This window comes from Fundulus heteroclitus, unplaced genomic scaffold (assembly GCF_011125445.2).
Source record: "Fundulus heteroclitus isolate FHET01 unplaced genomic scaffold, MU-UCD_Fhet_4.1 scaffold_211, whole genome shotgun sequence".
Classification (NCBI taxonomy): Eukaryota; Metazoa; Chordata; class Actinopteri; order Cyprinodontiformes; family Fundulidae; genus Fundulus; species Fundulus heteroclitus.
The window spans coordinates 1-115,468 of NW_023396623.1; the positions used below are offsets into that span (position 1 = coordinate 1).

General features: G+C 39.3%; 7 protein-coding genes and 1 long non-coding RNA gene across 16 annotated transcripts; 5 read left to right on the forward strand and 3 right to left on the reverse strand.

The window, feature by feature from the left end:
- Positions 1-655: 655 nt before the first annotated feature.
- LOC105925019 (type-2 ice-structuring protein) lies at positions 656-3,962 on the reverse strand. The gene is made up of 9 exons (XM_036129746.1): positions 3,948-3,962; positions 3,778-3,872; positions 3,611-3,652; positions 2,766-2,795; positions 2,640-2,681; positions 2,440-2,546; positions 1,773-1,907; positions 1,086-1,194; positions 656-922 (listed from the first exon to the last, which is right to left on the reverse strand). The coding sequence occupies exons 2-9, from the start codon at positions 3,836-3,838 to the stop codon at positions 858-860; spliced, it is 591 nt and encodes a 196-aa protein (XP_035985639.1). The 5' UTR covers positions 3,839-3,872; positions 3,948-3,962; the 3' UTR covers positions 656-857.
- A 1,246-nt stretch (positions 3,963-5,208) lies between these two features.
- On the reverse strand, positions 5,209-6,127 carry LOC118559059. The gene is made up of 3 exons (XR_004928620.1): positions 6,111-6,127; positions 5,654-5,762; positions 5,209-5,491 (listed from the first exon to the last, which is right to left on the reverse strand). It is a non-coding gene; the product is annotated as an uncharacterized LOC118559059 (long non-coding RNA).
- Positions 6,128-19,054: 12,927 nt separating this feature from the next.
- On the forward strand, positions 19,055-23,071 carry LOC110368223 (type-2 ice-structuring protein-like). 2 transcript variants are annotated; one of them, XM_036129753.1, is made up of 8 exons: positions 19,055-19,160; positions 19,247-19,332; positions 19,578-19,628; positions 20,390-20,440; positions 21,447-21,556; positions 21,647-21,766; positions 21,848-21,956; positions 22,779-23,071. In XM_036129753.1, exons 2-8 carry the CDS (start codon positions 19,272-19,274, stop codon positions 22,844-22,846), a joined length of 570 nt encoding a protein of 189 aa, XP_035985646.1. In that variant the 5' UTR covers positions 19,055-19,160; positions 19,247-19,271; the 3' UTR covers positions 22,847-23,071. The 2 variants fall into 2 exon arrangements, with proteins under 2 accessions (XP_035985646.1, XP_035985647.1); XM_036129754.1 differs by lacking the exon at positions 20,390-20,440.
- Positions 23,072-29,977: 6,906 nt separating this feature from the next.
- LOC105922473 (ladderlectin) lies at positions 29,978-32,228 on the reverse strand. The gene is made up of 7 exons (XM_036129755.1): positions 32,189-32,228; positions 32,008-32,100; positions 31,895-31,924; positions 31,136-31,242; positions 30,912-31,046; positions 30,725-30,836; positions 29,978-30,429 (listed from the first exon to the last, which is right to left on the reverse strand). The coding sequence occupies exons 2-7, from the start codon at positions 32,066-32,068 to the stop codon at positions 30,326-30,328; spliced, it is 549 nt and encodes a 182-aa protein (XP_035985648.1). The 5' UTR covers positions 32,069-32,100; positions 32,189-32,228; the 3' UTR covers positions 29,978-30,325.
- A 21,147-nt stretch (positions 32,229-53,375) lies between these two features.
- Positions 53,376-58,047, forward strand: LOC118556285 (galactose-specific lectin nattectin-like). Of its 2 annotated transcripts, XM_036129756.1 has the most exons (9): positions 53,376-53,428; positions 53,515-53,599; positions 53,849-53,899; positions 54,415-54,447; positions 54,667-54,717; positions 55,758-55,867; positions 55,958-56,092; positions 56,180-56,282; positions 57,739-58,047. In XM_036129756.1, exons 2-9 carry the CDS (start codon positions 53,539-53,541, stop codon positions 57,897-57,899), a joined length of 705 nt encoding a protein of 234 aa, XP_035985649.1. In that variant the 5' UTR covers positions 53,376-53,428; positions 53,515-53,538; the 3' UTR covers positions 57,900-58,047. The 2 variants fall into 2 exon arrangements, with proteins under 2 accessions (XP_035985649.1, XP_035985650.1); XM_036129757.1 differs by lacking the exon at positions 54,415-54,447.
- A 1,383-nt stretch (positions 58,048-59,430) lies between these two features.
- On the forward strand, positions 59,431-79,157 carry LOC118559050 (type-2 ice-structuring protein-like). 5 transcript variants are annotated; one of them, XM_036129742.1, is made up of 7 exons: positions 59,431-59,788; positions 69,585-69,708; positions 69,920-69,955; positions 70,962-71,071; positions 71,178-71,312; positions 71,389-71,497; positions 71,642-71,940. In XM_036129742.1, the coding sequence occupies exons 1-7, from the start codon at positions 59,750-59,752 to the stop codon at positions 71,722-71,724; spliced, it is 636 nt and encodes a 211-aa protein (XP_035985635.1). In that variant the 5' UTR covers positions 59,431-59,749; the 3' UTR covers positions 71,725-71,940. The 5 variants fall into 5 exon arrangements, 1 of the variants encoding a protein (XP_035985635.1); XR_004928613.1 differs by lacking the exons at positions 69,585-69,708; positions 69,920-69,955; positions 70,962-71,071; ... (1 more) ...; positions 71,389-71,497; positions 71,642-71,940 and adding exons at positions 76,125-76,260; positions 78,725-78,824; positions 78,933-79,157 and having other exon boundaries at positions 59,442-59,788; XR_004928612.1 differs by lacking the exons at positions 69,585-69,708; positions 69,920-69,955; positions 70,962-71,071; ... (1 more) ...; positions 71,389-71,497; positions 71,642-71,940 and adding exons at positions 76,122-76,260; positions 78,725-78,824; positions 78,933-79,157 and having other exon boundaries at positions 59,445-59,788.
- Positions 79,158-84,679: 5,522 nt separating this feature from the next.
- LOC105922471 (butyrophilin subfamily 2 member A2) lies at positions 84,680-93,868 on the forward strand. 3 transcript variants are annotated; one of them, XM_036129750.1, is made up of 6 exons: positions 84,680-84,960; positions 87,097-87,447; positions 88,753-88,966; positions 90,257-90,321; positions 90,974-91,096; positions 91,327-93,868. In XM_036129750.1, the coding sequence occupies exons 2-6, from the start codon at positions 87,171-87,173 to the stop codon at positions 92,007-92,009; spliced, it is 1,362 nt and encodes a 453-aa protein (XP_035985643.1). In that variant the 5' UTR covers positions 84,680-84,960; positions 87,097-87,170; the 3' UTR covers positions 92,010-93,868. The 3 variants fall into 3 exon arrangements, with proteins under 3 accessions (XP_035985643.1, XP_035985642.1, XP_035985644.1); XM_036129749.1 differs by lacking the exon at positions 84,680-84,960 and adding an exon at positions 85,654-85,749; XM_036129751.1 differs by lacking the exon at positions 84,680-84,960 and adding an exon at positions 86,526-86,549.
- A 2,968-nt stretch (positions 93,869-96,836) lies between these two features.
- LOC118559057 (butyrophilin subfamily 1 member A1-like) lies at positions 96,837-113,679 on the forward strand. Its single transcript, XM_036129747.1, has 6 exons — positions 96,837-96,991; positions 102,249-102,599; positions 105,290-105,503; positions 107,191-107,255; positions 107,638-107,748; positions 112,951-113,679. Exons 1-6 carry the CDS (start codon positions 96,946-96,948, stop codon positions 113,628-113,630), a joined length of 1,467 nt encoding a protein of 488 aa, XP_035985640.1. The 5' UTR covers positions 96,837-96,945; the 3' UTR covers positions 113,631-113,679.
- Positions 113,680-115,468: the final 1,789 nt, after the last annotated feature.

The following is a 115,468-nucleotide window of genomic DNA, read 5'->3' on the forward strand; positions in this document are numbered from 1 at the left end:
TCTCATAACCTCTAACAGTGTATAAGATAATCATTCATGATTTTGCTACAGGAAAAAGGGGATAGTAAAAGTTGGATCAAACCTACAGGCCTAAAAAATCCAGCAGCAGGTAGGTTACTGTGGAGGGGTTTGTGTTCCAGTAGTCTATTGTTGTGGTGATCTCCAACCTGTTGTTGTACACCCGCAGCAAAATTATCACCAGTCTCCACTGCTTTTGCTTATTGTTGAAATGCCATAGATGGGCCACAGGGGCGCAGTAGTTAATGAGTTTGTCCTGCAATTGGAGGGTTGCTGATTTGATCCCACGCTCTGACCATCCCAATTTGGTGTCCTTGGGACAAGACACTTCAAGAATTGACTGCTGCCGGTTGTCAAAGGGTCCAGTGGTGCCAATGTCCTGTCAGTAGTGCCAGGACAGCTCTGGCTGCTAACACACAGCTCACCACTTCTTCTGGGTGAAGGTGTGATTGTAGTGTAAAGAGCTTTGGGGTTGATTGTCTAATTAAACCGTTATACAGGCACAAGCCGTTTATCATTTACAATTTGAAAGACAATCATCTTCCAAAAAGAATATCTGATGTAAAGATACAAGGAGCAGCTTGTTTCCAATGCTTCAGAAACTTTATTAGGCAAAGAGAAGAAGTTACAATTTACTCTGCAGAGGTAAGTTTTGCTAAAAGCCTTCTTTCTGTAACACTTGGCGTTTTCTCTTCGGCACATGGCCTAAGAGACTTTCAACCTGTTTTTTTTTAGCTTGTCGCTTCACACACTTAGCATTACAGCAATAGGAGAAAGATCAAGAAAAGTAAGAATGGTTGGATGCTTTTTTCAGGATGTATATTCATGACTTCCGGTCTTTATTTCCTGACGCAGACAAATGGGTATCGATGACTGCAGGGAAGGTCCGACCAGCATCTGCAAGCTGCATGTAGAGAAGAAAATGCATCAAGATTTCTGATTAAATCCCTCTGAGAAAGTCATTATTCAGAACGATGGTTGTGAGTTGGACATATTTAGCATGCGTAGCTTTAATACAGATAAACTACATCACAGGCCTATTTTCATTGAGTGTTCAATCAAAATACCTGAGTTGTTCATAGCAATGCAGTTATAACTGGTGGTGGTTCTCGGCATTCCTGGGCACCAGGAGTTATAGCTGAAGCGGGAGCCATCACTCCAAAACCACATACGCTCCTAGAAAAGAAAAATTAGAAGAAGAAGAATTCTTTATTGCGCTTTGTAATAGTACATTCCAACTGAATTAGTCTTTGTATTTAACCCATCGCTTAGGCAGCAGTGTGCTACTACACTGAGTGGCACCCAGAGAGCAATCTGCGGCTAAGGGTCTTGCTCGCAGACCCATGGTGGCACCCTGTGGGGATTGAACAGAGTTCTTGCAGCCTTCCTAGAATGCAAGAATGCTGCTCTGGCCACTAGGCCACAAAATTAAGGGTTTGGCCAACATTAAAAGCTGATCTGATTACAATGCTTAAATGTAGTTATCTATAAAACCAACATCAGTTTGCATAACTTTGGGTATAAAAAAGGAGCCTCAATACTGTTTTTCATACTTGTTGGTAGAAGTTGTTGTTATCCAGAAATCAAAATATTTTTCAGAATTTATAGCATTTGGGTGTTTGCAAATATTTAATCCTGCAGGAATGATTTCAGGTTTATAAAACTACTTTTAAATGGCCTCTAAGAAGTATTTCTGTAACAGAATTATAGATTTTATCGGTGGCTGTAAAATTGTTCACAAAATGACAGGGTACCTGTTCACCGTCGGAGCCTCCGATCCAGGTCAGCGGATAGTTGCGAGTCCTACCGTAGATAAAGTTTCTGAGCCATTCATGTTCAACAGAACTGTGGACAGACGCAAGGTTTCCACCCAGGCTCACACAGTAGTTCTAAAACCAGTAAGAGAAAAACATAAAAACAGCGATGATATATGTATAATTATATATATGAGATATATATGTATAAGTTTGTGTTTATTTAAGATGAACTGTTTAATAACGAACTGTGCATGAAGATCTTGGGTGAAACTGCCCATATTTACTCACATGAACCTTCCAAATACACTTTGAAGCCCGTCTTTCATTTTACAGTTTGGTAATTAATGGTTAATAATCAAACATCCTGTTATTATTATTTATTTTTAGCATAGGTTTAGATGTTTCTCATTATTTCTGGCGTTCAAATATTTGTTTGTTGTTGTAATATTTATCTGAACTTTTCTTCTTTGCTGTGTCAGCCAATCTATTGAATGGCAACAAATGATGGTGTTTTCAACCTCATTTTGATATTTTCTATCTCTTTTCAGCTCTCATCCAAACATTTCTTGTTTTATCTGCTGCTATGAATACATCAGAATATTTCATAGCAGCTATTTCAGTCCTCAGAAGTGTCAGGTTTGCTGTGTGAGGGAGAAGTCATTACCTCAGCCTGGGCCCAGTAGTAGCTGGCAGAAACATAGAGGAAACAGCGAGACCTGTAAAGCGTCCAACCACCGGGACAAGAAGTCGCTCTCTTAGCCACGCTCTTTCCTGGAGAAGATACAGAGAGGAGCATATGAAACATCAAAAATGTAATGTCTGTTTTGAGTGTGGAGATAGTTAAGAAGTGAAAGGCGGACTAACCTGATGCATCTGTATCATTTCCAGCTTCTCCTAAAAGTGGGGCTGCATTGATGTTATTAGAATCTGAGATTTAACATGTCTATATACTTATACTTTTTGACTAAAACACATCTGGTTTCAACTCACCTTCTGGAGCAGGTATCTCATCCACAGTTTCTAAAAGGGAAAGGAAAGATCACAAATTTTCATTCGCAGCCTGACAGAATCCTGTCATGACAAAAATGTATCTACTTTTTTTTTTTTTTTTTTTTTTTTTTGCGGCTCTAGTGGCTCGCTTATTCTGAAAGTAGGCTGACAGGCAGGGGGGTGGAAGAGGGGAAAGACATGCGGCAAAGGACCACGGGTCAGATCCGAACCCGGGTCAACCGCGTCGAGGACCAAGGCCCTCCATATATGGGTCGCGCTTCCTGCCGCGCCACAAGCGCGCCCTATCTACTTTTAAACTATCTGAAAAACTCCTTTTGGTGTGGCAAAGCTAATTTTTCTAAAACAGGCCAAAGTACCAGTGCGGTTACTTTGGTCATGTCGCTCACAAACCTGATTCCACAAAAGACACCGGCCTATTTGCATATCAGCTGTTAGTTGAGCTGCACAATATGTCAAGTTGCAATCATCATGGCCAACACTGATCTGTGCAATATCACAAGATACAAGGACCCCTTGATCACAATATTTGGTAGAATAATATATCTACTATATTTAGTCCTGATGATGTTCTGTATTAAAACTATATGCACGTTTGTCTGAACTTTATGCATATGATGTAGATTTAAATAAATGAAAAAAATCTCTTGTTAATTGTCACAAAAATGAATGTTACAATAATAATATCTAAAAAGAAAAAGACACCTCTTAGTGCGATTACACATTCTTAACAGTTGGTTTATCGTTACTGCAAAGAACCCATGTGAATACCTCTGGTATACAATTAGTTTGTCTCATTTTATTACAAATTATAAAACTAAACTCACGTTCTGGAACAGGTTCCTTAGTTCCGGATACATCTTGGGCGTCTGCAGGAGATGTAGGTTATCACAATGGCATTGTTTGCATAATTTGTAACATTTAAAGCAGGTGTACATTATGCTTAAAAATTCCTGCTTTTACATGGAAATCTACATTTACAGGAACAACATACCTGCAGTGCTGCTCAGAGCCAGCAAAGCACAAAGAAGGATCGGTAGGGTCAGCATCTTCATGGTGGAGATAATGTAGATCAAAGACAATGAAAACCTTAAGAAACAAAAACAAGAAACAACCTGGTAAGAATAAAGAATATAACGAGTCTTTACCAACCTCAAGGATTACCTTGTTTCCTTTACCTCAGCGCCTGACTCTGGAGATGCTGAACAAGTCAAAGAGCTGCTCTTATATACAGTTTCCATCAGCTGGCAAACCAGGAAATGTGAAACAGGCATGTCCGTAGAACACACATGCAGAAAAAACAAATGTATACGATGACCATATCAATACACCGCGGCATATTAGATTTCACATTTGTTGTGTCTGTATCTTATGACATTAACGTGGGTGTTGCCTTAGTTCAGTAATATGTGTTCATTCAGCTTCTGTCTTCCTCATCAGGTAACAAAGTTGCCAAATCGGTCTTTAAAACAAACATACACCTATCCTTTAAACTAAAATATAATCCATCCGTAACCAAATAGTCAACTTTTAATCCTAAAAGCTGATGACACAAAATAAGACGTTTTTGCCAACTTTTGTGAACCATACCTCAAATTGTGCTCTTAATATCCACATTTTGAGGTTAAATGGACCGCAGAATAAGTCCATGCACAGGGCTGTTTAAAAGTAACTTTTTCTGTCGGGTTACTGTCTGTCTTACCAGTAAATCAGATGTAAAAAAAGAACATAACTGGTTTGTGTGTTTTGTTCTTTTCAAACTCTTGTGTCTGATTCTACACTTCTGAATGTAATTAGCCTGTACTCTGACGATAGCGGGTTGTAAATCCTTCTGGTCTTTTAAGTTAAAGCTGTAATTAATTTGTGGTTGATGTAATTTCCAGATCCAATTGTCATACAGTAATTAGATCAAACAGAACATGCTACAGTTTGGCATCAAAGAAACGATGAATGCATGGAAAAGTACCTCTATGGATGTGATGCTGTGGACTGCTTGTCTTGCAACGACCTTTGGAACATCCTTAAAGGGCATCGCCTCGTAGATGTATCAACTTCAACTTTAGAATTAGGCAAAGGGCACTTTTGAGCTATATTTCGTGTGATTATAAAAGCTAACAATTTGGAGCACTGACAATTAATAATTAAGCAATTTTCATAAAATCATGTTAAGAAAAACGTTTAAAGATTTAATACTTAATTAGTTAATTTGTTCTTTGTGGATCAAGAGTTGACTAGTAAATAAAATGTACGTCAATATTATCTCCACATCTTATGGTGGCTATAGTGCATGTTGTGAAAGCTTTCCCCCCCATTACCCACTGCTGCTTTTTGTGTCCTTTTATTGTCTTAAAAATGTTGTTGTGCCCTGAAGCCACTCAAGATATAGAAAACACACAAAGACAAACTTGTTTCGATGCTTCAGAAATTTAATTTTGAAATAGAAAACAGGGTAAGGTTTAGTTGAGCTAAAAGCATTCTTTCCAGACTACATTCCATTTGCTCTTTGCCATGTGACCAAAGAGACATTCCACCTCCTGAATCTTGTCGCTTCACTCATTTCTCAGCGTTACAGCAGCGGGAGAGAATAAAAGAAAAGTAGAATTGATTAGACGTCTTGTTTGGGATGTTCCTTCAGCTCTGGTCTTAACCCCGTACACAGACAAACGGGTATCGGTATGTGCATGGGTAGTCTATCCCACATTTGCGAGCTGCAGGCACAGAAAACAAAGATAAGGATAAGGATTGCAACGTTCTTGGCAAGACATGTTTTTTTTTTAGCTAAACAGACAAATGTTGTAAATGTAAATATTTTCTCTGTTTATGATTAAATGTCTTGATGGTGTTTGTGTGTGTTTTCTGTGTTAGATTACATGAATAGTTCATCGCGAGGCAGTTAAGACTACGGCTGCTTGAAGGCCTTGATGAGCACCAGTTTCTGAAGAGGAAGCGAGAGCCATCACTCCAGAACCAGTTACGCTCCTGGAAAGTAAGAGGAGAAAGCAGAATAAAGAGTGAACGTATGAAATCTATAAACACTCAGTTCCTTCAACCTTCATTAGACAAGAAATGGATGAGGAAAGCTGATATTTGAAACTTTAAGCTTGCTGTTATTGAGTAAAAGTATCACTTTTACTCATCTATTTCCTATCAGACAGACAGACAGACAGACAGACATACTTTAATAATCCCAGAGGGAAATTACAGAATTTATACTGAAATTCTGGTAAATTTTCCTAAATAAAAGACAAGAAAACAAAAATAAAAACATTTCTGAAATGTCCCACACAAGTTTTGCAGAAGAATAACTAATTGTTTCTCAGACAATACCTGCTCTCCGTCGGAACCCGCCGATCCAAGTCATTTTAGATGAACAATCCTTGCTCTGAATGTAGCTTCTAAGCCAGTTGTATTCAGAGGAGCTCCGTACAGATGCAAGGTTTCCCCCCCGGGCCACACAGTAGCTCTAGAGAGGCAGTGAAAAACAAAGAAAAGAAACACAGAAACTATATTGACTATATATTGACTTACTTAATACTAAAACAAAACCAAGAAAAACTTAGGAGCAGCAAAAAGATCTAGAGGCCTACCAGCTGCTTTGACAATTTCTCTAAAATACAACATGCTGAGTCTTGGAGAGTGCATCTCTTCCGGTGTACGGGGAAGCCATTTAATCTCCCTAATTGTAGAATTACTATGAATTTCAGGTTTATGTTTACATGTTGCTGTTTGCAATTGTTTTCTGTACAGAGTTAAAAATGGCCAGACTTATTATATGTGAACCGATAGCATTAAATAGTTTGCCGTGTGATTGCAGGTGTTACCTCAGCTTGAGCCCAGGTGTAACTGGCTCCAACATAGTAGAAACAGCGAGATCCATATCTTGTCCAGCCACCGGGGCAAGATGTCGCTCTCTTAGCCACATGACTTTTTCCTGAAGGAAATACAAACAAGGATGTCATTCGTTAAAATCTCCACATGTGTTTAAAAGAAAGCTTTGCCATCTTTTCTTTGGTAAAGATCATTCTTGAAAAATAACATCCAGATATACATATTATCTACCTGATTTGTCAGCATCACTTTCAGTTTCTTCTTCTTCTGAAAGATTTACAGATTTCAAGGTTGTTAATATTTGTAACATTACTTTGTTATTGAATAGTTACTGTAACTATAATGAAGTGGATTTAATTACAACCAACCCTCTGGAGCTGATTTCTCCTCCTCAGATTCATCTTCTACAGCTAGAAAGAACATAAACATTATTTCACGATTTGATCTAGTGTATATTTTGAAAATAATGAGGGATTACCATATTACCAGATTTTCTAAACCCTCTTTAAGACGAACATTTCATTTTGACTTACCTTCTGGAGCGGTTTCCTCATCCTTGGATTCTACAAAAGATAAATTGAGTCAAATGAAATCTAGAAATACGCAAAAAAGACCTTAATCAGAAATTACTTCTAGTATAACAAAGTATAAGTCACCTCATAAATATGTGAATTAACACACATACATATGTATTTATATACATCTATACACCCAAATAAATATTAAAGCAATGAAAGCATGTCATTTCTTTATTTTTTAGAATAGGCTTACCTTCAGCAGCCTCCTCAGCATCCTTGGTAACAGTTCCCTTTGTGGTATCTGTGGAGGTTAAACGCATGGTTCTTGCAGGTATACTTTAAGAACCCAGCTCTTCTTTTTGATCAGAACAGCCAGTTTGGTTCATTCTGAGCATTGAAGGAATTTCAAACCAGGAATGTTTCAAACTGATCTCCTCTATTGCATTGAGCTTTCAATAGACATAATGGATTAATCACACCTGACCACACTGTAGGCCTCTGTGTTGTGACTGTGGGGGAGTGTTTGCCTACTGGTTAGAGCACTGTGCTTTGCTCCTGCAGCTTCTGAGTTCAACTCCCACAGACTGCCACTCTAGTTCCCTAAGCAAGACCCTTAACTCCGGACGCCGGACAGTGGCAGGATGCCGCACAGTGGCAGCCCACTGCTCCACCAGGGGGATGGGTTAAATGTAGTAGTGAATTTCTCCATTGTGAGATCAATAAAGTTAAATTATTAATATAAATGACTGGCCTTAAATTAAGGAGTATCACAAAATCTGCCATATTGAACTATTTCCTTGCCTTCTTGTGCTGCAGAACTACTGATGTTTCAAACATACATCATTAGTTCAAATAGACTTAATGTAGTTTTTTTAACCAGGAGATTGCTGGATTGGACGTTTTCATCAGCGGTTTATGATATTCAGGATCTCCATACTTCACATGTACAGACAAACTTACCCGCAGCCAAGCTCAGAGCCAGCAGGGCACAAAGCAGGAACGACAGAGTCAGCAGCTTCATGGTGGAGAAGATGCAGGTCAAATATTCACCTTAAAACAAAGATGATAAGGAAATCAATCAAACAATCAACCAACCAAACATTGTTAGTGTAATAAAAAATATTAAAGCTGTTTTTCCAAACCGCAGAGCAGATGTACCTTATTTCCTTTGGTTGAGATTCAGACTGTAGCCTTGGCTTTCCTGTCTGGAAGTGATGAACAAGTCCAAGACCTGATCTTATATACGATTTCTGCCCGGTTCCAGAACAGGAACTGGGTCCATGCATGTCAACATTTATCAAACACACATGACAAAGCAAACATATAAAATATCTCATGTTCATTCTAACTGGGGTATTGAGTTTCACCTGTCATGCCTGTATCTTAGAACACAAATCTGGGTGTAGTTTCAGTTTGGTGTTGTTTGTTTGGAAAGGAGGTAACAAGAACATTCATCCCTTCAGCCAAAACAGCTGTCTCACGTTTAGTTTAGTTGAAAACTAAGTTTCTGCCTTTCTTAATACTGTGCAATCTGAAGCTAGTAAAAACAAAAGATAAATTGTCAGTTGATCCAGCATCAGTTTTATAGCTTAGTTGCACATCTAGGCTGTTAAAATGGGCACCAGAATAAATTAAAGGCCAGGTTTAACTGATGAATATTGTCACTCTTTTCAGCAAGACAATTTCACAACCATCAGACCCCAGGAAATAAAAGGCAAAATGTCAGTCACAAAACATAATCTACATTGCTGATATAAAACTATATATGTGGATAGGGCTGGTCAGTAAATTAGCATGGTTTGAGCTGAAACCAAATGAAAGAGCAGCAAGATTTATTTTAGCTGAAAGCCAGCAACATTCTTCAGGTCACATGACACAAAACCATACCGTTTTGTCAGAGTAGAGCTGAAGGTAGATATCAGAGATACAAAGGCATCCTATAAAAGGAGGATGACTCACACCATGCATGGCATGGCATAAGTCAACTTAAAGACATTGACATCAACACAACCACCTGCCGTTTGTAAGGAATGGCAGGTTATCCCCCAGTATATTGTCCCACATGCCAATCATTGTGACGCACTCGCGTAACGCCAATGTACGTGCACGTCCCTTGTTGATTTCCGCTTGATGGTTGTGCACTTCTAGTGTTTATTTATTCGGTTAGCTTAAGTGTTAGCTCCGGTGTTAGCCATCTATGCTGCTCTCACTGTATACTTTGAACATGGCTGAGAGTTGCAAGAAGTAAACTGTATTCACGTTTATGAGAAGAGGTCGGCCTCAGTAGAAAGAAATAAGACCAGAGTGGATTTGGGAGAATTTTTCATATGATGAAAGGTGCGGAAGGTAGTGGGTAAGACGGTCTTGCACATGCAAAGTTATTCGAAAAGGGGCTTCTAGAAAACTTCTAGAAAATTTGCACTTTCACATGAAACTTACTGGGGACACATCAGCTGCTTCTGATCAAGTTTGTCTCTGCCTGTATCATCTGGTCAAGTTTGTCTCTGATATCAACACCCAGTCAAGTTTGTCTCTGCCTGTACCATCTGGTCAAGTTTGTATCTTCCTGTATCATCTGGTCAAGTTTGTCTCTGATATTAACACCCGGTCAAGTTTGTTTCTGCCTACATCATCTGGTCAAGTTTGTACCTTCTTGTATCATCTGGTCAAGTTTGTCTCTTCCTGTTATTATCTGGTCAAGTTTGTCTTTGATATCATCACCCTGTCAAGTTTGTCTCTGCCTGTATCATCTGGTCAAGTTTGTCTCTGCCTGTATCATCTGGTCAAGTTTGTCTCTTCCTGTATCATCTGGTCAAGTTTGTCTCTGCCTGCATCATCTGGTCAAGTTTGTCTCTAATATCACCACCTGGTCAAGCCTGACTCTGCGGTCTCCAGCCATTGCTGTCTCTTCTGCCACCATCTACATCTTTTATAAATAACTTTTACAAAACACTGTGTCCGGTTCCAAACTCTGGTTTGCAGAACACCCCACATTACATGTGGTTGCAAAAAAACAGCTTTAACAAAACAGCTTCTTCCAGCAGGCTGTCAATCTGATGAACTGTTAACAAAGTCCCCCGATTGATACAATGCTTATTTAAACCAATCCAACAATTTCTTTCGTTTCAAAAAAAAGATGTGTATATACACATTTACATTATAAAAAATATATTTATATATTTCTTCCCGTATGTTTGTGTCACATACTTGGCAATTAAAGTGGATCCTGGTTATTGTTATTAGCACGGTGCGACATGTATTGTATGTGTTTTGAGGACAACTGTTGTATGCACTTAATTAACATTTAAAATTAGCAAAGATCTGCCCTAGCAGCGTTTTGAGTGGAGTTGACTTTCTTGGTTTCTGTGATGTCGTGATGTTGCTTCCTAAAAAAAATCATCATGTGGATGTGCTTTTTAAACAAAAGGTACTGTTTACTTCACCCCAGATGTAATGTCTTGCCTAAAGCTAAAAGTGTATTGTAGCTAAATCAGATAAAAAAATGTTTGTTGATAAACTATTGAGGTGCATCGGGTGAATTGAAGAGACAAAACTAAAGCATATGTGACACCTCTAGAGGAACAAAGCTGGGCCCCACAGTGTTGCTGTGAAGGAAAAATACCAGTGAACTGACTGGTGTATTCTGATAAAGTGTTTTTAGGAACAAATGAACATAAAAGCATATATTTATAAAATGTTTAAGATAAAGTCAAACAATGAAAAATAATCACAAAATAAGTAAAATTTTAGATAAGACACAAGAGTCCCACATATATTTGTAACAATCATAGACAAGAGATTATCAGGGAATGAACTGGAACTTGGTAAGACAAAAGGAAACAAAAACTGTATAAAACCATATTTTTATGTTTTCTAAAGTTTGCAATGAGATGCAAGAGAAACAAACGTGAAGGAACACAAATTACTTTCATCAACATGGTTTTAGAATCCACTTATGTAAACTACATTAAACTGCTACATTAAAAGGATTAAAAGACTATTAATGCAGGCTTCCCAGAGAGAAGTACTTGCACTTAAATACACACATTGGCTCGCTGCACAGTGGAAACTCTACACTGTGTTTGCTCGCCTATCGCATTTGCCAGATGCATTACACCAAACTAAAAACATCTCCACCCAGACTGTTGGATTCCAAAGTTTATCTTAATTAACACTGTATGTCATCCATTAGGACATACGTTGCCACATTTATGAATATGAGGCAACTATTTGAAGTAAAAATACAGGGAAATGTGATATTATATTTTCTTTATAAATGGGTCCAATAATTTAGTAATTTAAGAGTTCGATTTTTCAGCCCTCGGTTGCCTTCATCCTCATGAGGTCTGCTAAAATTGTGAATTTGTACTTCTGCAAGGAGACAATTGCCATGAGTTTGTCTAATATCTATAAAAACAATTGTGAATATTTTCTCTCAGTATGGCACTGAAAATGCATTTACTTGTTAATTCTAGCTGGAAGTTAGTTAAAATTTCACTGAAGTATCTTTAACTGTGGTCAAATAATAAAACACCAACTGAGTTTATTAAAAATACATAATTAATTCCACATACAAATTCAATCTGAAAAACTCACACAGAAAGAAGAGACAATTAGAAGAATTTATTGATACAATATTTTAAGACTTTGGCGCTCAGACCTCGGCAGGAAACATTCACGCTGAATTATACTTCAATATGCATAAGCAGGTGTATGAGAATAGGAATGATCCCCCAGGCCTGAAACTGGTGGCTGAGTGGAGATAGAAGGAGTTTGTTCTGTCCATATGGTGATCTGTTTGAGCTAGATGTCCAATTTGATAAACACAGGTTTGCATGCTTGTGCCATGATGAGCAAGCTTGAAGCGACTGTGGAGAAGAAAAACTCCCCTTTGGGAAGAAACCTCTGGCAGAACCGGGCCCAACATGGCGGTCTTCTGCCGGACCGATTGATATATGACAGCAAATTCTGTAGAGTCCAGGAGGAATTACACTCTAATAGGAACAAGGTTGTAGGAGCACATAGGAAAGCCAGATGGAGCTGCTGATGGTGGAGAAGGGGATGGAGGTGGGTTGAATCCAGTCATCAGAGTCCAGATACGACATCGCACAGCGACTGCTTGCTTGCTGGGTAGAAGTTGAGCTGGATTTGAAGTTCTTTTAAGATGAATCCAGGACACCGATTGGCTTCTAGGAGGAGCAGTTCAAAGCTGATTGGCTTGCATCGGAGGCGAATGAGTCCCTGATTGATGGAGATAAGCAATGAGTTTCTTCAGTCTGAATTTCCGCATTTCGCTTTATATAAATGTTGCATTTTCCTACCCAAAATTTTACATGTACAAGCAGTTGTCTAAACCTGACCACAAGAAAACAATAGATTTTTTTTTTCTGCACCGGTTGAGACTCAGAGATTAATGTTGCTAGCTGAATACTCATCCATGTACCAAAGTATCTTTTTTCACCTTAGGCAGAAACAGCATATATATATATATATATATATATATATATATATATATATATATATATATATATATATATATATATAATTTTTGGTAGACTGCAACAAAGCTGGTCAAACCTAATTAACATACAGCCTTGGTTCTGCTGTTTTTGCCTTTGAGAGATATATAAATTATGTTAAATCTCAAAAAACAATAATAATAAACATTAAATGCAAAATGACAAACAAAGAATAAAATAAACCTAGTAGGTGACTCCTCCTTCTAAGTGTCCACCTGCCTATTTCTTAGAATAATTGTGCCGAAAAGCATCAGTTTTTCATCTCTAAAAAACAAACCATACGGATGTTGGAGGGTGGATTTATATTTTTGCCATACAATATTAACAGGTCAGATTTTTATCCACTCAGTGATGGAATACAGTAAAAAAAATTCTGCTATTTGCTCTGTCTTCTCTAAAGGTGATGCAATAATAAGATGGTGGCAACATTTTGAGTCAAGCATGAAACTCAGAATGTTTGTTCAGTGTCAAAAGCCTTATTAAAACTAGTGATGTTAGCCATTGCTTTAAGCACAGGTATTATTCACTTCTGTATCTAATTACTGATACCTGATTTTTTTGCTTAAATGACACATTATTTGCATGGGAAACATTTACTGTAAACTCTTTAATGACAGGATTAAACTTGTTCTACTGAATAAAACATTTTCTGAAGATAATTTGCATTTGCACAAATTTTGAAAAATAAACTGTAAAAACAAAACACACGTATATTTCCATAAAATTAACCCCACTTCTCTGAAGCATTCTGCATGTTAGTCAGTTTTAGATTTCACTGTCATGGTTTTGAGGAGGTGCTGCTGAGTTTTAATTCTACTGGAATTCAACTTAAAGAAATTGGTTTGGCTCTTTAAAAGGTCAATGAGGAAGTTCCTTTGTAAGTATTAAACCACAGTGAGATTCAAATCCTCCAAATAATCTAGGAAAAATGAGAAAACCTCTTGGAAAATCAACCAATCCTCAACATATATCTTTTTATTTCATCATGACTCAGGTGTTGATTAATCTTTGTACTTTGTGACTTTTTGCAAGGTGTGTGTCGGTTCAAACCATGAAACTGAATCAGGGAGTTGTCAGAGAGGACTTTGCTCTGCAAACTTCCTTCACTGTATCAGTTTCATGAAAAGTAAATATAAACTTCAGGGTAATTTTGAAAGATTTCTTACTAGATAGCTTTATACAGCATGTTTATTTAAAACTGCAATTATGTATTATGTGGTCGAAAATATCCTTGTTGAGCAATGAGTGGTTCACAAACAAACCCAACTTACTTTTCTAACTTTTTGACAGAGATGATAGGCAAGTCAAGGCAAGGCAAATGTATTTGTATAGCACATTTTAGTAGAAGGACATTGCAAAGTGCTTTACATGATTTAAACATAGGAAAAGAAAAACAGGATAAAAGCAAGTTGGAATAAAATGTAGAAAAATTTAAACAAAATAAAACATGGGAGAATGGAAACTAAGAGTAAATATTAAAAAGAGTCTGTTCTGGTTCTGCAGAGTAAGCTGGAGCTAGAAGACCTTAGTGATCTGGATGGTTGATACACTGATAACAAGTCTGTAATGTATTTAGGTGCTAAGCCATTCAGGGATTTATAGACTAACAGAAGTATTTTAAAGTCTATTCTCTGAGATACAGGGAGCCAGTGTAAGGACATCAGAACTGGGGTGATGTGCTCTTCTTTCTTAGTTTTAGTGAGGACGCGGGCAGCAGCGTTCTGGATCAGCTGCAGCTGTCTGATCCACTTTTTAGGCAGACCTGTGAAAACACCGTTGCAGTAATCAGTTCTACTAAAGATAAACACATGGATTAATTTTTTCCAGATCCTGCTGAGACATTAGTCCTTTAATCCTGGCAATAGGGCAATAATTAGTCCAACAGTTTAATTCAGAATGCAGAAATCCCAACAGGTAAGAATTGGGTGATACATAAAAGAGCAAAAACCCAGAAACTACAGATTTGATGGGCAGAGTTTAAAACGGGTAAATTTCCTGATAACACAGTTACCTTGTTGCAAGGCCTTCTGTAGCCCCCACTGTTTGCACCATGCTTACACAACCACCTACCTCACTTTGTGTAGATGCACACTATGCACTAGGTCACTATGACCCCCAGGTAATGTGACCTGGGAGGCGAGGGGGGGAGGGGGCACTGCATCCATGTTGTCGTCAGAGGATCAGACCAAGGCAAGGGGCCAACAATGTCCTCTATTCACCTGAGGAGCACCCTAGCTGTCCCTCTTAAAGATAGGGGACGTCTTTTGAGATCATTTGTGTGGATATTTTATGTGTTGATCATTACTAAAAGTTCCAGTACTTTTGGGTTCCTTTGTGTTTTGTTCACATATTCATGTTCACATATTCATCTTGTTTTGTGTGTGATCACACGGATAAAACATTATCCATGTGATCAAAAGGGTGGAGTGTTAATGGAGTATTATTCTGAAGTCACTATGGCCTCACGCCACTCAGACATGGGAGGCTTGGAGACATGATGGCTGTGTATGAGATCCACTGTTTGGTGATTGCAAGGCCAAATGCTGCGTAGCTACTGTGCGAGATGTTGATTGTCAAGGATAGACTGTCTCTGTTGTGTCTCATGCCAAGGACACTGTGCAGTATTAGGGAGAGCCGAAAGCGAGGAGGGGCAGAGACAGGGCAGACCCAGACTGCAGCGGGACCGTGTGGTGCGATTACTTCGATCTATGTGATCTCTGCTCTGTTTGCCAATAAAAGTGCTGGAACTTCATCACTCTGCTGTCTCCTTGTTCAGTAACTCTGGAAAGTCAGTTGTTATTGTTTAGAATTCCAACCACACAGGAGGGCAGGATTCTTAAAAGAAGACTTAAAAAAACTATTTAACCAAAAGAAATCATTAAACACACAAGCAGGCTTCAGATTTCTTTTTCTGTTAGACCATCTATTGGTACAGTCTTCTTCTCAACCAATCCCACCTTGAAACATGTGACATTTTGGCCAAATTTCTAAATGACATTGTTCAATCATGATCGCTGGATGGGTCAGTGAATCATTTGACCTGTTGCTTCTAACAATGAACTGAAACTACTGAGCCAAACTTAAAAATAATGTAGGGTGGGAGGTAAAAAATTTTCAAGAAACCTCTCCGGAAGCACACATTGAAATCATTTCTGCATCTCTTTTTTTTTAGCACATTAGGGGAACTAAGCACTATCCTTCACGTGAAGGAGATAAGACTATAAACACTTGTGCAGCATCATTCTTGCAGAGAAAAAGGTTGATTTGTATCTCTGAGGTTGTTGTGTCACTTCTGTTCTATTTTCTAAGTTCTTTTTTTCTATTTGCTGGTGGGTGTGTTTAAAACCATTTCTTTTATGGTACATCCCATAATATCAATGCTCCAAACTCTCCCTATTTGATCTGCTTCAGTTTGCTTACTGTTCCACAGAGAACGCTATCTTCTCTAAACTCCACCTGAGCCTGAAGCACATGGAGGAGAACAAAACCCACATCTGAATGCTTTTTACGGTTTCCTTTACATCCCCCAGCACCTGGCGAGCAAACTGGCCCTCCTTTGAATCAACAGCCCCCCTGTGTAACTGGCTGCTGGATCTCCTCACAGAGAGACCTCACTCTGTCTGGGTTGGAAAGAACACCTCCAGTGTCATCTCCCTCGGTAGCAGGTCCGCTCAGGGCTTTGTACTGAGCCAATTGCTCTTCACCCTGATGACCCAGGACTGCTGTGCGATGTTCAGTACGAACCACATCATTAAGTATGCAAACGACGCCCTAAACAAGAAAAAACACCCGAAAGTCCCAAAACAACCCATACAAGTTTGCTATTTGTCTAATGTAAATAGTGTTGTACTTTCCCTTTTAATTTGCAGCAACACTAAAAATGAAAAATAAATGGACTGAATCTATATAGCGCTTTTCCAATTCATACTGATCACTGAAAGTGCTTTACTTTAGTGACATTGACTCAATTGCACTCACTAACATGCACACACTTATCTACTGATATGCAGATTGGTAGGCAACTTGAGGTTAAGTGCCAGGGGAACATCGACATGTGACAGGGGGAGGCTGGAATCAAACCTGCAACCTTGCCAGACGACTACTGTACCCACTGAGCCACAGTTTGTCATTTATTTTTCATGGTTTGGTGTTGGTGGTTCAGTTTGTTACACTATTGGACAATAATAACAAAAAAAGCCGTGAAGCTTCCATGGATGACACGTCTATTCAATTCAGTTCAGTTTTATTTGTCTAGCGGCAATTCACAACACGTCATCTCAAGGCACTTTACAAAGTCAAATTCAATCAAACCCTCCAGGTTGGTCAGAAAGTTTCCTCTCAAACGAAACCCAACAGGTTGCATCAAGTCTCTCCAAGCAGCATTCACTCCTCCTGGAGAAGCATAGAGCCACAGTGGACAGTCGTCTACTTTGTTAATGACTTTGCAGCAATCCCTCATACTGAGCATGCATGAAGCGACAGTGGAGAGGAAAACTCCCTTTTAACAGAGAGGAAAACCTCCAGCAGAACCAGAACCAGGCTCAGTGTGAATGCTCATCTGCCTCGACCCACTGGGGCTTAGAGAAGACAGAGCAGAGACACAGAAAGCACAGAAGCTCACATTGACCCAGGAGTACTTTCTATGTTAGATGGTAATAGTGGATGATCTGTCTTCCCTGGATTATGTCACAGCTAACAGAACGTCAGACCAGGTGTACCTACTATGAAGAAAAAAATGAAGTTAAAAGCTGAAATAACAACAAGCAATGCAGATTGTAGAACAGTAGAATTCAGTAGAGTGAGAAAAATAGATCCTGATGTCCTCCAGCAGCCTAAGCCTATAGCAGCATAACTATAGAGGTAGCTCAGGATAACATGAGCCACTCTAACTATAAGCTTTGTCAAACAGGAAAGTTTTAAGATTAGTCTTAAAAGTAGACAGGGTGTCTGCCTCACAGACCAAAACTGGGAGTTGGTTCCACAGGAGAGGAGCCTGATAGCTAAAGGATCTGCCTCCCATTCTACTTTTAGAGACTCTAGGAACCACCAGCAGACCTGCAGTCTGAGAGCGAAGTGCTCTGTTAGGAACATACGGGGTAATCAGAGCTCTGATATATGATGGAGCTTGATTATTAAGGGCTTTATACGTGAGAAGGAGATTTTTAAACTCTTTTCGTGATTTAACAGGAAGCCAGTGAAGGGAAGCTAAAATAGGAGAAATATGATACCCTCTTGTTGATTTTCATCAGAAGTGTCGCTGCAGCATTTTGGATCAGCTGAAGACTTTGAACTGCGTTTTGTGGACTTCCTAACAGTAAAGAATTACAATAGTCCAGCCTTGAAGTAACAAATGCATGGACTAGATTTTCAGCATTGCTCCGGGGGGGAGTGGTGGCCTAGTGGTTAGAGCATTGAGCTCTAACCACTAGGCCACCACTTTGACCCTAAATCAGATCCATACTCAATGTTTTTCTTCAAAGCAGCGTCAAAATTATTGATCATGTCACATTTAATTTGAGTGTCTGTTACTTCACACAACAAAACCAGATGTTAAAAATGGACTAAACAAGTAAGGTGAATTTTGTCACTGCTTCTTTCCTAAAAATGGACACTAAGGTTCTGCTCCCACTGCAGGCAAATGTGGCCAAGATCTGATTTTTTGGGGCTTCAAGTGACCAAGTCAGACTTTTAAGAACTAGTGTAAACACTGAGATCTGGTCTATATGTGAGTCAGATTTGTGAAACTTCCATATGGGGTCCAGGCCCAGTCTGGCATCTGATCTGAATTGACTCCAGAGAGAACAACCAACACAGATTTGATGTGACGTTGACATCACTTTGCATCAACATTTGTCACAACTTTATGCTGGGGGGATGAGATTGCAGTTAGCAAGACAGATGGCAGCTGTGACAGTACTGCACAGTGGAGGAAAGAGTAAGATTAAACCTTATTCATTATGTAGCAAAACCTCTACTCAAGTCAAATTTAAAGACTTGTATAGGAACCCTTTGGATGAGGCCCGTAGAGAGCCTGGCCGTGCAAACTCTGTCTACAATCCTACATGCGGACTTTGTAATGCCAAAGATTACGATATGCAAACCAATTACACAAAACAATAAGCAAACACAAGCATGCAAAGCTAAAAACATTTGTTTCACTGAGTCAAAAGAAGATACCATAAAACATTTGATAGTTAACCAGTCCCGATAAAATTTTGTTCTTCGCCGTTACATGACATCCATGCCAAGTTCCTTCGTACTGCAGTTCTCAGAGCCATGACAAGGGGAAAAGATAAGGCATTCATCTGGGGTTGTGATCAGTGATGATGCATTTTTAGGTTAAAAATGTTAAATTCTGAGCTATTTTTTGCTTCAATTCCCTTTTTTATGGTCAGTTCCTCATTTTGTGAGAGATTGTAATTTGACAACAAGCTGTATTTATACCCCCTGTGATCCCAGTTTGAAGGCTAGAAGTGCTGGCTGGTACAGAGCAAGGGATCAATCTGCATCAGGTTTGCTACAACCTTTCTGTTCATCATCTCTACTGGTTCTACTGGGACTGTGATTATTGCTAATACATTGCTTTTTTTTACTTTAGGGTGTAAATCTGCATAATTTCCACCATGAAGATATTGACTCTAGCGTTTCTATTCTTGGCCTTGATGGCTCTGAGCCAAGCTGCCGGTGAGTTTGTCTTTAAATATGGATTCTAACTATAATGTTTTTCGTTTCTCTCAACATCAGAACAAGCTTATGGTACAGCCTAAACTACCTCTGATACAGAGAAAGAAGGAATCCCCTCAGCTGTACATTTGTTATGAAAGTTTAATTGTTGAGCTGACATTAAATCGTGGCATTAAGTTAAAACGATAGTTACTGACAATTAATGTTTCAGAGTATTTGGTTTAATATATTAATTATATCTTAAGGTTCTCCAGTTGCTGTGGCTGAAAGTGAGACTAAAGAAATTCCTGCAGAAGGTGAGCTCAACGTTTCTCCATATTGGTTTAATGGGCAAAAGCTCCTAAAATGAAATCCTGTGTGAAATACGATTGAATACTTTCTAATTTAGGCTTTCATGGAATATCAAATGTGTGAATATGTTAAGCTTTAGACAAACTTTTTTATTTTAGGATTTAAGTATTTCAGCTTTATCAATTACTCAGTTATTTTGTTGGCAGCCCGAGGAAAGGAGAAAGAGTCTAATTGATTTTGGCCACACAGAAAGTTGTACAATGCTGGACTCTCTCCATAAAAAGAGTTTCGTCCATTGCATGAATGCAATGGAAGTCTCAATAAAATATCATAAAATAAATAAATGAATGCTATCACATCACACAAACTAATCAGTATATGTCAAATATCAATTCAAACACAGCTGATAACAAGTAAATGACTATTGTAGCTTTAAACACAATTAACCACAAAGGGCTGATTCTAGCAAGTAGTATATTTCAGTGTAATGTATTAGTTATATTTAGTTAGAAAATCTTTTGGTTTTCCAGCTGCCAATGATCAACCTGAGACTTTTCCAGAAGGTTAGCTCCTGTTTCCCGTATTTCTGATTGTGGAAACAAAATTGGAAATTGTTTTCTAACATGGCATTCTGCGGGATCACATAAGTGTGTGATATGTTCTTTTGTTGAAAAACCATTGACTTAAAATAATTGCATTACTAAAAGTGTTGGACAAGCTGTTCCCATTCAAGGAGCCTGTTTATATTCAATGATAAATCCTGCAGGTTCTCCCGATGAAAACGACGAAGCTGAGAACGAGGAAACCGTTTCAGAAGGTCAGTTCATGTTTTCCCACTTTTGTAATCTTGTTTTCATTTAACGACTTCCACTGTAATCAAGTGAGAGGGATGAATTACTTTGTAAATCCAGGTTTCCTAAATATTTCTACTGTAAAAAAACAAACATCTCACTTACAGAGATAAAAACAAGAATTTTCCAATTGAAAACTTTAGAAGCGCCAATAATTAAATCAAAACCTTTAGACAAACCACACATGTTTGCTGGTGTCTATTGTTCTGGACAAAAGGGATAAAATAAAATAGGTTTGTTAGAGGAAAAGTTTAAAAAGGACTAAAATATATGTTGAAGCCACTTACTAACAAGATATGGACGTATGAAATGTTATCATTTTATCCCCCTTCTTATTCTAAATTCAAAGTGAATGGGACCTCCAGCCTCCAGTAGGCGTCGGCATTTATTAAACTATATTTGAAAAAACAAAAAGTATTTTGCAAAAAGAACAACTTAAATCACTTTGTGGGAGTTCAAAGTACACTCAAAAAGCTTTCTAAATAATAAAAAATAGAAGGAACAGGCAAACAAAACCTCTTTATGTTTTGTATTTACAATGATTTGCAAATCCTTATTTTACAGAAATCACATTACTTATTTTAAGTGTTGAGTTCATTGTTGTGATTGTTAAGATTAAATGTTTCAACTACATTTAGGAAAGTTTTGATTTCTCTGTTACCAGTGCGTGCTGCACACCTTCTTTTAACTTGACCTAAAACTCTGTTAAATGAAAAACAGGAAAAAAAAACACAAGAAAAACGACATTATTTTTCTTCTTGGGATGCATTACCAACCAGCATCATCTTGTCATCTTTATCTGTTGATTTAGAAATTTGTTTTGCACCGTTATAAGGATTTCAGTGTCAAGCAAATATAATAAATGATACAATTTTAGGTGATTTTAGACTTCCACATGAGCAATCGTTAGCTCAAAAACTGAGGAAAGAATAACGTGTAAAGTGTAAATAAGCGGCTCTGTATGCTTGTCAGTAAACTCTGACCTGGTCAAGAGGTCTGGATGTTGTCCCGATGGCTGGCATAAGCACAAACGCCGCTGCTTCCGCTTCATCCCAAAAACCATGAAATGGACTGAAGCTGAGGTTTGAATGTCATCATACACACCCTTCCCTTGCACACGCTGTTAAATGATGTTCTGCTTTACCGCAACTCTCTGTTTGACTCCACCGCAGAAAAACTGTGTGTCCTTGGGGGCGAACCTTGCGTCTATCCACAACATTGACGAGTACGAGTTTGTCCAAAAGTTGATAAAGGGTAAAGAAGCATGGATCGGAGGCGCTGATGCGGAGGAGGTATGTTTAACAGAACAGTCGGATGTTTTGAGAAACACTGAATAATATCTACAGAACATTCATTTTATGTTTTTTGTATAGCCTGGTACTTGGTTGTGGAGTGATGGAAGTGCTTTCCACTACACCAACTGGTGCAAGGGAGAGCCCAATAACGGACTCTCCCAGTACTGTTTGCAGATGAACTATAGCAGTAAGTTAACGTCTGAAACTTCTGAATGTTTTACTGACAGAGAGCTAGATGTTGCTGAATTTTTCAAGTCTTCTTGGTAACTCACAGGGAAACCCTGGTGTTTTAGGAAAGGGTTTCAAGCGTTGGTGACACGCAAATAAGGATTAATTAGGCACCACCTTTATTGTGAAACAAAAAGTAATTACAACATCTTTTCTTTCATAAAATGTGTCAGACTTTGGATTTTTCAGCCTCCTCGATCCATTTTTGGTTACTTAAGATTCTGATTCTGTGCAAGCCTCCTAATATCTAAACCATAGGGTGCTAGACAGGTGACTTTGTATGTAGGTCCTAATGCTTTTGTCTGTCTGTTGTGACGACATGCTGGTTTCTAATATGTTATTTAAGGATTGTTGGGCCACAGCTCTTTGCTCTCATTGCCAATCGGTACAATATGTGTCGTTTTCATCCAATAAGACTGATTCATGTTGGTCTGTTTATCAAAGTCCCCGGCACCCCCGAGATGTGAAGGCATGAACGTTCTGCTAGCATTACAATGCCAACGGAAGAGTCAGATAGCAGATATGACACGACGGAAGAGAATGGTGCAGCAGAAGAAGATTTTGTAATTTATTTACAAAATAATTTCAAGAGGCTTTCACTGAAGGGACAGATGCAGTTAAAGAAACTTCACGACCGACCAGACGTGAAAATTCAGCAGCAGACAAGTCACTGTGGATTAATTCCTCTTTGAACAGAGATTGTTGTTGTAATCCTCGGCCTATAGTCCTGTCCGACCCCCAGTTGCAGAGCTCTGATTCACCATATTGTTATTGTTTCTAGATGCCAAGTGCTGGGATAATTTGGGTTGTCAAAAACACCGTCCTTTCGTCTGTGCCATGAAAGTCTGAGGGATGACGTCAGCGCCACAACCAACGGAGGATGTGCGTCCATGTTTTTTTTTTCAACTTCATCTTATGAGCCCTAACCCTCTGAGATAACCCAAAGGCTCTTTCTACCTTTTCAAAGCTTTGCTCATTACTCTCTCTGCAACGCTAACCAAAGGAATAGAGCGACAACTAAGAAACAGCAGCTGGATTTCCTCTCTTTAAAAATAAACCTTTGAAGCATCAAAATGAAATGGTCTGTGTTTCAATTACTATGCTTTATTTAGTTAGTTTATATATATATATATATATATATATATATATATATATATATATATATATATATATATATATCCAACAAAGACTGATGATCCTGCAGCTCCTTTTAAGCGCCAGTCAGCCTGATCAAGAGATTTGCTCCCTCCAGGTGTGCAGGATCTAGAGCTGACGGGACTCTCCAGCAGAGATCTTCTCTGAAACAGGAACTCACTCATACCAAACACACCAGAATCCTAACAAGGCCTCTGTAATACAGTGGGGTGGGTTGCCTATTGGGCTTTTTTTTTTATTGATCGGGTCACTGGTTCCTCTCATAAGACCTAGCAACACTGCAACAGACATCCAAATCCAACCTCCGTGTGGCTCAAGAACAGCATGGAGATGAGACATGGAATGAATTTAAATCGTCAAACTGCTGCATCCAGACCTAATATCTATGGAGGACCAAGTCTTCCATATTTAAAAATAAATATAGAAATAAATAAATGCTTAATAAATAAATATGCATACAATTATGTGCCACCAAAAATACAATAAACAAATAAATGTAGTTAGAAATTAAATTATACAGTGAGACATAAATGTATATATCTCTTTTAATTAGCTACTTTATTTATTAATTACTTATTTTTTAAGTATTTATTTATGTGCATGTTATAATATTTTTGTCTGTTTTATTCTTTCTTTGTATTTTTTTGCCCCATTTATTTCTCCAATGCTATTTATTTCTGTCTGTCCTTTTTACATTTCTGTATGCATTTCTGCCTCATTATGCAAATAAGGCGGGGCTGTGTCTTAAGGGCTCAACTTCTGCCCATTGGTTGGTTAGCATTTTACTGCATCGGTCGAATCTACATGGCTTTTCCCTGCACTAAAGCATTGTTTTGTAAAGTCAAACTCAGCAGGCAGACGTTCATTGTCCGACCTCTTAATGGAAGCTGCTAATAGATTAGAACACTGTATGTTTGGGATCTGAAATGTTTTCAGTGGTTTCAGATTCGGCTTTCCAGATTAATAACTCATCGGCGGATGATTTATTCTACAAAACAGACACCTCTCCGCAACCACAGCAAGGCAGACAGTGAGCTACAACCGTAGTTTCCTCAAAACGAGTCTTAGTTCGTGGGCCAGAATCTGTAGGACGTCTTCTTAAGAAGTCTCGTATGAACTGTCAGACGGCAACTTTCTTGCACCGGGATAAGTGGCTACACATAGCAGTGATCTCAAAACACCAATGTTCCCACGTTTTCACTTGCACATTAATAAGTTATAGCCGATAAAAAATCTAAACTGTTGCACTCCAGTCCAAGAGGTCACGTGATTTGATTTTTGCTGCTCAGTCAATCAGATCACTGTATTGTCAGCTGAGTGCGTTCAATATGTAAGGTGTTGTAAACATTTGTTTCCACATGAAGAAAGCCCAATAATAGCATTTTCTGGCGCCGGTTGGCAAAGATCTTGATGGCAAGGAAAAAGAAATAGCCCAGACCATCCATCATTCATTTTCTAACACGCTTATCCCTGCTGGGTTCATGAGGGGTACCGGTGCCGATCTCCAGCTGTCAATGGGTGAGAGGCGGGGTACAACCTGGACAGGTCGGCAGTCCATCACAGGGCAGAAATAGCCCAGACTTTTGCCCAATTTACTGTGATATCACCAAGAAAAAAGCCCCCCCCCCCCCAAAAAAAAAAAGCCTGAGAAGAAGAAACATCGAAGAACAGAGCATTTTTAGGCTTATTTTTCTTTTTTTTTTCGATTAACCACTTGGATTAATAATTCATTTTGACAGCACTCTCTACTGTATATAGACAACCATACCAGGGTTATTGTAATATGAGGGTACGAGGGTAACACACTAATTTTCTTGTCCAGTTTTGTGCAGATAAGCTGCACAAAATGTTATTAATGTTTATATATATATATATATATATATATATATATATATATATATATATATATATATATATATATATATATATAATGTATATGATATATATTGTATATGATATATATAAATATATATATATATATATATATACATAATATATGTCACGATTTTGTTGTGGATGAACTCGGACACAGCACGCACACACAGAGTAGTTCTTTAAGACAGTTTATTGCAGGTGAATGGTGGTGACATGGAGAGCCAGAGATCGTTACCAGACGAAGGTGAAGGATGCAGGAGCTGGCTGGCAGGTACAGAGTCCAAAAAACATGAGCAATAATCCAAAGCCAAAGTGGAGCTGGGCTGCTGCGGAACGAGGAACGAGACCAAGACGAAGTGACCAAAAATTAGCAGCGCAGTCAAACAAAACCCAAACCTGACGAGACAGGAACCAAGGCGGGGAAACAGGAGCAGACAGGCATGATGGTCAGGAACAAACACTACGACCCAACGACAAACAAACAAACAAGGTGAGCTTATAAAGGGAGCCTGACAAGGTGACGAGAATGAAGACTAATTAGTGTCCAGACAGGTGTGACTAATTGCTGAGGGAGGATGAGCTGAGTGAACTGTAAAAATGACAAGAAAAGAAACCAGACAAAACCTAAACCATGACACCTCTGTGAGTTCTTCCTCCCTACACAATTTCCACCAGTCCAGCCCAAGTTATTCACCAGCCTCTTCATCTTTCCCAGCAGAGCCCGGAAAACCCTCAACCAGCCAACACCTTTTTCTTGTTCAAACCACAATCCGACACTTTTTTTTTTTGGGGGGGATTTTTTGCAGCTCTAGTGGCTCGCTTTTTAAGAAAGTAGGCTGACAGGAAGGGGGTAGAAGAGGGGGGGAGACATTCGGCAAAGGACCGCGGGTCAGATTCGAACTCGGGTCGACCGCGTCGAGGACTAAGGCCTCTGTATATGGGCTGCGCTACCCGCTGCGCCACATGCGTGCCCTCTGACAAACACTTTACCTAAACTGTCTGCATCTGTAATTGCTCTCATTCTTCTCATTCTTGTCATGGTTTAGGACGTCTTTCGTCCTAAACCATGACAAGTATTAGCTTTAATTCTACGAGGATTCAACGGGTTTCTTCTTCGAGTTTCATCCATTGTCAGAGAGCAGTGTTGTAGTACTCGAGTCCGAGACTCGAACTCGAGTCCGAGTCATTAGCTAAATTTAGAGACTCGTGACTTGACTTGGACTTGAGCACTGTGACTCGAACTTGGACTCGGACTCCTACATTCAGATCATTCTGACTCGGAAATTGAGAAAAAGACTCGACTTTTTTTATATCATTAGGCTATAATTTTAATATGTCATTAGAATATTATTTGGTGTATGATTTTAATATCTAAATGGCGTACCTCGCACGTGACGTCACCATCTCATGAGCAACGCCCCTTGCCGCTAAGGTAGGGCAAACAGTGTGAGAGCGCACATAGCAACCAGCCATTACACATGCAGCAGATACAACGATATGACCGACTTTTCCGCTGTTAAACTTTCACAAGAGGATGTCCAGGCGCCCAGTTTACTGGTAGAACTGTGGAACAACATACCAGCGTTCAGCTCAAACGATGGATTGAGTGTCGAGGTCTTAGAAAGACTGGAAAACGGGCCGAGTTGATAGAAAGGTAAGTCGATGTTTTTCTCCTGCTTGGCGTTCATGGCGTCATCGGCCATTTTTTTCTGTTTGTAGTCACCGTCCAGGAATCGGTATAAATTGTCCGGCCCGCCGAACAATTTAGTCCGGTCCGGTGGCCAAATGCATTATCATTATCTAACGGCTGTATCTCCTCCCTGCATCGACCGATCTGCACCCTGTGAGTCATGGGCCGGAGCCGCGGCGGTGCGCGAACCCCGCCGGCCGGTCGGCACCGCAGCGGTGGCCAATAGGCAGGAGCGCGCTTGGCTGCGAGGGCCGATCGACGCCGCTTGCGGCTTTAACATCCTTCATATGCGGCCTATCAGCGTACCTCGAGTCGCTGTTGCACGTTCCATAACAATGTTTAAAAACCACGGTTAGGAGACGTCTTAGACTTGGAAAAAGCAGTCGTTTTACCGAGTAAAACCAAGGGTAACTACAGCGAAAGAGTGGAGGAAAACGCATATTTGTCCTGTACGTGATATGACGTCACGTTCTAAAAATAGCTCGCTCGCGAAACGCCATTATTAGTGCAATGGAATGTTACTGCTTCATGTCATACATCACACGTCACGGCATGTTCCTACAACGAACTTGGATCAATAGTGACTCGACTCGGACTTGACTCGGATGAGCACTGGACTTGACTTGGACTCGACTCGGATTTTTTTTTAATGACTTGGACTTGACTCGGACCTGAACACTGGAGACTCGAACCTGGACTCGGACTCGAGGCATAGTGACTTGACTACAACACTGTCAGAGAGTACAGCTTCTCCTACCATTCTACTAACACTGCTTTCTTTCTGCTCATTTTGAGGCCTCAACATTTCAACTAATGTCGAAGCTGTTCTTTGCTGAGTTTCTTGATTGAAGCAGACTGAAATGAAGCTGCCTAGACGTTGTCATCTTCCAAAATGATTAGTATTGTGGTTGTACACTTAAAACATTTATATCAGTTGCCAGAATGCAAATTCTAGTAGTTGAAGTAAAAAGGTTTGTTAAAAATAATAAAAAGTAAATTAGCTGAAAGAAAGTATACATGATCAAACTAACAAAAAAGTACAATTAGTGCAACTAGCATCTGTTTTATCCCCTGAAGTTATTTCAAGTGGTTTGATAAATTTATCAATTCCAGTAAGTTCTTAGTAAAATACAAAATCATAATGCAAGATTACATTCTTTTTTTATTTAAACTAAGAAAATAAAATTTTGTTGAACCATTTGCAAATAGAATATTTTCAGAGGGGGCTGCACTCACCAGTCTTCTCTTGATCTCCCAGAAACTGTCAAATTAAATATCTCTGTATGTCCATTCTGCTAGAAAACAACTTGTGACGTATTATATTGCTAATTTATTTTTTTATTTTTTTGGACAAGGATCGGAATTCAGCTTGTGCTCTGCCTTGTTAACGGTATTTTCCACCTTCAGACACTCCTATTTTAAAAATTATATTACACAGGAAGAACATACGCCAAATAAGATTCTATGTCCTGCCAAATTTACTTAGCATATTTATTTAAAGGATATGACAGGGCAGTCTAAGTGGCATCTGTAGTTGTGTACAATCCCATGTAAATTTGGATGTATGAAAAAAAGTGTTAACATTTGTATATTTGTACACATGATTTCAAAATTTACCCCTACCACCAACTTTTAGTAGGAAAGATGTGCACACTTTTGTGCATGAGGCCCTGGTCCCCATCATCTGCCAACCTGTGGTAGCGCTTTTATTTGAAAAGGTCCAAGAACACAAATGCTCTGTACAGTGCTGCTCGCACCTCATCTGGAAACAGCCTTGGACCGCCTTCTTTGTATTGGCCAGTATTACAGAAGAAGCGAATGCGGCAGCAGGCCCTTCTGTGAGATGAGAAACCAGCTTCATTCAACTAAATCCCCAAGAACCTATTCCAGCAGGGCCCTCAGTGAGACAAGAAGCCGAGGACGGAATCAAGGATTTGCCCGCTGTTAAACGGAGCAAACGGCCATATCAACAAGTCGAGGATGGAATCAAGGATTCACCCGCCGCTAAACGCTGCAAGCGAGTGCTGACCAACCTGAATGAAATTGACAAGGATTCAGAAAATAGGATCTTCTCAGCTACTTGGCAGTCGAAGACGGGGATTACCGGTCAATGGTTTTTCCGTGCAAGTCTCAGAAAGGATCAAGATAAAGCACAGACGGTTATGTTCCTGCTTGACTATTATAATTCGGACTGCGTGATTTTCAGGACATTGCTAACCATCCCCTTTGATGCCTGGCGTGACAAGATGATTGGAATAGCAAACCGGATTTCAACGCTGTTTCGCGACTGCAGAATCTGGAAAGACATTTTGGGGGTCAAGAAAGCGCTCGCTTTTTAGACCGGCCCCTCACAACTGCCAATACCGCCCCTTCAACATTAACCACGCCTTTCTCAGTATATAAAAACAACCGATCGGGACTCCGTGCAACTTCGCTGACCGGACTTCTTACATCTGACACCATGAGGAACAACGCTGGCAGCAGTCGGACATTCTGCATGAGGGGTAGCTCTCCTTCAAATGATTCATCCGCTTCATCATCATCGGCGCAAACAATCAACTGGTCTCCCCCTGGAGGCGTGAACCTATACCAAGAGATCTTTGTTTTAAGGAGTAACAATTCTGAGCTTCCTACCTCGCCACCTCAGGCGGCGACCCTGGATGAAGATTCACAAGCGGTGAATCTTCCTGCCTCCCCGGCACTTTTCCAAGACTCAGAGCTCCCCTGCGGCCAAGGAGATCAGGCCTCCCCGGCCCAATCGCAGTCTGAGGACACGTAAATCCCTGAGAGCCAAGGAGGGTGGGGGGTCACATAGGGGTCACAGGTGTAATAAAATGGGGAGGAAGTCAGGAAGGGGGGGGGGTCCGGAAATCATAAAGCATATTTTTTTTGAAGGGGGGGGGTGATAGGTGTCATAAATCAATAGGTCATATACAGTTCATAAGGGCCATAAATTAACTTGATATAAGGTGGACCCTATTGGTGTGTCTTGTCTACTATTTCCACAGAGCTTAACTCTAGAAAAAGTTTTTGAAACGATTAGATGGTTCCTAATAGTTCAAAAGATGAATTAGAAGAACATTGTGATTTTTATTTTGTTCAGGGAACGAGATAGATAAATGTGGCTCAAGTCAGTGGCATTAACCGTGTAGGTGAAAAACCTTTCCTGTAAGTGTGTGGATTTAAGTGCAAGTGAAGTAAAACAAGAGGTAAAATTTCACAAATCATAAGCAAGGAGTAAACCACAAGCATGTTTTAATGCTTAAAATGTTTATTTTTGCAAGGCCAAAGAAAACAAGAATGTTTAGCTAAAATGATCAATTTTATAACCCTGTCTGCTCTAATTACAGAGAAGAAATGCACCTGCAGTTTAGTTGTTGCTTTATTCACTGGGTACCATTAAAGAGAAATTATATTAAGTCAAAGAAGCAGAAAGAGCTTTTAGGATAGCGATAAAGATGGAAAAAGCCAGGTTAACAGAAACCTATAACACCAATTCTCCACTGGATTCTGTTTCAAGCATCTTGTGCCTTGCCCAGGGGCACATCAACATGTGGCTAGGGGAAATTGGAATCGAAACCACAACCTTCTGATTGCCAGTTGACTACTCAACCCAGCAAGCCACAGTTGCCCGGTGTCTTTGCCAAGACATCCTTGGCGCAGACAGAAGGAAGACGGGTGGAGCAGTCCTGGTCATCCCAGCACTTTTCACCTTTGATCAAGAGAACAAATCAGTCAACATCACAGAAACCAAACCCTGAAGGGTTCTACACACTATCATAATTATGGGAAAGGTTGATATACTGAAACATTTTATGTCCCCCCAAAAAATCAATACAAGCCCAAGAATTTAATTTAGTAAATTTATGTGTGTGGTATCTAAAAAGTTTACCTAAAAACTAAACCAGCCTCTCATCTATGAGAGGCTGGTTTAGATGGTAGGTTTCAGATGGTAAAATTCAGATTTTACCATCTGAAAAGAAAATAGTCATGTGTGATGTTTTTACCTGAATAGTTCATCACCAAACAGTACTGCCTGCCCTTATAATTATTAGGCTCTCCATGACACCAGTTTGTATAGTGGAGACGGCTTCCATCGCTCCACAACCAAATGCTCGTCTGAATAAAAGAATTCAGTAGATGACATGTTTCATCCAACATTTCACAATATACTGAATTTACTGGTTCAAATACCTCCTGTGCGTTAGTGCCTCCAATCCATGTTTCATCGGACTTGTAAGTTGCCATTTTTATCACAGACTGAACCTGATGGTACTCGTTCGTGTCATGAACTGATGCCAGGTTTGCTCCCATGGACAGACAGTGTCTCTACAGACAAATATAGCATAATGTGGAGAATTACTTTGAAACAGGAGAGAGTGAAATAAAAAGGAAAGCACAATGTTGATAGAAATCACCTCAGCTCTAGCCCAGGTCATGGGTTTGGAAACATAGCGAAAGCAGCGATTGTTGATTGGAGACCAGCCGGGAGGACAAGAAGATCTCTGGACCAAGTCAACTTCTTCTGATGATAAAAAGATGGAGAGTCTCAGTTAAAGACAATTTATGATCCATTAGTCTTGTATTGACGTTATTTTGTGATAAGTTATGACATCCTGTTACAAAATAAAATCTAATGTATAAAAAGAGTTTATATAGTATGGTGGCATTGCATGAGCTTTATGTTTAAAGTTAAATTCCTAGTTTGTCACTATCAATAATAAGACAACTTGATTTGCTAAAAATGGTCTCTCAAATTTTTTTAATTAATTTATTTTCCTTTTTTCCCTCTTGTTTTCCTTTTTTCTCATTTTTCCCTTTTTTCTTTTTTTCTTCTTTTTTTCCCTGAGAAAAAAGAAAAGAAAAAAATGGCCTCTCAATTAAAGCAAAGAGCCCGCTGATGGTGATATTCCGGACTGCTAACTAGAAACTTATAATAGGGGTAAAAGGTTTGCTCCCACAATCACAAAAAATAACCCAGAGACACAGTAGTTTGCATGTCGTTTGCAAGAATCGGAGAATACATTTTAATATGTCTACTGCATAAACCGAAGAAAAATTATGTTTTTATTTTTGACTCTACAATGAGACATAAATGTCATATTTATTATGGATTAGTTAGGGTTCCTAAACCTGACACTGAGGAAATAAAACAATGAGAAAAAAGACCCACTGACCTGGATCAGTGGAGCCATCATCTGGTTCAGCTGTGGACATTATAAACAGGAGTTAGTGAGATTCTTTGTGTCTTAGTCTCGCTACATGAGATGAATACTTCAGAAATGCTCACGGTCAGCTCTGGTCTGAGCCATCACAGAGAAAACCAGGACACACACAGCCAGCAGCTTCATGATGAGGTGATGAGATGATGCAGATTTGAAAACTGAAATCAAGTCAAAATAAAGCAAACATGTTAAGTACATTCAATCTCATAATGTTGAAAAGGATAAGCAGAAATGTTATCAGCCAACCTGATGCAGAAGGATCTGTTTCCTGAATCAGCCAGCAACAGCTTGCTTCACTATGGAATCACAGGCTACTTATAGAGATTCTAAACATGCCATCATCCACAAAATGAGGAAATGACACAAAGTAATTCTACAGAATTTCACTTCTTGATCAGATCTGGTTCTGAACTGGTTTCATAATTCAACATAGACCAAAATCCACAAATTATATTTTTCTGCCATTCATGGCTGTGGAGGTTGCTGCAAGAAGGGTTTTAGCAATGCTGTTATAAGAAGAGGAACTTAATGTGTGGGAAAGAAGAGTAATCTTCACCAGTAAAAGGTCAGCTGCCACTGAAGACGATTGTTTCAGAGCTGTGGATGGGAACAGATGTTCAGGAACAATGTAAACACCATAAGGGAGAAACAAGAATGTTGCAGATTATTTGTTTTTCCCTTTCAAACTATTTAATCTTTGAGACAAATATGTTGTTTAAAAGTTTTTGTAAAATTCTCCCTCTAAATAGACAATAAAGAAAATATTATTGTGTACACCAGGTATTTTCTCGTGGTCACCAGTGTTTTTTGTTTGCTTTGTATTCCTTTTGTCTTTTTTTCCAAAACCTTCCATGTTCCTTCTGTGTTTAGTATGCATTGTCATCACTTTGTTCTTTCCTTAGGTTCTTCCCAGGCTGGTCAGCATCCCTGCATTTAGTCTTGCTTGCTACCAAGTCACTCAGCTGTTTACATTTTTCAGTAATTCTGGTAAGTAGAAAAAAGGATCAATCATGATCTCTACACAGGTTATGTTCTAGTGACCATTTTAAACACCTCTGTTGGTTATTTACTAATAGAATTGTTTATATCCCAAAATTGGTCTGCATGTGGATTTCCAAAAAGAACAAATCCTTTTGAGTGCCTACATTTATTATTTGCTGCATTTAATTTGTTATTTTATTGCAATTTGCTGATATGCCTTCCTCTGTGGGCTTCACATGAGAAACTGTTCTTTTTCATTGGAGTTTTCCCCATCTTTACTCTGAGCCTGAGCAGTCCAAAGCCCCCCTGATTCATGTATCATATTTCCTCTGCTTGGTACATGAGTTGAAAAGAAACATAATATTATTGTTGCTGATATGATTGACTGAAAAAACAGGCCTTTAATAAAAACTTAAAAAACTTTTCAGTGGTATGTTCATTTTGAATAGTGTCCTGTCAGAAACAAAATAATTTGGCATACTTCCCCATTTGGGTTTTGGTTTCTGGAAATGGCAACTGAAAAATACAAGGTAACTTTTTGATAAATTCTCTTAAGAAATAACAGAGGTTAAGAAAATAAATTTCCTCTGACGGTTTTCTAAATCATTAAATCATCCTTACTAAGCTCTACGTGCTGTATCTAAGTGTGCAAATATAATACATTTATCAAGGTCTTGAAATTCATAAAAATTCTAATCTGCAAAACAAAACAGCCAATTTGAAGCTAACTGTACTTCATTTTTAATTTAAGTTTATTCATTTGAATAAAGATTGTTACTTTATTTAAGCCTAAAAAATACTCTTGAACAAGATCCACACTGATTACAGATCTTTGGATAATATTCCCCTTCTATTTAGAAAATGCTGGATAAAGTTAGTGTTAGCAGTTACAGAGCATTGACCTGTTTGAAAAGTTAAGGGTCAGGTTTCAGAGTTCATCTGTGGATGACTGCAGGTCTGCTGGTGGTTCCAAGAGTCTCTAAAAGTAGAATGGGAGGCAGATCCTTTAGCTATCAGGCTCCTCTCCTGTGGAACTAACTCCCAGTTTTGGTCCGTGAGGCAGACACCCTGTCTACTTTTAAGACTAGACTTAAAACTTTCCTTTTCTTACAAAGCTTATAGTTCAATTGGCTTAGATAACTCTGAGCTATCTCTGTTAATCTTTGAAAAGTGTCCTGTCAGAAACAGAATAATTTGGAACAATTTCCCTTTGGGTTTTGCATTATGGGATGCAGACTGAAAAATACTAGGTAACTTTTTGTTAAATTCTCTACATGTTTATCTACAGTTGGTCCCTTTCCGTTTTGGTGTAAGGTTGAGAAAATGTTAATTCAGAACTGTCATTTTGTGTTTGTTAACCTGATGGTTTTCCAAATCGCTAAATCACCCTTACTAAGGTCTACATTGTGTGGCATCTGAGTGTGCATATTTAATACATTTATCATGCAAAAACTTCATATTTGAACTTTCAGTATTTTTTTTCAAGCATTCAAAAATGTTTACCTGCAAAATAAACAGCCAGTTTGAACCTAACTGTATTTCATTACAAATTTAAAGATTGGTTCACTTGAATAATTCTGTTCTAGGTAGGGCTGTCAACTTTGTTAGACCATAACGGCGAATTTTTTTTTGACGAGTGTTAATTGCGTTAATGCTTTTTTCCCCTCTCCAGACTGTGTTGTTTTTACCCTATGCGCTTTCCGTAGTTCCAAGAATGCTAGAGACTGTAGAAAAAACAGAACCGCTCTCACTGTTGCCAAGGCTTATTTCATGCGACTTTGGGCTTCTTTTTTCAAAAGTCGCTTGTAAATTTCATGAGTTGCGGGTTGCAGTTTGCTTGGGCTTTTTTCTGAAAGTGAAATTGTTTATTTGGGCTCTAAAATAAGTGATGATAAACAGGAGTAAAGAGATCTGCTTTGCACTACAGACACACTGACTATAACCAGCTGAAATATCCCTACACCTCATAACGCGCTGGAGCGCATCCTGACATAGGAGCCCAGTGAGTAAAGGCAGAGAGAGCAACTCTGCCTGTATTTTCTGCAGTTTGCGATTGCAATAACCGATGATAACTGCTAAGAGTAGATCACGTGGTGCAGATCACCATTTTGAGCAGAGATTGGTTCCGAAAATGAGTTTTTACACGCTGATAACATTGCAGAAACCCAACCCATAAACCGTACTTTAATGCTTATTAATTAGTTGTCTCTGTATTTGACAAACTAAGGCTGAATCACATTGCCAAACGAAGTACCTGGAGTTACAGTGTCAGCACATGAAGCTGTGCTAAACATCACCGGTATCAAGGGTATTAAAGCTATTAAGCTTCTGTCCCTGTTGCAAGCAAAGTGTAAGACTCTGGAATGACCTGGAAATTTCCGAACTGTTTCCAGGCTTTAAAAAAATGTGTGTATGAACGTGGATATAAACAGCATTCAAAAATATACAAATCAATTATTGTTGCTGGTGTGACAGCTCAGATGTGTGAGAGAGTGAAAAAATGAATAAAACCTGTGACTTTAATAAAATGTAGAATTAGTATTACTTTATATGTAAATGCCTAATACCGTGTCTATCTTTGTTTAAGAGGCAAAAAAATATTTCGACATGAAATATTTATTTATTTACACATTTGTTTACACATTGTGTAAACATCAGGGCATTATGATTAGTGATTTAGCCATTATTGGCCAGAGGTTAACATTTTATGGCACCAGGATGTTTTCATTACAATTCTGAAAAGTGCTTGAAAATAATATATATGTATATATATATATATATATATATATATATATATATATATATATATATATATATATATATATTTACAAGTATGTTTTTATTAGTGTCATTTATTGCAAAATTGCATATTAAAATGCCCAAACAGGCTTTTACACTTTCAGAAATAAATTATTTTTTCAATAGTTTATTATTAAACTATTGAAATTAAAATTATGCGATTAATCGCGGTTATTCCAAAAAAAAGTAAAAAACAAAGCAACTGGACTTGTTTTCCGTAGTTGAAGATGTTTTTCTTCCTCTCCAGGAAGCTTTCTCAATTAAACAAATCTGGAGTAATGTGGAGTAACAAGCTTTATACTACTGCCCAAACAAAGGCCTTTGTACTGGCTTAGACAACATGCAAATTCAACCGAAACAGGTCCACCCCTTAGTAATGGGCGGTCGTTAAAGCTATTAAGCTAGCAGATTGAACCGAAACTGGTCCACTCCTCTGTAACGAGGAGTCGTTAGGGCTGTTATTGGCCTGGCTTAAAGGAACGATGTTTTGATCACCTGTATGAGGGTGAGAACTGAGCTGATGATCGCGCCTATTAGCGGTTAAAAAATTTTATCGTTAGACACCACTAGTTTTAGGGTTATGTAATTTAAGCCTTTACTTAAAAAAAACTCCTCTTGAACAAGACCCGCACCAATGGGGTACCGCGAGCGAGCTATTTTTAGAAACGTAACGTCACAATAACGTCACATCACGTGGTACGCAGTAGGGCAAACTCCGGAAACCCGCCGCTGTTTTGCTTTAAAAGAGACGTGCGTTAGCCTAGGTTTTACTCGTTAAAACGCTTGTTTTTCCAAATCTAAGACCATGGTTTTTAAACATTGTTGCTATGAAACGTGCAACAGCGACTCGAGGTACGCTGATCGGCCGCATATGAAGGATGTTTTCTTCATTACTTTCCCGAAATTCAAGACTGCCAAGGAGAAATGTGTGCGCAGGGTACACCGGTGCGTTCGGCCTACATATGTAGCAAGCATTTTGTCAGAGGAAATGGCCCAACCGAAGAACATCCTGACCCAATTCCAGCGACATCAAGTAGTGAACAGGTAAGAGTATTTTGGTGGCCGACATGTTAATAATGAAGCGCCTGCTACCATGATAGCATATAGGCTATCATGGTAGCAGGCGCCAACATGATACCCTGCTACCAGGATAGCCTACTCAAAAACATTTCAAATGAGACAAACATTAAACATATACCAATCCCTGGACGGTGATTACAAAAAAAACGTCCGACTACAGCATGACCGCCGCACATCCCCCACACCTGATATGACCGCCGCGCAGGAACAAACAAAACAAAGCTTACCGTTCGATCAACTCGGCCCGTTTTCCGGTCTTTTAAAGCCCTCGACACTCAAGCCATCGTTTGAGCTGAATGTTGGTGTGTTCTTCGACAGTGCGACCAGTAAACCGTGCGTCTTGGGAAAGTTTAATGGCTGCAAAGTCGGTCGTATCGCTGGTTCTGTTGCGCGTGTAATAACTGGCTGCTACGGGCGTTCTGTACCTGTCTGCGTTGCTCTTGAGACGGTGACGTCACGTGCGCGGTACCCCATTACAGATCTGTGGAAAATCTGTGTATTTAGAAAATGCTGGAAAAAGTTAGTGTTAGCAGTTTCAGAGCATTGACCTGTTTGAGGAGTTGAAGTCAGGTTTCAGAGTTTATCTGTCGAACCAACTCCCAGTTTTGGTTCATGAGACAGACACCCCGTCTACTTTTAAGACTAGACTTAAAACTTTCCTTTTTGACGAAGCTTCTAGTCAGAGTGGCTTAAGTTACCCTGAGCTACCTCTATAATTATGCTATAGTTAGGCTTAGCCTGGTGGAGGACATCGGGCTCTATTTTTCTCACTCTGCTGAGTTCTCCTTCTGTTCTCCAATTTACATTGTTTGTTGTTATTTCAACCTTTAAATTTATGTTCTGTCTGTTTTTTTCCTTGTCGTAGTAGGTACACCTGGTCTGGCATTCTGTTAGCTGTGACATCATCCAGAGGAAGCAGGTCATCTGCCATCACCATACAACCTAGGGGGATTCCTGGATCATTGTGTGCTTCTGTGCTTTTTATGTGTCTCTGCTCCTTTTAACTATGTAAACGTATAATATAGTAGTGTAGTAGAAGCTACAGCTTCAGCTGAGCACATTGCACATGTAGATGCTTGCGGCAATCTATCACAGAAACTTCAGACACACATGCCTATAGATCAGGTGAACCAAAATCTTCTTTCTCTTGAGGTAAATCACTGGAAAGAAGTTCTGACAAGACTAATTGCGATTGTTGACCATCTGGAAGAGCACAATCTAGCATTTCATGGCCACTCTGACAGACTGTTTGAGACTGGAAATGGGAATCTCCTTGGACAAGTTCATCTACTGGTTCAGTTTGACCCAATTATGAGAGAGCATCTGAGGAGAAGTCAGGCCAAAGAGCTAAGTGACAATTACTTAATCAATAACATTCAAAAGAAACGCATCTCCCTTGTGGCAAAGTGCCCAATGGATGCAATTGTGAATAAAGTGTGGAGCCCATCGCCCTCCTGTCCTGCTCCACTCTGCTGGCTTGCAACTTGGCCCGCTGGTGCGTTGGTGGTCCTTGGTGTCTGGGGCTGGTTGCTTATGCGGGCCCCGGCTTACTACTAGTAGCTGCTCGGCGGGGCCTGGCCCCTGGTGGCTCGGTCAGGGATGGGGTGCCCCTGGGCATCGGATCCACTCTGGTGTAGCTGGCTGCCGGCGGAGCCCATGGGCTTGTACCCACAGCTCCCGGAGGCTTTGGCTTGTGGCTGATGTGGGGTTTCCTGGGACCCGTCTCTCCTCTTCCCTGAGATGGGGGAGGCAGTTTCTCTGTATTGGCCCTTCTTTGGCACCTTTGCTCTGGGGGTCTCTTCTGGCATCTAAGTTCTGGTTCACCTGGGGTCTGCCTCAGTGCTCTGGGAGGCGGGTCTTTGGCTCCTTACAACCACTATTGAGCATTTTTCTCATGGATAAACCTGACATACACAAGCGGACTCTCACAAACACCTGCAGGTGCTTGGGTCCAGGTACTTACAGATGCACTTCTATACATCAGGCTACTTATAGAGCTTCTAAACATGCCATCATCCACAAAATGAGGAAATGACACAAAGCAATTCTGTAGTATTACACTCCTTGATCAGATCTGGTTCTGAACTTGTGTCATAATCCAACATAGACCAAAATCCAAACCTTATATTTTGTGCCTGTCATGGCTGTGAAGATTGTTGCAAGAAGGGGTTGGCAATGATGTTACAAGAAGAGGAACTTAATGTGTGGGAAAGAATATTTATATGCACCAGTAAAAGGTCAGCTGGCAATGAAGACGATTGTTTCAGAGCTGTGAATGGGAACAGATGTTCACTGCAAACGCCATAAGGGAGAAACAAGAATGTTACAGATTACTTTTTCTACTCTTTTCAAACTATTCAAAACCTTAAGACATATGTTGTATAAACGTTTATGTAAAATTCTTCCTCTAAAAATACATTGAAGGAAAATTTAAATCCTTAAGTAACAACCACTTTCTTTTGCACACTAGATACTATTACGTGTGAGCCAGGGTTTTTTTGCCCTTGGTTTGTATTCCTTTGTGTTTTTCTCCATAACCTTCTATGTTTCTTATGTGTTTAGGCATTGTCATTGCTTTGTTCTTCCCTTAAGTTTTTCCCAGGCTGTTCTGCATCCCTCCAATTAGTCTTGCTAGCTACCAAGTCACTGATCCGTTTGTTTAGATGTTCATGTACTTTTGGGAAGTAGAAACAAGGATTTACTGCACTGAGGACTGCAGAGACTCACTCAGAGTTTAGCTCCTTAGCTCTCTTGGGCTCCTGCATGTTGAGATAAATCTTGTGGCTGAGCTGTCAGTGACTGAACCACAGTCCTTGTTCAACTTCTGCTCTGGGGGGGTCTGGTCAGTGTCCCCCCTCCAGCTCCTTTAACTTGGATTTGTGGCCAAATTCCACAATTTATCTTCTCTGTCCTTTGACTTTCACATACTGTTGTAACGGTAAAGTTTCCATTTAATCATTATCCCTACACAGGTTATATTCTAGTGACCATTCTAAACATCACTGCCCATGCATTACTAATAAAAAGGTTTATTTCTCAAACATTAATCTGCATGTACATTTTTTTACCAATTTTTTGTATAATCTGATTGAATTTGACTTTGGGAAGTGCCTTGAAATGACGTATCGTGTATTTATTTATATAAATTGAATTGAATTGAAAGTGGATTTCTAAAAAGGACAATTCCATTTGGGTGGCTAAATTTATTCTTGACTTTTTTCATTAATTATGTTATATGCTTTCAACTGTGGGCTTCACATGAGAAACTGGCATGTTTCATTGGAGACTTCCCCATCTTTACTCTAAGCCTAAACAGTCCAAAGCCCCTCTGAGTTATGTATATTCCTTCTGGTTGTTACACAAGCAAATTAGAAACTTTGCATAAAACCAGTAAGTATTTCATATACATTATACCATATAGACAGTAACACATGGTGCTGGTAGTGGGGAGGTTTAGGGGAAGTTTTGCTTCTTCAGGGCCAAGTTGACTCACCATAACTGATCACTTAGACAACTTTATTGTCATTTTATATGTACAGAGTGCATAGGGAACGAAATTTCGTTGCATGCAGTTTATGACAGAGTGATGAGAATGCAGGTAGAATAAGGAAACATTACAATATAAAGTGCAGCAGTGATCAGAATGTAACAATGCAGGAGAAAAACTGTGCAAAACATTGTGCAGAACAATGTTCAGCTATTGTTTATATGCAACAATAATGGTGCAAAAAGGCATTTGTATGGAAACGTATGGTGCAGTGCAAAATAATATGTGCAAAAATGCAGTAAATGTTGAGTTATTTGCTTTTCAAATGGATAGTAAAAGTTTAGCAACGTTGTTAGTGCCAAAAAAATTATGCAAATGTGGTGCAGAGTCCAGTATAGAGTTAAACAGTCTGATGGCAACAGGGAAACAGGGAACAACACTTTTCATCATGAAAAGTGTGAAAGCTGATAGAAACTTTAGTTCAGTCAACCATTTTTCACATTTTAGACATACGATAAACCTTCTTAAAATTCCCAAATAGACGAGTTTAGTGATTGCTGGTTCTCTCTGTTTTGTATTGGTGTCACTTTTTAAAGTTATACTACAGATTTTTGCTCTGCACAGATATTCCTTCGCATAAACATTCTATATGTGTTTGAGTACAAACAGTGCTGTGTTTGTTTGCTAAATGTGCATAGCAAAATGGCAGTGTTGAACTGGAATTCTTCAGGACAAACACATGAACTGTTACACCCGTGGATAAGGGCTCCACATGTCCGTAGTGAAAAAATGGAGTGTCGAAAAGCAGAACAAAGGTGGCGAAACACTGGACTCCAGTCTGAAGTTGAAAAACCATAATAGCATTGTTGCTAATGAGACGGACTAAAAAAAACAAATATTTCATAAAAAATGTAAAACTTTGGATGTTTGAATGGAGTCTTGTCTGAAACAGAATCTTTTGGAAAAATAGCACCTTGGTTTTTGTAATCTCAGATGCTGACTGAAAAATACCAGGTAACCTTTGGTTTAATTCTCTAGTTCACCTTAAGTTACCTTCTTCCAGTTGTGGTGGAACGTTAAGAAAATATTCTGAACCGTCATTTTGTGTCTGTTCCTCCTGTAATGGTTTTACAAATTGCTAAATCATTCTTACTAAGGTCTTCATTATGTGGTATCTAACTATACATATTCAGTACTTTTATCAAGCTCTTGCAAAAGCTTAAACTTTTACATTTCAGGAATTTTTTCGCAAGTATGCAAAACATGTTAACCTCCAAAAGTTTGAAGCTAACTATTTGCTGCTCAATTAAAGTTTGATTCATTTCATTAACACACTTTTAGGGTTGCTTTATTTTGGCCTTTACTTCAAAAAACTTGTATTGAACAAGACACAAACTGATCACACATCTATTGCTAATCTTCCCCTCAGGTTTGAAAAATTTTGGAAAATATTTAAGTTTTAGCAGTTACACAGGACTGATCTGTTCAAAGAGTTTCAGCTCCACGTAAACGCCACGTTGGTTTACCTCGGTCAAACATTAAAACAGTGAAACACATTAAAAACAAACCATTTCAAACTTTCCCTGCTTAAATCTGCCAAACCTGCGTCTTTGAGTTTGCTTGGTAGACTTTGGGTGGTCCGTTTGGAAGGAGTTGCTTCAGATCAAAGCTGGCTCGGGGCAGCAAGCAAGCACTAGCTCAGTGGAAACTCCTTGTGCATACTATCCTGGTATGTGCTTTACACGGTCTCCGATGGACTGCGCTCAGTCAGAAGTGTTTCCTTTGGGTTTGTGCCAGCTGTGGCCGCTGGTGAGGAGGGAGTGTACCAATGTTTAGGCACCGTACAGCCGTCGGGAAACTGTCGTGTGTAGTTTTGGCTCAGCTTTCCTGCGACAGCCAAGAAAGGTTAAAAGCAGATCGTTTCCAGGGCAGTTGGCTGTTTAAGTTCTGAAGTTGGTTTTGCAGAGAACAGACATTACATAGCATTGCCAGCACTGCAAATGTTTGCAGGCATCCAAGCTCCATTCGGACCCAGGTGGGTGTCCCTCAAATGTTGCTGTTAAAAATCAGCATGCCAAAGAGAGTGTTTGCCCGTGGCCAGGGTTTTTTTTTATACAGTGGCACCCCGTGCTGTGAGAACAGGCCCCTGATGCCTATAAACATATCACGTTTCATGTCGCTCTCAACTTACAGTCTGATTTATCCCCCATGGCTGATTGCACAACAGGGTGGAGAACTCAGTGAAATTGAACTCAAAGGTTATTAAAAATGTTCAAGCTTGAATGAGCCAAGTTTGACATATCTCTATCCTGCCTGATTCCTACCTTGTCCAGTTCCTCTGCCTGCCTAAACCTGCTTCCTCTGTCTAACCCTGATTAAAAGGATTGCCCTGGCCACTGACTGAACTTGCAGATCTGATCACTGCCTCTCTGACCAAGAGTACCACAAAATCAATTCAACCTAATCTTGCTAACTACTCAGTCTCTGCGTCCATCTGCTCCTGAAGCATGTCAGGACAATCTCACCAGAACAGTATGGACCCAGCTGAGCAGGGGCCTGCTCCCACCTCAGATGTCCACTCCCTGGGGGACCGCATCAGGATAGTGCATTGGGGCAAAGTGAACACAGGTTCACTGGGCTGGAGATGGCCAACCAGACCACTCACATCGAACTTGCACAGTTGACGACACAGGTAGCTCACTTCACATCTTTGCTTCCCTCTGTTGCAGTGTCACAATCTGCTCAAGTTCCCCAGAACGATTCCATGCACTAGGCTGTTGAATAATACCTTTTTCTGTCGGATTGCTGTCTGTCTTACCAGTAAATTATTAGATGTAAAAAAGAACATAACTGGTTTGTGTGTTTAGTTCTTTTTAAACATTTATGTTGGATTCTACACTCTAAATGTAATTAGCCTGAACTCTGAGGATACCAGGTTGCAAAACCTTCTGGTCTTTTAAGTTAAAGCTGGAATTTATTTGTGGTTGATGTAATTTCCAGATCCAAGTCTCATACAGTAATTAAATCAAACAGAACATGCTACAGTTTGACATAAAAGAAACGATGAATGCATGGAAAAGTACCTCGAAGGATGTGATGCTGTGGACTGCTTGTCTGCCAAAGACCTTGAGAACATCGTTAAAGGGCATCATTTCACTAGATGTATAAACTATCATTTTAGGATTGAAGCACTGATAATGAATAATAAAGCAATTTTCATAGAATCATGTTAACGTGTTCTTTGTGGATCAAAACTTGAAATCTGGAGTAATGTGGAGTAACAAGCTTTATACTACTGCCCAAACAAAGGCCTTTGTACTGGCTTAGACAACATGCAAATTCAACAGAAACAGGTCCACCCCTTAGTAATGGGCGGTCGTTAAAGCTATTAAGCCAGCAGATTGAACCAAAACTGGTCCACTCCTCTGTAACGAGGAGTCGTTAGGGTTGTTATTGGCCTGGCTTAAAGGAATGATGTTTTGATCACCTGTATGAGGGTGAGAACTGAGCTGATGATCGCGCCTATTAGCGGTTAAAATTTTTTATCGTTAGACACCACTAGTTTTAGGGTTATGTAATTTAAGCCTTTACTTAAAAAAAACTCCTCTTGAACAAGACCCGCACCAATGGGGTACCGCGAGCGAGCTATTTTTAGAAACGTAACGTCACAATAACGTCACATCACGTGGTACGCAGTAGGGCAAACTCCGGAAACCCGCCGCTGTTTTGCTTTAAAAGAGACGTGCGTTAGCCTAGGTTTTACTCGTTAAAACGCTTGTTTTTCCAAATCTAAGACCATGGTTTTTAAACATTGTTGCTATGAAACGTGCAACAGCGACTCGAGGTACGCTGATCGGCCGCATATGAAGGATGTTTTCTTCATTACTTTCCCGAAATTCAAGACTGCCAAGGAGAAATGTGTGCGCAGGGTACACCGGTGCGTTCAGCCTACATATGTAGCAAGCATTTTGTCAGAGGAAATGGCCCAACCGAAGAACATCCTGACCCAATTCCAGCGACATCAAGTAGTGAACAGGTAAGAGTATTTTGGTGGCCGACATGTTAATAATGAAGCGCCTGCTACCATGATAGCATATAGGCTATCATGGTAGCAGGCGCCAACATGATACCCTGCTACCAGGATAGCCTACTCAAAAACATTTCAAATGAGACAAACATTAAACATATACCAATCCCTGGACGGTGATTACAAAAAAAACGTCCGACTACAGCATGACCGCCGCACATCCCCCACACCTGATATGACCGCCGCGCAGGAACAAACAAAACAAAGCTTACCGTTCGATCAACTCGGCCCGTTTTCCGGTCTTTTAAAGCCCTCGACACTCAAGCCATCGTTTGAGCTGAATGTTGGTGTGTTCTTCGACAGTGCGACCAGTAAACCGTGCGTCTTGGGAAAGTTTAATGGCTGCAAAGTCGGTCGTATCGCTGGTTCTGTTGCGCGTGTAATAACTGGCTGCTACGGGCGTTCTGTACCTGTCTGCGTTGCTCTTGAGACGGTGACGTCACGTGCGCGGTACCCCATTACAGATCTGTGGAAAATCTGTGTATTTAGAAAATGCTGGAAAAAGTTAGTGTTAGCAGTTTCAGAGCATTGACCTGTTTGAGGAGTTGAAGTCAGGTTTCAGAGTTTATCTGTCGAACCAACTCCCAGTTTTGGTCCATGAGACAGACACCCCGTCTACTTTTAAGACTAGACTTAAAACTTTCCTTTTTGACGAAGCTTCTAGTCAGAGTGGCTTAAGTTACCCTGAGCTACCTCTATAATTATGCTATAGTTAGGCTTAGCCTGGTGGAGGACATCGGGCTCTATTTTTCTCACTCTGCTGAGTTCTCCTTCTGTTCTCCAATTTACATTGTTTGTTGTTATTTCAACCTTTAAATTTATGTTCTGTCTGTTTTTTTTCCTTGTCGTAGTAGGTACACCTGGTCTGGCATTCTGTTAGCTGTGACATCATCCAGAGGAAGCAGGTCATCTGCCATCACCATACAACCTAGGGGGATTCCTGGATCATTGTGTGCTTCTGTGCTTTTTATGTGTCTCTGCTCCTTTTAACTATGTAAACGTATAATATAGTAGTGTAGTAGAAGCTACAGCTTCAGCTGAGCACATTGCACATGTAGATGCTTGCGGCAATCTATCACAGAAACTTCAGACACACACGCCTATAGATCAGGTGAACCAAAATCTTCTTTCTCTTGAGGTAAATCACTGGAAAGAAGTTCTGACAAGACTAATTGCGATTGTTGACCATCTGGAAGAGCACAATCTAGCATTTCATGGCCACTCTGACAGACTGTTTGAGACTGGAAATGGGAATCTCCTTGGACAAGTTCATCTACTGGTTCAGTTTGACCCAATTATGAGAGAGCATCTGAGGAGAAGTCAGGCCAAAGAGCTAAGTGACAATTACTTAATCAATAACATTCAAAAGAAACGCATCTCCCTTGTGGCAAAGTGCCCAATGGATGCAATTGTGAATAAAGTGTGGAGCCCATCGCCCTCCTGTCCTGCTCCACTCTGCTGGCTTGCAACTTGGCCCGCTGGTGCGTTGGTGGTCCTTGGTGTCTGGGGCTGGTTGCTTATGCGGGCCCCGGCTTACTACTAGTAGCTGCTCGGCGGGGCCTGGCCCCCGGTGGCTCGGTCAGGGATGGGGTGCCCCTGGGCATCGGATCCACTCTGGTGTAGCTGGCTGCCGGCGGAGCCCATGGGCTTGTACCCACAGCTCCCGGAGGCTTTGGCTTGTGGCTGATGTGGGGTTTCCTGGGACCCGTCTCTCCTCTTCCCTGAGATGGGGGAGGCAGTTTCTCTGTATTGGCCCTTCTTTGGCACCTTTGCTCTGGGGGTCTCTTCTGGCATCTAAGTTCTGGTTCACCTGGGGTCTGCTTTAGTGCTCTGGGAGGCGGGTCTTTGGCTCCTTACAACCACTATTGAGCATTTTTCTCATGGATAAACCTGACATACACAAGCGGACTCTCACAAACACCTGCAGGTGCTTGGGTCCAGGTACTTACAGATGCACTTCTATACATCAGGCTACTTATAGAGCTTCTAAACATGCCATCATCCACAAAATGAGGAAATGACACAAAGCAATTCTGTAGTATTACACTCCTTGATCAGATCTGGTTCTGAACTTGTGTCATAATCCAACATAGACCAAAATCCAAACCTTATAATTTGTGCCTGTCATGGCTGTGAAGATTGTTGCAAGAAGGGGTTGGCAATGATGTTACAAGAAGAGGAACTTAATGTGTGGGAAAGAATATTTATATGCACCAGTAAAAGGTCAGCTGGCAATGAAGACGATTGTTTCAGAGCTGTGAATGGGAACAGATGTTCACTGCAAACGCCATAAGGGAGAAACAAGAATGTTACAGATTACTTTTTCTACTCTTTTCAAACTATTCAAAACCTTAAGACATATGTTGTATAAACGTTTATGTAAAATTCTTCCTCTAAAAATACATTGAAGGAAAATTTAAATCCTTAAGTAACAACCACTTTCTTTTGCACACTAGATACTATTACGTGTGAGCCAGGGTTTTTTTGCCCTTGGTTTGTATTCCTTTGTGTTTTTCTCCATAACCTTCTATGTTTCTTATGTGTTTAGGCATTGTCATTGCTTTGTTCTTCCCTTAAGTTTTTCCCAGGCTGTTCTGCATCCCTCCAATTAGTCTTGCTAGCTACCAAGTCACTGATCCGTTTGTTTAGATGTTCATGTACTTTTGGGAAGTAGAAACAAGGATTTACTGCACTGAGGACTGCAGAGACTCACTCAGAGTTTAGCTCCTTAGCTCTCTTGGGCTCCTGCATGTTGAGATAAATCTTGTGGCTGAGCTGTCAGTGACTGAACCACAGTCCTTGTTCAACTTCTGCTCTGGGGGGGTCTGGTCAGTGTCCCCCCTCCCGCTCCTTTAACTTGGATTTGTGGCCAAATTCCACAATTTATCTTCTCTGTCCTTTGACTTTCACATACTGTTGTAACGGTAAAGTTTCCATTTAATCATTATCCCTACACAGGTTATATTCTAGTGACCATTCTAAACATCACTGCCCATGCATTACTAATAAAAAGGTTTATTTCTCAAACATTAATCTGCATGTACATTTTTTTACCAATTTTTTGTATAATCTGATTGAATTTGACTTTGGGAAGTGCCTTGAAATGACGTATCGTGTATTTATTTATATAAATTGAATTGAATTGAAAGTGGATTTCTAAAAAGGACAATTCCATTTGGGTGGCTAAATTTATTCTTGACTTTTTTCATTAATTATGTTATATGCTTTCAACTGTGGGCTTCACATGAGAAACTGGCATGTTTCATTGGAGACTTCCCCATCTTTACTCTAAGCCTAAACAGTCCAAAGCCCCTCTGAGTTATGTATATTCCTTCTGGTTGTTACACAAGCAAATTAGAAACTTTGCATAAAACCAGTAAGTATTTCATATACATTATACCATATAGACAGTAACACATGGTGCTGGTAGTGGGGAGGTTTAGGGGAAGTTTTGCTTCTTCAGGGCCAAGTTGACTCACCATAACTGATCACTTAGACAACTTTATTGTCATTTTATATGTACAGAGTGCATAGGGAACGAAATTTCGTTGCATGCAGTTTATGACAGAGTGATGAGAATGCAGGTAGAATAAGGAAACATTACAATATAAAGTGCAGCAGTGATCAGAATGTAACAATGCAGGAGAAAAACTGTGCAAAACATTGTGCAGAACAATGTTCAGCTATTGTTTATATGCAACAATAATGGTGCAAAAAGGCATTTGTATGGAAACGTATGGTGCAGTGCAAAATAATATGTGCAAAAATGCAGTAAATGTTGAGTTATTTGCTTTTCAAATGGATAGTAAAAGTTTAGCAACGTTGTTAGTGCCAAAAAAATTATGCAAATGTGGTGCAGAGTCCAGTATAGAGTTAAACAGTCTGATGGCAACAGGGAAACAGGGAACAACACTTTTCATCATGAAAAGTGTGAAAGCTGATAGAAACTTTAGTTCAGTCAACCATTTTTCACATTTTAGACATACGATAAACCTTCTTAAAATTCCCAAATAGACGAGTTTAGTGATTGCTGGTTCTCTCTGTTTTGTATTGGTGTCACTTTTTAAAGTTATACTACAGATTTTTGCTCTGCACAGATATTCCTTCGCATAAACATTCTATATGTGTTTGAGTACAAACAGTGCTGTGTTTGTTTGCTAAATGTGCATAGCAAAATGGCAGTGTTGAACTGGAATTCTTCAGGACAAACACATGAACTGTTACACCCGTGGATAAGGGCTCCACATGTCCGTAGTGAAAAAATGGAGTGTCGAAAAGCAGAACAAAGGTGGCGAAACACTGGACTCCAGTCTGAAGTTGAAAAACCATAATAGCATTGTTGCTAATGAGACGGACTAAAAAAAACAAATATTTCATAAAAAATGTAAAACTTTGGATGTTTGAATGGAGTCTTGTCTGAAACAGAATCTTTTGGAAAAATAGCACCTTGGTTTTTGTAATCTCAGATGCTGACTGAAAAATACCAGGTAACCTTTGGTTTAATTCTCTAGTTCACCTTAAGTTACCTTCTTCCAGTTGTGGTGGAACGTTAAGAAAATATTCTGAACCGTCATTTTGTGTCTGTTCCTCCTGTAATGGTTTTACAAATTGCTAAATCATTCTTACTAAGGTCTTCATTATGTGGTATCTAACTATACATATTCAGTACTTTTATCAAGCTCTTGCAAAAGCTTAAACTTTTACATTTCAGGAATTTTTTCGCAAGTATGCAAAACATGTTAACCTCCAAAAGTTTGAAGCTAACTATTTGCTGCTCAATTAAAGTTTGATTCATTTCATTAACACACTTTTAGGGTTGCTTTATTTTGGCCTTTACTTCAAAAAACTTGTATTGAACAAGACACAAACTGATCACACATCTATTGCTAATCTTCCCCTCAGGTTTGAAAAATTTTGGAAAATATTTAAGTTTTAGCAGTTACACAGGACTGATCTGTTCAAAGAGTTTCAGCTCCACGTAAACGCCACGTTGGTTTACCTCGGTCAAACATTAAAACAGTGAAACACATTAAAAACAAACCATTTCAAACTTTCCCTGCTTAAATCTGCCAAACCTGCGTCTTTGAGTTTGCTTGGTAGACTTTGGGTGGTCCGTTTGGAAGGAGTTGCTTCAGATCAAAGCTGGCTCGGGGCAGCAAGCAAGCACTAGCTCAGTGGAAACTCCTTGTGCATACTATCCTGGTATGTGCTTTACACGGTCTCCGATGGACTGCGCTCAGTCAGAAGTGTTTCCTTTGGGTTTGTGCCAGCTGTGGCCGCTGGTGAGGAGGGAGTGTACCAATGTTTAGGCACCGTACAGCCGTCGGGAAACTGTCGTGTGTAGTTTTGGCTCAGCTTTCCTGCGACAGCCAAGAAAGGTTAAAAGCAGATCGTTTCCAGGGCAGTTGGCTGTTTAAGTTCTGAAGTTGGTTTTGCAGAGAACAGACATTACATAGCATTGCCAGCACTGCAAATGTTTGCAGGCATCCAAGCTCCATTCGGACCCAGGTGGGTGTCCCTCAAATGTTGCTGTTAAAAATCAGCATGCCAAAGAGAGTGTTTGCCCGTGGCCAGGGTTTTTTTTTATACAGTGGCACCCCGTGCTGTGAGAACAGGCCCCTGATGCCTATAAACATATCACGTTTCATGTCGCTCTCAACTTACAGTCTGATTTATCCCCCATGGCTGATTGCACAACAGGGTGGAGAACTCAGTGAAATTGAACTCAAAGGTTATTAAAAATGTTCAAGCTTGAATGAGCCAAGTTTGACATATCTCTATCCTGCCTGATTCCTACCTTGTCCAGTTCCTCTGCCTGCCTAAACCTGCTTCCTCTGTCTAACCCTGATTAAAAGGATTGCCCTGGCCACTGACTGAACTTGCAGATCTGATCACTGCCTCTCTGACCAAGAGTACCACAAAATCAATTCAACCTAATCTTGCTAACTACTCAGTCTCTGCGTCCATCTGCTCCTGAAGCATGTCAGGACAATCTCACCAGAACAGTATGGACCCAGCTGAGCAGGGGCCTGCTCCCACCTCAGATGTCCAATCCCTGGGGGACCGCATCAGGATAGTGCATTGGGGCAAAGTGAACACAGGTTCACTGGGCTGGAGATGGCCAACCAGACCACTCACATCGAACTTGCACAGTTGACGACACAGGTAGCTCACTTCACATCTTTGCTTCCCTCTGTTGCAGTGTCACAATCTGCTCAAGTTCCCCAGAACGATTCCATGCACTAGGCTGTTGAATAATACCTTTTTCTGTCGGATTGCTGTCTGTCTTACCAGTAAATTATTAGATGTAAAAAAGAACATAACTGGTTTGTGTGTTTAGTTCTTTTTAAACATTTATGTTGGATTCTACACTCTAAATGTAATTAGCCTGAACTCTGAGGATACCAGGTTGCAAAACCTTCTGGTCTTTTAAGTTAAAGCTGGAATTTATTTGTGGTTGATGTAATTTCCAGATCCAAGTCTCATACAGTAATTAAATCAAACAGAACATGCTACAGTTTGACATAAAAGAAACGATGAATGCATGGAAAAGTACCTCGAAGGATGTGATGCTGTGGACTGCTTGTCTGCCAAAGACCTTGAGAACATCGTTAAAGGGCATCATTTCACTAGATGTATAAACTATCATTTTAGGATTGAAGCACTGATAATGAATAATAAAGCAATTTTCATAGAATCATGTTAACGTGTTCTTTGTGGATCAAAACTTGACCAGTAAATAAAATGTACGTCAGTATTACCTCCACATCTTATGGTGGCTATAGTGCATGTCGTGAAACCTTCCACTCCATAATGCCCAGCTGCTTTTTGTGTCCTTTTATTGTCTTAAAAATGTTGTTGTGCCCTGAAGCCACTGAAAACGTAGAAAACACACGAAGACGAACTTGTTTCAATGCTACAGAAATTTAATTTTGCATTAGAAAACAGGGTAAGGTTTAGTTGAGCTAAAAGCATTCTTTCCAGACTACATTCCATTTGCTCTTTGCCAAGTGACCAAAGAGACAATCCACCTCCTGAATCTGGTTGCTTCACTCATTACTCAGCGTTACAGCAGCGGGAGAAAAGAAAAGAAGAGTAGAATTGATTAGACGTCTTGGTTGGGATGTTCCTTCAGCTCTGGTCTTAACCCCGTACACAGACAAACGGGTATCAGTGTGAGCATGGGTAGTCAAAAAGCACAGAAGCACTCATTGATCCAGTAATCTGTTCTACATTAGATGGTAATAGCGGGTAATCTGTCTTCTCTGGATGATGTCACAGTTAACAGAACGTCAGACCAGGTGTACCTACTATGAAGAAAAAAGAGAGAGAGCAAAAAGTTAAAAGCTGAAATGACAACAGTCATTTCAATGTAATGCAATGCAAAACTGGAGAACAGTAGACTGAAGAACAGTAGAACTCAGTAGAGTGAGAAAAATAGGCCCTGATGTCCTCCAGTAACCTAAGCCTATAGCAGCATAACTATAGAGGTAGCTCAGGGTTAACATGAGCCACTCTAACTATAAGCTTTGTCAAAAAGGAAAGTTTTAAGATTAATCTTAAAAGTAGACAGGGTGTCTGCCTCATGGACCAAAACTGGGAGTTGGTTCCACAGGAGAGGAGCCTGATAGCTAAAGGATCTGCCTCCCATTCTACTTTTAGAGACTCTAGGAACCACCAGCAGACCTGCAGTCTGAGAGCGAAGTGCTCTGTTAGGAACATACGGGGTAATCAGAGCTCTGATATATGATGGAGCTTGATTATTAAGAGCTTTATATGTGAGGAGGAGAATTTTAAATTCTATTCTTGATTTAACAGGAAGCCAATGAATGCAGAACGCAATGACGAAGTCACACCGTTAACAAAGACATCTATTTGTGAATGGGAAGAAACAACATTGCTGCTATCTGCAGGGTATTTCTGCAATACTGACGATTTTAAAAGGGAGACAGACTCTTTAAAGTTTGATGCAGCATTGTGCGATAGAGATCTACTATAATGGAACCCTCTTTTGAGGGTGAAGAACTCACTTAGATTAAACTCAAATGTTATTAAAAAATGATCAGATAGGACAGGGTTGTGAGGAAATACTGTTAATTCTTCACAATCAATGCCGTATGTCAGCACAAGGTCTAAAGTATGTAGCCAAGAGTGCGTCGGTTTATGCACATTTTAAGCAAAACCAATTGAATCTAGGATAGTTTTAAAGGCTACACTAAGGTTATCACATTCTGTGTCAACATGAATGTTGAAATCCCCCACTATAATAACCTTGTCAGTGTTTATCACCAAATCAGATAAGAAGTCTGACAACTGATCCAAAAACTGAGAGTAAGGGCCCGGTGGACGATACAAAACAACAAACAGAATAGGTTTTATTGCTTTGCAATTGGGACAAGGGAAACTGAGGGTTAAATGTTCAAAATAACTGTAGTTATTAGTTGGCCTGGGACTAATTAATAAATCAGACTGAAAGATGGTTGCCACTCCTCCTCCTCTTTCCACAGATCTGGGAATGTGGAAATTTGAATAATTGGAGGGAGTTGACTCATTTATACTAACGTAGTCCTCTTGTAGCCAGGTTTCTGTGCGACAAAATAAATCAATATGTTTATCAGAAATCAATTCATTAGTCTTTGGAGGGAGAGACCTTATATTTAATAGACCACATTTAATTGTTTTATTTTTTGGTTCAAGGTCAGCCATAGATTTTTATGATTTGTTCCTTTTAGATCAGTTTTTGATCTAAAAAACTGACACCGTTGGCAAGGGACATGACACCCTTGTCAAGTTCCTTATTGGTGCAGTTCTCACAGCCATGACAAGGGGAAAAGATAAGGCATTAATCTGGGGTTATTATCAGTAATGATGCAATTTTAGGTTAAAGATTTTTAAATTCTGTGTTGTTTTCTGCATCAATTCCCTTTTTTATGGTCAGTTCCTCATTTTGTGGAAGATTGTAACATCACAAGCTGTATTTATACCTCCTGTGATCCCAGTATGAAGGCTAGAAGTGCTGGCTGGCACAGAGCAAAGGTTCAATCTACATCAGGTTTGCTACAAACTTTCTGTTCATCATCATTACTGGTTCTACTGGGACTGTGATTATTGCTAATACATTGCTTTTTTGACTTTAAGGTGTAAATCTGCATAATCTCCACCATGAAGATATTGACTCTGCCGTTTCTACTCTTGGCCTTGATGGCTCTGAGCCAAGCTGCCGGTGAGTTTGTCTTTAAATATGGATTCTAACTGTAATGTTTTTCTTTTCTCTCAACATCATAACAAGCTTATGGTACAGCCTTAACTACCTCTGATACAGAGAAAGAAGGAATCCCCTCAGCCGTACATTTGTTATGAAAGTTTAATTGTTGAGCTGACGTTAAATCGTGGTATTAAGTTAAAACGATAGTTTACTGACAATTAACAATGTTTCAGAGTATTTGGTTTAATATATTAATTAAATCTTAAGGTTCTCCAGTTGCTGTGGCTGAAAGTGAGACTAAAGAAATTCCTGCAGAAGGTGAGCTCAACGTTTCTCCATATTGGTTTAATGGGCAAAAACTCGTAACATGAAATTCTGTGTCAAATATGATTGAATATTTTCTAATATCAGCTTTCATGGAATATCAAATGTGTGATATGTTAAGCTTTAGACAAACTATTTTATTTTAGGATTTAAGTATTTCAGCTTTATTTATTCCCCACTCCTTTTGTTGGCAGCCCGAGAAATAGAGTCAAAGTCTTAAGTTCTCAGAAGTCAAAGTCTAATTGATTTTGGCCACACATAAAGTTGTACAATGCTGGACTCTCTCCATAGAAACATTACATGAATGCAATGGAGATCTCAATGAAATATCATAAAATAAATAAATGAATGCTATCCTTTCACACAGACTAATCAGTATATGTGAAATATCAATTCAAACACAGCTGATAACAAGTAAATGACTATTATAAAGGGCCGATTCTAACAAGTAGTATATTTCAGTGTACTATTTTAGTTATATTTAGTGAGAAAATCTGTCGGTTTTCCAGCTGCCAATGATCAACCTGAGACTCTTCCAGAAGGTGAGCTCCCGTTTCCCATATTTCTGATTGTGGAAACGTTTTTTTAACATGGCATTCTGCGGGATCACATAAGTGTGATATGTCCTTTTGATATTTCTTTAATTGAAAAACCAATGTCTTAAAATAATTGCATCACTAACAGTGTTGGACAAACTGTTCCCATTCAAGGAGCCTGTTTCATTGTAACGTGTTGATGATATTTAATGATAAATCCTGCAGGTTCTCCCGATGAAAACGACAAAACTGAGAATGAGGAAACCGTTTCAGAAGGTCAGTTCATGTTTTCCCACTTTTGTAATCTTGTATTCATTTAACGACTTCCATTGTAATCAAGTAAAAGGGATGAATTACTTTGTAAATCCAGGTTTCCTAAATATTACTACTGTAAAAAAACAAACCTGTCACTTACAGAGAAAAAAAAATCCATTTTGAAAACTTTAGAAGCGGCAATAATTAAATCAAAACCTTTAGAAGAACCACACATGTTTGCTGGTGTTTGTTGTTCTGGACAAAAGGGATAAAAGAAAATAGGTTTGTAAGAGGAAAAGTTTAAAAAGGACTAAAATATATGTTGAAGCCACTTACTAAAAAGATATAGACGTACGAAATTTTATCATTTTATCCCCCTTCTTATTCTAAATTCAAAGTGAATGGGATCTCTTGCATCCAGTAGGCATTGGCATTTATTAAACTAAATTTGAAAAAAAAAGTATTTTGCAGAAAGAACAACTTAAATCGCTTTGTGGGTGTTCAAAATACACTCAAAAAGCTTTCTAAATGATAAAAAAATAGAAGAAACAGGCAAACAAAACCTCTTTATGTTTTGGATTTACAGTCATTTGCATATCCTTATTTTACAGAAATCATATTACTTATTTTAAGTGTTGAGTTCATTGGTGAGATTGTTAAATGTTTCAATTACATTTGGGAAAGTTTTGATTTCTCTCTTACCAATGCGTGCTGCACACCTTTTTTTAACTGGACCTATAACTCTGTTAAATGAAAAAACGGAAAAAAAACAAGAAACACAAGAAAAACGACATTATTTTTCTTCTTGGGATGCATTACTAACCAGCATCATCTTGTCATCTTTATTTGTTGATTTAGACATTTGTTTTGCACCAATTTAAGGATTTCAGTGTTGTCAAGCAAATTTAATAAATTATAAAATTTTAGCTAATTTTAGACTACACCATTTAGAATTTTCATTGATCATTGGTATTGTTGCATTTTATGAGCAATTGTTAGCACAAAAACTGAGAAAAGAATGACGTGTAAAGTGTAAATAAGCGACTCTGTATGTTTGTCAGTAAACTCTGACCTGGTCAAGAGGTCTGGATATTGTCCCGATGGCTGGTATGAGCACAAACGCCGCTGCTTCCGCTTCATGCCAAAACCCATGAGATGGGCTCAAGCTGAGGTTCGAATGTCACCATGCACACCCTTCCCTTGCACACGCTGTTAAATGATGTTCTGCTTTACCGCAACTCTCTGTTTGACTCCACCGCAGAAAAACTGTGTGTCCATGGGGGCGAACCTTGCGTCTATCCACAACATTGACGAGTACCATTTTGTCCAAGACTTGATACGGCGTGCAACACATTCGTTAAAAGAAGCATGGATCGGAGGCGCTGATGCAGAGGAGGTATGTTTAACAGAACAGTCGGATGTTTGGAGAAACACTGAATAATATCTACAGAACATTCATTTTATGTTTTTTTTTTCTTTATAGCGTGGGGTTTGGTTGTGGAGTGATGGAAGTGCTTCCCACTACACCAACTGGTGCCGTGGAGAGCCCAGTTTTGGACAACACTGTTTGCAGATGAACTATAGCAGTAAGTTAACGTCTCAAACTTCTGAATGTGTTACTGACAGAGAGCAAGATATTGCTGAATTTTTCAATTGTTCTTGGTAACTCACAGGGAAACCCTGGTGTTTTAGGAAAGGGTTTCAAGCATTGGTGACATGCAAATAAGGATTAATTAGGCACCACCTTTATTATGAAATAAAAAGTAATTACCACATCTTGTCTCTCATAAAATGTGTCAGACTTTGGATTTTTCAGCCTCCTCAATCCATTTTTGGTTTACTTAAGTTAGTCTCCTAATATCTAAACCATAGGGTGTTAGTAAAGCCGGGCTTAAACTGTACGAGTTTTTGCCCTTTTCAGGCCGATTCTTCAGTCGTGTGAGCATTTTTTGAATCGGGCCGAATTTGCCGTCCGGGTGGGTGCGGGCCGGGCGGACGGTCGGCCGTGCCGCGCGGCCTCCGGTGCGTCTCGTCTTTCCTCTCTCCCCTCCATTCTCCCCGACGCCCCGTGCCTCCCGTCCCGATTCACACTCCATTCAGAAAAATTTCAGACATTCATAATAATACTAGCTTCCTTACCGTGACACACGATTTCCAGAGATGATTCTGCTTAGCAGTGTGATGAACCTCAGTGTCTGTCGTTGTTTCCTGCGTCTGTAAATCCTTATTAGACGTTTGTTTGTCTTATCCACTTCCCAAAAGCCGACTCTATGTCTAACCATAACATCCTGAATGTTATGGGAGCCGCCGTTTTGATTTGCTGCTTCCGCCTTCAATCCCAGAGAGCAGCAGTACCGCAGATCGTCACTAAGAGGCGAGGAGCAACCAAGGAACCGGGATAGCGTGGTGTGTAAACGGTCGTCTTGGCTTGGTTAACTGACTGGTCTCGACTTGGCTCGGTTAAAAAAGTGTAGTGTAAACGGGCCTTATAAGTACCACGACTGAAAAACTCGTACAGTGTATGCCCGGCTTTAGGTGACTTTGTATGTACGTCCTAATGCTTTTGTCTGTCTGTTGTGACGTCATGCTGGTTTCTTATGTTATTTAAGGATTCTTTGGCCACAGCTCTTTGCTCTCGTTGCCAGTCAGTACAATATGTGTCATTTTCATCCAATAAGACTAATTCATGTTAGTCTGTTTATCAAAGTCCCCGGCCCCTCAGATGTGCAGGCATGAACATCCCGCTAACATAGCAATGCCAACGAAAGAGTCAGATAGCAAATATAACAAGACGGAAGAGAATGGTGCAGAAGAAGAACATTTTTTAATTTATTTACAAAATAATTTCATGAGGCTTTCTATGAAGGGACAGATGCAAATAAAGAAACTTCACGACCGACCAGACGTGAAAATTCAGCAGTAGACAAGTAACTGTGGATTAACTCCTCTTTGAAAAGAGATTGTTGTTGTAATCCTCGGCCTGTAGTCCTGTCCGACCGCCAGTTGTAGAGCTCTGATTCACCATATTGTTATTGTTTCTAGATGCCAAGTGCTGGGATAATTTGGGTTGTCATGAATACCGTCCTTTCGTCTGTGCCAAGAGAGTCTGGCGGTTCCGGGGTTCACACAGAGGAATGGTGTCAGCGCCACAACCACAGGATGTGCTTCGGTGTTTGTTTCCAAATTCATCTTATAAGCCCTAACCCTCTGAGATAACCCAAAGGGGCTCTTTCTACCTTTTCAAAGCTTCGCTCATTACTCTCTCTCTCTGCAACGCAACCAAAGGAATGAAGCGACAAGAAACAGCATCTGGATTTTCTCTGTTTAAAAATAAACCTTTGAAGCATCAGAATGAAATGGTCTGTGTGTGTTTCAATTATTATGCTTTAGTCTTCCTTTATCTAAAAAAATTTTTAGATTTCCTTAATCTAAAAAAAATAATTTAAGAAGGTAACATACTGTACCAAATTTGCAGTAAGCCTCTCCAAGTTTTGTAGAAGATCTGTAATGAACAGTTTTGCCATATATTAAACAAAAAAAGTAATGCACTCAAGTATAATAAGGTCCTTCCTGGCTTACCTGACAGCCCAGTAGAGAAAAACAAAACTGGCAAAAGGTTAGAACTAAACAAAGGATATTCCTGGATCAGTTTATTTTAAAGTGATAAAAGCACCATCTCCAGCCATATATGTGAGTTGAATTAAATGGACTGTCTCTTTAAGGCAGTGGATTCCATCATCATTGCCTGTGCAAATTCCCAGTTATCCGGGTCATGGCAACAGCAAACAGGCTTAAATCGGATGCAACCCAATTTTCGCTCAGTTTTTTCTGAAAACGTTTCAACACCTATTCGGGAGTCTTTGTCAATTCTGGTGTCCCTTTAAGGCAGTGGATTATTAAAATTGTTTTGTTGTAAAAGGATTTTAAGCATAATTGTATTGATTCTTATGTATAATGCATACATTTATACTGTTTACAAAAGGCCTGTCATGTTTTGAGCCAATTTCCAGACCCACATGCAGAATCACTCTGGAGACCGGTTAAAGTGAAGACGTTTTAGTTACAATATATGAAAGGATTCAGTAAAGGGTATCGAATCCACCAAGAACACCTCGGCATTTACGGAATCCGCTTCCGGGTACGTCTTCAGAGGATAGAGATTAGTTAACAATCTGTAAGGGGCAGGCGCGGAAAATAATGGGAGGAGAGAACTTACTTTGCCGTAGTTGGTAAGAGCGGGTGGAGGAGTTAGGAGTCAGAACTGGTGAAAAGGTAATGGCCCAGGGTCCGAGAGAACAAGGGTGAGTTCAGGTAAGGTTGATATCTTGGAGTGAGCAACACGCTGGAGAGCACGCAGACAGGTAAAGGAGACTGGGGACACCACGAAGCTGCAACGGCAGCACACAAGTCTTACTTAGCGACATATCTGAAGGAAACTTGAGATCATCAAATAATGGTCTGAAACACACAAATAAAACAATCCTGAGACGAAGATCATAAAGGCAAAAATTCACACACAAAAACCCACTACTGCTCAAAAACTGGCTGGGATTGCGGTCATAGATAAACAAAAAGAAAAAAAAAGAAAAGAAATTTAAAAAAAAAAAAAATATATATATATATATATATATATATATATATATATATATATATATATATATATATATATATATATATATATATATATATACAACAAAGAGTATAATCCTGCAGCTCCTTTTATGCGCCAGTCAGCCTGATCAAGAGATTTGCTCCAGGTGTGCAGGATCCAGAGCTGACGGACTCTCCTGGAGAGATCTTCTCTGAAAGAGGAACTCACTCATACCAAACACACCAGAATCCTAACAAGGCCTCTGTAATACAATGGAGTGGGTTGTCTATTGGGCTTTTTTTTTTAATGATCGGGTTGCTGGTTCCTCTCATAAGACCTAGCAACACTGCAACAGACATCCAAATCCAACCTCCGTGTGGCTCAAGAACAGCATGGAGATGAGACATGGAATGAATTTAAATCGTCAAGCTGCTGCATCCAGACCTAACATCACTGCAGGCCATGGAAAGCAAACAACCTCTGAAGTTGTTACACAACTCTGTAAGTTGATTTCTTTCTGCAACTCTCAAAGTCAAAGGTTGGGGCACGTATATTGGTCATTGAAAAATGTTTGAACAAGTTCTAGTGGAGAGGAGTTTTTGTCTATAAATATATTTACAACAGTACTTAGTTCCTCCATTTGTGAAAGTTGACATGGTTATGGTTGCATTTAAAGCTGAAACCTTACTGTGGAGGTTAAAAGTTCTGGTCGACATGGAAAGACGAGAACCACTCTGGATAAGGTTGGCTCCAAATATTCATCATTTTCTGACTTATTTTGTTTTTTTTGTATTCAAACATATCTCGGCTTTGCTCTTTTCACCAACACGTTGGCTTCTCTTGAATTAAAGGCAAATTAGTATGATCTCATCTCCTCCATCATGAAGATGCTGGCTTTATTTGTTCTGTTTGTGATAGCTCCCAATAAAGCTACAGGTGAGCAGATACAAAACAAGTAATGTTTCACTCTGATATTTTACTATAAATGGTAACTTCTTTTATCAGCTTGATGAAGATTTCTTTAAGGTTGTCTAAAAAAACGGCACATACACAGTGGTATTAATTAGTTAAAATACATATTGCAAAGAATAGTATCTTTACATAAGCGTATAATTTTTTTTTAGCAATAAATGAGCTGGTAAAGAGGTCTGGTTCTTGTCTTTCTGGCTGGTCTCTGTTCAGTAATCACTCTCTCCGCTACATCCCAACCCCCATGAGTCTGGCTAAAGCTGAGATAACCTTGCAGCTCGTTTTAAACATTATTCCCCCAGACACTCTTTGGTCTGATTTGGTTTTCTTCATTAGGAGCACCACCAAATTCAGGGCGTGGTAAAAGCCACCAACATTTCAGTTGAAATGACGCCTGGAAAGGAGGCTCTGATGCACAAGAGATCATTTTAATTGGTACAAAGTGATATTTCGTCATACCAAGATTATTTTACTTCTTCGCTTCACCCTTAGGTCGTGAACGGATGAAGCCCTTTCCAGTACTTAAACTGGAAAACAACCAATCCAATATAGATAGATAGATAACAGTCCACTCATTATGACTAAATGGAGCTTACGGTCTTTTTAAATTTGCGTCAAATATTCGCCAGCATAATGCTATTAGTTTCCCAGAGGAACAACCGCATTAATAAAATCTAACGTCCTAAGGTTTATTGTTTTTACTGAGCAAATCACTCTGTAAAATGTTATTTTCTCAAATAATGTTTTGTTTAACTCATGATTTGCATTGTAAATGGGTTGAAACACATGCCATTTGTTGTTCTAAATTAGGTAAGCTAATTTAACCTCATTCCACATTCTTTAAGATGAACTTTGGTTCTCTAACTTAGATCTGCAGTGAACCAGGATTCACTGAATCATGATGATGGTTTTCAACCATTTTATTAGTATTTCTGTTTCTTTTGTGTGTACATAGTTCCTTAGCTTCTTTTTATCTTAGTTTTGCTTAGTAGTGTTATGTTTCACTAGCCTAGTAGAGAGGATTTGTTGATTGAAATATAGTGTTAATTTGGATAAACAGCATTAATGGCAACACTTATCAAGTTTGTTTGACCTCATTTCCATAATTTTAAGTAAAATAATTTCTGCCTCACTAAATCCCCTGCCTTCTGGAGTATGAAAAGTGGTTAAAATGGACATCAAGTCCCGCTATCCCATGCTAAGGAAATTGGGGGAAAATGTTGCATATTGACATGGTTAGGATAATTGTTCTTTTCTTAAATTTTACTACTTTAAAGTTAAGACTTTCACATTTGAGAGAAAATGCCATTATTAGCAACAGATATGTGATTCCTCAAGGTAATTGATTGCATGTCACCCATGCTGCCAAAGAAGCTGGTTTCAGGAATTGCCACCATTTTGCTCTGTTAGCCACACCCAGGATGTCATCTCTACAGCACAGTAGAACTATCATAGGAAAAAAATCCATTAGAGGTCTAGATGCCATGTCCCACACAGTGGGCAAATGTTATTTGGTGGGTCTTAGGAGAGCAAATCAACTTTTGTAATTTTTTTTATTTATTTATTTTTTTGTTTATCTCAGGCTGCTGAATGTGTTTGGACGATTTGTTGCGTTATCTTGATCACCCTTCTGTCTGAACCAAGAAAATCTGACTTGACACCAGAGTTCACAGAGATGTCAAAAACATACAGCGGGCATCTGTTTTAGTTTGGTTTCCCAGATAACCTAAAGCCTTTCCTTCCTTCATTCATTCTCTTATCTTTTCTATTACAATTATTTGTGCTTTTTAAATAATTAAGCTGGCATCTGTTGTTTATCTGTGTTCCTCAGCTTTGCAAGCTAAAGTTTTGATCTATGAAAAATGGAATAAAAAGTGTTTTTTTTTTTTTTGGGGGGGGGGGGGGGGGTTTCTCTGCTGCCCAGTTTGTATATCTCAATAAGGTTTTTAATAGGGTTTTGTTTTGACATTCCAGTGAGCAAACACCTTTTAAAATTGCTTGGAGGTTTTTTTGCATGTTTTCACTAGTATATTATCTAAATTTCTTTGGTGAGCTCCACGTCTTTGATAACTCTTGCTGAGCCACTCCAAGCCATTTAGCGTTCTTAAAGTGATTAGAAATAAATCCCTAAAATATGAGAGTACTTTAAATGTAAAAGGAGAAAGAGATAATATAACGATAATATTATAAATGTTTTTTATGAGGCTCTGGACTACAGTTTCTATAAACACTTTACCTAATCTACGTTAGGACAATGAAAAATAACACCAGCAGTAGTGGTCACATATATAATATTTGAAAATTATTCACTGATAAGAGATGGCTGGACAAACACACGAGGCATTGCTAACGTTTTTGTCTCTACTTTTGTGAGTTCTCCTTTTTTTTTTTTTTACAGAAGGTTAGAACACACAAGAAATTAGATGGTATTTATGATTGATTTTTGTCACTGGCTAAATGGCCAATTAGAAAGTTTTATTGACATAAATCAGAACGTTCTTTGGCACTCGGACCCCAGCAGAAGGCGTGAAAGCTGCGAATGTCTGTGAACTTGGATGTTCATTTTAGGATTAGGATCAGTGAAATCTTCCCCCAGGGTCCAGACACTGGAGGTGGAGGCTGGAGGAGAAAAAGGAAGGCAGTTGGAGCCTGCGAGAGGGGAGGAGGAGATGAGGTGGAGGTCCGTCGAAGCTCAGCTGAAGATCAGGAGAATCCATGGATGTAGAGATTATAAGTAAAGACTTGCAGGATGATTGGCTGAAGACGGATGAAGACTTGATGCTGATTGGCTGGAGCACAGGCACATCACCCAACAATCAGGGGATGATGCCGTGCATGGAGTGAGTCTTCCAGTTTGAATTTGCGTCTAAACGTCATATCTCCTTTGTTGCGATATGATCTTATATCAATTTGTCTTGATGATGATACGATATTTGCCGATATAACTGTTACGATTTCTGACTAATGCAATCAATATTATGGATATTATGCAATATTATCCGGCATCTAACACTATTATTTACATTAAAAAACTTGCTAAAAAATATGATTAAACCATTTTATTTCTGAGCTCTCACGTGTATTAGGCATTTAATTGGGAAAAAACATTATTCTAATTTTAAAATGATACTAACACGTCAACTGTTAACTATATTTTTATGCCTGAATTTCAAAATAAAGGAGTATCTTAAAAATTTTCATCAATGCAATTGGTTCTTTAATCACTGAAACGTTCCATCGTTGTGGATCGATGTACTGTTACACCCCTACTAAATAAGAAAGCCCAGCAAAATAAAGGGAGTCTGAATTCTAACAAACCTTCATGCAGAGCAAGCATTTTTAAAGAAAATGTTTTTTTTTTTTTTTGTTTTTTTTTTTTGCTGTCACCTTTGGGTCATGTTGCAAGTGTCTCAGACATCACATTTTCTGATCTTTGTTTAATTGTGCCACCTGCTGGTGTTTGCTGGTCACTGCAGGATGCTTGATCTGAATTTGTACCTCTTGTTTTAACCTTGCACACTGTTTGTGCTCTGAGAAAGCTGAAAGTACCTGGTTTAACTCCTGCAGACAGTGGCTGTGAGCAAGACCCTCAGCCCTAGAATGCTCCCAGAGGTGTCAAGTAAATTTGGGTTATTTATAGTTTACCGGAGTAGTTATTCTTTAGCCTACTTTTTACTTCTACTCCTTACATTTTCATGCAAATATCTGAACTTTCTACTATTTACATTTTGAAAATAGTCTCATTACTTCAATTCTATGTCACTTTGTTTTTCCTTCTGGCTTATCAAAAAAAAAGATAAATAACGCCACCCCGGCAGAGTGAATTTGATTGTAGATGGAGGCAGCCAAATTGTTTGCTAAAAGCCTCCCAAAAAAAGCCTAAGAAGAAGAAACATCAAAGAACAGGGCTTTTTTAGGCTTCTTTTTCTTTATTTTTTTTGATTAACCACATGGATTAATAATTCATTTTGACAGCACTATCTACTGTATATAGACAACCATACCAAGGTTTTTGTAATATGAGGGCACAAGGGTAATGCACTCAATTTCTTGTCCAGTTTTTTTGCTGCTAAGCTGCACAAGACTGCAGCTAAGCTGCACAAAACTCATATTCCAATAATAACAAATAGGAGGTTATTGATAATACGTCTCTGAAGTTTTACTTTTTGCACCAAGACGTATAGTCAACGAGACATCAGATCTTCTGCTCTATGAAACCCATGTTGATGCTCAGTATTGAACCCATATGGACCTTTTTAATATTTTTGCATTGTACTAAATGGTTTGTTTTCAATGGAAACATGTGGGCCAAACTGCTTATCCCAGCGTATTTCAACATTAACATTATAATATATAGTAATAATTACCTTTTAGAAATATGTCTTTTGTTGGGGAGGGGGGTAGTGCATTAAAGGCATCTCTGGCGTGCGAAGTCTAAGCTTTTGTCCTTAATGGAACTCTTTCACTTTAGTACTTTAAGTAGCTAGTAGCTTTAAGTAGCTATGAAATTGTTGGGGGGGGGTAGTGCATTAAAGGCATCTCTGGCGTGCGAAGTCTAAGCTTTTGTCCTTAATGGAACTCTTTCACTTTAGTACTTTAAGTAGCTATGAAACTGGTCCTTTTTTATGCTTTTAGCTGAGTAAAAAGTTTGAGTTGATACTTCTGCAGAAATATTCTTAAAACCCTTATATCTATACTTCCGCTTGAGTAATAAATGTGAATACTTTTGACACCTCCGTATGCTTTTGGGCACTGGACAGGGGAGCTCCCTGAACGGATCCGTTGAATGAGGGCAAATTTTTTGGAATGTTTGTCGCAATGGCAGCTTCTGCAGCCGAGGATTGGAACGCCAAGGTCCCCGCCCTCTACTGCTACCCGTTACACAATGCACCCGACCCCTTTGGCCCCTCCAACAGGTGGTGAGCCCGCTGGAAGGGGGACCCATGTCGCCTCTTCGGGCTGAGCCCGGCCGGGCTCCATGGGCAAAAGCCCGGCCACCAGACGCTCGCCAACTAGCCCCACCTCCAGGCCTGGCTCCAGAGTGGGGCCCCGGTGACCCGTGTCCGGGCGAGGGAACACGAGGTCCAATAATCGTACTCATCATAAGGGCATTTTGGGCTGCGCTTTGTCTGGTCCCTCACCTAGGACCTGTCTGCCTTGGGTGACCCTACTAGGGGCTTAAAGCCCCTGACAGCATAGCTCCTAGGATCATTGGGACACTCAAACCCCTCCACCACGGTAAGGTGGCAGCCCAGGGAGGGGCTTCTGTTGCGGAAGCAGAGCCTGAGGACTCTGGGTCGGGTTCTCCCATCTCTGGTACTGAGGTTGCTGAGGTTGTTAAAAAGCTCCTCGGTGGCAAGGCCCCGGGGGTGGATGAGATTCGCCCGGAGTACCTTAAGGCTCTGGATGTTGTGGGGCTGTGTTGGTTAACGCAGCTCTGCAACATTGCGTGGACATCGGGGGCAGTTCCCCTGGATTGGCAGACTGGGGTGGTGGTCCCCCTATTTAAAAAGGGGGGACCGGAGGGTGTGTTCCAACTACAGAGGAATCACACTCTTAAGCCTCCCTGGTAAGGTCTATTCAGGGGTTCTGGAAAGGAGGGTCCGTCGGATAGTCGAATCTCGGATTCAGGAAGAGCAGTGTGGTTTTTTTCGTCCTGGCCGTGGAACACTGGACCAGCTCTATACCCTCAGCAGGATTCTGGAGGGGGCATGGGAGTTTGCCCAACCAGTCTACATGTGCTTTGTGGATCTGGAGAAGGCATTCGACCGTGTCCCCTGAGGGATCCTGTGGGGGGTACTCCGGGAGTATGGAGTACCGGGCCCTTTAATAAGGGCTGTCAGGTCTCTGTACGACCGGTGTCAGAGTCTGGTCCGCATTGCCGGCAGTAAGTCGGACTCGTTTGCGGTGAGAGTTGGACTCCGCCAAGGTTGCCCTTTGTCACCGATTCTGTTCATAACTTTTATGGACAGAATTTCTAGGCGCAGCCACGGTGTTGAGGGGATCCGTTTTGGTGGCCTTAGGATTGCGTCTCTGCTATTCGCGGATGACGTGGTCCTATTGGCTTCATCAGGGCGTGATCTACAGCTCTCACTGGAGCGGTTCGCAGCCGAGTTGGATGCAGCCGGGATGAAAATCAGTGCCTCCAAATCTGAGACCATGGTCTTGAACCGGAAAAGGGTAGAGTGCCTTCTCCGGGTTGGGGAGGAGGTGCTGCCCCTAGTGGAGGAGTTCAAGTATCTTGGGGTCTTGTTCACGAATGAGGGGAGGATGGAGCGGGAGATCGACAGGCGGATTGGTGCAGCGTCTGCTGTGAAGCGGGCGCTGTACCGATCCGTTGGGGTTAAGAGAGAGCTGAGCCAAAAGGCGAAGCTCTCGATTTACCGGTCGATCTACGTTCCTACCCTCATCTATGGTCACGAGCTTTGGGTCGTGACCGAAAGAACGAGATCCCGGATACAAGTGGCTGAAATGAGTTTTCTCCGTAGTGTGTCTGGGCTCTCCCTTAGAGATAGGGTGAGGAACTCAGTCATCTGGGGAAGACTCAGAGTAGAGCCGCTGCTCCTCCACGTCGAGAGGAGCCAGTTGCGGTGGCTCGGGCATCTGGTCAGGATGCCTCCTGGACGCCTCCCTGGTGAGGTGTTCCGGGCACGTCCCACCGGGAGGAGGCCCAGGGGAAGACCCAGGACACGCTGGAGGGACTATGTCTCCCGGCTGGCCTGGGAACGCCTTGGGATTCCTCCTGAGGAGATGGCCCAAGTGGCCGGGGAGAGGGACGTCTGGGCCTCCCTACTGAAGCTGCTACCCCCGCGACCCGACCCCGGATAAGCGGAAGAAGACGGACGGACGGTTTGTCGCAATGACAAAGGTTGTTATTATTATTACCAAAGACTTTTGTCTATTCCTTGTGTCAAAAGTACTGCCTGCTTACCATGTTCTGCCCAGTACTTATTTTGTGAGGCACCCAACTCCAATTTAAATATAATACAGATTTAGCAAAGGCGATTGATCCATATTGAAACTTTTTTTTATTCTTGTTCAAAATTATTACAAATTGAAATGGAATGAAATGGAAAATGTTAGGTACAACAGGAAGTGTTTAACACAGCGTCCTATTGCATTTCTTAGAAATTAAGTCTGCATCTACTCAGACATTGACTGAAAGCAGATTTTGGTGAACTCCAATCTTATTTTTTTTTTTTTAAAGTTAATAAACTTTGCTTAAAAAAAAAAGAGAGACCCAAACTAGATGCCCTCCATTCACTGAGGTAAAGATCTGAAATCCTTCAAATGTCTTGGACCTATAAATACATGGTTAGTTTATTGTTAAAACAAAGAGAAATACAGCTTTTTTTCATGTTTAATTTTTTTGTTGTTGTTGTTATACATTGTTGCTGTGCAAACAATTCTGACTTCACGATTTTAGTCCATGTGGCAAAAGGTGTTATCTCTGATAAATGATTGCCTTTTTATTTTAACCTTCCTCATTATGTCTTTGTGGCTTTAGAGAGCTGGACAGGACCATCAGCGGTCCTTAACCAATCAGCAGGACAGGTCTCTGGTCCTTTGTGTGAAGAAGTAGAGAACGAATACTGCCAGAGGCCTACAATGACCTCCAGTGGCCTGCTGGAAAGTCTCTGACTAAACACTTAGAAACAGGCATGAAGGTATCCTCTACCTCAGTGTCCCCTAAAAGGCCCTGTGCTCACTGTCCGGCACCATGGAGCTCATCAGGCATTTGCTGGAGAACACTAGAAATGTGCAGGTTTGGCAACCGTGCCCTGTTTTTTTCCCAGAGGAGAGCGGGGTCACTCTGAGCTCACATGACAAACATCAAAGGAGCTGGAGAAGCTGCGGTGAACGTTAGGCTGCCTACATTGCTCATCCTGAATAGTTTGGTGGTGGGTGAGTGATGGTCTGGGAGGCATCCTTATGGAGGGACACACAGGCCTGCACAAGATAAACTGTGACACCCCCCCCCCCCCCGATTGCCTTCAAGTACCAGGATAAAACCCTTAGACCCATTGTTAGACCTTTCTCTGGTGCAGTGGGTCCCTATGCATGGTAATGTCTGGGCCCCATACGGTAAGACTATGCAGGTAATGCTGACCAGCTCAGTGGCCACCACTCTCCCATGGGGAAAAAAAATCCTTGTAATTTTGTTTCTGACTTCAAATGAAATGCAAATTGAAATTGAATGCAACATTTAAAAACAAGTACCTTCCGGTACTTTTGGAAGGCAAGGGGGATGAACAACCGTATCATCCATGTGCCTACTTAAATTAAAAAGATAATCCCTGAACACAGTGTTTCTGATCCGCTACGCATTGAGAAGCTGATGCAAGTGCGTTATATTAATGTTTCTGTTGTTGCACAAGACAAACCTGGTAGAAAAATATGACTAAATAAGGTAATGTCAATAAACATGTCAAGAGAGCCTCCGTTAAAAATTTGCAGAAGTGGAGAACTTTCGTTTGTGAGGTAGATTGGTCACTGATTAATTTATATAAGTCATGTTTTTTATGTCTCCCACCTATGTTTAAACCAGTATCAGTGTTAAGTGCTTGTTCATCCTTAAGTTCTTCTTTTTTCCATTAAAACAGGTCTTTGTAGCAGCACCACTACACCGAAACGACATTTCGTATAAATATTGCACTTTTTGCACAGTATCTGCTGAGTACACTTCCTTAATGTAACTATGGGTCTGAAGTTTTGTTAATTTTTAAATACATGTTTGACCAAAGTTAAGTCAAGAAGAAACCATTTGTGACTTTAGCAACCATTTAACTCAAACACTCCGATGTTTATGGCAATGCAAGCCGTCACAGGCTTTTTCTGTCAAAGTACTTCTCCAGGTGCAATTTTTTACATTTCTCTAAAGAGAATAATAGAAAAAAGGAAGAAATGGAACAAAACACATATGATAAATTTAAGTATAGTGTTTTTGGCTCTGTCCAAACACAATACGACCAAAAATAATCAAAGATTTAATTAAAGTGATTTTTGAGTTGTTTAATCATTTAAATTAATTGACATGGCGACTGTGCCCCTTGGCAGGGCTCTTAACTCCACATTGCCTACTGATCTGTGTATCAATGCATAAATGTGTGGCTGGGTCGTTGTGGCTCTAGTGCAAAGTAGTTTGGGTCGTCAAAAAGACGAGAAAAGCAAAATCCAGTCTGTTTTACTTCCGCCCTGAGTTTGATCGTCTGACCTTTTTATGAGAACTTTCACGTAAGAGGAGTAACCTTTCTGACAACACAGAGAAAGAGGAAGAACAAACGTTTCTTCTTGCTTATATTCTGGCTTTCCTTCAATGCGCAAACAGTCTGCGTTGCCCAGCTCACCCTACAACATCAGACTGAAGCTACCAGCATCTTCCACCTTCAAGATGAGAGCCCTGCGTCTTTCAGCATCCATCTGTGCCTTGATGGTTCTGACTAACGCCCTCGGTGAGTTTTTGCAAGTTTTACTTTCATTGACCAATACTAACTTCATTTATTACATTTTAATTTGACAACCAAAGTTTAAACCTACATATACCATGAAGTACTAAAGGAAGTTATTCAATTATTTCAAACTTAACTAATTTATTTCTTATAATGTTGAAAAGCATCACTAAGTCAGATTTAAGGAATTAATAACTTCTCTCAAACTGTCCAGCTGTTCCAGAAGCAAAGTCGGATGATGACGAAACAGGTCAGTGGATAGAGTTCTCACCTTTACAGCATTTTGTCATATTTACACATATGTGCACCTTTTGATTAATTACATATTTTATTGAAATATATTCAATTTTATAAGATCAAAAATATGTATCATTTTACATATGTTGAATCCCTTTGGGGGATTATTTTGCTTATTAAAACTTGTTTTTTTGTTCAAATGTTTTTGAAATGCCCCATATTAAGTTGGCCTATTTTCTTTTATCACGCTTGGATTTATGATGTCTCCTAATACTTAATTACATGCTTTAAATTTAAATCATTTAACATAAACTATTTTGTACCTAAATTAGAGTAGTATTGAGTGATTAGATGAATATAAATTATAAAACTAATTTCATTATTTACTTTAAGTATTTTATGTGAACAAAAGATGAAGGTAATAAAAAAAAATTAGTTTTACAAAAAGACAAGTTAAAATTGAGGGGCTAATCCAGGCTTCAACGCTCTCGACAAGCATTAGGTTAACAGTCATGGAGAACTTCTTGACTGAACACTCAATGAACATTTCTCCTTTGCAAATCATTGATTTTATTTCTATTTCCCATTTTGTTAAAATAAATCATGTCTTCACTCTCTCACTTATAGTTTGGACATTACAGTCAGGCAGTCTTTTAGACAGCTCAGGGGTCCTATCAGTAGTGATACAGGGTACCATAATGCTTTGAATATCCGTTAAGTGGAGCGGCTTGTTGCTAACCAAAGTCGTACTTATCAATTTTAACAGATTTTTGAGTATATTGTACCACATAAAATCATTCAGTAAGCAAAACGATGACTACATATCAGGCGCACCATACATTTTTATGAAATTGTGAAAAGATTTAAAGTGTGCCTTAAAGTCCAAAATACGGTAAAAATAGTAGAACAGATCTGATTAGTATGTGTAAACTGTTTATATTGAGAAGCCTTTAAAATGCTTTCAACCTCAACAACCCGAAGATCTAACAGGAGTCTCCATGTGAACTGTTTATTCTCAGCGGAGATCAACCTGGAGAAGAGGTCACCCTATTGCTCCCGTGGTTGGACCAGATTCAACGGTCGCTGCTTCCGCTACATTGCAACCCCCATGAGTTGGTCCACAGCCGAGGTAGTAAAAGGCCTCTGATCCTGCATATCATTCCATTTTATTTTAGCGCGTGTGACGTATTGGGTAAAAGGAGTATCTCACTTCTGTATTTGAACACCATGTGTAGAAAAACTGTCGGTCCATGAATGCAAACCTTGCATCGGTCCAAAACATCGGGGAGTACTACAAGATCCAGAAGCTGATATTAATGAGAAGTAACAAGTACACAGAGACCTGGATCGGAGGCAGCGATGCACAGCAGGTATTTCACTTATCAAAATATTTCTAGTGTTCTTCAATACAATTGAATTATTACATTTTAGCTCCCCCCCCCCCAGGAGAGACTGTGGTTATGGAGCGATGGTACTCCTTTCCGCTTTACATTCTGGTGTTCTGGAAAGCCCAATAACTTACGTACGCAGAATTGCTTACGCATGAACTATAGAGGTAAGACTATGTTTTACTTGAAGAAAAAGCCTTGTTCAGAGTGGTTTATTTTTGTGCTTTTGACCTTGCATGTTTTTTATCAGTAATTCAGGCTCTATTAGACTAATTGGACAAATACTATTGCTCTTCTTTTGTTCTTTGCAGGTCAGAGGTGCTGGGCTGACTTTCAGTGCTACTACCTAAGGCCTTCTGTCTGTGCCAAGAAGGCCTGGCCAATCCTGGGCTGAGTGCATTTCTTTGGTTCATTAAAGTCTTTAAATCTCTTTTCATTGCTCTATCGCTGTCAGGCAACTTAAAGAAATCCCCAACATGCAACATTTACAGATTGATGACTGTCTCTTTGGTCTTGCGCATCAAAAAACGGTCAACTTAATTTGTTGTTGTGATACCGCTTTTCTGCACGGCTTTACTCTGTGAAAAATAAAACGCTCAAGCAAGAAGAAGATGAAAGTTGTCTGTTTTTGTTTAATCACAAGATAACCACCTTAAAAAGCAGAAGTATGACTAAGAGTTTATTTGTGACACCTATAACCATAGTTTAAACGTATAGCAGGGAAAAAAAAGAAGTGCGACAAATGATGGATCATGCTGGATTTACATAACACTTATTGTCTTCTTTCATCATTTGGTTCATCATGAAACTGCAAATCTAATGAGAAGTGTCACAGACCACCTAATTTAAAAGAAACCCACAATGTTTCCTTCAAGTTTTTTTTTTTTTTTTTTAGCTCTGAATCATCACACCAGCTGAAATGTCCCCTTACAGTAAAACATCTTCCCCCGTCTCGGCTTGACTGAGCTTGGTTTTATTTTATTGTTTTATCTTCCATAAAACATATCTGGGTCTGGAACAATGAAGCTGAGACCATCTGTCATGTTTGATCCTTCCTCAGCCTGGAAATATTGTTGTTGGATTTGTGTTGAGAGACAGTTTTATTTAGGAAATACATTTACAAAAAATTAACTGAATCATTCTTTTGCCCCCTGGACTTAATTACTGCAATATAACAACTATAGTTGTTGTGCCTCCCTTAATTTTAAAGGAAGATTTGCTGGTAACAAGATATTTCCCCACAATATATTAGCAATAATATTTTATTACACAGTCTGACATGAAATCCGAATAAACATTTTCTTTATTACTAAAGTTACAAAGGTTTCTACCTATTAAATGCAATAACCATGAGAGATTGTTTTTCTTTATTTTATTATTTATTCATGTCTGAAGTTTACATTCAAAGATTATGATTCCTTTAATTAGTTTGAGAATGCACAGAAAAGGATACAAAGTTTTTGTTTTGTTTTTTTAAAACTTTTTGTCATAGGCTGATATCAATTATTAAAGTAAAATGGCGGAACACCGGTATAAGTATTTTAAGGTACTCCCCCAAACAAGAAGAAACAACTACGCTAAAATCAACATAAAAAAAGACATATTACAGTTTGACAATTGACTCTGAGACAAAGACATTCAGTTCTGGAGACATGTCCTGTGGTATTATGAAACTGAAAGGTTTATAATGACATGTTTTTCTGTAAATGTAACAGGAAAACAGCTTTCAAGCTTGAGAACACCATCCCAAGTGTGAAGTATGGGGGTGGCAGCATCATGATGTGGGGTATTTTGCTGCAGTAGGGATGGCTGAACATCACAAAACAGATGGTGAACATCCTGAATACGTCAAGACAGGCTAACAAAAACCATGCTAAACACTGATGAAATGGAAGTAAATGAATTTAAATTAAAATAATTTGAGAAATGTACACAACAAATAAAAAAAAATAATTTGAATGTTACCCACATTTTCTGGAATTTAGTGAACAAAAAAACTGAGGTAACAGAAGTGACTTTAAACGGGAAAAGTTAAATTTCAGTCGGGAGAAAGAATGGTTCTTATACCAACATTTTGCTGTTCTCGTCATTTGATAAATGAATGCAGCAGGCTGGAAATATATGAAATGTGTGTGTTTAAATGAGCTTCACAATTAAAGTTGATTTAACATTTGATTTAAATGTAAATCAAATGGGGTAAAAAAAATACTGTTTTCATTGTAATTTTCCCAGCAGACCGGTTTTCAAAATATATTCTTCATCATAATTTAATAGTGTTTGCAATTTACTCACTCGTTTCACCTCCTGCCAGTGGCCTTGCAGCTGTGTACATTTTACTTTCAGATTCATCAAGACAATTCATCATCAGATAACAGCAGTCTTGTCCCGGATGTCATTATTGTCCTTTTGTTTACTTCTCACGCAAAGTTCAGTCAGCTGCTGACATTCTAGAGAGGCTGTATTTCATCCTCTGACAATCACAAAGATAACTATTGTATAAAAAGCCCAACCATATGACTGTAGGACTGGTGAAAGAGGAACTGTTAGAACTCCTCAACAAGGAAGCTTGATCCTCATTTAGTTTCAGCCCTGAACCAAACCTTTCGTTGATACCTGCAGGTAAGATGTTATTTATATAGATATGTCATTTTAAAAGTAACATTTCAGATATCAGAACAATGAATTTGTAAATCTGATATATACACACATTTTAGATTAACACGCTACAGATAAGAAAAAATACATCAGCTTAATTTTAACAATGCCATTCATGATACCAATGTAAAATGTACATTAGAATAGCAGTTTTCTAGGACAAAAAACAGACTCATTGATACAAAGAGAAAGAAAACATAGATAAAGAGCTTTGAAGATTATTTCAAAGACTACGTTCCAAAGAGTTTAAATGGGATATGGATCTACATTTTTTTTTTTTTCAAATTGTGAAAGAGACTATTAAGATTAAGGTGAATTGGAAGCAGTTGGAACAATTATAGTTGTAAAAGAAACAAAATAGGAGGCAGCAAACTTCACAACTGAAGAACTATTTAGTTTGGGAAAATCAAAGAATATAAACTAAGAGAGCCATTAAACAATATTTGTAGATGAATGTAGTAGTTAAACATACAGTCCTTATTCTTTTGTGTGTGCAAATTTAATAGTGTGATTATTTTCATTTGCTTTGTTGTAACTTTTACATGTAATGTGTAAAACATTTGCAGCTAAAAATATGTTTGATTCAGTTTCATTGGCTGTGATATTTTTTGAAAATATAACATTGTAAAATACCTCTACATTTCTTTTAGCGGGCATTTTTTTATACTTTTTACAGCCTTTTCAGTTATGTTTAGGCTTGTTGAATCCAAAAAATTGTTTCATTCTCCATCATATCTAACATCCAGAGACATTAAAAAAAGAATGAAAGTAAGAAAGCAAGCAAGTGAGCAGCCAAGAGAAGCTGAAGACTCCTGTCTAAATTATTAATAATAATGCATAACTCACTATCCAACCCAGTAATGGGTTGGCAGACAAACATTGCCCCCTGGTGGTCTCCGTGTTACTTTGAAGTAAAAAGTATGGAGTAGGAAAATAACTCTAAGATGTCCCTTTTTATGTACTCAACAGCAAAAGTAAGTTGTTACTACTCACCTCTGGTACACAAAAAACAAAAAACAAAAGTGACAGCAAGATATCTGGCTCCAACATGATTTCATAAAGTGAATACTTCTCTAATTTATTCAAAGAGGAGAAGGAAGTCAGTTTGGAGAGCTAACAAACTGGCACACCACAATGATATTTAGGAGTCCACCGTCATAAGCCAAGGCTGCCCGTAATTTGCCGTAGTGGCAAAAACCTATTAGTGACAAAAGCAGTGCTGTGGAAAATTTTTATTGATGTGTGTAACTCTGATCCTATCTTGTCCAGATGCACCTGCATAACTTTCCTGTGTGAAAGAAGCTCTCATGCTTAGACGGAAATATTGTGCTTTCTTTAGCCAGGGACTCGGAGAGTTGTGTTAGGTAAGAACTGGATCGGACCAGTGTCTGGGCTCGTATGTTCTCAGATGAATGCTACTCCTACTTCCTAAGTTAAACCCAGAATGTATAAAAGTATAGTGCGGCCTTTGGCTCTGTTTCCTGGCTGCGTTGGGGGACAAAGACATTCAAACGCTCAATGCCTTTGAATTATATTAGCGAAAGATAAAGATTGCATCTTTCGCCTAATTAAATCAGTAGTGTGCTTTCCTCCTTGATAACTATTAATATCTACCACAAGCTCCAATTGGAAAAAAAAAACTCATTTTCAAAGTCACTATAGTTTATTCTCTACATCTGATCTGCACAAGAATGCATCAGCATTTTTTCCATCCAATAACAGTGTAACCATGACAATATATTAGCAAACTACTGGCTGCGCAATGATTGCCTTTTCCTCATGTTGTACTTGTGATGGTTTGACTGCACCACGGCCCTGTTGATGTCAACACCTATTTGGGTTGGCTGTTCCATTAAAAGAAACATTGCTTTTGTATTTGTGGTTAAGGAGAAATCCTTCTCCCTACTTGAGCTTAAATGAAGCTCATCCACTTCTTTAGTATGGCTAACTCAGAAGTCTCCCGTGTTTGTTGTATTGTGCACTATATTCCATAATATGATGATATATGGACATGAAAATATTCTTTCCATAACCAATATGAAGCTAATGGGTTATGCTTGTGTTGGGAGTTTTTCATTATACATATAGAAATTCAACAATAGGTAAAAAACCTTCTATCTTGTTTCATTTTCCCAGCAGATTTCTCCATGGAGGGTTTGCTTGTCAAGATACTCTGTCTGCTGTATTACAGCATCACAGTCTTCTTTGTGCTCATTCTTTTGCGGAGAATAGGGGTTTGAAATCCAGAGATTTCAAAGGAGTGACAGCAACGCTGGTAGGTTTTGAAATTCTTGTTTTTATATAATAATAATACGGGGCCGTAAGTTGCGCAAAAAAGCTGATCGCTTTTGGTATTCACTTTTGACATTAACACTGCCTCCTCACTGCACAACAGAGACCATATTATACCTCCAAAACCTCAGAAAATTTGAATTTGTTGTCATGGCCCCTTTAAACTAATTCAAGAACTAAAGCTGGTTTGGGTTCAGTCAGTTCACAATCCAAACAAGAGGGGGAAATAAAAAATTAAATTTTTTTAAAGAAATCTGTCCTTTTTTAATAATTTGTCGAATTTGATATTTGACTTTTGACTAACTGGATTAAAAAGCTCTACATCCCTAGCAAGGGACTCAAGTTGGTGAGTATGAAGACATTCCTCATAATGTGGGTGTAGACCATCTGAAAGGTCACGCTAATGATGTTCCTAAGTTGGTGGAGGCAACTAACATTTGAGGAAGCAAATTAAACTCTTTTCAATTTATGGATGAATAATTATTTCTACTTTATTTACTACAGTCCAGTTAAATTTCATCCCGACTAATAAAAAATGTTGAGATTTATAGCTTCATACAAAACAAAAAGTTCTCAAATACTGAATCAAAGTAAACAAATTATGTACAATAAACAAACTAAACATATTATATTGCAGTCTGGTATTCTTTCTTTATATTACAATAATCATCTTAATAATGACATAAATTAAATGCTTAAAAATCATTCTAATCATTTAAAAGTTGCATTTTCTTTGTCATACCAGTCACATCTTTAAGCTAAACTTTAAATTGAAAACGCTTTTTTGTTCCAAATCTGCCATGGGTGTAACTAATTTTGGGAGCTTAGTTGTAAATTTAGACTAAAAAAGGGCATTCATGCATAATTATCAAAAGCAGGGAGAACAGTTTCCTTTGTTTTGATTCAGATTTTTACATGGCTTAAGCAAAATAAAGTGGTATTATTTTTTTAACAAATGATATGAGATTTTTTTTTAAAGAAATACTGTACATGTCTGTGCACATCAAACAATAGGATAGTAATTATTTTGTTTCATTCTCCCTTATCTCAAACTATATATGTAGTCTCTTTGTCAAGTTTTACAGCCTAAATCTATAGAGAACAGCAGGGGGATTAGGGTAGTGATGAATATTTTATGAAAAGTGAGAAGACATTCAAAACTGTAAATTCCAACAATATCCAGGGACATTAGTTAGCTTTACAGCTCTAGTGAAGGTCACTAATGATATTATCATGGCCTCAGATACTGGAGTCATGGCTTGGACTTGTCTGTACTTGTCCTGTTAGATCTCGGTGCTGCATTTGATACAGTTGATCACAGTATTCTCCTAGAAAGACTTGAGCATACTGTAGCCAATTCTCTTTACTATACATATGCTTCTGATAGGCAAATGTATCTAACAGCATGGGATTAATTTGTATGGTTTGATTGAATTTTACTTTGTAAAGTGCCTTGTGATTTTTTTTTTTTTTTTTTTTTTTTTTTTTTTTTTTTTTTTTTTTTTTTGGCTATATAATGTATAGGTATAATGAAAATTTAATTGAATTGAATTCATTTCCACTGTTATGCTGATGACACTCAGCTATATTTATCCATAAATCTTTATGAATCCAATCAATTACTTCGACTACATGCACGTCTTGATAACGTCAAAATTTGGATGTCTTTAAACTTCCTGCTTTCAAATTCTGTCAAAACAGAAGTTGTAATCTTTAGATAAGAGTTCTCTAAAAATAATTTTCTTAATCATTTACTTAATCTGGATGGCATTACATTAGCCTCTGGTAACTAAAGAAAAAAATGTATGGTGTTATTTTTCACCAAGACATGTCATTTAAATCCCATATTAAACAAGTTTCCAGGGTTTCTTTTTTTCACCTCCAGAATAGTGCTGAAATTAGAAATATTCTGCCCAGGAGTGAGGCTAAAAAGCTAGTCTATTTGTTACTTCTAGGTTGGCCCATTGTAATGCTTTATATTCAGGAAGTCCATGCTGATTCACCAGGAGTGAATGCTGCTTGTCAAGACTTGATGCAACCTGCTGGGTTTCCTTAAAGAGGAAACTTTTTTACAAGTCTGGATATATTATTGAAATTGACTTTGTAAAGAGCCTCAAGATGGCATGTGTTGTGAATTGGTGCTCTATAAATAAAACATTTTGGAAATTTTATTTAATTTTGATCCCGAGGCTAGAAACGGCAAAACATGAAAAAGACAATGCAACAGACAGGCTGCAGAGCTAAAGAATCTGTGATAGAAACTAAAAGGCTCATTTAATGATTGTACAAAACATGATGGCTAGGAAAAAAAGGCTAAAATACCCACACAGAAATTAAACGGTAATGATCAGAGGTAATTAAAGACAGAATAACAAAGCAACATAAATGCTATTTATACATTGAGTTTCTTCTATGTTTTGCTTAATTATTTTCCCTTTTCTTCACAGTATACCTTTGTTGCAGCTTGTTATTGTATGGCATACCAATGCTTGGTATCATTCTGTATGCAATCAGTGTTGCCACGCCAGATTCAACTCACATAGAGCTGTAAGTTACAAATGCATCACATCCCTTCCTTTCATCTTCAAAACACTAAAATCTTCAAAACAAAGATTTTAGTGGCTATTTCACAGCTTTTCCTTTGTTGGTACATAGGTGAGCCACCCTGGTCGCAGATGATCAAAGGAGGAAAGAAAGGTTTACCTACCCGTCTTCAGAAATGAAGCTGATGTCCGAAGCTGTGTTCTGCATCTTTTAATTTATTTTATGTGTGAAATAAAGCTGTGTGGCAATTTTCTATCTGATGTTGCGTAGATATAGTCCTAACTTTCAAGGTTTTCTTGTTCCGTCTGAAGATTATTAAAGGTGTCTGGAAAAGGCTAAAAGGTGCCTTACTATGATGCAAAAGAGATGAAACAAAGTCATGGACAATTTTAATATTGTCCTTTATATTTTAATTTAATGGACAAATATGTCTGGTTTTGGTCTGGGTGATGTCCTTCTGTTTGAGCCTCAAACACAGTTCTTCTGCTTACACTATAGAAAAGTTTACATCTTCATGACCTTATCTGATGATTTTTATGACTGCAAGGCAGGGAAAAGAAAAACAGTTCCCTGGAACTCAATGAAAAGGGAACTGGATTGTTATCCTAACAATACTGTGAGCTAAACTTCCATTTATATCTGCAAGTAAAAGGTATTTTTTGTATATTTGCAATTTAAATCAACATGACATCATAAAATCTGATTTATAAAGTTATTCTACAGTGCAGTGTAACCTTTAGCCACTAGGGGGTGCTTGACAGGTCATTTCCAGATTGAGACCTGCTGAAGGCTCTGCTCTTAACCCATCACCCTTGGGGATTTGCATACTTGCATCCTTCTCTGAGTGCGTGCTTGCACTTAGAGAAGGCTCTAACCACTAGGCCAACACTCCCCATACACCGAGACGCTAGGCAATTTGGGGTTAAGTGCCTTGCCCAGGGGCACATCAACATGTGGAAGCTGGAATCGAACCCACAACCTTCTGATTGCCAGAGAACTACTCAACCCATCAAGCCACAGTCACCTCTCAAATTTCTCAAATCTCACTGCATCCCTATTGGGGAGCAGTGGGCTGCCACTGTAGGGCGCCCGGGGAGCAGTTGGGGGTTGAGGGTCTTGCTCAGGGACCCAGAGTGCAGGCAGATGGGATCGAACCGGGTACTTGCATCCTTCTCAGAGCGTAAGCGCACTGCTCTAACCACTCGGCCAGCACTCCCCTCTTGAGAAACAAAAATCAATAAATTCCATATCTTGTGACCAGCTAAGACGAAACTTATATAAAATCATGCTAATAAATAACATCTGTAAGGTACACTTGTTTTTATTCCATTTTAAGCTATTTATCAATTTAAGATATTTTTAGAAACAAAAGTTGGGACTTTTCTTCACTAGCTTCCAGGTCATGTGACCCACTGACTCAAATCTTTTGTGAAATTATTCTACTACATTAGCCTGGTGAGGCACACATTTTTATTCCATTTTAAGCCTTTTTATATTTTTATAGATTTTCTATTATAATAAAATGTGATATTTCTTCAATAGCTTCCAGGTCATGGAAGCTATTGAAGAGTCACTGACTCAATACTTTTAAAATTGTCTAACAGAGTCAATTAATACAGTTTCATAAATTCACATTAATATCATGCTGATGGAGTAAAACAAGTTTTCTGGTGACATGTAGTACACATACTTGACACTAGGTGGCTTCAACTCAAACCATCACTATGATGAGGATTTCATTCTGAGAGAAAACCGCGTAAGGAAAAAGAGCATTTGGTTGGCAAAAAACTTTTTCAAATGTTGGTAAAAATGGTCGTTTCAGAAAAGGACAGAACCTTAAAAACACAAATCTTTGGCAAAAGGCTGGGGGTTTAAATGCCATTACTCGTGTTTTCTTTCTTTGGGTTTTGGCGAGGCAGTTGTAACTCATGAACAGTGGTTATCTCTTGCTCTGTTTAAAACGAATGAGAAAAGTTATATGAAGTGGCTGAAGGTCGACAATGAATTCGGACAAAGGTTCTTAATGCAGACAATGCCTCTCCCCCACACACACTCCCAATGGGCCTGCAGTACTCAAACACCAATAACACATACATGTTACCCTTTTGTCATAAAGTGCTCCCTTACAGACAATGCCCCTCCCCCACACACATGGGACCCCCAACTGTCACACGCATTGCTCTCTCCTGGAAACCCACAAACCCCACCAGACACACTCAAATCGGGCCAGCCAGCAGTACTCAAACACTTGGTAAAACCCTGTATTACACGTGATACCCCCACGGTCACACTCCAGGGCCTCCCTACTTGACGCCCCAAAATGTAAGGCAAGACTGCCATCCAGTGGATTTTACTTAGATTGCAGTTGCTCCCATATTGAAAATCTATAACTGATGTGTCCAATTCATGAGAATACCAATCTGTCAAAATCAGCGCTCCTTGAAAATTGGGAGCACCAACTGCATTGTCCCTGGATTTAACAGGTGACAAATGGGTACCAGAGGGTAAATACCCTAACCCATTACCTAAACCTGATCTTAATATTCACCCGAATCATAATACTTGACTGTAGAAAAAAAACAGACGATTCCGGCCAGCAAAATACCAGAGAAGAGGTATAATTGGCAAAGTTTTGGCAGCTGGTATCAGCCAACATTATTCAATGTTGAAGCAAACACCCACTTAAGAAAGTATGGCTGGGAACATAACAAGAAGTCTAAGCAAAGATGTTCTGAAAAAATTTTTGTCCGAGTTGAAAAACAGTACAAGGCTCCATAATGACATTATACTTGAACTCGTGTTAACTCAAAAAATAATAAAAGCAACAAGTTCTCACGCATCATCAAAGGGTTACTTTCAGGACCTTCAAATAGATCCATTTGCAGTACACCTATACGCAGACACTGCTTTAAGGATTTTGGCACAACATCTAAGGCAGTCATCACCCGTTACCCTCCACCATGATGCAACAGGCAGCGTTGTCCAGAAAATCCCTGATCAAGACAAGCAAGTTTTATATTACGCTTTAGTTTTTCCAGGCATGGGCAAGGATAAACCACCTTTGCCTGTCCCAGAACTGATCACCAACAGCCACAGTATTCCTTCCATTTCTCATTGGTTAATGGAATTCAAAAAGAAGCTGTCACAAATGACAAATCTACAAATTGCACAGGTTGATATCTTTTAACAAGGAAGACATTTCTGCGTACCTTTCCAGAGCATTTAACATTGTGCATGGATGCAATGGTGGCAGGTCACTCTTCACTGTGTTGCATCCATGTCTTGAAAGCTGTGACACAAGCATTTGGCAGAAAAACATCAGACCAAAGCATACAAGAGTATGCAACATTCTGCTTTGCTTATTTACTCAACCGCCAAAGTATGCAGCTTGCCACTGATGTGTTCTATAACATGTGTGTACTATTTGATGCAAAACATTGTACTCATTTGGTTAAAACAAGCCAAACCAACGTGGGGAGGTATGTGTGTGATCGTCTACTTTTTTTTTTTTTTTTTTTTTCACAAATCTCTGCTACACTTTGCATCCAAATCTGAAAATTTGTTAGTATGACTTTTTATATGACTTTTGTTGGCAATTGAGAAGGAGGTCTGAGGCGCTTAGGAAAAAAATATATATCAAAAAGCCTTTATTGGTATATGGCTAATACAATAGTTTCTTCTTGGATCCCTACTGAAGAGCACCTGAGGAACACCTTCTCACTCCCTAAAAACACTCTGTGCTCGGTTTATTTAACTTTTGCTGACACTTGTAGAAATTATGAAATTACTTATGCAGATCATTGAAAGTCTGTTTCATGTGGCTGCCCACGCATCGGGAGTGGTGGACACCGTTTATATCCTGAATCATTACACAGCTGGTGGGATTTTTGTTTGGGCACAGAAGAGAGCTTCCTCGCCAAAGTTTACCAAAGGTAATATATGTTATTGTTGTTTGTATTGTATCGGCGTAAGATGGATAAATATAACTTTCATGTTTACACATCTGCAAAATTGAGTAAAAACAGGAAAAGTCAAATAATCTGTAATGTGTTTAAGAAGGTGTGTGATTGTTGATCAAAAAAGATGAAGCTTTTTCTGTTCAACACAGGTTGAATCGAGACCAGGATATGTTTTACAGTTTTTTTTTTTTTCTGAAAGAACTTCTGTGTTTAAAACAATGCGTGGATGTTTAAATCAACAATTGACAACATTTAAATGGTTTTACATTGAGATGTTTGGTTGAAATGTGAATGAGACAGATGGGTTTCCAAAAAGATTAGGTAAATCAGGATAACAGGCTTTAAAAAATAAAAATAAAATAATATAGTACTCATGTTAACCTTGTTCTCTTATATCAGAAAATGTCACTGCTATGTTTCTTAATTAATAACATCATTATCACTGCAACTTTAACCCCGCATACCATCTCTAAGGTTATCCACCTTAACAAATGTAATCTATTGGTGGACTTTTTACATAACATCTGTCATAAAGTGTAGTCTAGTTGTCACTAAAAAATATTTTTTTACATGAGTGGAAAGATTAAAGTTGAGATAAGAGCTTCAGAATTTGACATAACTTTTTGAAATATTTGTTAATGCTATTGTTGGTGAACTTTGACAGCTATGAAGCAGAGGGCTATGAGCCACCCTATTTGGCAGGATGGAAGCAGCTGTGGAGTCATTGTTGTACAAGTACATTGAGGAGTTAATGTTTGGTATTGCGCAAGTATGAGAGTTGTGAAAGTGAAAATAACAGTATTATGATAGAGAAATGTAATTTTCAATAAAACAACGGTTTGTCTGGCTAGACTGCATGTGTTTTCTACATTTTGGTAAGTCCTAAGTCATTCTCTCCAAGAGATCGTGTAGGGGGAAAGAAAAGAAACACCAGAATGTTGGACAGTGTAACATGTTCAAGTACCTGTTACAGTCTGTTGCAGTATTATGCAATGACAATCAGTCTCTTTCAACGCAGTGTTTCTTTAGATGGCGAAAGCACTGATGGAAGCCTTTCCTGTTATTCCAAATATGGAATTTGACACAAGCAAAAAGGCAATGAAAGATGAAGGAAGAGCTCTGGCTCCTTGAAGCATCAGGTGAATTATATGTACCCCATTCATTGTGTGTTTGTGTATATATATATATATATATATATATATATATATATATATATATATATATATATATATATATATATATATATATATATATATATATATATATATTTCATTCCTAATAATATTTGTTTGTTTCTGGACTTCCAGTTACAGACTGGGTGAGAGTACGAGTTGTCAATGTGTAAATTTGAAGCATAAATACGGACAAACTCCAGGTAGTCTTGAAGTTGTAATTTATAGATGACAAACAAACAAAAAAACCCTACTCTGTGAAAGGAGAGGAGCATGTACTGTTTTACTAGTCAACTGAACAGGTATCTTTTCTGTTGTATTTTAACAGATTCAGTGCGACAGCTGTGGCCGATGGTTCCATGCCCTGTGCCTTGACACAAAGGGCACAGAATACAGAAAAGCAAAGAAAGGCAGCTGGAATTGTCCACTGTGTAACTAATATGCAAACTTTTTTTCTTCTTCAAAATAAATACTTTAGAGTTATATGTCGCCAATAAAACTGTACTTTGTTTCAACATCAAGGCTGTGCCTCATCTAGCTAGTGTTGTAGAACAATTTGACGATTTGGAGTCAGTGGGTCACATGACCTGGAAGTTATAGAAGAGAAGTCCTAACTTTTGTCTTTAAAAATATCTTAAAAAATGAAAATAGCTTAAAATATATTAAAAGTAATTGTGCCTTACAGATGTTATCTATTGGCATGAATTTGTATTAGTTTCATCTTAGTTGGTCACAAGATATGGAATTTATTGATTTTCGTTTCTCAAGAGCGCTTGGTACAAAGATTTGTTGACGGTCCCTAACAGCACCACCGCGAGTGGGAGAGGGGAGCAGCTGAGAGACGCTGGCCGAAATCGGAGCCCCTCAATCGGATCAACCGTGAGCTAGATCCCGCTGACTCCACGGTACATGGAATGTCCAATACCCAACTTCAAACCATCTTCACCGCGGTCATGCACGCCTCTAGATAAAACCCTACATCAGAAAACTAAAAATATGTATGACCAGGTAGGTGCCCTATCTGTTTTGTTTTGTTGTTACGGCAGTCGGAGCTCAGACAGACCTGGAGAGACTGTTAGACTTTATAACCACCACTGCTGCCAACAAGTTCAGTACAGTTTCCTATTAGTTGTATTATCTATTTTTTTTTTTATTTCTTGTAAATAGTCTGCTGTTTTATGTACAAATATACACGTGCCTTTTGATCCTAATCATTTAGCACTTTCAACACAAACGAACCCCTCTGTGAACCCGATGAACTAAAGCAGCGTGTTAAGTAATTATGAAAATGACTGTTTCGGGAAGTTCACTGTTAATCACGGCTGATGTCATGACTTCTTGTTTTTGAGTACCACTTCTACGTGGCCCATTGGGCAACTACAGTTATAAGTTAGACCTCACATTTAAAGTATTTTAACACGTCATGAACATCATTTGAGGCTCACAAAGTGTTAGAAAAGAAACAAAATACTGAAAGGATTTATACTTTCCTAAATCTTTGCGGTAAATTTAGTTCAATATAATCTTTTGCAAAAGCAAAACCCTATTACGTACTGACGGAAGTGATTTCCTTATTTGGAAATCCCGTGGTCGCCTCTGAATTCCCTTAAATGCGCTGTGCTCTGAACTTCACAGCTCTTTGACTTTAGAGCTGGACCGGCAGTTCGCTTGACCAAGCTTTTCATATTACAGATCAAATTTTTTTTGTTTGTTTTTTTGTTGTTTTAATGAACATCGTGACGGCTCAGAATCTGATACACATCTACCGTCATCTTTTCTTTGTGGTCTTCTTTAAAGGTAAGAAAAGAAAACAACAATAATGCTGAATAAGTGTTTCGTGGTCAGTGGTTATAAGTACTGCATTTATACATAGAGAACGCTCCAAGAAGTATTTTAGTTAATTCAGGCATGGGTGGGTGGGATTTATTAGTTTCCTAACCTTTTCATCAGCAAGAAAGCACATTTTATTGTCATATATTTTATGCTTAAAACGTTCATTTATGTATCTCATATGAACTTAAATAACTTTCTTTTCCAGACTTAAAAAAAGACAGAAAATGAAGTTAAGGTTTCTTAACAAAAACTAGATATTTAGTAGATTTCCGTAACCATCAAGATAATGGATAGGAAATCTGGGGGGGGGGGGGACACACACACAGGCGAGCCATTGCTACACTGTAGAGTCAGAAGTACACAAATCTATGTAAATCATTGTTTCTAACTTTTCACATAACTTGTCTGAAAGCAAAACTGACATGAGGATCAGTTTTAGGGCTAACAATTCAATGCCGGAGAAACCCAGGCTGGCCCTAAATAAAAAAAAAGCATTCCAAATACTGGCAGGCGAGCATAACTGAGTGGTGAGGGGAAGTGGGGCTTTGTGTGGATTACATGTGGACGTCACACGTACAGGAAATGCCTTGAGAAAATTTAGTCAGCACACTACAAAACTGTGTCTGACAGGAGGAAGTGACAGTTATCTGCTACATAAAAAGAATAAGAATTATTGAAAAACTCCCGAAGTACAGAAATCACCAGCTCTGAGCGGTTATTATTTTATGCACAACGGGAGCAATCAGGTTTCAGATGATGCCGAGGTAAGCTGCTGTTTTCCTGTGTCGCCAAGCTGTACGGATGTTTGGACATATGGCGCTGTTTCCGCTTTATAGTGACATTTTAATATTTCATCAAAGGAAATCTATCTTTTTGTCATAATATGTACAGATTTTTCTTGGGTATCAAATTTAAGAAAGTGAATAAATAGTTGGGATTATTTTAATGACACGTGAAACAAAGAAGTGAGGAAAAAAATTGGGAACAAGCGAAGCAAGACGTAGAATGCGGGTGAGTTAATCAGGGGAAAATATGGAGTAAAAATTGGTTAAAATAAGAAACCAAGGTGCTGCTTAACCGAGGGGCAAAAACAGAAATAAATCCAAATGGACAAAGAACACAGCACAAGAACTAACTAAGTGACTAAACAGAATGGAATAAAGTGATATGACTATAACCTGTTGGAAAAATGAACACCTGAGTATGGCAAGACCTTTTACCAAATAAACGGTTGGTAAAAGGTTCACATTCACACACCTCTTTTGTCTACCTCTATAATTTCTAATTTCCACATTTCTTCTTTTTTTCTAGGTGTTTTATCTGCACGTGTTCAGCCTAAGCAGGTTGTGGCCTTTGCTGGCGGGAATGCCATCCTACCCTGCAGCATGAAAATCCCTGATAGCTACGACATTCCAACGGTAGAATGGTCCAAGGAAGGCCTCAAGCCAGATGTGGTCTACTTGTATCGCGAAGGCTGTGAGACCTTTGAGATGAAGAATCTAGACTTTGAGTACCGCACAACCCTTTTCATGAGAGAGGTGAAAAACGGGAACGTCTCCTTAAGGATCTCGGGCGTGCAGCCGTCGGACGCTGGGACATATCAGTGCTTGAAAATATGGAAGAAAGGCCCCAGGGAGTCGACAAAAGTGAAGCTGGTTGTTGGTATGTCAAGTTTAGCTAAACTTTGTTGGGAAGTCTTATAATTCCTATATAGAAGAGTCTTATATAATTATAACTGTAGGAGAGGAGACAGAGGAGAAGGCAGGTGGAGGTGATCAGCACAGGTGAAGGACATGATGGTAATGAGCTGAAGGAGAGGAAGTGCAATGAAATTAAAGAGATTGGAGGGAAAACAGAACCTAAAAATATAAACCTCACAATCTAAGGGCACCGCAGTGGCGATTCTAGAACAAAGTTAAGAAGATGCTCAGTCTGGGGCCAGTGATTTTTTTTTTTTTTTTTTTTTTTTTCTCCCAGGGGGGACAGAACAAAAAGAGGAAAAACAGGGCAACATTTCAACATTTGATATATTAAGTGAGCCACAGGCTACAGACCCCTGATCTAGCAGATAAAAACTGTGATTTTCATCTCGATATGAGTTAAAGTGAAACTTCTTACTTTTTAAAATACTGTGTAAGCAAAACTGAAACTAAAAATAAATTACCGTAGTCTAAGGGACCAAGCAGTTATGGTTTCTGTTCCATCAAACATCATAAAAAAAATCGGATTTAGCAATATGTCTTCCTGTATACTCACACTGCAAAAAGGGAACTGAAGGCAAGTCAAATTTGCTTGAAATGAGCGTCTTTGTATCAGGTAAATAAGATGATCTGCCAATGGAACGAGTATTTTTACCCTTAACATGAGATAATTGGATATACTGCACTTGAAATACAGCAAACGATGGAGATGAGTTTTTCCCAGTCTAACTGCAAAAATCTTATCTCATTAGCAGATAATCTTTTTAATCTGCACTAAACAAGGGCAAATACATTCATTTCAAGCAAATTTTACTTTCTTTTTGTTCCCTATTTGCAGTGCAGGATCAGCTTTATGTGTAGAATGCTCACAATGTGCTACTTATACAATAAAACAATAATGCTATAATAAGAATTAAAGACCGTTTCAGCATAGAGGACACACATGAACACATTATAACCAAGCGGACTTGTGTAGCTTCAACATCCTTTAGTTTGGACTAGAAAATGGAAATGAGAAATAAAATCACAGATTTGCAAAACTGGTAAGTTGATGACCTTCTTTAGCAGCTCCAAAGCAAAAAAATAGACCTCCTCATAGATCTTACAACCAATCAATGATTTTTAGTTTGGAAAAACAAATTCAAAAAATCTGCCAAACAGTAAGCCATCAAGTTTTTACCTATTGGAAAACATAAACATAAACACTGATAAACATGTGAGGTTGCTACCTTCGATTTCTCTGCATGTTTAAACCTTTTTTTCACAGTTGCATCCTCTGATCCGAAGCTTGCGGTGGTTGCTGTGGACAGTAGAGGAGTGACTGTGGAGTGCGAGGCAAGGTGCTGGCTGCCAAAACCACTGATGAGGATTCTGGATGATAAGGAAAACAACCTCACTGTTGAAGAGCCAAAACTGGAAAGGACCGATAGAGGATGTTACAACATGAAGCTAACAGTCATCCTCCAGAGTCCCGTAAACAGGTAAAATAAGAGCTTTGTGCTTTTTTTAGAATAGCTTTATTTTGTCTCTCAAAACCCATGTAAGAATACAACATTTTAGTGCGCTTGCCGCTAGGGTAGGGGTGGACAAACTTTTTGGTCAGGAGGGAAACAAAATTGTCAAAAGCTCCCAAGGTCCAAACATTTGATTGAAAAAATAATAAAATAACAAAAAATCCCGCTATATATATATATATATATATATATATATATATATATATATATATATATATATATATATATATATATATATATAGATATATATATATATAGATATATATATATAGATATATATATATATATATATATATATATATATATATATATATAGATATATATAGATAGATATATATATAGATATAGAGATATAGATATAGAGATATAGATATATATATATATATGACCTATTCAAAGATAAACAGAGAGATAAATAAATGCTTAATAAATAAATAATCATACCATTAAATGCACAAAAATACAGAAACTAAATAAATGTAAGCAGTCATTAAATTAAACAATGTGACATAAATGTATAGATCTCTTTTATTTAGCTCTTTTATTTATTCACCTTTGTAATAATTGCCTTATGTATTTATAATCTGTAATCTTTTTTAACTTCTTTACATTATTTTTAAATGTATTTTTTTTCCGTGTATGTTTTAATATTTCTGTTTTATCTTTCCTTTGTGTTTTTTACTCCAGACATTTCCTCAATGCTGTTTATTTCTGTCCTTTTTCAATTTCTTTATGCATTTCTGCCTCATTATGCAAATGAGGATGGGTGGTCTTAAGGGGAAAACTGCTCCCAATTGGTTGGTTATCTTCTTTCGAAACAGTGAAAAATGTCCACACTGCTGACATTGCATATCTGCTTCATTTAAAACCCCATATGCATTACTGTCACTGTCAAATGGCCAAGAAAACAACAACACAAGGTTTGAGATGGGCCTGTATTTCTGCAGAAGGTGTTTGTCCAAATTCTTATTTAGCACATTTTTATGCACAGCAGAAATCTTGTTTTCAAACTCAGTGGCTACAGTTCTGTCAGTTACGAAGCATAGGTACTGCTGCCATAAAGAAAGCAAAACGGGATTATTAGTTGGTGCAGTTTGGACACCTCAGCACTAGAGGAAGCTCCTGTATCGCATTTGAAACTTACATTGGTCCTTTCAGTGATCTGGAAATATTTAAACTATACCGGGGATCTAATTACGTAATTATTACACTAAAATGAGAGATTTTAAGATTGTATGTGATGAATTGTCATTACAGGATCATTTGCAGCATTAACCAGCAGAAGACCAAAGAAAGTAAGACTGCAGAGATCCTTTTAGGAGGTAAATCTTAGATGCTTTATTCTTTTTCTAAAGGATTAAGTTTTAGTGGAATATGTGTTTACTCTCCACAAAAAGAGAGTAAGTTACACTCACTGCTCTGCAGTTTGAACTCAGTGTTTATAGGAAAACAAAACTTTTGTTTTGTTCGAGAACCAGCTAATATATATGTAAATCCCGATGGCAAGAAAACTGCTAATGAATCAACATAATGTTGATCCACTTTGTCTCGCTATGACATACAATGGAAAATGTTCTTTTTGCCTCATTTTAAATTGATAAATCAGCTTTTTTAGCTCGCAAACGTGAACATTTTGAGGTTCTGGTGTTCTTCAGTGAATCTTTATTAGTATTAGAAAATGCATGAACTGGCGAATTAATGAAGTCGTGACTTAAGTTTTATTTCTCCTGCTATTGTAGATTTTTAGTCTCTACTTTCTAAAGCTAAGAAACGGCCAATCAGTCCGTCGTCTTGTTTTACGAAGTGATATCTTGGATTCAGTTGTACTATAGTCAAAGAGAAATCTTCTTTATTGGTCCAAAAATAAATGAAGTTGCCGCAATATTGGATAAATATAAGAATAAAGTGTTTGACTTTGTCATAACATCGCATGATGTTATTTTAACACACTGTTTTTATTATTTATCATTTCAGCTCACTGGAGGCCCAGCTTTAATCCTGCTACCATCATTGTTTGTACAATAGTTGTTACAATATTTGTGGTTTGCATATTTTCTTCCGGATTATATTTGTGCTGCAGGACCCAATCCACTTCTGGTTAGTGCAACTTCTCTCATAAAAAAAGCATGTAAAAATGAAAGCAAGTGTTATTCTGAAGCAATCAAATACATGGTTTTTATTAGATGAAAAATGCATTTCTTAAAGCGTAACAAACATTTAAAATCAGTGATCTAAGATCTCTAAATGACAAAATGCACTTCTATGCATGGTCAGCACCCTGATGAACTTACAGTCCTAACCTCCCCTCTCTGTTTTTATTCTTGCAGCCGGGCAAAAACAGACGTTGACAAAGAAGTTATCAGACCAAAGTTTGACAACTAATACCAGTGAATGCATTCTTGAGCAATCGGCTGTGCAGGATGAGACGGAAATCCCGGAAGACAAGACTAACGGTCTCAGGTCGGACGACCGTCGGAAAGATGAGACCACGGGACAACCAGATGAGACTGCTCACAATCTGCAGAACGTCAGAGCTCAACATCGTTCTGCTCTCAGCCAGCTTGAGCAGCCAACAATCCCCCGCAGTCCCTACAAATCATCCCCTGAGCTCCACTACAGAGCTTCAGGCTTGAACACAGACAGAAAAAACCTCTTGTGCGATCGAAATCTAAAAAGCGCTGTTTCTAAATCTGTAGAAACGGTCTGTTTCTCTTCTCAAAACAGATCAAGATGTGACAGCCAAAAGCCAACCACTGTCCAAGCTGCAACCTACACATCCCGAAGCAAAGAGCATAATAAAAGCTGTGTATCCCTGACAGGGCCGGCGTCTCCACTGTCTAAATCTCCAACCAGCAGCAAAAAAAGGTCAAAAACAGACATTCATTCAAAGAGTGACCCCAGTACCCAGAAGGTTGGCTTGGTTCACCAGAAACATCCGCCTGAGCGTGCGTCGTCTTTCCATTCCTACAACCCTTACAGTCCTCTGGCAAGTTTAGCCAACAATGTTTAGAGTATTTATCTGGAGCATTCATAAAGTACCATATTTGTTTCTGACCGGAAATCTGATGGATTTGTGCATTATGTACATTTTAGGCTATAGGTTACATTCTAGCCTAAGATGGTTTAAATGTTGCGCTATAAAGTTTCCTGGTCGGTTTCATTCGAATGCTTCTCATTTTCCCCATTAGTCCGTCCTTCCATCATCATCCAGAAATTAGGCAGTGACGTGGGAAAAACACACACGGACATCCTTCTCTCCAGGGACGCTTCCAAGTCATCCTGGTGTTCCCTGGCAGGAGGGGATGCTTGTGTTGCATTACCATTTGCACTCTGAACTCGGAAAACCCGGGTTCTGATCTAAAAAAAAATCAACTGTAACGGCCTCTACAGTCGGACTTTTCCCTCGCAAGGTGTAGTGGGAAAGTCAAACATAACTTAACCTCCAAGACTTATTGGATAAGGAAACGGTGAAGTGGTCAAGTTCCAGCACTTTGTTTGAGAAACAGAGCCCAGATTACAGAGAAGGAAGTACTACACCCTGCAGTCCAGCTGCCTACCCCCCCCCCCCCCCCCCCCCGCCTCTCGGCTCCCACTGAGACCTGACAGCGGCCTTGCCATGAGACAAAATAAAAACAGCCATATCCCATTCCCTAACCTGCACAGCAAATACCCAACACTGACCTTGGCAATCAGCAGATGACGGAGTTGGAGTGCAGTTCTTGCGTCTCTAGTACTCAGATGTCTGAAGTGACGTCAGGTCCTAGTGACTTTAGGATAATATTCCAAGTCAGATCCAATATGGCGGCTCCTCGCATCAACAACAGTAAGCTGGGATAAAAACATGTTCGTTTTAAAAGACACAGTTGTAAGAGTGTGTCCAAAGTCAATGTTACACGTAGCGGCTGCAACTCTGAACCAGACAAATTAAAATGGATGTTTGCATGTGGAAAGTGCAGCTTTAAAGGATGTTTATAAGAGGCGCTCCCGACAAATCAACAGCTTTCCTGGCCGCTGTCCTGCTGTGTCCTCCCACTGGGAACTGACTACAACTGACTGATGGGTGTTGTAGTCCATCACTCAGGGAGATGAAGGACATCTTTCTGGTTTCTGGCCCTTCATTCTGATATTCTTCAGGGAAAAGACACCTCAATGCTTGACACAGAGTCCCCACTGACTGGGACAGGGAGGTCCACTTTTGCCACCCTTGAAAAAAAACGGCTATTGAAAAGGATATTGCCCTGTTTTTTGGAGTTTTTTTCTATGTGGTCTTTAAAAACTAACTTTTATCAAACTTTGGGAAATAACAAAGCTTGAGTCTGGATGAATGTCACCACTATTTTTTTTGTTATTGCGGTGCTTTTTTTTACTCTTTGTGGAGTTAGATCTCTATTCGGTGGCAAATCATAAGTTTATTAATGAGGATCAGCGACGTGTTGCCGCATCCTATTTTTTCAATGTAAGCTTTGGACAACATGAAATAACATGTTTTACCCTGTGATGTTAAACAAAGTGAAATGGTCAACCCTGTGGTATAAGTGACAAATTTTGGTTTTTGAAACAAACTTTTTACTCTAGTGGAGCTTTTCTCTCAAATGAAATGCAGTTAAAGTTGAGGGTCTGAACCGTGACTCGCTCACATATGTGTCTGACCCACTAAAGGAACATTGTCAATCTTTAAATTTCATACACCAGCAAGGCCAAATCCAAAAAAACATAAATAAATGTACTCTTACTGATTTAATTCTGAAGATAGACTCTTGAATATGTTGTACCAGTAGCGTTTCCAAATGATATGAACAATCGCTGTGTTATCGCTGGTGTGAAAGACCAAAAGAATAATAAATCTAAGTAATTGGAAAAACAAGATAATATTCATCTTTATTTCTTATTCAATTTTCTATATAATCAAATGTAATATATCCTCTGCACTTAAACCCTCTCTTAGGGAGTAGTGGGCTGCCACTGTTTGGTCCTCTGGAGTATTCCTGGACTGAGGATCTTGCTCAAGGGCCCACAGTGGCCATCTGTGGGACTCAAACCGAGAAACTTACAGCTTTTCCAGGACACAAGCGTCCTGCTCTAAACAAGTCCCCCACTCCCCAAATCATTAAAAAATTATTTGGCATGACCTGTTTATTTTTAACGAGGATGGGACTGTTTGATGATGTTGAACTGGTCTGGAAATATTATAGATAAAACATTTCTGGCCAAGGTGAATAAACATTCACCTTTCCGCAAATGTAAAGGACATGTTACTCTGTGGTTTACAGCACAACCTCTCAGATGTAATGCTTGAGTGTAATGGTGCGAGGGCCAAAGCCCTAAAATCAGGGTTGGAGGCAGATTGGCAAAATTTTAGACAACTGAAAAATAAATTCTCCACTCTCTTTTGGAAAGCCAAATAAAAAATTGTATTCCTCCTTAAAAACAGAAAGCCTCAAAAACCCAAATAAGTGTTGGAGGGCTGTTAAACATTTGTCTGCTCAGAGCTAAATCACTATGTTTCTCTAATCTTGGGGACAGTGAAGAAAGTCACAAGATGTTCCAAAATGATGCTTTCGTTTATACGCAGATGACACCATCATATGCTTGACAGCTTTGTTATTTGCAGCTTGTCCTAAACACAGAAAAAAAAACAAGAACAATGTTTTTTTAAGGGTCTGCAGCATCAGCACTTCCTGGAAAACATTCAAGGATTAACGGTCAACAAATTGAGTTTGTGTCTACGTTAAATGCCTGAACGCGTTAAAAGAATATATTCAATATATTTTAACAAAACTGCAAGTTTTATTGGGATTTTGTTGCAGAGACGAGTCTTCTTTTTATTTTATTGTAAAATAGAAATTGAGTGAAAAAAAAACGGTTTTACTTATTACTGACCACAGGAATGTGCTCTATATGAACGCTTCTGTTCATGTCACCGTCCTCCTTCTTCATCACTGTGCTAAAGTTCCCTCATTGTCCCTTAGAGCCGGTCGTCTCAGTCATTGGTTTGGACATCACCCTGTGTTATCATCACATTAAGGAAATCTGTGTGTGATGGTTAAAAAAAAATAAACAAATAAATTGAAGGTAAAAAATTAATAAACAAAACAGAAAATCTGGAACACTGACCAGCCTAAATGTCTGAAGGGCCCAGTGTTTATCAAAGAAAGTGGGAGTAATCTTCAGAGAAGTGCGGCCTCTGGTATGATCCAGTTCATATGTAATTCAACTCCTCTCTGTGTCCTTGGATGTGGAAAAACAGTAAATCTGTAAACAATGAGAGCTTCTTTCACACGCCAAAGTTATGCAGGGGCATCCAGACAAGATATGATCAGAGTTACATACGTCAGTAAAAGTTTCCACAGCACTGCTTTCTTGGTCAGGTGTCTCTTGGAAAAGTGATATTTTATTTTGTTTAAATAGAGGCTAAATAAAACAAATCTTTTTTTTTTGTTTTTCAGTGGGAAACTGACATCAAATTCAAAAGCCTCTTTAATATTTAAAGGTCAGTAACTTTAAAACGCTTAATGGCTGCTGTCAAACAAAAAATGTGTGGTGTTCTCTTTTAGCAGACTGTAAAATGGGGTATTTTTGCATCATCCTACTGTTTCAGTTCTGCAGAGTGAAGTGTGACTCAAGGCGACAAATGCCACCAATACTTCCTTTACCTCATGTGTCATTACGCAAACTTCTAATAGTAATCGGTCCAATTGCTAGTTATAGTCTTCTTAGACAGGGTTGACATCCTAGCAATTACTTTGTTTAATTTTAATTGTTAGTCATTGCCTTTTTTAAAATGGGCCAATTTAAACACAATGGACCAGAAGTTCTAAACAGCACCGGATGCTTTTTGTGTCCTTGTTGCGCTCCTTCATTTCTGCTGCATAATTAGTTCTGGAATGGGTCCAAAATGTCAACGTTTGAACCCATAGCTGAAGTTTAAAAGTGAAATCTACTGTAAATATCCCAAACTTTCAGGTTACCGTATTTATTTGTGGTATTGTCGAAGATAAGCAAATCAATTATATGCGATGTATATGGAAACCTCCACTCAGAATTGATAATAACATTCAAAGGAATGAAGCCTAAACTGGGTCAGAATTTCTTTAAAATTTGCAGGAAAATATTTTAGAATCTAATAAATGTTAAAATATGATGTAACTTAGCAGCAATGTTTGCGTATAGCACTCTGTAATATTACATATTTCTTCATGGCTGCTTGTGATCGTTGAAGTAGTATTTTAATCTTTCTGAATAGTCAGTTTTGGCCCGCTTGTTTTGCATACTTTGCATACCTTTGTGTTTGTGCAGAAACACATTTGAAAATCCCAACATGCCTAGACAGGTTCTCATATTTCAAAAACAAATCATTTAGGCCTGCTTGAGGGTAGTGGGGGAATTCTAGCAGTGGAGAAGTAAAAGCCCGGTTCAGACACATGCGCTGTCTATCAGAGGCACAAACTGTGTCATGTTTAGGCAAACTCTGATTAGCTAAATAGCTTAAAGGGTATATTTTGTGGTTGGAGCATACATGTAAGCAATAAGAGAAGACTTTTTGGACCAATGCACAGATTCATCCATTTAACATTAAATTTAAGGAAAGATGCCTTTTAACACCTACAGGACCTGACTTATGCTTTTAAAGTAAAAACAACACTAAAATTAAAACCAGCCGAGACCAATTCACTACGCCTGGTACTTAGTGTTTGTATAGTACAGTGAATGTATTTGGGGACCCGTGTTTGTGTAACTAATCTATTTAACACATCGGACACACCTCCTTCAAGCCACGCCCACGATGGGGAGGGAGAGATTTCATGAATGAAGTTTGGTCAGGTTCAGATCAGCTGCTGTCTTGGGAGAGTCAGGAGGACCGATTACGGATGTGGGCACTTTTGATCAAACCTGAAGGTTTTTTTTCCCATTAAAACCAAAGAAAAGGCACTCTCTCTGACCTGGTGATGTATTTTTGTCTTTGCTTTGTGCTGGGAGTGCTTTCGTCAAAAGGTACGTACAGAAGAAAGTTTGCAGTTACGGTACTAAACGAGCTACTTCTGTAGGTGTGCTGATGAGCACAAAGGGAACCGGTTGACAAATATTTTGCAGGCAACCACTCCCCGAACAACATTGCAGATAATCTAGCTATAATGCTGTTTAACACTCAAAGTCCCAAAGTGCAGACTTTAGTCTGCACCTAGTTTGTATCCAGTATCCCCCCAAAGGTGTTAACGGCTCTCCTCTGGTGGAGTGAGCGCCATTTGCAAATCAAAAGGCAATTGTAAGAATGTAAAGGCAGTTTACCTGTGGCAAATGTAGGAAAGGCTCACCATAGGAATGTGGAAACTGCTAGATGGCACAATTGTATTTTACATTTTTCCACTTTATATTTAGTGCTTTATCCATATGTAGACTGCTTTTCTTTATCTGAAATTAAAAAAAAAACTTTCTGAAGTTATACCTTCTGTTGTTTTTCAAAACTGAGCTGTTTGGGGTGGTATTTGGCTCCAGTCCCCCCCAACAGTACTTCACAACTCTCAGAACCATTCCACCCCCTTCAGTTTTGGTTTTAGTTGAAGCTTCTCTGTTGAGGAGTGGGGGGTGGGGGGACTACGGCTGTTCCTTGTGTGACATAAATGTTACTCCAATACTAAAGGCATACTGTTTGTCATTCTCTAAGATTAAATTTTGAATGACATAAAAACGCGAGACAAGACAAAATACAATTATTCTTTCTTTCATATAGTGAGCTTTGCAATATACATGAGTCTGTTGGTGAATGGACAATAGAAATAGGCTCTGCCTTGCCTTGTTGGAAAAGCATGGTTATGACCTTTTCTCAGCTCAGGAACTAGGACCCGTATGATATCTGGTTGTTCAATAGGTTTACCTAAATAAAAGATTTAGATATGACTTATCAATATATTCCTGCAAAAAAGGTCTGATGTTGCAGGGCCAGGTAATGAAAAGTGCTTGGAACATGCTCCTGTTCTGATCCCAGTTTGTTTCAGCCTTTCTCCAGTCTCTTGTAGAAGGGCTGGTCTTATCACAGGTTATTTGCATTACAAGAGTAACAGTTAGCAAGGTAGAGTGAATACACAAACTTGAAGAGGGGAGGGGGGCTGGCAAGAGAAATGAAATTCCCTGGGTCTTCTAGTGTTAAACAGTTGTTTATCTCATTGTATCTGCAGCAACTGAAGCCAATAAGAGTCACTTGAATGATAAAACTGTGTGTTTTGAAGGAAAAGTCTTTTCGAAGTGGAGAAAGTGTTCCACTTTGTTTGTACTTTCTCTATAAACGGTTAAAGTGGGGCTTATCTTGTGTCATCTCACCGTGTGCATGCTTCTGTTCAATGTTTACACTGATCCACTGGGATTTCCAGCTCCCACAAGCTGTTCTGCTTTTTTTAACCGCATTCAGGCTCAGTTCAGTTTCTGTTTTGGGCTCATTGCGTATAACGACGGCTCGTCCTGTGATATCTGACGTCAGACGGGGTTCCAGTGGCTTGCGTTGGTGGTTTAACTGTAAAGGGTCTCAGAGGTGCGGTTTTTCAATGTAGCAAAGGGTGACAGAGATTCCCCTGAGATTCACCTGATACCTTAAGTCCCCTGTTATGTATGGGGGTGAGCCATTTCATCTTTTTCAGGATTCTCTTGGCATTCTGCATGGTGGAGGCACATTTCCTTCTAGCAATAATGTCTTAGGGTCTAATCCTGACCTGGGGTCTTTCTGCATGTACTTTTTTTATGTCCCCACCGGATACTCCAGCTTTAACCCTCTATTCAAAGACCTAACTGTTGAGTTAAGTGGTTGTTCTGCATTGCCCGCAGATATGCGAGTTTCTAAATGTTTTTTTGTACTGTATGTGTGTGTCTCTGTGTTGTGGACTGGTTATTTTTCCTGACTGTGTCCCAGCCTCTCAGCCAATGATTGCTGGAGATAGGCACCAAGAGCCACAGCCTGCAGGGATAAAGTGTTTTGGTTTTGGAGAACCGCCGGCAAACTCGGAGTTCGACTTTAAGAGAAAACTTTACAAGAGTTGCAAGAATAACTATGATAATTATAGCAATTATTTTTATTTGTATTTCTGAACTTTTGTGTGGAAGTTTGAGCAAGTTTGTTTGCTATTTGAATGTAAAGTGAAACATATTATTGGTGCATGTTGCTGGTAGTTGGTCAAGGAGAACCGAATCCCTCTGCGTTTCTGTCTCTCAATGAGCCCCCAATGCTCAGTCCTGACGTAAACCCTAGAGGTGAGCTTGGGTTTCAGAGAAGGTCTGGATGAAGGTGGTCCAACAGCAACCTCTGACATTCTTGAAGTTGTGGCCTTCCCTGCATTTTGTAAAAGCTGTGTGAAATAAACCTACAGGGTTTCTAGTGCACACTCGCGTGTATTCTTGAAGCTTAAGTGTCTCAACATCCTAACAAGTCTCCTGCTTTCATTACCCAACCTAGTTTCTTTCCTCTGAAGCAGAAACACAGCGCCTGTTTCAACTGTTCGGCTCCATAAAGAACAGAAATCTGTTTATCTGACAAAACAAGGCCTCCTGCAAACCCGACAACTTGACACAAGTTATGTGCACATAGAAATGTGTTATTGCGACATCCATTTTCTTCTTTAGAGTCGCCTGCATATTTTGCAGAGGCAGTTTTTTTTATTCGTGTGCTTTCCAGTGAAGTTGGCGTGGCGTCATCACAACCATAGAAATTTTCCCCTATTGTCACGCAGCTGAAATTTTTTTTGGGGGATTTTTCCCATGAGCATTCAACAATGTACTTCCTGCTTATAGCCGTAGTATAGCTTGTAGCTAATACCAATGCTGTGTCCTAGTACTGTCCTTTACCTTTTTGCACAACATTGAGAGCTTTGCAGTGAACATTTGTTTTTGGCAGGTGTGTAAGGCGTGTTTTCTAGGTGCGTTCCCAGTTGGACATAATTATAGTTTAGATGACGCAAAGCTTTAGGAGTGAAAAGTTTGATGTCATTATTAATATGGTCACGCCCTGAGGGCTCTGCACGCTGGCTTGTTTTTTTCCTCTTCTACACCGAGTCACAAGGTTTATCTCTTTGTTTCCTCTGTCTTGATGGGCGTGCCAAAAGTGTGTCAGGCACACGTTTCCAGGGTTCCGGGAAATTACAAGATTGCACAATCAGCGGAGGAAGGTGGAGGAGAGTGTATGTCAATGGTGTTTTTGCATCATGAGTAAAACCGGTTTTTGCGATTTAAAATATGAAAGTCTAATAAAACTGGAGATGTTTCCATATTTGTTTAAAAAAAAAAACTTTGAAGGGACAAAATATGTTTTGGTTTTGAAAGTTGTTGGTATAGCAGATTATTGCACAAACAGAAGCTCATTTAACAAAAGTTTGGCTTGACATGGTGTGATCACTGCTTTACAGGTTTAACAAAGCCTAGTCCAGGGCCAGGAAGTCAAGCCAGGTGTAAATGACCCAGCTGAATGCGCGTCCCCGGCTGTCTGCAGAAGACCATGAGGTTGATCACAGATTCACTGATGCTTCGGTAGATGAGTTGTGTGCACCAATCTTCAAACCAAACCAGCAGCGTCTTTTAATGGAGCCTTATGAGGAACTGAAGCCGGTCAGACTCAAGAAAGGAAACGCTGCTGTTATAAAGAGAAACGCATTTGTTTGGGGCTACTCCTATACCAATTTTTTTTTTTATTTAGTATATCTGATATGCAATGAAATTACCCATACATGATTAAAATAAATGCACTGCCTGGCCAAAAAAAGTCACCACCTGGATTGAACTAAGCAAACGAGCCTCCCATTTGGTAATTATCGCATGCTTCTCATTTCTTAAACAGCCATGTTGAACGGCACATCCCGTGGTCATGGAAAAGATGTCCGTCTGTTTCAGCAGGATCTAATCCTTGATATGCATCAAGCAGATAAAACATCTGAGGTTGCAGAAACTGCAAAAATTGGGTTATGAACTGTCCAAGGCTTTATTAAAAGCTGGAAGGATGGTGGGGACCCATCAGGAGAAACTGTGGCAGGAAGTGACGCTCCCATCATGCATAGTGCTTACTGTAAAAACCTGCGGGGGCAGTGCTATAATCTGGGGTTATTGCAGTTGGTCAGGTCTAGGTTCAGCAGCAGTATGAGCTCAAAGAATGAGGTCATCTGACTACCTGAATATACTGAATGACCAGGTTGTTCCATCAATAGATTATTTCCTCCCTGATGGTGCGGGCGTATTCCCAGATGACAATACCAGGATTCATCAGGCTCAAATTATAAAAGAGTGGTTTAGGGAGCACGAGACATCGTTTTCACACGTGGATTGGCCTCCACAGAATCTTTGGGTTGTGCTGGAGGAGGCTTTGCTCAGCGAGCAGACTCTACCATCATCAGTGCAAGATTTTGGTGCAAAACTAATGCAACACTGGGTGGAAATAAATCTTGTTACATTGCAGAAGGTTATTGAAACAATGCCACAGCAAATGTGTGCCGCAATCAAAACTAAAGGCGGTCCAACAACAATTTAGAGTGACTTATGGTAGTGACTTTTTATTCTTTTTTTGGCCAGGGATTGTACATTAAATACTAAAATATTCTTTCCATTAACAGTTGTAAGGTCACTGAGCCTTGTGTTGTTGTTTTTTTGGTGTTTTTTTTTTTTACTTTTGGGGCTGTGAGATTTTGTATTTTGTGCCCTTGAGGGGAAATGTGTTGTTTTTTCTGGCGTCATCAAAGCAGCGCCCCCTAGAGTCGCAGAATTTTGTGGAAAATGGTGTAACACCAGACTTTATTCACACCTTTGCCTCTTTATCAGAGGCCATTTCTCTAATTAACACACTCAATAGTCTATTAAAGGCTGTTCTGTCGAACTCAGAACAACAGCAGTCTACAAAAACACAATTGACCATCAGTAATGCTCACATGGATAATAATAAAGTACATGTTTAGGCTACCATCATAATTTTAAAATAATTATAGCACTTGACTGAATACCAAAGCGTGTCAGTAGTATTTTAATGCAGGCTGATTTAAAAAAAAAAAACATAGTTAAGTAAACAGGATCACTGACAAACCCATTGGTGTCTGATCAGCGTGACCAATGACTGAACAGAGAAGGCACCAGGCTTAATTTAGCCAGAATATCTGGAATATCCCAGTTTAAGCCCCTGTCTTGGTTTGGTGAAATAGCCTCAGCGCAAATGAATAATCTTTGTTTTACACATTCATCTTTAAAAAGTGATATATTTACTAGATTCTGTATCCTGCCTCTTGTCTCTCAGGTTGTTTCTCTGCAAATCCTCAGCCTGAGCAGATTTTGGCCTTTGCCGGTGGGAACGCCATCCTGCCCTGTAGTCTGAAAAACCCCAGCAGCGATGAAGTGCCAACGGTGGAGTGGTCCAAGGAAGGCCTGCAGCCGAACGTGGTCTTCTTGTACCGCAACGGCTTTGAGACCTTCGAGATGAAGAATGTGGCCTTTGAGTTCCGGACCAACCTGTTCATGAGAGAGGTGACGAACGGGAATGTCTCGCTGAGGATCTCCAGCGTGAGGCCGTCGGATGCTGGGATCTACCGATGTTTGATCATCCACGCGAACCAGAGGAGGGAGACTACAGAAGTGCAGCTGGTTGTTGGTGGGTCAGTTTACTTTGGCCTGTGGCCGACAGTTCTGTCTGTCCATTGATTTAAACGTTTTAAATAGATTTTAAACTTCTGTTGTTTAAAAGTGTAAGGACTTTAGAACTGGGGTGATGTGCTCTACTTTCTTAGTCTTAGTGAGGACGCGGGCAGCAGCGTTCTGGATCAGCTGCAGCTGTCTGATCCACTTTTTAGGCAGACCTGTAAAAACACTGTTGCAGTGATCAATTCGACTAAAAATAAATGCATGGATTAGTTTTTCCAGATCCTGCTGAGACATCAGTCCTTTAATCCTGGAAATGTTCTTCAGGTGATAGAAAGCTGACCTTGTAATTGTTTTTAGATGCTTTTGGAGGTTCAGGTCTGAGTCCATCACTACACCCAGATTTCAGGCCTGATCAGTGGTTCCTAGCTGAAGTGACTAAAGCTGTGTGCTAACTTTTGATCTTTCCTCTATTGGTCCAAAGATTATTACTTCTGTTTTGTTTTTATTCAATTAAAAAAAGTTTAGGCACATCCAGGCGTTGATTTCTTCTAGGCATTTACTCAGTGCCTGAACTGGTTCATAGTCACCTGGTGACATGGTGATGTAGAGCTGTGTGTCGTCTGCATAGTTATGGTAGCTGATGTTGTTGTTTTTTATTATCTGAGCTAGAGGGAGCATGTAGATATTGAAGAGGAGGGGACCCAGGATGGACCCTTGGGGAACCCCACATGTGATTTTTGTCATCTCTCACGTAAAGTTACCTACTGATACAAAAAATTCCCTGTCCTTTAAGTAGGATTTAAACCAGTGGAGAGCTGTACCAGAGAGGCTGACCCAGTTTTCCAGGCGCTCTAACAGGATGGAGTGATCGACTGTATCAAATGCTGCACTAAGGTCCAATAGAACCAGCACTGTGGTTCTTCCACAGTCTGTATTTATATGGATGTCATTAAACACCTTGATAAGGGCGGTCAAGATAGGTTCCTGCTGGATACAGTTTGGTTCTGGTGTTGATATGGATGTATAGACTGATCCTCTCATTTCTAGGATTTTCTCAGTAAAGAAGTTAGCATGATGTCTGAGACTTTAGACTGAAAGTTATCTACTAGCTCATCTACTGAGTTGCAGCCCAAGGTTGAGGTAGCAGAGTAAACTTGAATAAAAGTTTTCGTGGCATTGTCCTTAATGGTGCGTTTTCTTAAGATGTCCCTTTGGCTAAACGAGTCACTGGAAATGATGCTTTCAAAGGTAACAGAAAAGTGATCAGATAGGGCAACATCAGTTACATTGACCTTAGAAATCTTTAGACCCTTAGTGATGATTAAGTCTAATATGTGTCCCTGTTTGTGTGTTGGCTGTTTAACATGTTGAGTTAAACCAAAGTTTCTAAGTGTGTCACACAGTTCTTTTGCACTTCTGTCTTCAGGGTTGTCAACGTGAAAGTTGAAGTCTCCCACAATAATTAAACAGTCATAATCAACACATATCACAGACAGCAGGTCACTAAAATCCTTAATAAAGTTTGATGTGGTCTTAGGAGGCCTGTACACATTCAGAAACATAGTTCGTACCGGGCTCTTTACCTGGCGAGCCAAATGTTTGTGGGTCAAATTTTCCCAGAAACACCTTTTTACACTTTAGTAAATCATTAAACAATGTTGACACTCCTCCACCTTTCCTTTGCTGTCTGCTCTCACAAAGCAAATCGTAGTTTGGAGGAGTTGACTCCAACAGAATATGTGCTTCATTAAGTTCATGTAACCATGTTTCTGTTAAAAACATTACATCAAGATTATTGTCCATAACGAAGTCAAACAAGGCTCTAGGGTTTGTTTTGTTTATGTCTGTATGTTTTTTTTATTGTTTTTAATTATAAAACACTTCGATGGTCCTTAATCTCTGCGTAAAGGGCTTTATAAATAAATTATTTATTGAACAGTTCCATTTTGAGCAGCCCTGGTTTTACAAATAACCCTCCTCGGGTCTTCGCCACAGGGAACTCTTTTCAAAACTTTGGCTAGTAAGGAAATAGTTTCTTCCTCCAGGCCATCATTCAGATCAACGCAGTGAAAACTCTACAGCTTGATAAATCAACTAAACGGCTGTGGAACAAAATGCGTTTATTTGCACTTTCACAACTTAGATCCTTGTCGCCCGTCTGCCCCAATTTCTTTCCTCCACGCACTTAAAAATAACACACATGCCATGCCTACATATTTCTCCATCATTCTTCCTTGATTGTGCACACCATTATTGCCGAAAAAGCTGTTTTTGACTTATTATCATTATATGATAGTGATTAACCAGAAGAAACATATAGATTATATTTAATATTTCTATTAAAGAAAATCCACAGCTTTAAAGTTCAAAAGAGCATTGCCTGGAGGTTCTCCTCCCTGTTAAAGGGGAGTTTTCCTCTCCACTGTCGCTTCATGCATGCTCAGTATGAGGGATTGCTGCAAAGCCTTCAACAATGCAGACGACTGTCCACTGTGGCTCTACGCTCTTTCAGGAGGAGTGAATGCTGCTTGGAGAGACTTGATGCAACCTGCTGGGTTTCCTTAGAGAGGAAACCTCTCTAAGGAAACCTCTTCATATTGAACCGATATGATGCGTGTTGTGAATTGGTGCTATATAAATAAAATTGAATTGAATTGAATTACCAACCCAGATTTACCCAATTAAATTCCATTTCTACAGCGACTGTGTCTGACCCGAAGCTTTCCGTGGAGTATGATGAAAACCAGAGAGTGACGGTGACCTGTGAGGCTACCTGCTGGCTGCCAGCCCCACAGATGGTGATTGTGGACGAAAACGAGAACAACATCACTGATAGCGTGGAGATAAGAGGAGGGGGAACCACGGAGTGTTACACAGTGTGGCAACGAGCCACAGTGCAAAGTCATACAAACAGGTACCAGAACAACTTTGATGTTTCTTTCCCTAATTATCTCTATGCAGACAGCAGTGAACAGGAAATGTAGGATTTACACCCATCCATCAATAAACAAACCAACCGATCTACCTACCTACCTACTCATCTATAATCTATGTCAGCTTCATAAGATCAAGCAACTCTCTTTGCTTTTCTTTCTTTTTTATGACAAATACTTACAGCTATATTATTGTAACTGGTAAGATGCATATATTGAAGCACACATAAAATGAAAAAATAAGAAAATAATCAATATTCATATCACAGAATGGTGCAGATCTGCCACCTGGTGGCAATAAACAGTATCTACAGCTGTAAAAAAGTTGTCTATGTGTATTTATATCCAGGTACGTCTCAAATAAGGTGAATATTGTGAAAATGTTCATGTTTTTCACAAAAGTTTCATATGATAAATCCAGATGAGTTCAATATAGATTTATCATCCATGGTTCTGTGGCTAAGTGAGTAGTCTACTTGGTTCCATTCACTCGTTCCCATGTTGATGTGCCCCTGGGCAAGGCCCTTAAACCTCAAGTTGCCGACCAATCTGCACAGATGCCCAGAAGACAGTCTTGGACTCCCTCCAAGAAGAGGGTGACAAAAGGCCACTGTGTCATAGTCATTGAACGTTGTGTGGACGGAAAAGGAGCAGCAGCAGCAGCAGCAGCAGCAGCAGCAGCAGCAGCAGCAGCAGCAAGGATAACTTCAGCCATGACAGGAGCCTTAAAAATATTGGCTGAGAGAAGGTTTTGCAAAATTACAATTATCTGAAAAGAACAAAAACAAGTGTACAACCATGGATTTAAAAGAAAAAACTGCAGCCTCAGATCGTTACGCACACAGAAATAGACATAAACATGAAAACAGAAATTGGAACCACATCCAGCTGCAATGGGGAGCTCCAGTGTCTTGAACCCTCTTGGCGTTTTACTAATTTTGTTGCATTACAACCTGTGAAAAGCTATATATATATATATATATATATATATATATATATATATATATATATATATATATATATATATATATATATATATATATATAAAATCTTCCCAGCTAATGACCGTGCTACAACTTAGATTGAAAAGCGGCCATCCATCCTAACATTAACCCACTTCAGACCTGCAGCCCTGATTTCTCGTTGGTAATGAAGTCCTCTGAACGACTGGTGTTGAAGCATGTGGAAGACGTCACAGGCCCCCTGCTGGCCTTCCTGCAGTTTTTTAGCCAAGCAAACAGATCAGCAGGCAACCAGGATCCTGTTTGTAGAGCTCAGTGCCAACTTTGCAGGGAGCAACTTGCTCCTCCTCTTTTCTCCTCCTCTATTTTTATCTCAGCCTGTAGATCAAGCAGACTTTGTTACCTCAATGATCCAGTTTGGCAAAGAAAGGGTGTGGGGTGTCCACTTTTTAACAAAATATGGTGTTATGATGTTTCTGTCAATGAGGGAGTTAAGGTTGTGTTTAAACACTAGAGGGCGCTCAGCAGCAACTGTTGGAAATCTGCCCCAGTTTTAGAAGCATTGAGAGTTGATTATTTTAGGCTCTTTTAATGTTCTTTAAGTGGATATAAAGTAATACAAACCATGAAACCTGTGTTTGATGCATTAATCAACACTAATTTAAACACACTGAATAAAACCGACATGTGATGGCTTTGTTCTCAGAGTTGTCTGCATAGTCCAGCAGCCGCAGACGAACCAGAGCAGGACGACAGAGATTCTCCTTCCAGGTACAAAACAGACTCTTTGCTGTTAAACTAATTATTTCTTTATTAGATAAAACCGTGTCTATTTTTATAATCTACTATTTTAACTACTTGGTGTGTATTTTACATGTATCTTGCAGCTTGAAGTTTATAGGCCCTTGTTTAGGTAGAGTAATTTCATTTGGTAAACATGTTTAATTGATTTATTTAAGGGACTGATTGTGGATTTGATGCTTACCTCATGTACAATAGACAGATTTTCCTATTGGATAAACTGGTTTGATGATGGTTTAGATTATTCAGTGATGCTAGAACAAATTTATGATCCACTCGTAAACAGCTTTTTTGTGTAATACATTTTCAGCAGTTATATAAATGCTGACCTTGCATATTGTTTTTGCTCCAGGTCACTGGTTGAGGTCCGACTTCCACATTACCGTCATCTCTGTTGAAGTGACTTTATTTTGCCTTTTCGGGCTGTTCGTCTTGTGCATCTGGTGTGCATGCTCCATATATGGTAAATCAGAGTTTTTGTTTCTTTGATTGAATTTCAAAAAGAGACCCTTAATAGCTGTACACCTACTGACAAGCTGGGTGAACATTAGAACTGAAATCTTAAAGAATTTCATTGCAAATAGGATTTGTATTCCTTGTCATCATTGTAAGTGAAAGGAAAGAAATTATGGAAATATTTTTTCCTAAGATTTTAGATGTTTCTGAAATACCTTTTAATGTCACAGAAAAAAATCTTCTGCATTTTAGACTTCAACGTTGCCAGAATCTTACAAAATAATACAAGTGAAACAGGAGGAGGGGATATACCGATGCAAATTCTGTTAGATTTTTGTAAAGCTTCCACCTTCGAAAATATACATTTTAGCTGATTCCATGTTTTCTTTGGGAATCACAATATAAACAGAAAAAAGTTAAATAATAGCTCTGTTTTCAACTACCCTGGTATTAGGAGTGTTGCAGTGCATCATGTGACAGCACTCAAACTATTAAACCCTAAAACGGGATTTGTCGGGTTTTAAAACAGAAAATAAAACAATTATGAAATGGACATTATGAACTAGCTTTAATTAGCTAATCTTAATTAGCTTATCTTCTATTCTTCACCTTGGCAGCTGCAGAAGAAGATGCAAACTGTCACCCCATTATGAAACAGGACTGGTCATGCTATTCAGGAACCACTAAGGCTCAATCACAGTGTGAACTGGAATCTTGCAGTGAAGTTAGTTTTACATCAACATCGTCTGACCAAGAAGCATAAACTGACCATTTCAAGCTTGGCTGAAATTTGCTAACCTGACAACAGCCAGCTGCATGTTGCTCCGCCTAGCTCCGCTCACATACATCTGGGACACCGCCATAGGAATTGCCTTTATTGAAGGCTGGGCCGTATCAAAAATTCTTGCATATGATTGGATAAGCCACTTGTCTGTCATCTTTATCGACGTGCTATTTCAACCAGTCACACCGAAGCTAACCCGTGACGCTGTGAGAGCGGCGCAGGAAATTTTTTATGTGTTTGCGGCTCTAGTGGCACGCATTTTATTGACAGTGAGCTGACAGGAAGAGGGGGGAAGACAGGCGGCAAAGCGCCGCGGGTCGGAGTCGATCCCGGGCCGACCGCGTCGAGGACTAAAGGCCTCTTTATATGGTTCGAGCTAACCGCTAACCGCTCCGGGGCGGTCCGCGGGGCGGAAAACAAAACTTGCCAAATCCGGTCGGGAAAAGGGTGAAAACATGGTTTCCACCAACAAAAGCCTTCAGAGCCGTTCTCTGATGTTCTTTTAATGAAACAATATTAGGTAGATTGGACAACACAGAAGAAATAGCAGCATCAATGTTAACGCTTGCTTCCTCGACGAGCCGCCATTGTTGTCTGAATCAAAACAGTCTCACGTCATGGTCACGTCTCCGCTACGTCACATCTATAAAACTCCAGCCCTGCGTCCTGATTAGCCAGACCATAAAATTGGTTGGAGAAATCACTTTCTACGGGCGATGTCCCAGATGTATGTGAGTGAAGCTAGGCGGAGCGACATGCAGCTGGCTTCTGTCAGGTTAGAAATTTGCAGCTTTTACGATCAACAGTTTCAAAAAGGTTGGTGACCCCTGCTGTAGAAAGTGGATGAAAATTTAGAAAGTCTTCAGCAGCTGGTTGAAAGAATAATAAAATGAGTCTTTCTAACAGGACATTGACTCTAAAATGATAATAAAACTGGTTTTGATCAGGACGACATTAAAACAGCACCGTGTAAGTATTAGCTTAATTTGAGATACATTAAATAATTTTATGTGACCTAGGTCACATGACCCATTCTAGGTTACAACTAAACAAATTACCAAAAAAAAAAAAAAAAAACTGATGACACTTGCTGGATCAGATATTTTTCTGGTTTTCTCATGTAGGATTTAATCCAGAGGGGTGGATGTGAACTTTTATCTTTACAAGTAACTCCACGACCTCCCAGTCTGCTCGTCCAAAGTGTCCTGCTGTCAGATTCCAGAACACAGAGACGGACTGGCCGTTTCTCAGTTCACGAGAACGCGAGTCCGTACTCGCGTTCTCGTCAAGTCTGTTCTCGGTAAGAACACAGAAAGATCGGACTTGACGAGAACGCGAGCACGCAGCACGTATTGTGCATTGGAACAGAAGTATACTCGTGACGTCATCACACCCACAGCGCTTGAGCATTCCTTTAACGTTCAAAACTATTTATACACTACACCATCATATCTTATTGAAAACGTTTTTTATTTAAATTAATTTCTAAAAAGTATAAAAAATATCTAAAATAATTACAGAACTGTGGGTATAAAACCAGCAATAGCGGGAATTTCGTTGTGGGGAGTTGTAATTGTTGTAGTTGCAGAGGCGATTGAATCTTCTTTAAAAATCAGCACTTTGTAGAAGCAAAATGAGCGATACGAGCAATATTGCTGTTGCTTCGGTCGTTGGTCAGCTTTACCAGCAGGCTGAAGAGGAGGTGATGCAGTTGAGGAGGAAAATCCGAGCAATGAGAAGATTGATGCAGCAGAGGAGGCTCAGAAGGCAGGCTTTGCTCACCCATCTATTGCCAACTGGTAGGCATTTTAAGATTGACAGCCTATTTCCTACTTTTATCTAAAAAAAAAAATTGACGATGATATTAAAAACGTGATCAGGTTGAAATTGTGACTATTTTTCCTATATTAATAAAAATGAAGACCCAGTTTTAACATTAATAACAGTAGGGTAAAGCTACTTTATTGCACCTCCTGACTTTCACAGCATTGATCATTAAGAAAGGAAAAAAAAACATTTTTATGTCTGTCCACCTTTACAGTGATTAATCTATAAATTATGTGCAGTTAGTTCAGCCCATTTTTTCAGTGAAATGGTAAAAATACCAGAGAAGGGAAGCCATTTGTTACATTTACTATACATTTTACCTTTTCTTTCTTGAGAACTATAATAATCTGCATGTTAAACAGGTATAGTTTTATGCATAGAAAAGGTGACAAAAACAATTATGGTAACATTTGGCATTTTTTATTTACAGGAAGAAACAGAAACAAAATATGTGAGGATAAACACTTTTGTGCCGATCCTCCAAATATTTTTTAATGAAGGGGACCTGAAACCAGCCTTCAGGCTAAACAGGTCCACCATCGTCCTCCTCCTTCAGCTGCTGCCCATCCAGAAGGCCCATGGATGGCCACAGGAGATAGAGGTGCTGCTGACCCTCTACTGGCTGGCCTGTGGTGCATCCTATAGGGAAACAGCTTGCCAGTAAGATCTCTTACCTTCTTGTCCTTAAATAGAGCCAGCAATGACACACAACTGATACATAGATTATATTAATTGGATAGAAAGAAGATTAAGACAAATCAGCATATTACCTAAATTACAAGTTAATTTTATATTTGGTACAGGTCCAGTGGAGGCACGCCACTACAGACACCACGCCAAGGCTCATTAACATCACTGAGCGCCACCGTGGTCTGAAGACACGGTGGCGTTCCATCTTCTTAAGGGTGCTGGAGGTCCGCCCGACGTTTGCCCCAAAAGTAATCACCGCCTGCTGCATCCTCCACAGTATTAGTATAGAGGCAGGGGACCAGCTAGACGTGGAGGATGAGGAGGTGGACCCAGAGGAGGATGACCATCCAGCGGCTGAAGACAGGGAGCTGCTCCAGCTGGCTGCATGTTTAAGTGAACATGACTACACCTGACCTAATGTAGATCAGTTGGAGTCTTGTTCACATGCTGCTTCATTTCTTTTTTTCACCACCTGTGAAAAAACATTAAATAATCATTAAATAATTTCCATTCCAACTATTTTTAATTGTAAGTTTATAGGCATTGTCTATTTGTATAAGATCTTAATCTGAGTTATTTCTTTGTTTTAAACCATGTTAGTAACTGTTAATAATTTGTTGAATATATTACACCTTCATTCTGTTCCAAAGATTAAACATTTGTATAAAATAAATGTCAGTTTTTTCATATACTATTATTGCTATTATTTTCTTTCCCTCTTTCTCCTCTCAATTATTCGTGTCCTGACTCAGAAGAAACTCACTTAGATAGGAAAAATATTTATAGAATGTATTTATTTATTTATTTTATATGCTGCTGCCGTCCTAGGCAGACATATACAATTTATTCCAGCAAGTATTGAGTTAATAAAGCAACACACGTCAGTCAGATAAACACAAAACAAATAAATAAATCATAACCAGCGGTATTATGCACTCTACTTCTTTTAATTGCGCACTAACTCTGTAAACAGGCCACATAGAGAAAACTTAAAAGTATAATGTTCTCGCCTCAAACGATCTTAAAACGTACTTTTGAACAATAACAGCAGCAGAAAAGGGCATTTTTAACTTACCGCTGTGAGCTCTGTTTGCGCTGTCTCGAATCAAGCTGCGGCCGCGGTGCATTCTGGGCAAGCGGACTGTCTGAAGAATGCACAAGTCTGCTCTGATGCATGCTCGATAAAGAGGGCGGGCGAGTTTTGGCGTTCTCAGCATTGGAACAGTGCTCGGTCTGAGGCTGATGACGTGTCACGAGCACACGAGCACACGAGAACGCTCAAGAACGCATATTGAGAAACGGCCACTGTTTAATTTTGCACCAGTGCAGTGTTGCCAGTGGCCTTCGGGGTGCTAAACCTGGAAGTTGCATGTCTAGTGCCTCCTAGTGGCCAAATGTTATACAGAGCTCCTTTAGGTTTCTGGAATTAACTTCCAAAATTTATGCTCTCTCCTATGAAAATCTACCCACACCTGGAAGCCAGTCAGTTTAAATGAGCTCTAGCATTACTGCTGAGATTCAGTAATAATAATCTTATGTTATTCTCATGATATACAAATAAGTGGGACTGCCCTCTAAGCATGACTTTTCTTTTTATTTAATTTTTTTTTCCAATTGTTTCTCCAACTATACAGCCTAATGTTGACTGAAACAATGAGGTAAATTTGATGAGATGAAATGCTGATGTAACAAGCATCATAGGATCCTGGGCCCCTGATGAAATAACCATCAGCACAATAATATATTATCCTGGCAGAGAGTAAATAACATCTTTACAATCGCAAATAAAAGCAGACCCTATCCTTTTGAAGGAGTTTCTTTAATTAGAATAAACGCTGCATAAATGTGACCTTCCTAATCTAAATTAATCTGATTTCTGACTGTCCCCGTTTGTTTTTGTTCCTACAGCTGAGCGGACGCAGCCAAGGCCAAGGATTGTGCTGGACCAAGAATTAACGGGTGTCACCAGTGAAACCACACCGTTCCTGAATCCACAAAGTAACGCTGACGGGGCGGACAATACAGCAAATAAGACCATTGAGAATCTGCAAAAACAGGTGGCCCATCTCAGGTCAGAGAACTGGGAGAAAGATGAGATTATCCTGAAATTGTTTGTGAAAATCACATCCAAGAATGCTGTCACACGACACGACTGTCCGCGGAGATCCCGAGAATCCACGCTGGATTACCCACAATACCTCAGATCTTCAGATGACAACATGGAGACCGGAGAGTTACCCACTGATCCTGTGACAGAACAAGGTGCTTTAAAACATTCAAAGCCGGGTAATGTTTCCAAAAGGAACGGTCAAAAACATGAGGACCAAAATGGGAGCAGCCGTCTTGGTCCTTGCCGGACAAAACGCAGAACTCGCCGTCTTAACAGCAGTCCAGCTGGGCTTATTTCTTCTTCCTCAGCAGCTGAAGCCTCCAGGAATGAGAACAATTATTCCAGCCCCAGATGGGATTCCCAGACCAACCCTGGTCAGAACAACCACCTGGTTCGACGCAGACACTCCTTAGGGCTTGTTCCGTCTTTTCTGTCCAAACACGGTTACGTTCCTCTGCCTCATTTATTGGAGCATTGAAAACATGCCACTTAAACTCATAAATTACACAAATTCTTTAACATTGAAATTTGAGATGCCTGTTTTTTTTTTTTGTTTGTTTGTGCTATGTTTTACAACCGACTCAAATATGAGTTTGATTATTGGGTGAGTCAGTAATCCATCTATCCATTTTCTATACCAGGGTTTGCATGGGGGTTGGGTGGCTGGTGCATATCACCAGCGGTCAATGGCTCCATTGACCATGTCATCTTTTTTATGTATACTGCTGCCCTCAGTCCACTGCAATGTTGCCAGGTATTCCCAACCATGCAGTCACGTCCTTCATTGCTGGTCAAATCTGTGATCCAGTTACGCTGCTAAGTTCTCGGTTCCAGAGCTGCCCTGCACCCAGCCCCAATTTTTTCCAATGGGGCTCTCTGCAATTTTCTCCTTTTTCTCTCACTAAAGGTGAGCACATTCCTGTAACTGGTCTGTACTTGTATGGTGCTTTTATCAAGTCTTGAGGACCCCACAGCTCTTGACACTACATCCAGTCACCCACACGCTGGCGGTGAATGCAGACGGACTGAAGCGAGGCCGCCATGCAGCGACGCCAGGCCCTCTGACCACCGCAAAGCACCAGCTGAGATGTTTGGTCCGGGGTTTGAACCGCTCCTGTGCCACTGTCGCCCCCCTCCAAAGCTGTTACAATTAATGCTTTTATTGTTTAAGACGGGTATGTCTTTAATTTTGTTAAAAGTTAATATTTGTATTATGTCAAATGTTACAAATGTTTGTTTATTCAGAAAAGACCATAATTGTAACTGTTGATCAGGTAATTCAGTTCTATTTATATAACCCTAAATTATTTTCAAGGGAGCTACGTTAAAGGGGAGTTTTTCTTTCCACTGTCGCTTCATGCATGCTCAGTATGAGGGATTGCTGCAAAGCCATCAACAATGCAGACGACTGTCCACTGTGGCTCTACGCTCTTTCAGGAGGAGTGAATGCTGCTTGGAGAGACTTGATGCAACCTGCTGGGTTTCCTTAGAGAGGAAACTTTCTGACCAACCTGGAGGATTTGATTGAATTTGACTTTGGAAAGAGCCTTGAGATGACATAGCGTGAATTGCTGCTATATAAAAAAATGTATTGAATTGAAATAGTAAATGTATGTTGTATGAATACAACATTTGCTTCAAACAACCAAAGCACAGAAGGTCCACGATTAAAACTGAGAGATAAAGGAGGGGGGGGGGGGGGGGGGGGGAACGTAGATTTGTTCATTTTAAATGTTGGGTCAACTTAAAAAGATTCCTATCTGACCTTTCTTTTAATTCAAAGTTGGAATCCATTTTGTGTTGTACTCTATCTGCAGACAGCTAAATGTGACACTCACATTGGGAAGAACTAACGCAGCTATTAATTCCTTGGTTTTTATATATTTTGGATCTACAGCTGTTTGGGGGAAACATTTGTTTTTATTTAGATCAACCTTGACAGGATAAGAAAAATGAAGGCTGAAGGTTGCATCTGTATTTTTTTGTGTTAAAGGGTGAATTTGAAGTGTTCAACACATCTTCACCTGGACCACTGTTTTGTTCAATAAATAATGTCAGTGTAGAAATAGGTGGAGCTTTGTAATTATGGGATTAGTCTCTTTTTAAAAGAGTACTTTATGGATGAAATCACTTGAAATGACAGACCATACCTATGTGTACACAGAAAATACTAAGTTGGGGTAGATTTGAATAAATTAATAACAAAAAAGGATTCATATTTGGCTTTGAAATTTTAGTAAAGTAGCTAAAACAATTGGTGGAATAAATTAAGGTTTTGGTTTAATTTCCTAAACATGACTCCTGTTCAGCGGTTTT

Bases quoted from the DNA above. Each gene is read 5' to 3' on its own strand.
- LOC105925019 (XM_036129746.1), bottom strand. From the start codon at position 3,838: ATGAAGATGCTGACCCTACCGATCCTTCTTTGTGCTTTGCTGGCTCTG. The intron at 3,653-3,777 runs GTATGTTGTTCC...CATCTCCTGCAG, and splicing joins GGCTCTGAGCAGCACTGCAG to ACGCCCAAGATGTATCCGGA. The intron at 2,682-2,765 runs GTGAGTTGAAAC...ACATCAATGCAG, and splicing joins TGAGATACCTGCTCCAGAAG to CCCCACTTTTAGGAGAAGCT.
- LOC105922473 (XM_036129755.1), bottom strand. From the start codon at position 32,068: ATGAAGCTGCTGGCTGTGTGTGTCCTGGTTTTCTCTGTGATGGCTCAG. The intron at 31,925-32,007 runs GTGAGCATTTCT...TAATGTCCACAG, and splicing joins GGCTCAGACCAGAGCTGACC to CTGAACCAGATGATGGCTCC. The intron at 30,430-30,724 runs GTAAAAACATCA...TCTTGATCAAAG, and splicing joins TTTGGTGATGAACTATTCAG to GTGAAAAGTGCTGGGATGAC.
- LOC118559057 (XM_036129747.1), top strand. From the start codon at position 96,946: ATGTATTTTTGTCTTTGCTTTGTGCTGGGAGTGCTTTCGTCAAAAG. The intron at 96,992-102,248 runs GTACGTACAGAA...CTTGTCTCTCAG, and splicing joins GGGAGTGCTTTCGTCAAAAG to GTTGTTTCTCTGCAAATCCT. The intron at 107,256-107,637 runs GTACAAAACAGA...TTTTTGCTCCAG, and splicing joins GACAGAGATTCTCCTTCCAG to GTCACTGGTTGAGGTCCGAC.
- LOC110368223 (XM_036129753.1), top strand. From the start codon at position 19,272: ATGAAGATATTGACTCTAGCGTTTCTATTCTTGGCCTTGATGGCTCTG. The intron at 19,629-20,389 runs GTGAGCTCAACG...TAAATCCTGCAG, and splicing joins TAAAGAAATTCCTGCAGAAG to GTTCTCCCGATGAAAACGAC. The intron at 21,767-21,847 runs GTATGTTTAACA...TTTTTTGTATAG, and splicing joins GAGGCGCTGATGCGGAGGAG to CCTGGTACTTGGTTGTGGAG.
- LOC118556285 (XM_036129756.1), top strand. From the start codon at position 53,539: ATGAAGATATTGACTCTGCCGTTTCTACTCTTGGCCTTGATGGCTCTG. The intron at 54,448-54,666 runs GTGAGCTCCCGT...TAAATCCTGCAG, and splicing joins ACCTGAGACTCTTCCAGAAG to GTTCTCCCGATGAAAACGAC. The intron at 55,868-55,957 runs GTTCGAATGTCA...ACTCCACCGCAG, and splicing joins TGAGATGGGCTCAAGCTGAG to AAAAACTGTGTGTCCATGGG.
- LOC105922471 (XM_036129749.1), top strand. From the start codon at position 85,680: ATGAACATCGTGACGGCTCAGAATCTGATACACATCTACCGTCATCTT. The intron at 85,750-87,096 runs GTAAGAAAAGAA...CTTTTTTTCTAG, and splicing joins CTTTGTGGTCTTCTTTAAAG to GTGTTTTATCTGCACGTGTT. The intron at 88,967-90,256 runs GTAAAATAAGAG...TTGTCATTACAG, and splicing joins CTCCAGAGTCCCGTAAACAG to GATCATTTGCAGCATTAACC.
- LOC118559050 (XM_036129742.1), top strand. From the start codon at position 59,750: ATGGAAAGCAAACAACCTCTGAAGTTGTTACACAACTCT. The intron at 69,709-69,919 runs GTGAGTTTTTGC...CAAACTGTCCAG, and splicing joins GGTTCTGACTAACGCCCTCG to CTGTTCCAGAAGCAAAGTCG. The intron at 71,313-71,388 runs GTATTTCACTTA...CCCCCCCCCCAG, and splicing joins GAGGCAGCGATGCACAGCAG to GAGAGACTGTGGTTATGGAG.